Raw genomic sequence first — 142208 nt, forward strand, 5'->3', positions numbered from 1 at the left:
GATGAGTCCCCACATTTCTAGATTCACTGTCATTTAGGGGTAGCCTGAATGCCCACTGAGCACCACCACCCCCTACTTTGTCCAGGGCAGCCTGCCTGCCCTCCTGACCCCCAACTTGAATGCCTGCCCCCATACTCACTGGGGGTGGGGGGAGCACAAAGTTGTCAGGGAAAACTCCTCTTCGGCCTTGAGACTCTCCTTCCCACCAGCCCTTATCCTCCGTGGTCTGGGAGAACAAGATACCATGGGGAGGTGAGCCAGATCCCCAAGTTCCTGCCTTCTCGGGTCCCACGGCTTCTCAACATGCCCTTCCTGGCCGCCTCCCCTGCCCTGTGCTTTCCTACCTTCCTCAGTACTTTCACCTCGTCCCCCCTCCGCAGCGCCAACTCATCTGGGGCCTCAGGCTGGTAATCGAACAGGACCCTGTAGATCTCAGGGCGGGAGACTGTAGGGGGGTGGTCAGTCCACTAAAGCCAACTGCTTTCTCCAGATCATTCAGGCACTCCCTCCCCCATCAGCTCGGTTGGGTTCCCCCTTCCCCAAGTCAGCTAGGCTCGGAGGGGGTTCTGAGGAACCCTTGGGCTGGGTGCTCACCTGTCCGCAGGTAGTCTGGAGGGCTGTCATAGGTCAGACTGCTCAGCTAGTGGGGGCAAGGGGAGGGAGGGACAAGCTGAGCCTCCACCCCTCTAAGAACTCACCACGTCTGCGCCCACCGCACCCAGTTTACCTTGGGAGGCCGCTGGGTACCAGGGCTGACTGAAGGCATGTCTGGGTTCCCGAGGCCTGGTGGGGACAGTGAGGTTAGGGAGTGTGCTAATTCAGTTTAGATCATGGGAGAGGTCAAAGGGGTCACAGGGTCAGGATGCGTGGATCACAGGCTCAGGCCACTGGAAGGGTCAATGGAGACTGCAGAGTCTGGTCACAGGGGTTCACGGGGTCACAGGGTGCAGGTCTCACTTGGGGGCCCACTGTCCAGCAACTCCACAAAGTTGGATGGGAAGGCTCCCAGCTGCCCGTTCTTCTTCCCCAGCCACCAGCCGTCCTCAATCTGGGGAGGAGGAGGACGCAGGGCCATCTGGTTCTGCCCCAAGGGTCTCTCGAGAATTCTTCCACCCTTGTTTCTGCCCCGATTCTGCCCAATGCCCCCTCCTCCCTTGCTCCCTCACTTTCCCATTTCTGTGTCCCTCAGCATCCCCAACGCCCACACCCTCTCTTCACACATCCCTCACACCGGGACGTGCTCCAGCATCTCCGCCCAAAGACTCTCATCACTTCGTCCCCTCACCTCCTTTATCACTTCCACAGTCTCCCCAGCTTGCAGCTTCAGCTCGTCTGCCTGCTCCGGGCTGTAGTTGAAGTTCACCTTGCACCATCTTTGGGGGCCCCGAGATTTAGCGGGGCAACCTGGGGTCAGACGAGAGAGAAAGGCCGCTGGAGCCACGCGCCCCAGCCCCCTGAGCTGCGAGAGGGGCTCCCGAGCAAGAGCCCCAGGCCCCGCCCTAAGGTGGAGCATTGTACCCAAGAGCCAATCACAGACCGCGGTGTGCCCCAGCGGCCCCGCCCAGAGCCGCGCCCAGAGCCGCCTGCTAGGGCTGCTGGAGCTGCGCAGGTTCCGCCCGGCCGCCCACCCACCGGGCCTGGCGCTCACCTCGGCGGCGTGCACAGCGCGGGCTCGGCGCCTCCCCGGCGGCGCGCAGATACTCTGGGATCGCCTGGAAACGAACGCAAGGAAACCGGGGTGGGGCGGCGGCTCTCAGCTCCGGGGGTGGGCACGCATTGAGACCCTCATCCACCCGACCTGCGGCCTGGCCTCACCTGCACCAAGCGCTCGGGAAAGAGACCACAACGACCCCCCAGCTCTCCGCGCAGCCAGCCCCGTGAGGGCCCCTCAGACACCAGCCGGACCACGTCCCCGGGCGCCAGACTCAGCTCGTCCTCTTTCTGCGCGCGGTATCCGGCCAGGACCAGGACCTCTGGGGGCAAAGGACGGGGTAGGGGCGCAGCTCAGAAGGGACGGGTCTGGGCACACGGGCTTAGGCGCGAGTCCCAGACTCCGCATAAAGGACAGCGGGAGAGCGGGGTGGTGGTGTAGGCTTCTCTTGCCTTTTCTGCCCCCCCAAACCCTCTGCACATACCCATAGCTTCCGGGTCTCGCTCCAGAGCCGGGCTGGGAGTACAGTGCTGTCCCGAGGGCTGCCGAATACTGGGCCAGGGTAGGGTGGGACGAGCTGCAAGGATGTGAGGCGAAGGAGGCGGAGACGCTAGCGGATAGGTCGGCCCCAGGTGCTGGGAGTGGGTGTGGGAGAGGGGGTGGCCTGGCTCAGCAGGTTCGGCCCCCAACCCTGGAATGGAGACTCCAGGGTCTCTGGCCAGTGCTGGGGCCGCAGCTCCCCCACCTGCTCTTCCTGGCCCAGTCACTTAAATTCCAGTCTAGCCGCCTCTCCTCCCTCTCGCAGCCGTAGGCCCTGAGGCCCCCACCCACCGTTGGCACAAAGCCTTTTCTGGCCTACCTTCTCCCCGCAGGCAAGCTGTGAGCTGCACGGGAAGAGGTGGGAGAGGCTCATACCAGGGTGGGGCCCCCAGCAGGCGGCAGCGAGCGGCTCCGAGGCAGGCCCTGGGCGGACTGGGCAGCTGCTCTGGTGTGCACAGAGCTACCACAGAGTTCTATTCCAAATCTCTGCTTTCCCTGGAAAGCACGGTCTCCCCGTAACCCCACCCCACAGTGCCACCAGGCTATTCGCTTTCATAAAACACACCGACTCTCCTTGGGAAAAAACAAGAAAAAAGGAAGTTTAGGAGCTTTCAAGGCTCCTGCTCATAACCAAGGCCAGAGCCAGCAAGGCCTGAAGTTGAGGGCCCATCTGGTGCCAGTCCCATCCTGGCTGGGCTTTCTGGTCATCTTTCTGCTCAGAAGGCTGAGGCTGTTAACCACGACCCTTGATCCCTGCCCCACCACTCTGGAAGCCAAAGTCCTTGTCCGTTACACCACAGTGCAAGAATCTGGTTCTCTTAGGGTGTACAAGGTACGGGATGAAAAACCACCAGGGTGGCAATGAATGAGTTATTAGCCAGCAAAGGCTGGCAGTCTCCTCCCTGAACTGAGCATGGCACTGATGGGGAATGAACTGAGCAACAGCCTCAGAGACAGCCCTGAGAGTCACTCCCTGAAGCTGCTACAGCAGATATTCCCCCCCACCACACACGCGCGCACACACACACACACACACACACACTCTCTCTCTCTCTCTCTCTAAGGGTGACAATGACCAGAGTCCATTTACATCTGCCTTCTTCATTTATTTTTTTATTTGCAGGAGGAGTTGAAACAAATTTTAAGGGTGTTTTCATTTTTTTTCCCCTAAACATGAATCATTCAAGTAAAACCAACTTAACTATAGAAATGTAGCAAAGTAAGGGGAAAGAAGCACAACAACCCAAGAGGCAAAGGTTGGGGGCGGGGGGGAGAAGAGGTGGGTGCAGTCCGCATATAACATATGCATAAATGCCGTATGATTCACCTGCTCAGGACCGCCTCCCCAGAAGGCAAGCACAAGGACCCATTTAAAGAGGATGTTTTTCCCCCCAAACATCCAAGAATGTTTCAACTTAAAGCTTAAGGTTAAAAAAAAAAAAAGGAAAAGAAAAAAACAAACCCCCACAAACCACCCAGCCATAACCACCTTCCTTAATCGACCATAGGAGTTTCTTTTCATTTTATAAAAAGATTAATAAAAAATATTGAAAAAATTATTTTCTCATCTTATATTTGTAAAGATAATAGAATTCAGAAGTTTCTTAGAAAACAGACCAGAAACTGCCGACCAGTTTCCACCCCTGTTGCTGAGAGGATCAGTAGGACTACAAAGTTTGGGATACTGGAGCTGCTGGTGGAGAATGGGATGCCCAGCCCAGAAAAAATCAGAAAATATTGGGGTGGGGGGACACATGGGGTGTGGTTAACAGCCATGGAATACATGGCTGTGCAGAAAAGGGGAACACAAGGTGGTCAGAAAGGCCTTGAACTCCTCCTCGACATACAAAACCGATTTTTACAAAGATCCAAGCAGTTTGGTCCCAAACTGAGGTGAACACTTCAATGTTTATTCACATGCTTTGTTTTCTCTTTGAAGAATCAAAGTTGCCCAAATTAAATCTTTCTGCTATTAATTACTACATATGCCTAAAAAAGGAAAGAAAAAGAAAAAAGAGATGAAGAAGGGCTTTTAAAATCAGGATAAGAAAGAAGAGATTGAAAATCATCAAATTAGTCCTCTTAGCTCCAAATGAAAGTAAGAACAAAACTGTCGGTTTCTAATAGGGAACAAACCAAAATCCAAGTATCGCTCTCCCCTCCCTACCCCAGCCCCCACCCCGCACACCAACAACAAATGAGAAACACAGCTAAAGCCCAACGTGTTGTGTTCTGCTCTGCTCAAGAGCCGGGCCTGACCCCAGGCTCCTCGGCCGGCCGCCTCTGTCCAGTGGGACGCAGCGCCAGGGATGCTTTCGGCTGTAGTAGGATTCTGCGCGGCTGGCTGGTGGGGGTAGGGGTGGGATTTTTGCAATCTTCAGGCTCCTCTGTTTTGCTCCTCACCAGCCATCTTCCCAGCGCCCTCTCTCCCCTGGGCAGGGGCTCCCATCAGAGTGGCCCCTACTCAGTTGTGGGCTGCAAATTGTCCTTCTCTTCTCGGTTCTCTGTCCCACTCTCGTCGTCTTCAATCTCCCCTTCCTCCCCACTAAACTTGTCGTGGGCCCACTTGGGGCTGGTGCTGGACTTCCGGAACATGAACCGGCCTCGACCCCGAGGGAAGGCTCCTCGGCCCCGGCCCCGGCTCACCCACTTCTCACTGCCTTCACCTTCACGGTCATCATGCTGAGAGAAAAGAAAACTGCCATCAATCCCGGAGCGAACAAGACTAGCCAGAACCCTCTTCTCCCCCAAATGTGACTTTCTCATACCCATCTTTTACCTCACCCCACCTTTTGTTGCTTTTCTGTCCTCCTCCCCTTCCCCTACTCCAAAAATGCTACTGATTCAGATCCAAGAGAATATTCCACTGGGGCCTGAGGCATTCTGAGGCAGTAACTGGGCATTACAATGATGATGATAAAATCTTCACTGAGCCCCAACAGACCTTCACCTGCATTATCTCCTTTAACCCTCACATCTACCCTACCATCACCATCACCCTCCACTGTGCCAGGAACTTAAGGTGACTTTATGTTATTTAATATTCCAGGTCTCAAAGGACAGGTCTGAGAAAGCCAAGCAAACACAAAAACATGAAACTGTCTGGTCTGGGATGTCAGGGAGCTCGCTGGCACACAAGCTCTTGCCCACCCCAACCAAGAACAGGCAGGGAGACCAAGGGCAAAATTACCCGGTCATGGTCTCAGACCTGTGAGTGGCAAAGGTAGGACCCAGAACCCAGCCTCCCATCTTCTCTCTCGCCTCTGTAATTTCACGCAGAGAGGCAGTGTGGCAGAGCAGGAAAATCCCAACCTGCATCTGGATCCTCCCCTGATAATCACCCGAGAGAGAAGAGCTCCAATGACAGAATGAGGGAAAAAACACTCTGAAAACTACAAGTTGTTCGTTTCATCAGCCCCATGGCTTCAAAACCTCTAAACCATCCCTTAGGCTCCAGGGATCAACTCAGCGAGAGGGCCAGCTGCTTCCTGCCAGGGCTGCTGGTTCAACAGCCTAAACACAGGAGGCCAACAATGCTCCTTCAGGCAGCAAATGGGGACAGGGAGAAGGACTCGGATGGCTTTCACCTTCCCCCTGGAGCAGAGCCACTCCAGCACCTGTGGAGGTGGCCCAGTCACCTTTCCCCTAGATGCAGGCCCAAGGGTCCCTGAGGAGTCTCTAGGCAGCTCCCGGCCTCCCCAGAACAGAGAAGGCGGCTGTAAACCCGTGCCACTGCCGGTACAGCCCTGCACCGGTCCTGCTTGTGGCGAGGCAGCTTCGGCTGCAGGCTTACCTTGGTTACAACACTCCGAGTCCCATCTGCTTGGACCTGAGCCTGCTGTTCATATAGCAGGGCTGACAGAACTTACTCCCTGACCAGGTAATCCAGCCTAGACGAGCCCCAACGTGAGGGAGGGATGGGGGGAGACCCACAAAGTGCCTGCTGCCTAGGAATGACCAAGAGCTCAGACGAGAGACGCCCCAGTGACATCTCATTCTGGAGACAGATCCTCTCCTCGAAGAGATCCTGAGCTGTCTTTTCTATCTTGCACTCAGGAAGGACAGCATGAACTGCGGACTTGGGGGAAGAGTGCGGACTCTGTCCCTGGATAAAGGCTGGAGGGCGGCTGAGGGTGGACTAGCAATCAGACCAGCTCACAACTCAAACGCCCAGAGCCACCCTTCTTGCTTATCCTGAAATCCACATGCCTCCCAGATGAGGCCAGGATCCCGCCTCGCGGGAGAACACACCTCTGGCCAGCAGTGCACTATCCCCCAAGTACACAGAACTCCTGCACATGCCTTTCATCACGGCTCTGGACAGACCGATGAAGCCTCGGGGTCAGCCACGCTGTGCGCCAGAGGCCCCCGGCCCTTTCTGGTCATCCCAGACACATACCAGGTAATACTTCTTGCTTTTGGGCGTGTACTCAGGGTCCCACTCCTCCTCCCGGTTTCTCTTCTGAAAATCGTTGCTGCTGCTGCTGTTGTTGCTACCGGAGTAGGTGCCTCTCCCCCAGCCTCTCCCTCTGGCTCGAAACTGCTGTGGCATAAACGGGGAAAAGGAACAAAGGACTGCGTCAGGAGTGGAGAAAAACCATTCTCTGCCTTCTGCTCAAATACCTCTCTGGCATAGGACAGACAGGGGTCCTCTAGTCAATCAGCCAATCAACTGGCTTCTAGCCACTCCCTTTCTGCTCAGGTCTGTAGTCCAGGCAGAGAACTGGATGGCACAGGGCCCTCCTCCCTACAGATGCTGCAGCAGTCAAGGTAAATGCGGAAATCTGGAGGCAGAAGCCCTGAGAGGCTTTCTAGGTAAGCACGATTATGAACAGAAAAATAACTAGAAGCAAAAAGCCTGGGGAAGGGGGCACCACAGATTCTGGGACGCAGAGCTTGGACTTCTGTAGCAAGGGTAACAAAACTAGTAACCTGATAATCACATAACCAGAACCTGCGGGAGCAGGGAGAGGGGGAAGGATCTTACGAAGGTCCCTCGAGCTCTGCCGCCTCTTTCACTTGGACCCACGAAGTCTTTGGTCCCTAGTCTTGACTTGTCAAAGCCTGTGGTGCTCTCTTCCCTCTCCTCCGTCTCTTCAGTGTACTCTTCTGCTTTGTAGGAATGGGACGACTGGGACGAAGAGGAGGAGGACCTGGACCGGTCTCGTGCTCTCCGGTGCTTCCTATGAGAACAGAAGAGCTGGGGATTTAAATCGGTTGGCGCTGGGGGACAGCCCTCAGCTGGGGCCTCACCGGACAATCACGAGCATGTCTGTGATGAAGACACCGAAGACACATAACCTCAAGACTCACCCCCAGCTACCCACCCAGGGCACCTAGAGTTTCCTCTCAATTCTGAGTCACGTATCTGTGTCTTAGCCAGTGAAGAGCATGGGACATGCACAGCAAGAGGAGGAGAACAGGGCCCGCTGTGATATATACGCATGAATAAGGAAGGCAGGAGGAAGCCAACACTGCACTGGGAGCCCTGATGTACTGCGCACCTTACATTACCTTCATTTCTCACAGGAAGAACATGAGCTGCCTCACGGGCCTGTTCTTAAGACTGAACAAACCACATGCTTCAACACTCTACAGGGACAGAGCAGGCAGGCCGCCAACGGCAACCGTGACCCTTCAGGAGCATTTCCCCATTTTATAGACAGTGGAGATTCAGGGTCACCAAGCTGAGCAGAAGCTGGGCTCAAAGCTAGCTCTAATTATACGACGACTCCACATGCCACCTCTCACTGAGCTCAAACAGGGTGAGTTAGTAAGCACAGGATCTGGCAAAACTCTTCCCAGAGTGACTTCCCGCCCTTCCCTTCATCTGAGAGCAATTACAGACTAGGGCAAATGAGCTTACTACAATGAGTCACTGTCTATGTACCAGAGGTTGGTGCCAGCCCTGCCATGTGCTGATGGAGCCCACTGGCTGCCTATAAGGTAGCAAAAAGGCCAGCCACCCAGGACTACAGGACGACTTAGGGGAGAAGCCGGCCAAATGCCAGGAACCTCTCGTTGTCCTCCATTATGCAAATATCCTTCTGCCTCTCCCACCACACTCCCTGACATTTAAGAAGCTCAAGAACTTAAATATTTAAACCCTAGTGGCTCTTTCTAGCATTTACTCATAAGAATCCCAAGTTACTGTCATAGGATTTTTATAACTAAGATGTGTAAGTCTTGACTCCTATAAGTCAGGGCTATTTTAAGAGGTTTTAAAAAATAAGACTCCAAAAGGCCCCAGATTTGAGTCCCAGCACCGCCTTTCATAACTTGTGTGACCTTGGGTGAGCTGTCCTTCACTCCTATGAGAAACAGTTTTGTCAACTAAGGCATGACTTAGAATGAGAGTAAGCGTCTTTCTTCTTGCCCCATTCACAGAATACTAGGGTTTCAAAGGCTGCAAGGCAAGTCAGAGGAAGAGACACGTGTTCCAGGGAAAGCAATCAGGATCAATAATCCAAACCCAACTCTGAAATGCTGGAGGGGTCCTGCTGCTTCTCCACCTGCAGCAGCGCTGAGGACTGCTATACAGCCACCTCCACTCTCTGCGAGGATGATCGAGTCCCTCATCAACAGGCAGCCCCGAAGGCTGCCAGGGCTCCCCAGGCAGAAGTAACACAGCGGAAAGGGAGACAAAGTGGAACAGAACACCTGGTTTTGATGCCAGCTGACCATCTTAAACAAATCATCTGTCCTCTTAGACCAATCATTATGAGCCTGGCTTATCTTTCAAAATGGGCAAAACGGGTACCACACCAAGTGTCCAACTTATTTCAAAGGATTGTTATCAGCAAGTGGATATGAAAATGCTTGCTGGCCAAAGTTCACAGACAGCAAAAGTGGTGTTGGTTCATATGGGAAAGTGCAGGGCTTCAACTCCTCCATGTTTAATGAGACATGATTGAAAAGGCATGGAACTTTCACAGATGTAAACAGAAACGACAGGACCTTGGCATGGATGCTGCCCTATGACGTTCGACAATGCTACCTTTGTTTAAAGAGTATTTGGAACACCTCACTTGGAGGTGTCTGCGAAACTAGCTCTGAGAAGGCATTTAAGATCAACAATCTTGTCCTATCTAGTTTCACTCTATTTCTTTGACAAAACAACGTTATTAACCAGCCAACTTTGAGCTGTTCCGAAAACATAACGTCTCCATGAAGATTTGTGATGAAAAGGAACGTATCAAAGAAAATGCCTAACACAACCCAGAAGGAATTCCCAAGTCGTTTTCTACTCTGTCCATATAGCCAAATTAAATGCCCATCTCCCAGAAGGACTTCTTTGGACAAGGATCACACCTACTTTAATGCAGAAATTCTGTTTTCAGCCAGGGACCTTACTTGACAGTTCCATGGTATACAAGAACTGCTATCATTCCTAACCGTGAACTTCTCTGGCCTAGAAGGTCTGGCATACAGCCCAAAAGGAGCAGACAAGAGACCCCACACTCAAGAGTCTGAAGGAAGGAACAGGGGCTTACGTACTTCTGCTTCTTTGATCCTTTATGAGTTTTCTCTGTTTTCTCAGCTGATCTTTCCCTCGAGTGGCTTGAGTCTCTGGAATCTACTGATTCTCTTGATTTACCTCGTTTAAGATCTCTCTCCTTATGTTTTTTACGACGTTCAATATCAAGGCGGAGATCAACAGGATCATCTTTGTATTTTCCCTCAGCCTGCCATAAGAGAAATCAAAATTAAGGTTTTTGGGATTCAGGGCTGACAACTCAACCACCCCACAAACTGTGGTTTCTACTCCAATGGAGTGGTACAGAGGAAGCACTGGGAGTGTGAGGCTCCTCACCCAAGCTTGGAGGCATATAGGATGTCCCACAGAAGTCCCTTCCTGAGGGTCCCTCACAGAACCCAAACCGTTCTCTAAAATGATGACGACTGCCTTCTGAAAATGCCAGACATTGATCTTGCCTTGTTTGTTTTCTCTGTGGCCCAGGAATGACTCTGGCTAGCCTACACGCTGAGTAGGCCAAAATCAGCTTCACAAGGTGGCCGGTTAGGCTGGCTCAGCCTAGTCACCACCAAGAGTGTAAATGTTGGTGTCGTGTCATCCTTCCCTACCTACACTGTGGCAGCCACCATGGGTTTACCCTCTCCTTGCAATTAGCTCTCAGTGCAGAGCCCAACAAGAGACTGTGGGACACTTTGGCAGCCTTCCAAAATGCCCAGTTACAGTGAGAAACTGCTTTAGAGAGGGAACAGCAAAACCACAATGGAAAATCCACAAAGTGGCAATACCAGGTCAAATTTTATTTTAAAAAGGGAAAAGGCAGCAGCAAAAAAAGAAGGTACTTTTTTTTTTTTTTTTTTTTTTTGCTGACTTCCTTTTATTAAGTCGAATTCCCCAGGGCATGTGTGCTGTGGATTCAGCAGTGGCGGCAGTGCTGCATGCCTCAAACCAGGGCAAGGGCTTTCGACAGCTTGGGACACTCAGAGCACAGAGGGCCAGGCAGACTCCGGGACATTAAGCACTAGGACTTGGCTCATGGGAAGTAAAACCTCTCTAAAAGAGGAAGGAATGGGCGGTTCACTCCATATTAGTATCTCATACAAAGTACTAAGCTTTTTGTTGAAATGAAGTTCAAGAAGGTTTATTTTTATCCTGTTCGTTTTTTAGAGGGAATGGGGCCTCTGTGCCCTCCAAAGACCCAAAAAAGGGCAGATGCTGCTCCCTGAGGCTGTACACCCACAGCACCTCTATGGAGCAGGGGCCCAAGACGCCCAGAGGGCAAGCACTCTTCTGCTGCCTCAAAGCCTTGCATTTCACAGGGTCAGTGCTAAGCTGGTGAGAACATGAAGAAAAAGAAAGGAGGGGAGCGGGGAGAGAAGAGAGACTGTGCAGAGGGCCTCTCGTCACATTTGACTACCGAGACAAGTTCATTTGGAAAACCGGAAGATGAGCATCTTTAGGAAAAGGTTTCAGCAGCACTGGAAGAGCCATCTTTAATTTTAAATTTCAACTGTATATGTGAATGAAGGTCAATAAATACTAAGAGACTTTAAAAAAACCCAAATCTATTATTTCATAGTAAAAGATCGCATACAAGCCTTAACCTCTTCATTAACTCTGCGTGCACATCATTGCAAATGTAGCTGGGCTATCAAAATAATGTTTAACTTTAAAGTAATAGTAACCGACAGATGATAAATATGGTACAATGTTAGGAAAAAAAAAACTGGACTAGCTGTTTAAAACAGTCTACCATGTTAAGATATGAATATTTCACTCTCCTCTGACATGCATGTCTTTTTGAAATCATGGTTGGAAATAGTGCATGTAATATAGTTGATTTGATAATACTTACAAGCAGAAAAATATCACAAAAAGTTTCTTCTCTCATCATGGGCACTTGTTCCAAAACTCCTCTCTTTTTTTTCTCAAGCTCACCTCAATAGACTTTGGGGTCATTTACCATATTCTAACCACTTCACAAAGGTTGTTGATACATTTAATAAAAATTAACCCTTTGTAGTTCATTTTTAGAATTATGCCCATCCTTAAAAGAAAAACACAAACTTAAGTAGAGAGTAATTTAAACAAACACATTTCTGTCAAGTTCATGCCCAACGCACTCATTTTGTTGGAATTACGATCAAAGCAACAGTTCACCTTATAGCCAGGTTCCCGTGGACTTTTCATTTCATCATGAGCCAAACCATGTTTTCTGAATGTACTGGGAGAAATGTCTATCCTCCTAAAAATTGAAAATAGGAAAATTGTTTAATAATCCCCATAATGTGAATATATTATTGGTAGTATTTTAGTTCCTCAGTTGGGTAAGAGAATCCTAGGCATTCCTTTTAATTATGTCTCGTAACTTACAAATTTGTATTACTAATATTCTTTGCTTATATATTTATCCTGTCCCATAGGTGTGTCCGTGCACAGGCACATGGGCGTGCGCACGCACGCGCGTGCACACACACACACACACAGACCAACTTCTCAGTCAAACTCAAACTGAAGAAACTTCTTATTCCTTCCTAGTACTGTTACAGCCAGGAAGAAAGACTCACCTACACCCACGCCTATAATCTCAAGTTCACATCAAGACTATCCATGCCCTGCTAACCACAAAGAGCAGTTTTCGTCTTGGGAATAAGAATATAATGGACCATTATTTACCTATGAGATAAGGTCTAGGTGAGAAAACTACCTGGCACATACACACATCCCAAAGACCCCGGACTGTTGTAGAAACATGGTTCTCCTCCCTACTACAACCGAGATGATTAGTAAGAAATTAAAGCTACAGCCAAGTTTGTTTCTAGACAAAGCCCCTATGTGCTGAATATGCTCCCACAACCGAATGTGACAGTCTTTAAACCTGCTGGGCTTTTGAACCCTTTGACATAATCCTCCAAGTTCTCCCATGCACTGGAAATTCTTCTAAAAGAAGAACTGCTACATGGAACACCTGTGTTCCATATAATGTGTTCCATATATCAGTCCTGGAAAAAAAGCTTAGCATTTACTCCACCTGCAGGAAGTTCAGCGTGGTCTCAGGTTATCATCTGCCAGCTCCCAAGAATACAAGGATTCATCTATATCAAAAGGCCAGTCCTTCCTCAGGCCCACAGTGAGAAACTGCAGTCATCAAGGCATCCCCTTTCCACTCAAACTACAAACACCCACTGCTATCCTAGCATCTGGAGAATGTTCACACTAAACTCTGCTGCTAAGGCACCCACCTAACATTGACAAGAACAAGATGAGTTTATCATTCGATGAGCAAGCTTTTATGGCCACCTCCAGTGTTAAGGCCTAAGTCCTCACCTGTGTATCTCTGGGCTTTTCTTGTTTTTAGCTGCCTCCTGCTCAGTTCCCCTCTTTAGGTATTTAGTAAAGCGCTCATGCAATGTCATTCCTGAGGACCCAAAGTGATGTTCTGTGGGAATTCAAAGAAAAACACATTACGCTCTCAAAGGCGGACCAAATATTCAACTCTTCTGCATGAACCCGAAGCCACAGAGATGTGACTCAAGTAGTCAAATCCATGTAACAGACACACTGAAAAGGGGAAGGAAAGATGCCCAGGTCACACACCATACAGTGTTGGCAACCAAATGTCCACTGTCGCTCCCTGTCTTAGGATGTGGATATGAGGAAACCCAGAGCTCACTTCTCTGTGAATCATGGCACCAACTCCCCCTGGAGTTAAAGTTTCAGGTAGAACCTGTAACTGGCCCAACCCAGCTGCTGTATCACTTCTCTTTACCACTCCCCAACCTGCCCACCTCAGTTTGCCCAGGACATGGCTGAATAACGCAGAGAAGAAATTCACACCACAAGGTCTCTGAGAGACCTCCAGAGGCTTCCATCTGATAGACAGGAAAAAAGAGAGGTGCTGGAAAAGCCACACTTAATACTTCCTTCTTCAAGCCTTTTAAACCTTATGTGAAGGATTTTACCTATTCTCACGATCACAGGTTACTAGCATTTCGTAATCTTCAACACTGTAATTAAAAAATGGAAACTCCTCCTTGGAAGGAATTTCCTTCCAGCCAGTCCCTAGCTTCAAAGACGCTTTTGATGAGATAAAGAGGCCCAAAAGGCTCCCTTATGCACCTGGTCATCATTCTGCTTGTAGCAGAGGAAATGAAGCCCACAGAAAGGGCGCTCGTAGCAGGCGGGGGGTGTGCACTCACCTTTCACATGGTGAACGATGGTCACTATGTGCTGGGCAAACAGTTCAGAGGGGCTCCGCTGAGACTGAGCTGACTGTATGTGCTGGAAAATGGAACGAAATTCCTGTTCCTTTTTGTTGCTATGGACTAGATCCCGACAAAGCTTGCGTTCCTGAGCCAATAAGCCACTGGGTCTGGAAAAGAAACACAGGGAAACCCAGTGTAACAAGATATACAGAAAGTCCAAACATTTAAACCCTAGAAAAGCAATGCTTTTCTCCCCGTGAGTTTTAAATTTACCCACAAAGTTGCTGTTTGCTTCCCACCCAAGTTCAAAGTAACCTCAGGGGACCATAACAATGGGAAAGGAAGGTTAAGGGCATCCAAAATCTCTCTCCCCTTTTCTCAGTGGGAGTCCTTAACAGGAACAAATGGGCAGGGCGAAGTACTGAACCTCAGTGAGTCTCGATTCGGAGTCACTGAGCTTTTAACACACACAACAAACGGAAGAGTATTTTAAAAGATCAACTAGCTTGGCCAGCCAGGACCACTCAGTGAAGTGGGACGCGGCCAGAATGCTGCTCAGTTGTACTTCCCACTGGCGGTACAGTTTTTGCCCCAGGTACAAAACACAGTCAGCCTGGGCCTCCTCACTCTGCTCAAGCTCGACCAGGCAACCCTCCCCCGCCCCTGCCCCAACTTTAAAACTGCTACATTATGTGATGGAGGTGTGTAATAACGGACTTCAGTAACCTAGCTAGGAATGGAAAAATGGATTCTGGACAGCTCCACAAGGCAAAATCATCTTAAGCACATTTAAGGGAAAAAAATAGGATGATGGCAAGTAGGGTAATGGATAGAGGTCAAGAGGAGGGGGAACCCAACACCCAGAAAGCCAGTCAATGAAGACTAAAAGATGCTTTACCACCCCTGTGATACGGTCCCTAACACACAACTGCTCAGTGACACGTAATTCCAAAAACAGGTGGACGTTATCAGCACTGAAACTTGGACAGCAGGAGAAATACAGGAGGGGCGTGTCCTGGTTCCAGAACATCCTCAGGAAGAGGGGTTAGGAGATGCCCCTTAGACCACTAAAGCCCTGAGGTTCAAGGACTACATCTCACCTTGCAAGGTCCTCATCAAAAGAGTCCATCCGGACATTGACCTGGGCCTCTCGAGTAATGGAAAAGGAAGACTTCCCTGTGGAAAAGTCTCCTTTGGCTCCTAGCTTCTCTCGGCTCTCAGAGGTCTTTCTCGGGGGAGGTGATGAGCTTTTCTCCTGGACTGCTTTGTAAGCAGTCACTCGGAAATTCTTTTCAGGCACAAACCCCCTGTGCCCACTTTCGGTTCTCTTGGGCCCTCCCCGATCCTCCTTCTTGGATCTCTCTGAGAAAGATTCCTCCTCCAGCTCCTCTGTTTTCCTCTGCTTTTCCTTCCCTGGAGGTGCATATACCAGGCCCTCCCATTTGCCTGACTTCTCCTCCTCCTGGTTTTTGTTTGCCCCTGCTAGGGCTTTCGACATAAATTTGGGTTCATCATCAAACTCCGATTCCTTCCTTCCCTTAGCTTTGTCCTTATCTTGATCATCCATGTCTTCCTTATGGAAGTCAGCCATCTTCTTCTCAAAGTCATCTCGAAGCTTATACCTTTTGGGAGACTGGCTACCCCGAAACGACTTGTCGGTATCAGTTTTGGGAGCAAATGGATCAGATTTCATTTTTGCATCACCCAAGCCCGTGTCAGAGAAGCTCCCTTTCTCTTTCATTTTCTCTTTATCGGTATTTGTTTGTTTCTGTTCCTTATCTTTTCCATTCTCTGTCTTCTGCTCATCTAGGTACCTAGTTATAAAAACACAAGGAGAGACACAAAAGAGGCCCTTTAAGCAACCTGATCTAAAACAGCACCATCTGGTCTTGTGTTTTTGATTCTTTGAACAAACATATCTTGTGGATTCCAGTGTTACCAAAGGACTTTCTACTTGATTACTTTCTAGTAATTTCTGAAAAGTAGCCTTTCACAGATCTATGAACTTGGATGCCATTTAAGAGAAAAATACACGGTCCATAAAGCTGTATTACAAGAGCAACCCAAAAGAAAACAGCAAAGGTAATTTTTAGGATACTAAAAAACAAAAACCTACTTACCTGTAAGTGGTCTAGGAAAAAAAAAATTAAGGTCTTATCCAACCTTCACTCAGTCACTTAAAATCTGCTTTCAGCAAAGTTAACATAGAATGTTCAACCTTGGACTGTTTTTGCTTTTATACAACTCACATTTGGAAATACAAGTCTCAAAAAGAGACTTCATGTTTGCTTCAAGTCACCTAGAAGATCTAAATATGAAATATACTGTGAACACAAATAAAAACAAAATACAAGTTAATTGGGGGAAGGGGGCAGAAACCATCCTACTCGTTCTTATGGAAAAGCAGAGCTCATGCCCGAGTCTCCTAATGAGACTCCCAGTCCTGGCAGGGAACCACACCTACACTTTAAAGCAGAGTCACTGAAGGTTGGAAAAGTACACAGGCTGAACATCTCATCTGTACCATTAATGATGAAAGTCTAATCAAGTTATAGCGGCACTACTACGGCAAAGAAGAATTGAAGGACAGCAGGACATCAAAGAATATGCTAATAAAAAGGAAATGGGGAGGGGGTGGAACCACCTGCCCAGTAAGTCCCTCTTGACAACCCAGTCCCCATACAACTTCCCTGTTTCGTCTCTGCCATCCCAATCCATCCAACCACACAAACAAAGATTCAGGTTCCAACTCACCATGTCCCCCAGAGCAGAAAGACAGAAGCACGGTCACGTCCTCTCCTAACACGCAGCCTGGTCGGCTTCTACTGGGACACACACCCACCTTGTGATTTTTAAACAAGGGCTTCCTGGACTAAGCCTTGGGCTTTCCCATTCTGCCCAGTCTCCTCAACTGGAGAGTGTGAGGGTACGAGGTGTAGCTCTTCACCATGATGGGCTGATGCAGATCGATCACAGTAGATGGTGGGTCCTACAGAGTCTAACAGCTCCAATGGGCAATCATTTTGGCAAAGACCATGTTTTTTTTTTGATAGCTGACCCACAAATCTCTACTGTTCTCTGGCTTACAATGGTAGAATCCAAGACAAATTTTATATGTGAAAACATCACTGCTGAGCAGTCTAAAACAACTTTATGCTGCAATACAAATTCAGGAAGGTAGGAAAACTAGAGTTAAGCTACAGGTTTCCTAGGGTGGTGTTTTCAAGTTTGCTAATGCGAAGTTTAGGAAATAGGGATTACCTTATTACCATTCATCAGAGCTCTAACTGAGATCACATTACAATTAAGCTGCCAGCTGGTGAGGCAGGAACACCACCAGGGAGGGGAAACAAGACACTTGCCTCTTTGTGTAGGCTGCTCCTCCTGGAGCAGCTGCCTCCTCCTTCTGAGACGAACCATACGTGGAGCCAGTGGCCGGTGGACTCTTACCCACAGGGCTTTTTTTGGATGGACTCAAGGACCCAGAGCCATGATCGAATGGACCTTGGTGTGTCCCAGCCTGGTACCCAGCACCACTCTGCAGAGTTGAGCCCATCTGGGACGTGTTGGAAAGCGGAGGGCTGGGTTTTGGCACAGGGCTTGGACGGGGTGAGCGCCGCCTCACCACCACCGACTGGAGTGGGCTTTTAAGAGCAGGGCTTCGCTCCCGGGGGCTCAACTCAGAAACAGCAGAAGCCCGTGATGCAGAACCAGCACTGTATGTGGTGGCATCTGGCCATGATTTCGAACTGTCAGATGCTTTTGTATCTTGAGAGGTGCCTCCAGAGAACGTCTGTTCCTTGGCCTCGTCTCCTTGGTTATCCCCGGCAGCCTGAGATGGCCGGCTATCCTTGGAAGAGGACTTTTTCTCCTTTGCTGACTTGCGCTTGGAAGATTCCACTCGGCTGTGGTTGGAGGAAGAACGAGAGGATGAGGAGCGCCTTGACCTGTCAGAGGAAGACTTATCGGAGTTTCTAGAATGGCTCCTGGATCTTGGTGAAGGGGACCTTCTCTTTGGGGACCGGGATCGGGAACGGCCCCGACGAGGACTATATGCTTGCCGGTAATTCTGCCAATTGGAGCGGTAGTTTCCATAGCCACCTCGGTTATACTGGCCCCACGGATAAAAGCCTCTGTTGCGCCCACGGAAATAATAGGGCCTTCTATAGCCTCTGTTGTGACCTCGGAAATCCCGATTCTGATACACTCTTGGGTGATTTCTCTCTCTGTTATGAGCTGGAGAATATGATCTGGAACGAGACCTAGAACTGAAAAGGGGGATGGGGGAAATATTTGAATTTTTGACACAAGCTCTTTTATTTAAGAAATACCTGCCAACAAAGAGGTACAGTTTCAAACCTTGTTCTTAGGTATTTTATTTTCAGTTTTGTTCTTAAAGAAACAAACTTAAATATTTAATTCCACTGCTGACCCACATTAAGTGCAAACATATAGATAAAAATCATTTTCACCAACGATCCACTGAGACCACTTCATTACTACCGCAGCATGTTTTTTTTTATTTTTTACTGTAGCACATTTTAAACAGATATCAAATGTTCTTAATGTAGTAACCTAAACAAAGCCATTTTAATTAAAGTATACAAGTTGCTTTGAGTTTCACAGTGGCTCTAACAGGTCCCCTACATCACCGGAAGTCAGGAAGAACACAAGCTCGGGTCTGCAGACTTGGGGGCAGGCTGTGCAGGTCCTTCAGCCCCTCCACTGGTATAACCTTCTACTCCTCATCCCATTCAGCCCTCTCTGTCTGTGCAGGGTTACTTTCTTAGAGTCCACTAGGACCTGGGATTGTAAATACGTAGTCCCAAAGAACACATAAATAGGAACTTGAAGAATGCAACTTCCAAAGCTTAAAAGAATTCACTGAAATCAGGGGGTGCCTGGGTGGCTCAGTGGGTTAAAGCCTCTGCCTTCAGCTCAGGTCATGATCTCAAGGTCCTGGGATCGAGCCCCGCATCGGGCGCTCTGCTCAGCGGGGAGCCTGCTTCCTCCTCTCTCTGCCTGCCTCTCCGCCTACTTGTGATCTCTCTCTCTCTGTGTCAAATAAATAAATTAAATCTTTAAAAAAAAAAAAAAGAATTCACTGAAATCAGATCAGCAAAAAAAATAAATAAATGATGGTGTTTTTTTTTTACTGAGAACCTGGATATGGTCTCACTAACTCAGGTCTGAGTTTCTGTTGCTGAATATAAGATCCTACCTGGGTGCCACAAGAGGGCACCATCTGATCACAAGACACCCAAGCACACAGGTTAACCTAAGAAAACTATAAAATCAGCCCTCTTCCCGCATCATCACCACCCACATTTCATTCGAGCCAACCTAAAGCCTACTGGTTGTGTTCTTCTTCATTCAACAGTATGGAACCCTAATAGAGCAAAGGCACATTTCCAGAACCATGGGGATTCAACAGTGACCTAACTCTGTAAAAATTTCATGCTTATGAATGCTAGGCTTGTCAATGCTAGGGAGCATGTTAGGGAGCTTCGAATGCTAGGGAACTTCGTTTCCACCAAAAAGCCAAAAACTGTTATCTGTTGGGTGTAAAAATCCACTGGGGTCTTTGTATACCCGATGTGCCTTGTCAACTGAGACACCGATCATTCACACTAACCACTACTCCTGAGCAGTTACATAAAAATATGTAAAATTATTAGAGAAGTCTTTCCAAAAAATATTTTCTTCATATATAGTAGGATAAAAACCCTTTGGTTAATCAACAGAACTTTCCATATTAGACCTAGCTAGGAACAGATACATTCTGTTTGCCTGTTTTACAAATAACTCCATTTAGCAAATGTGACAGGTCTTAACTAAACAATGGTGTTTTTAAAAAGAAACTTACATTTAATTTAATCTAAAGAAGATAAAGTGGAATTGGTCTTCCACTCCTTATTACCCATGGTGTTCAGGTTCTTTACCTACCCCAAGAACAACAGTGACTGGCAAAAATGCATCCTATTACTGGTTGTTAACGATTGCTATTAAAGTACAATTAAAAAACAAAAGCAAGAACTTACCTTCCATACTTTTCATTCGAAAACAGTAACAATATAAGAAAAGAAGGAAGAGGCAGATGCAGGCTATGAAACTGAACATGACCCGATTAAATGGCTATACTCGAGAGAGGTGATGCACCACCAGCACTAAGGAGGGTTTAATTCATGTTCCCATCCTCAGAGGCTACTGCTGCTTCTGTCACCAACTACTAGAGGGCCCTGTGGCATACTGCATCCAAAACCCGCAGTCACTGCACAGATGCAGGAACATGAGTCTCTGCAGATTGCAAATGAAGTTATTTACGAGAAGTCACTTAAAAGGATACGGTCTGTGAAATACAAGGAAACAATCAATTTTCTCCAATTCTGTAGAACTCAGCAGTTAAGTTAATTTAAAGGCATGGTTTCTCAAACTCTCTGGATAGTATACTTTCCTTATAGGAGAGGGAAAATAAAAGAAAAAAAAAATCATGGAACAAATAAGCCAGAAGTAAAAATTGAACATCCAGTGGCAAATTTATCTGTTTCTAAAAAACAGAAATGTCAGACTAGAATCGAGTATAAAAACTTGTTTTTTAGTGGAGAAATTCCTTTAAGATAACCATCTTCTCAGTATAAAAGATAGCACATAAAGTGGCTCTAGACCTACCCCCGCACATACTGCCCAAGACAGTTCCCCCTCATTTGCCAAGTCAATGACCATGCCAAATAAATCTGTAGAGGAAGAAGAGATCTGTCTAGACAGATCTGCCCAGAATCCCAGTTATCACAGATACTTCAGAGCTTGTTAGCATTTTCCACGCTGGTCTGTGTCAGTTCAATTCTGTCACTCAGTTTTGGTTGTATTAGCCTCTTGTTTTTGAGCCAGTTACTTGATTTCCATTCACTCCATTAAGTTTTAAAGTGTTACCTTTCAGAACCAACTGAGATAAACTGAAATTTTAATGGCCCAAATCTAAAGACTCTAGGTGCAAGGCAGGAGTTACGAAAAGCCACTGCTCAATCCCCTATCTTGATAGCAACTTCCTAAGGTAGATATAAATGTATTTAGTGGGATCCCTCTTCTTTTTCCGGAGAGGTAAAAGGTGGGTTAGAATTTTACTTATATGGATTCTCACACAAATGGGCAACAACCTCTATTTAGCCTCCGCCTGAACTAAGGTTGGTATAAAAATGCATGCCCAAAAGCCAAAGAGGAGAGGAAAGGCTAGAACTCATTACCCTCAAGGTGCAATGTTATCTTTAAAAATAAAAAAATCTAATGTTTCTTTTGTTTGAGGGAGAGACTCATTATATTCTCCCCCTTATTATCAGAATCATTAATATTTATGGCCGCCAACTTTTTATTCACCCTCTGGTCTGAAATTAATTTTCAGGGAGGTCTCTTACAGATTCCATTTAAGAATCAACTTGTTCTCATCGTTTCTTGGCCTTTTGGCTAGGATCAAGTGAAGAATTAACTTGTTCTTGTTGGGAAGAAAGGGAAAAAAAAAAAAAAAAGAATCCCACCAACCATCATTTTTAGGAATACTACAGGACTATGGGAATAAAGAATGCAGCTTAGTAACTACTTTTCCTATGGTTTATTTTAAATTTCATAATCAGTTCATTTAACAAAAGAACTCTAGATACTCATGAAATAAAGAATGGCAGGAAGTGGGGGGGTCCTCAAGTGGTGAGACTTGAGAAATTATCTCCCTGCCTGGTGCAATTCTGACAAAAATAACAAAACTGTGCACATTATCCCCCTTTGGTGGTTAAATACAACAACATTCACATGCAGAAACTTGTATATACTAAAAGGTTCTTGTCTACTCATAAAAAAAAATTAAAAGTTTTAAAGACTAAAAAACCCAACTCCCAACACATCAAAAGAGGAAAGGCGTTGGAGGGTTAGCATCCTATTCTAAGACATAACTGCAATAGGGAAATCCACCTAAAGATGTCAATACTGGCTAAATTAAAGAATACTGGCAACAAATTAAAAAGAATTCTTTGTACACTTAGGCACAGTGATGTCTACAAGAGTGACTTTTGGATAGCTTTGCTGTGGTTTACCAGACAGACACCACTTATTAGTAACTGGCACATCGGGTATATGCAAACAATTCCCATTAAGTTTTTAAGGTTTAATTATGTTAGAGTTAATAAGGCTGCTTTCCTCACAATGTCGGTCATACTATTAATCCTCTTAGCTATCTTTTCTTTGCCGATGATGCATATAAACTCTGGTCCAAAGCCTCCAGAAATATTCCAGGAAAAAACAATCAGGTGTAGAGATTTGAAGCAAGCAGCTCAGATAAAAACAAAATGCTCTTTCTTCCAAAGTAGATGAGAAATAGCACATGCTGGCAGAGGAGAAAAGGAATTAGGCAAACAGCATGGCACTCAACGGTGATTTGGATTTGCAGCGTTTCAAGAAACCTGTAATATCTTACAGCCCGTTATCCCTCTGCCTTAAGCCAACCCACTCCAACTGAAACTCACAGAAAGAATCCAGCAAAAGCTCTTCAGACACCCACAATGATCGATGCAATGGTTATCCTGATACACAATCACATCTCCTTACCTCAGCCTGCGCTTCCTTGAACGAGAGACAGATCGACTTCGGGACCGAGACTTCGAAAATGAACGAGAACGAGATCTTGATGCAGATCTTGAGCGAGAAGAGCGAGATCCAGACTTGGATTTGTTTGTTTTTGACATCTCTGAAGAGAAGGTCACTTTTCAGTTACACCTAAAGTAAGAAAACAGATTCAAACAAATGAGGGAATACCTTTGCAAACTTGAACTTCTCTGGACACTTAGAAACAATTACACACACACACACATACACACACACACACACACACACACACACACACACAAAACAACTGATTAAAAACACTTTGCCCTTTTACCAAGAGGGATTTCTATGTTAACTGTACTTCAATTAAAAAGAAAACTTTTTTTAGGGGTACCTGGCTGACTCAGTTGGTAGAGCACGCAACACTTGATCTCAGGGTTTGTGAGTTTGAGTACCGTGTTGGGCCTGGAGCTTACTTTAAAAAAAATTTTTTTCTTTATTTAAAGGAGGGATTTCTAAGCAGTACAGTCCCAAACAGTTCAAGCCACAGCAGCAAATGGAAAATCTGACCTGTAGCCCTGATTTGGGAACAAAATGAAACACTGACAACAGTGAGGGGAGCTACCAATGATTTGATAAATATAGTCTTTTGTCAATAAGCAGACAAATTTTTCAGACTAAGTCAACTGTTAAAAGTATTGAGACCTGGGGCGCCTGGGTGGCTCAGTGGGTTAAAGCCTCTGCCTTCGGCTCAGGTCATGATCCCAGGGTCCTGGGATCGAGCCCCGCATCGGGCTCTCTGCTCGGCAGGGAGCCTGCTTCCTCCTCTCTCTCTCTGCCTGCCTCTCTGCCTACTTGTGATCTCTGTCTGTCAAATAAATAAATAAATAAATCTTTAAAAAAAAAAAAAAAGGTATTGAGACCTGAGGCAGGTTTCCCAATTCTAAGAAAGGAAACCCTATGCAATGGGATCTTGGTTACTAAGTATATGACAACATCTGACCATTTTCTACTCCCTGGGCCTTAAAGTCATGAGGCAAATCCATATTTAATTCCAAGAAAAAGATGAAGAACGTGTCACAGAACAACAAATGGGACTGGGGGAAACTGACAGCTACATGCAAAAGAATGAAACTGGATGACTTTCTTCTTCTACCAAACACAAAAATAAACTCAAAATGGATTAAAAGGACCTAAATGTGAGACCTCAAACCATAAAAATCCTAGAAGAGAGCACAGGTAGTAATTTCTCTGACACTGGCTATAGCAACATTGTTCTAGATGGATGGGCCTCCTGAGATGAGGGGAAACAAAAGCAAAAATAAGCTATTGGGACTCCACCAAAATAAACAGCTTCTCCACAGTGAAGCAAACAATTAATAAAACAAAAAGACAACCTACTGAATAGAAGAGATCTGCAAATAATATATGTGATAAGTATTATCCAAAATATACAAAGAACTCATACAACACACACACACACAAACACACACAACCATTTAAAAATGCACAGAAGAGGGGCTCTTGGATGGCTCAGTGGGTTAAAGCCTCTGCCTTCGGCTCAGGTCATGATCCCAGGGTCCTGGGATCTAGCCCCGCATCGGGCTCTCTGCTGGCGCCTGCTTCCCCTCTCTCTCTGCCTGCCTCTCTGCCTACCTGTGATCTCTGTCTGTTAAATCAATAAATAAAATCTTAGGGGTGCCTGGGTGGCTCAGTGGGTTAAAGCCTCTGCCTTCATCTCAGGTCATGATCCCAGGGTCCTGGGATCGAGCCCGGCATCAGGCTCTCTGCTCAGTGGGGAGCCTGCTTCCCTTCCTCTCTCTCTGCCTGCCTCTCTGACTACTTGTGATCTCTGTCTGCCAAATAAAAAAATAAAATCTTAAAAAAAAAATTTTTTTAATAAATAAATAAATAAATAAATAAAATCTTTATTAAAAAAATGGGCAGAAGACAGAACATATTTCTCCAAAGACATACAGATGGCCAAGAGACAAAGGAAAAGATGCCCAACATCACTCATCATCAGGGAAATGCAAATCAAAAACCACAGTGAGGGGGCGCCTGGATGGCTCAGTGGGTTAAAGACTCTGCCTTCATCTCAGGTCATGATCCCAGGGTCCTGGGATTGAGCCCTGCATCGGGCTCTCTGCTCAGTGGGGAGCCTGCTTCCTCCTTTCTCTCTCTGTCTCTCTGCCAATTGTGATCTGTCTGTCAAATAAATAAACAAAATCTTTAAAAAAAAAAAACAAAAACCACAGTGAGGTATCACCTCACACCTGTTAGAATGGATAAAATCAAAAACACTAGAAACAACAAGGGTTGGTGAGGATATGGAGAAAAAGGAACCCTCGTGTGCTGTGGTGGGAATGCAAGCTGGTGCAGTCACTGTGGAAAGTACGGAGGTTGCTCAAAAAAATTAAAAATAGACTTAACATATGATTGAGTAATTCCACTACTGGGTATTTACCCTAAGAATATGAACACACTAATTCAAAAAGACATGGGCACCTCTATGTTTATTGTAGTATAATTTAAAACAGCTAACATTATGAAGTAACCCAAGTGTCCATCGACAGATGGCTAAAAAAGATGTGGATTAAGCACCCAGGTGGCTCAGTGGGTTAAGCATCCCACTCTTGATTTCTGCTCAGGTCATGATCTCAGAGTCTTGGGCTCAGCACTCAGTGGACAGTCTGCTTGAGACTCCCTCTCCCACTGCCCCTCCCCCACCCACCTTCTCTCCAAATAAATAAATCTCTAAACAAAATGTATCATCAAATACTCTAATACCAAGGTGGCATGGACTACATCCTGTAAAATACACAGTGTCAATCCATAAACACAGTACTAAGGTAATTTATAAAGTGAAGAACTGTCACTTTCCTTTACCTCTTCTTTAGCATCAAGGGTCAACCTTTTTTCAGGTTTCTCATGAAAAAACAAAATTGCCTTTTCCTTTTCTTTCCTCCCCCACAGGAATGAATAGAGAGCCTCAGAGCTGCCCTGACAAGTTTGCTGGGTTTGGTCTTCGAGGTACGCTACATCAAGCCAACTCACATACCCTCCTTTATAACCTACAACTCTGGGCATCTTCCAAGGAGCAAGAAGTTGAAGTGCTATAGCACGTGTCTATCAAAGACCAGGAAGAACAAGGGCTCTGTCAAAAGCCACAAAGCTAGTTAACAGCCAAACCAGGCCAAAATTCCAGAGCTTATTCTACCACACATCCCTGCCTCACTGCTTTGCTTAAGAGTCTCTTATGATGCTGTCCTGGCTTGGGAAGGGGAAAATGATTATCAGCAAACATTTCACCCTCCCTCACCTCTTGGATTTTGTTATTCAGATCTCAGCTCAAATGCCATCTCCTCAGAGGTTTGCCCAGACACACAATCAAAAGTAGCCACCCAGTCCTTCTCTAAGGTGCTCCAGGTTATAGGGGAAATAACCATAACCATGAAAAAGAGACCTGATTTAGAGAATGACGGAGAAACTGCTAGGAAGCCAGAGACAAAGGGTAGTGAGTAAAGACATTGCCAAATGAGGATGCCAAAGACCTAAAGTCTAAACCCTGCCAAAGGGACTGAACTGCTGTGTGCTTTAGCAAGGTCAAAGGGCTTTCCACCTGAAGCTTTTTTGGCAGTGGCGTCATTATGCAAAGCCAGGGTAGAGGATTAAGTTATTCAGGGATAGGAGGTGGAGGTGTAACCGAGCAATTTATAGAAATTAAGTACAGAAAATGCGTTTTGTTTTTCTGGTCAGCCTTCAGGATGTTTTGGGTTTTTCGGGGTTCAGTCCTGCTGAATGGCTTTTTTCTGTCACAAGTTTAGGGCTATCTTTGCCTCATAACATCTCTGCCCAATCTTTAATTTTAGCTTGAGCAAGAAATGAAAATCCTTTTGGATTATTCACACAACAGGTGGACAACATCAGCCTTTAAAAAGAAAAAGTTCAGGGAAAGAAAGTGGCAAGTTAGTGTCAAAAGAAATGTTCATTTCAACCCCCAGAAATCAGAAAATTAAGAAGCTAATTTTCAGGGGCACCTGGGTAGCTCAGATGGTTAAGCATCAGCCTTCACCTCAGGTCATGGTCTCCAGGTCCTGGGATCAAGCCCTGCGTTGGGCTCCCTGCTCAGTGGGAAGTCTGTGCTCTCTCTAATGAATAACTAAAATCTTTTTTTAAAGATTTTATTTATTTATACTTGAGAGAGAGAGATCACAAGCAGGGAGCAGGGGAGGAGCTCGATCCCAGAACCCCTGAATCATGACCTGACCCAAACCCAGGTACCCCTCAAATGAATAAAACCTTAAAAAAAAAAAAAAAGCTAATTTTCATTAAGAAGAAAATATTGTTACCTAAATAAAGGCAGAGCCAAACTTAACATTTCTATGTGTACTGAACTTATTAGAATCGATAAGTATGCTTAAGAGTCACAATACTGTGATACCACCCTCACTCCTACTCCTGGAACTTTTTAAATGTGAACTGAAACTAATTTTAAAAACATCATTATGCCATGAGAAGTGGAATAATTTTGGATGATACAAAAACACAGCTGGAAATAAATCAATGAATCATTTAACTCATTCAAGAGGATGCTAGCTAGTGGATAAACACTTAAATTAAAATTAAAGCGGATCTGTGGTGCCTGGGTGGCTGAGTCAGTTAAGTGTCAGCTGTGATTTCAGCTCAGATCATGATCTCAGAACTGTGAGACTGACATGACTGGGTGTGGAGCCTGCTTGAGAGTCTGTCTCTTCCTCTGCCTCACCTCTCCTTAAAAAAAAATGTAAACCAGATTTGATCCTTGCCTTCACGGAGCTTATAGTCTAGAGGCGCTGAGAGACAACAAATATGCAACCCACCAAAAACATAATTACAAATTCTGGTAGGTACTACAAGACAAAGATGATATAATGTTAAATTTATACAGTATAGCAGTGACTTACTTAGGTAAGATGGTCAAGAGGTGGTATTTAAGCTGTCACCTAAAGACTAACAAAGATCAAGTTACATGAAGAGAAAGGGAAAGGAAGTGTCCAAAAGACAGTAAGTTTTTTCCTCTCTCTTTTTAAAGATTTTATTTATTTATTTGACAGAGACAGACACAGCGAGAAAGGGAACACAAGCAGGGGATGTGGAAGAGGGGGAAGCAGGCTTCCTGGTGAGCAGAGAGCCTGATGTGGGGCTCGATCCCAGGACCCTGGGATCACAACCTGAGCCAAAGGCAGATGCTTAACGACTGAGCCACCCAGGCGCCCCAAGTTTTTTCTCTTGATATACATACATATACTTCTTAGTATAAGATAGGGACAATCGTAAGTAAAGCCATTTGATCAAATAAGTAAAATCCATTCAAAACAACTCTCAATTCTCTTTTGAAGACTTTTAGATGTCACTGTGATTACACATACTTTTTCCTCTATCATTTCTTCCATGTCCACATCCTACAAATATATTGGGAAGTGAGAAAAACAAACACCTCCTTGCAAATCAATTTGGCACCTTTTCACATGTTATGAGTACCGAGCATCTGATTTCTGTTCAAACCAGAATTTCCTCAAAAAGAAGTTTTGCTTCTTCATCAAAGCCCCCCATTCCTGGAGAGGCTGTTTCATTTAGAATATTATAAAACAAGTCAGGTCCCTACAGAAGGACTATGGTGTAACATGGGCTCAGGGGAAAACATGTCCCCTCAAACACAATTTGGGTAAAACCTTCTCACATTTAAGGTAAGGTAGTCATGCTCCTACACCAGATTATAAAAGAATCCACCAACTGAACAAGTAGCAATCAACAGTTACTATTAAGTGCCCAACATGTTAAGGATGCAGAAATATAGGACCTGATTCCTCACCTCCTATAGTTAGGAGCCTGGTATGATTGAGTCTCAAACTCTCCAACACTCTTCAGACAATGTGGTATCATATCCCCATTATTACCTTGTTAATGTCAATTCGTTGTGTCTTCCTTCACTGGGATACTCAGAGCTTAAGAATAAGTCTACAAAGGTGGCCTAATATAGACTATTACTGCATCTGAAAACTTCTTTCTGGAAAGCCATACCAAGCACACACTGGCCTGAGCCTCAAGTCACTAAACCTGGATGTCTTTTCTCATACACCCTTCTGCAAGACAGATCCCTCCTATACCCTGTATGTATTTACACTATTGTTTTCGTTCTTTTCTCCTCCAACCTTTCATTTAAAACCCAAGAGAAGAATTTCAAACACCCTTTTGAAATCACTTCAGATACGATCCTGTCACTTGGAGCTAAGGTTCCCTTTAAACTGTTCCTGCAGAACCACCTGAGAGCACAGGTCCCAGAGCCATCAGCTCTTTCAAAGCCCAAGCCTTCTCCACCAGAACCATTTCTCTAATTACCAAGCAGATCAATGGGCCTTGGAAGAACAGATGCATTTTATTTAAAATGAAGATCTTAAGATACATAATTATATGGCTTTTATATCATTAAAATACATCTTACTTTTCAACCCCAAAACAAGAAATAATATTGGCAGACAAAGCCAAAGCAAACGTCTCTAAATCAAAAACTCTCAACGAGGGGCACCTGGGTGGCTCAGTGGGTTAAAGCCTCTGTCTTCGGCTCAGGTCATGATCTCAGGGTCCTGGGATTGAGCCCCGCATCCGGCTCTCTGCTCAGCAGGGAGCCTGCTTCCCTTCCTCTCTCTGCCTGCCTCTCTGCCTACTTGTGATCTCTGTCAAATAAATAAATAAAATCTTTTTATAAAAAAACCTCTCAACGATAAGGAAGAATTAAATTATTCCTTTTCCGTTCTCACCCCAGGTTAAGTTTGTTTTCATTGTCCCTAGTAATTACTCCAGCATTATCTTAGCAATTGTTAGGTATCTGCTGAATTCACCAGAATAAACATTATGGAAGTATTTATCCCATGGCCAGAACCCTGCAGGTAGCCTGAGAGGTCACACTTGTCAGGACTTTGGGTTCCTAAAACTAAGCAGTGCCAAATATAACCTCAAAACGCTACATACTGGGGTTCCAACCTTAGCAGCACCAAATGACCAAGGTATATATATACCACACAACTATCCTTCAATCCATAAATACTTGGTTCATATTTTAAAGATCTTCTTAGACTTTACCTTTATAGAAAAAGGATTTACTAGTCAAGTAAACAAAAACTAAAGGCAAACATACTATGACCTGAAACAAAATGGTAACATCAAGCAGACCCAAAGCCTTCCTAATAAGTCCTTTGAGGCTTTCGAAACCCACGGACAGATACAGAAATGGAGTTGGCCGAGGGACTAACAGACGCCCATAACGCACGCCCGTGATGAACAGTCTGATCTCTGGCTCTCTGCATCTACACTGCCTGAAGGGCTCCCCCGCTGTAATTTCATGTCTAGAGAGGGCTTTGCTTGAACAGACTACACTTTTTTCCTCTTCTCATTCCCGTATCAAATTTACTATCTCACAGAATATTCAATTTCTCCAAGAGAGCAGATTCACAACATTTTACACCGTGTTGAATTCTCATTTCAATGTACACATTACAACCAATCTGAGACCAAAGTACGAGCCGCTATTCTGATCAACAGCAGCCTCTTTTTCTAGTGCCAGGAGCTTCCCTGCAGCAGTGAAGCATACAGAGGTGCCTGTATGTTATTTTCCTAGGTTATTAGACTGTATTACCATCATGAAGCTTTCATTACTAATTCTTGCTCCAAGCACTCATGACAGAAAACCCAAGTTTTAATTCAAGAAAGCGAGAGTGTTACAAAGAAGAACACTCATTTTAATGTTTAATTTGGGTTACAGGACCCAAGTAAGCTCTAAACCTAGACAATTCCAGGTCAGGATCAGTAAATATCACCCTCTAAGTGGAAAGTAAGAGAAAACTAATGGTCAAAAGAGATAAGAACAATCACCTATAGAAATCTTCCCCAAAACCAGTCCTCCAAAAGGAAGTGCATGAATATTATTAGCATAAGGCTTATTAGAAATCTTCTAGGTAAGTCCCTAGCTTAAAATGTAAATACCAGGGCATCTGGGTGGCTCAGTCAGTTGGGCGTCTGCCTTTGGTTTAGGTCATAATCCCAAGGTTCTGGGATCAAGCCCTGTACAGGTCTCCCTATGGGGAGCCTACTTCTCTTCCCCCAACTCCTCCGTCAAATAAAATAAAATCTTTGAAAAAAAAATAAAAAATAAAATCTTTGATAAAATAAAATGTAAATACCATATTATACCCTGAATACTGAAATGCATAAAACATCTATGACATATACTTATAAATATACAAGTTTTAGTCATGAATAAATATTGAAAACAGGAAACTGAAGCATAAGAATTTCCATCTTCATGAAGTTCAAAGAAAGAGAAAGCTATGATTTTATGACCCATAACAGTCATCTGTAAGAAACCTAAAAGTATGGGACCAGAGTTCAAAGCTGAAAGTTGGCAAATAGCCCAGTGAAAGTTTCTGCCTTGGGCAACCCTCTCGGGGTCCCTCCCTCTTTGGGAGCTTTATACTAAACCCACCGAAAGAAATAAAGTTTCTGCTTTGCTTCTGGCTAAGACAAGCTGGGATGAAAATATGTTTATCTCTAGGAAGGTGAAGTTTACAGGATATTTAGGTTGGCAATGGCGAAAAGGATTTTAAACTGGGACTATCCTCTGAAGGTCTAGGATGTATCATTTCCTCAACTAGGGCCATTCAGCTACACTGATCTGAAGGGCTCACTACTTAAGAACATCCAGCTCCTGGGGCACCTGGCTGGCTCAAAGTCAGTAGACCATGGTGAGTCTCGATTTCCGTCAGGGTTCTAAGTTAAAGCCCTACATTAGGTGTAGACCTACGGGGGGAGGGGGGGCAGCACAGGGCGAGGGGGGGAGGGGGAGAGCAGCTAGCTCCTCCTACTCCATATCTAGAATACATTCATCGAACATCCTTCTAACTCAGTCTAACTTACTCTCTGAATGGACCAGCCCACCAGAAAAGACCACCTTAGGCAAAAAATGGCTTTCTTGCTAGATGTTCTCTATTGAAAACGGATTAAAGCATCTGCCCTCTGCTCAGACCATAATCCCAGGGTACTGGGAAGAAGTCCCCCATCCTGCTCCCTGCTCGGCAGGAAGGATGCTTCTCTTCTCCCTCTCCCTCTGCCCCTCCCCCATACTTGTGCTCTCCCTCTCAATCTGACAAATAAATCTTAAAAAAAGGAAAAGAAAAGTGATTCCCTGGCACTTTGATTACCAGTAACAACTGCTAAGGTTTACCAAGATATGCTAGATAAGGAGCTATAAACCTTCATTACCTCATTTTTATACACTCAAACCTCTTTACTATGTTCTGAACCAGTTTTACAGAAGAGAAAACAAGGACTTGAGTTAGGTAACTAAGTTCCAAAGCTAAATAGGTCCAAAATTCAAACACGTACTCTTCCAACATTGTGACTCACCATCACCTTATAGGTTAGCTATTTCTATTTTTTCTTTTTTTTTTTTTTTAGCTATTTCTATTTTCATGTTTCAGCCATCAGTCTCTTGTGAAGCTGATTAGTTTAAAAAAAAAAAAATCTCTGAAGCATAATGATCTCTGAGAATTTAGTTCTTTCACCAGCAAAGCAGAAATGCTTAACTAAAGCAACCAGCTCTCTTCTCCCACCCCTATGTCTAACTTGTAACATTCCAAAAAATGGAAACATATTCTGCTTGAAATCGGCCTCAGAACTTCTAGTACAAAAAGAAATCTTTTACCAAAGACAATACGAATGTTTCTATTACAGATCATTTGAGAGAGCCTGAACAGGAAAACTACAGCTGTGTGTAGAGAACAAAGGGCTTCATGTAGCAAGAGACTACTAACAAGAAACTCAAATATAACCACCTAGAATTTTTAAAACGGTCCTTGCTTGGAAAGGGGCAGCTCAACACCAGCCCTCTTCTGGGAGGATTCTCTGCTGTAGAGCCTCCGTCCATCTTTAAGTGTGATGATAAGCTGCAAGTTTTCCACAGAGGTCTGTAAGACTGAGGAAGTCTCTTTCTATTCCTAGTGTATTGAACATTTTAATTATGAAAGCGTGTTGGGATTTTTTTTTTTCCAAATGTTTTTATTGTGTCACTGAGATCATGTCCTTTATTCTATTTATACGGTTTATTCCATTAATTGGTTTTCAACTGCTACTGGAGAACACCTGCTTTTAAAACAGATCTTAAAATTATCCTCAGCTGCTTATGGATCTCTACCGTAACTCTGAAAGAACAGGAAAAGTTCCTGAGACCTGATTCCATATAGGCCTGCACTGGCTGTCCCCTGCCCAGGACCCCACAACTAAGTCTCTGCTCTGCCAAGAGGACAGCACACTTTTCCAGATCAGATGGCACTACATCTAATGACCATAAGGTAACGTAAGAGTGCTAACCGAATTAATTGAACAATTCAGGACACCCAAACCAGGAGGCTACAAAATGAAGTGGCCAGAGATCCTGGTATCCACTGCATCTTCAGCACTTTGCACCGTGCGTAGCTACAGAGCGAACACTTCACATTTGCTAAATGAACTGGCTCTTTCAAACTTGCTCTTCATTCTCCAAGCTCCCCACCCACACCAGCAGGAATAATAAAAGACCTGCTGATCAAATATTAACAATACAATCCAGAATAGAATTGTATTGTGGTATGGACTGAATTCCATACCACAGCCCTACACATGCCTGCTAAACTGGAAGTTGAGATCACTCTTGTCCACTCTACGTCTTACACCAACACACAGAAGACCAAAATGACCTCAGTGTTAGGGAGAGGCACTGACACTTCACTCATTAGTGCCATGTTAGAGTAAAACTCTACTGCCACCAAGTCAGTCAAGGCAGCCATCCTTTCAGTAGTCGCTAGGATAAGAAGCAGAAAATTCTTGGTGAACAGGACACAAAATGACCAAGATAGAGAAAAGACAGAAGCAGAAATACCAAGAGAGAAATTCAGCATTCATAAAAAGATAGTGGACAAAGCAATGGCCTGATCTGTGCTTTGTGTGCCTCTGGAAAGTTCAGGGTAGAAGAAAAGAGCTCAGGTGAAATATTAAACATGTTTACTATTTTATGCTTTCCTCTGGAGATTATCCCTCTCCTGAGTGAAAGAGGGAAACAGAATCAAGAGCAGCTGGGGGTATCTCTAGGGTAACACTGTCAAGGCTTCACACCCCACCTGTATCCCTGAAGGAACTGAAATGAGGTGGGGGGGGGGGCAGGGGAAGACAATGAAGTGGTCTCTGATTTCAATTCAGGATTGAAATTAGTATACTTATGGATTTATTTAATAATTCACTCTAATATGTGGCGCTCTTAAATTAAGTAAATCAGTAAGAACAATACTAATTTCAATTCTGAGGCCCTAAAATTTATAGAGAATACTCACAATGTGCATTAAACACCTTCCTAAAGGTGGGAAAGGGCCTGTGGGGAGAATGGCAATTACTGCCTGAATAATTTAAAGATACAATAAAGGCCTGGCCTTGCCTAGGTTATAAAATCAAAATTATTCTGGGGGCACCTGGCTGATTCAGGCAGTAGAGCACGAAACTCTTGATCTTGAGGTCATGAGTTCAAGCTCCACACTGGGCAAAGAGCTTAATTTAAAACAAACAAACAAACAAAAACTATTCCAAAGTTTAGTACTAAAATTCTTTAAAAAGTTTAAATATCGAATTCTATGGACTCTGGCAGAAGTGCTTTACAAATGTGTAATATGTAGGTACAGATGTACACATAAGACACACCTATAAGCACATGCAGCAAATTGTAACAGTGGTGACCTCTGCAGAGCAAGAAGGAAAGTATGAAGAGGCAGAGGGCAGGAGAAAAGAGACACAAAATGAGGTAGATAGGATGACAGCTTCTTACTTTACATATAATTTCTCAGCTGGTCATTTTACAGATGACTTCCCCCCATATTCTAAAAAATCAAAGTTGTTGATCTTCCAGAGTTAATGGGTTGACTCTTATCTTTAATGTTGAATCAAACATCTATCCATCTCTTACTGAGATATCTTTAAAAATCCAGAACAGTCATTTCCATGATCCTAAATAAATAAAGATGCATTGCATTGTAATTACTTAAAGTCCATCTGGGGAAACCTTATCACAGTGGGACTGTTTTATTCTTTTATGTCTTTAAGGAGGGTTAAGAAAGGCCAGCCTTATAGCCAACTGGGCTCTATTACTTTAAAATGTTATTATGGAAGTGTTGATTCATACACAAAACTAGAAAAAAAAAACAGTTGAAAGAACCCAAGTGTATCCATCACCCAATTTCAAAAACTACCCTCTGCAGGTTGGCTCTATTTATAGTCAAAATCTTAACTAGTATGGGTGGATATAGCCAGTCTCTGCAGCTATTTTCCTGTATCTTTTCCCTTAAAATACAAAAAACAGTAACAATAATAAAATACAACAACCAGAGATTCCCTGTATTAAGAAAACCCAAAAACACAAATATCAAATCACTGTACTGTACACCTGAATCTAGTATGTCAATTATATCTCAATTTAAAAAAAAAATACACCCGGAGCACCTGGGTGGCTCAGTGGGTTAAAGCCTCTGCCTTCAGCTCAGGTCATGATCCCAGGGTCCTGGGATCAGCCCCGCATCAGGTTCTCTGCTCAGTGGGGAGCCTGCTTCCTCCTCTCTCTCTGCCTGTTTCTCTGCCTACCTGAGATCTCTGTCAAACAAATAAATAAAATCTTTAAAAAAAAAAAAAAATACACCCAGGGGCACCTGGCTGGCTCGCTCAGTACAGCATGCCACTCTTGATCTTGGGGAAGGGAGGGGCCTGTGAGTTCAAGCCCCATGATGGATAAAGAGATCACTTAAAAAACAAAACAAAACAAAACAAAAAACCGTAATGAAGAGACCCAATTTGCTCACCTCCACATGCTTCTCCATGTGTCCTCTGCAAAGAAGTCCACAAGGAAGATCATTTATCAGCAAACAACAATCACTCTGACTTAAGTTTAGACACATTTAAAGCAAATTCCAAAGTGCAACCCTAAACTACCTCCTAATTACCGGACATGAAAAGTCCAAAATACCATTCCCATGGTGGGCTGTTTCATGGACTTGTTTTTAGAAGTGTGAATACCTTGTAACAGCTGAGAAAATCACTTTTAGAGAATAGAAAATACGTATTAACAAACTACATGTTTGATTAGCAACCCCAAAAAGCTAAAAGGCTTCTAATACAGAGTCCAAAATCCTCTGTAAAAATTTTGAGCTCACTTCAACTGTTTGGCATTTAGGGAAATATAGGACATGGTCATTTGTTCCCCAGTGTGGTTTTTGTTTTGTTTTTTTAAGATTTACTTATCTATGGGGCCGCTGGGTGGCTCAGTCCCATGTCTGGCTTCAGCTCAGGTCTGGGTCCTGGGGTTGAGCCCCGCACTCAGTGAGGAGCCTGCTTCTCCCTCTGCCTCCGCCTCTCTGCCCTGCTTGGGCTGCTCTCTCTCTGTCTCAAATAAATAAATAAATCTTTTAAAATTGATTCACTTATTCATTTGAGCTGGGGTGAGGGGACAGTGGGGACAGAGGAAAAGAGAATCTCAAGCAGACTCCCCGCTGAGTGCAGAGCCAGACCTCACAACCCTGCGATCAGGACCTGAGCCAAAATCAAGAGTCTGACACTCAGCTGACTGAGGCACCCAGACATCCCTCCAATGTGCTTTTTGTTAGCCTTACTATCAACTTCCCTCAAAGTAACACTTTTATTAATGAAAGCATATACTACTTTAGTTCACTTATGTTAACAACGGACCTGTTTACAAAAAAACAAATTCCCAACTGTCCTTCCTAACAGTTGTTGTTGAGCTGGAAAGAGAATTCTGAGGAACCAGCTTGGCAACCTTCACAAAAACAGTGCAGCACAGGGACCCCTCTGTGGCCTGAAACAGTATCTGGCCCCTTGGTCTGTGTGTCTCAGGGTTAAGTGCAGAAACAAAGACCCAAATCCATGTATTGTTTTCACTACATAAGAAAATAACTCATTATTTCTCCACAGACACATGGATAATTTTTCTGAGTAGTAAGAAGTTTCCGTGGGGGTGAGCTCTAAAGCAGTTTAAAAGAAGAGCAACTGAGGAATGGCAAGCCTGGATTATGTGTGGATTATTTGTAATAATACCTTTTTTTCTCCCTAGATCAAGAATATTGCCTATGTGGGAAATAGTAAGCCAGCTTTTAACAAAAGTTCAATTCCAAGTCCTCCAAAAAGTCAATCTCTCTCTCTCTTTTCTAGCGCTAGTACTTCTTTGGATGGCAAACAGGAACTCCAAGTTCTCTCAGAAAATCCGTACCAAACTGTTAGCAAAAATAGAAGAAAAGAGGGGGGTTTTCTACTGTCACTTCAAACTTGAGGGAAATTCCAGGGTAAGGGGTAATCCTTTTCTAATTAATAGCATTGTTACTTACTCTGGACACCTTAGGCTCAGTCCGACAAAGCTCATCTCCCAAAGTCACCTGATAACCTGTTACAGATTCTGCTGGTTTATCCAGCAGGGAGCACAGCGGACCTCAGGAAGTCTTCTTGACATCCCTCCTTTCAAGCCCAAGCACCAGCCATCAGCTAATAACCAATGAACTGTAGCTCTAGTCTCCTGTTTGACCATTTGCAAACTGTTATCTTCCCTCCTTGCGCCCAAAATATCAAGATGCCCAGGAGAGGGAGGGAACTATCTTTTTCCAACTGAGCCACCCAGGGGCCCTGATCTCTTTTTTTATTTTTTTGACACTGGGAGCAATGAAAAGCTGAAAATAAATAAATAACTGGCACCAAGCAAGTATGCGAGCACCTTAAGTGAGAGAAATTTACCAAAACCAAATGCTCTGGATAAACCCAGAAACTCTCATATGAGGCAAGTGTTTTTATCTCTTTGTGGTCATTTTTTAATCAATAAAGTGAGGATCTGAATAGCTCACCACTGCCAAAAAAACTTTAAAAATTTACACAAACTTAGCAGGACATTCCTCATCCTTAAATCAGACATGTCCTAAAACTGGAATTAAATAGAACGGCTTAGTCTTTTGGTTTAAAAAAAAAAAAAAATCATCCTGGGGCACCTGGGTGGCTCAGCTGGTTAAGCAGCTGCCTTCTGCTCAGGTCATGATCTCAGGGTCCTAGGACTGAGCCCTATGTGGGCCTCCCTGCTCAGCAGGGAGTCTGCTTCTCTCTCCCTCTACCCTTCCCATTCCCCCTCGCACCCCACACAATGCTCCCTCGAGCTCTCACTCTCTCTCTCTCAAATAAAATCCTTTTTTTAAAAGATTTTTTATTTAAGGGGCGCCTGGGTGGCTCAGTCATTAAGCACCTGCCTTCCGCTCAGGTCATGATCCCAGTATCCTGTGGGATCGAGCCTGCATTGGGCTCCCTGCTCAACAGGAAGCCTGCTTCTCTCTCTCCCTCTCCCCTTGCTGTCTCTCCGTCAAATAAATAAATAAATATCTTAAAAACAAAAACAGAAACAACCCAAAAACCTCCCTTAAAAAAAATAAATTATTTGAGAGAGATCACAAGCAATGAGAGGGGCAGAGGGAAGCAGACTCCCCACTGGGCAGGGAGCCCGATGCTGGACTTAATCCCAGGACTCTGGGATCATGACCTGAGCTGAAGGCTGATGCTTAACTGACTGAGCCACCCATGCGCCCCTCAAATAAAAAGTCTTTTAAGAAAATAATCATCCTTCCATCTCCAGCCAATCAGTGCTAAAACTTGCTATAGAAGAAATCATTTCACATTCATCACATTCTATTCCTTTATAAAAAACTAGCCAATCTGCCTGAAAATACATTATTAGCTGACCAGGGACTTGGGCCACTTCCCTTCTGACTGTAACTAAAAACTTAGCATTTGGGGCACCAGGGTGGCTCAGTCAGTTCAGCATCTGACTCTTGATTTCAGTGCAGGTCATGACTGTAAGATGGAGCTCTGCACTCAGTGGGGGAGTCTGCTTCTGAATCTCTCTCTCCCTCTGCCTCTATCCGTCCCCCTCACTCTTGTGCTCTCTTCAAACAACAACAAACCTTATCAACTTGCATCTGGGCAAGCACCTTACTTGGTAAAGATGAATTCCCAGAACAAGTCAGGGCTCAGCTACAGACCCCTGTCAGGATGTGGGACACTGCTTCTAGCTTCTTCCATCACAGAGTCAGCAAAGTCACATTTCCTTCTTGCTCTTCAGTGACTTAATTGATTTCTTGTTCCAGTGATAGGGCAAACTCCACCCCTTCCATCTTTCACTTTTTAAAAGAACAGACCAGGGGTGCCTGGGTGGCTCAGTGGGTTAAAGCCTCTGCCTTCAGCTCAGGTCATGATCCCCGGATCCTGGGATTGAGCCCCGCATCGGGCTCTCTGCTCAGCAGGGAGCCTGCTTCCTCCTCTCTCTCTGCCTGCTTGTGATCTGTCTGTCAAATAAATAAAATCTTTAAAAAATTAAAAAAAAAATTTAAAAATTAAAAAATAAAAGAACAGGACCATATTACAATTCTTTTTTTTTTTTTTTTTTAATTAAAAAGAGAGGTGCCTGGGTGGCTCAGGTCATCATCCCAGGGTTCTGGGATCGAGCCCCACATTGGGATCCCTGCTAAGCGGGAAGTCTGCTTCTCCCGCTCCCTCTCCCCCTGCCTGTGTTCCCTCTCTCGCTGGGTCTCTGTCAAATAAATAAAAATAAAACATTTAAAAATTAAAAAAGGAAATGTTTAAAGTAGACTCCACACCCAACGTGGGGTCTGAACTCACCACCCCGAGATCAAAAGTCATGTACTCCACCAACTGAGCCAGCCAGGCACCCCAGGACCATATTACTTCTAAATACTTGGAAAAGTAGGAAAAATTCAGTGATATGTATTTTCAGTAAACACAGAACTACAGCAGGCAGAAAGGCACTAGTTATTTCAAGGCTGATTTCCACACAGCAATCAGAGTTCCATAAAGCTTGCTTAACTTGCCTGTTTTGACATTAGAGAAAATATTAAGATCCCAACGACAAATCTTTGCTGGGGAACACCTTTATTCACTCTTTTAATCAAACTATTTTTCCCTCAATCAGAAATTAAAACATGGAAGTCTTAACTGGTGGGATATTATGTAACATTCACAGAAAGATAATTTCAAAATCAGTCAGTGCCTGGAAAAGTCTGAAAAATCCACACAAATAATGGACTAGGTCTGAGTCACCAGCCTGAAAGAAGCTAGCAAAATAAAATGCAGGCAAAGAATTTTACACACCAATTTCTTTTATTGTAAGTATGCCTCTTAGAGGTATTGTGAAGGAATAACAAGTAAGTGGTAAATAACCTTATTTGCCTGCACCCTGTGTAGTAAGTACAGTCTATGGTTTGTCTACTAATGTCATAGCGAAAGGAAGTTACTTGGAGTAAGACAGTCCTGGGGAACTTTAAGAAAGTAATAATTTCTGTAGGTTTGTTTATTCTTTTGTTAAATGTGGATAATACTGGACATACAACTTCTAAGGTTTTAGCATAGGCAGTAAGTCGGGCTTTACAAACAAACAGGACACTGCGCATTAGACATGCTTAATGGAAAAGTAAATATACAATCATTTTTGTTTTAAAAAGTTTTGCTCTCTCATTATAGCAAGTTTCACAATCTCTGCATACACACGCACACTGGAAATACTGCAGGTTTGGTTCCAAACCACAGCAATAAAGTAAGTCAAATGAATTTTTTGGTTTAAAACTTATGTTTACACTATACTGTAGTCTATCAGGTGTGCAATACCACTATGTCTAAAAAAAATACATTATTTTAATGAAAAAATATTTTATTGCTAAAAAATGCTACCCATCATTTAAGCTTTCAGCAGGTTGTAATCACTAATCCTAGATCACCATAACAAATATAATTTTAAAAGTTTTAAATACTGCAAGAATCACCAAACTGTGACACAGAGACATGAAGTGACAAAAACGGCTAAGAACACGCACCGTACTGACAGACTTGTGGGACGCAGGGATGCCACAGCATTCCATTTGTAAAAACAAAACCAAACCAAAAAACACAGTACCTACAAAGCTCAACAGAGTGAAGTACAATAAAAGGTAGGTACGCCTACAGTTCCTTCAGGAAGAGTGGTAGGAGTCTATTCTCCAAAAATACCATGGTCCAGCAAGAACCAGGAGCGTACTTCTGTTCATTCCATGTGGAGTTACTCAACACTAACTCCCACGCTACACATTATGCTAGATGCAGCAAACAAGAAAGACAAGGTCCCTGTCCTGTTGTAATTACACACAAAAAAGTATCTTTCATTATCTCTTCAGGTTCATAATGTGACTTTGGGAGTTTTCTCGCGCACGCACTACAGTAAAGTCAGAAAGGAGGTCACTACTTTGGGATCTTTTCCTAGTCTCTCTTTGAAGTTTTCTCCTGTGCTGAAACAGAGATAACGCTTTAGGTAACAACAATGTATCAGTACTGGTTCATTAATTCTGTACACAGACTGATGTACGGTGTGGATAACAGGGGAAACTGGGCATGGGGAACAGAGGAATTATTATGGGTTGAACTATTTCCCCCTCACCCCCAAAATTTGTATGTTGAAGTCCTAACCCCAAGTACCAGAGAATGTGACCTCATTTGGAGACAGGATCTCTACAGAGATATAGGTTATCCTTATAAAGAGAGGACATCTGGACATGGGGATATGTGGAGCAAAGACAGTATGAAGAGACCAACCTATATGCCAAGGAACCAACCCTGTCAACACGTGGATTTTCTAACTCCAAGCCTCCAGATGTGTAAGACAAGAAACTGCTCTTGCTGAAGCCACGCAGTCTGTACTCTCAGCAGCCCTAGCAAACTAATACGGGGATGTGGGACCATTCCCGCAGTGGTTTGTCAACCAGGTCTCCAATGAAAAAGTTTATTATAAACAAACAAAAAGCCAGAGGGATTTGGTGTCCACGTCTCACAGTCATGAAGCCCAAAGAAGACAGGCGGCTGAGAAGTCCTGCTCAGTGGCAAGGGGAGCCATAATAATTGCGACACACAGCAACCAAGCTAGGACCAGAATCCAGGTTTCATTCAGTGTTCTCCACAATCAAACGTTACTTCCAGATGGGCATGAAGGTGGTTGTAAGTGAGGGAATATGCTGAATTATCAATCTAAAATGCCCCATCTCCGGGCGCCTGGCTGGCTCAGTCAGTGGAGCATGCAACTCTTCACCTCAGGGTGGTTAGTTTCAGCCCCACATTGGTTGTAGAGCTTAAAAATTTAAAAAAATAAATAATAAAAGGTCTTTAAAAATAAATAAAATACCCTGTCTCAAGTAGACAGCACCCGAGAGTCACTTTTTTAAAAATGATTTTACTTATTCATTCCAGAGAGAGAGAGAGAGAGAGAGAGAGAGAACACGAGTGGGATAAGGGCAGAGGGAAAAGCAGACTCCCCACTGTGCAGGGAGCCCCACGCAGAGCTCAATCCTGGGACTCCAGGATCATGACCCAAGCAGAAGGCGGACCGCCTAACTGACTGAGCCACCAGGGGCCCCTGAGAGTCACTTTCTAATACTGGACCAGGTTCTGCAGTGAGTAGTGGCTTGGGCACTGAAAAAGAACTAGGTTCTTGGCTCTTGCACTCATGAGCTGGGTTAGCTATTTTCCCAATCCTCCAGGAGTGACATACCAGTCACAGAACCACCGTGGGAACAAAGGAAGTGCACAAAAACTGCCTGGCATGTAGCAGGTAAGTTCCTGCCACAAGCTATGTTTAGCTACAAACTCAGAGTGGTGAAAAGGAGATGCTGGGGAACCTCTCTGAGAGCAAACAAGAGTTTACTGAATTCTATTTTCTTTCTTTTTTTTTTTTTTTTAAGATTTTGTTTTATTTATTTGACAGACAGAGATCTCAAGTAGGCAGAGAGGCAGGCAGAGAGACAGGAGGAAGCAAGCTCCCCACAGAGCAGAGAGCCCGATGCGGGGCTTGATCCCAGGACCCTGAGATAATGACCTGAGCCAAAGGCAGAGGCTTTAACCCACTGAGCCACCCAGGCGCCCCAGAATTCTATTTTCTTGCTATTAGTAGTAAGTAATCACAGAATACAGTGTTTTATACCTTATATTAGCTAAAGCATGTGTTGCACTGAGAGGTATACAGAAGCAAAAAAAGGTCGTATTCTTTTTTTTAAGATTTTATTTATTTGAAAGAGAGAGAGAGAGAGCATGAGAGGGGAGAAGGTCAGAGGGAGAAGCAGACTCCCGGTGGAGCTGGGAGCCCTATGCGAGACTCAATCCCAGAACTCCGGGATCATGACCTGAGCTGAAGGCAGTCACTCAGCCAACTGAGCCACCCAGGCATCCGAAAAGATCATATTCTACGGTCACAAACCTTGGAGAACAAATCCCTTTGCTGCTAGGTGTTAGCAGGGAACATCAACAGCAAATTGAGGGGCCATTCATTTGGAACTTGTTCATCACAGTATCCCCAGTGTAGGCAACTTGTGGCATCTTCTCTTGAGAGTTTATTGAGTGGGGGTCTACTAAGCTAACAGACCATCTATGCAATCAATCTCATCATCAGAGAAACAGAATGGACAGCACAGTCAGCAGCTTCAATAATCTTCACTTCACCCCAGAGGCTGTTCTCCTCTATCCCTAGGGTGGGTAATAGCAATTTTAGTGCCAGTTTTAAATGAGTATGTGTTACCGCTGGGGAGTATCTTTTTATTTTTTAGAGGAACTCTCAGCTCTTCTAACTTAAAGACACTATAGCCTATGTTAACTAATGACCTATGGCCTCCTGGGGCACCAGGGTGGCTCAGTGAGTTAGTTAGACCTCTGCGTTCAGCTCAGATCATGGTCTCAGGGTCCAGGGATTGAGCCCCACATCAGCCTCTCTGCTCAGCGGGGAGCCTGCTCCCCCCCCCTTTGCCTGCCTCTCTTATGATCTCTCTGCCTAATAAATAAATTAAATAAATAAATAATCTACCCCCCCCACACACAAAACTAACAATCTTTGGCCTCCTTCCAGCTTTCATTATGGTAATAAACCTCTTTAAAAACTAAACAGCCAACTCTGACACTTAACTGTTCCATTTTAAAATGAAATTACTATTACAAATACCTTGGGCTGAACCAGTGGTGCATACTGCAATCACCTTTAGAGCTTTAAAAGAAGTCCATTTATCAAAGATTCTTACTGAGGAAACCTGGAAGGGATTCTGAGCCAGAGGTACACGGAACACTGTTTGCAGATTCCAAAGAATAGGACGACTGTGGTCTCTCTTCATGAAGTTATCATCCAACCCGTGGTACACAGACATCACTGTTTACACACAATTCTACTTTATAACTCTATTAGGAGAAATGAGTTGTTTGACATCTTTTATAGACATTGATCTTTCTGGGATCAAATCATCTTCTCCAAACAAGTCTATCACACAGAGGTTTAGAAGGAAAAAAGTAGTGTCTGTTTAAGTTTATTTCATTATATGTTATTCTTTCAAGGCTTTATATTTAGAAGATGGAAATGTATCATTCAATAACTGAATCATTACTTTTTCTGTTCCTTCAGATGCATGAGCCCTCAGACTGCACTGTCCAATACACATGTGGCTACCAAGCACCTGAAATGTTACTGTCTGTACCAAGATGAGCCACACATAGAAAATAAAGAATTTCAAAGACTTGGTACAAAAATCAAAATGTAAACTCACTATTTTTTATATTAATTACATGTTGCAATGAGAATATTTTGGATATATTACATAAAAAAATCACTAAAATTTATTTCATTTGATTTATTTTGTAATGTGGCTGCTAGAAAATCCAAAATTATGTACAGCTCAGACTGGACTTCTCTTGCACAGTGCTGTCCTAGAGGACAACAATGATTACATATTTTTGAAAGCTCAAGTTTTAAATCTGATCCAGTATGATTATTTGGTCCCTTTTATTTTTTTTTTAAGATTTTATTTATTTATTTGACAAACAGAGATCACAAGCAGGCTCCCCACTGAGCAGAGAGCCCGATGTGGGGCTCGATCCCAGGACCCTGGGATCATGACCTGAGCCGAAGGCAGAGGCTTTAACCAACCCAGGCACCCCTGGTCCTGTTCTTTTAAAAAGTGAAAGATGGAAGGCGTGGAGTTTGCCCTATCACTGGGACAAGAAATTATTTAAGTCACTGAAGATCAAGAAGGAAATGTGACTGTGTATCTGGGGCACCAGATATACTGAGGGAGAAAAAAAGAGAAATGTCTTAAATAAACACACAACTCTACATAAGAAACCAAAAATGATTTCAAGATCTGCTATCATTTTGGATTTTATCCTGAATCTACAAAAGAAACCAAGAGCCCAACCCGCTGCTTCCATTTAAAAAGAGTTAAGGGGGCGCCTTGGTGCTTAGTCACTTAAGTGACTCCCTTCCACTCAGGTCATGATCCTGGGGTCCTGGAAAAGAGTCCCGCATTGGGCTCCCTGCTCTGCAGGGAGTCTGCTTCACCCTATGCCTCTTCCCCCACTCTCTCTCAAATAAAGTATTTATTAAAAAAATGAATTAAGGCACTATTCAAAGCTACCTACATTTAAAGACAACACAACTACTCCAACTCCAGTTAGATCCAAACACCCAACCAGAACTTATTTCAGATATATGTGAGCAATGCTGCTCCTCTCTCTGGGCTTTCCTTCAGGAACCGCATATAAACCACCTACAGAAATAGATCTACTGGGATACCTGGGTGACTCAATCAGCTAAGCGTCTGCCTTAGGCTTGGGTCATAATTCCAGGATCCTGGGATCGAGTCCCATATCGGGCTCCTTGCTCAGAGCAGAGCCTGCTTCTCCCTCTGCCTGCCACTCCCCCTGCTTGGTGCTTTCTCTCCATCTCTCTGACAAATAAATTTAAAAAATCTTTTAATTTAATAAAATAAAATAAAAAGAAATAGATCTATTTATTTCCTAGAACATCTTATATTATTCATTAATAAAGGAACAAAACTGAACTCATCAGGTTTATACAGGAAAGATCTGGCTTGCCACAGCTTCAAAATACGAAGTGATGTGCCCCTCACCTACTTGTCCAACACCATCTCAAACCACTCTCTCAGAGCCACAATGGTCTTCTTTCTGTTCCTCGAACAAGGCGGGCATTTAGAGTCTCAGCACCTTTCCACTTGGCATTGTCTCCAAATACACTCTTCTGCAGTCTCGAGCATAGCCAGATCCTTTCCCATCCTGCTACTCTCAGCCACTTGAAAAGGCCTTCCTGTAACGTATTATCTAATGAAACCTCACTGCACCCCCAGCCCTCAGTTATCTGGTAGTCCTGTTTCGTTCCTAACACTTAGGAAAATCTGAAATTATCTTATCTGCCTCCCCAAACTAGAAAAGTAAGCTCCCCAAGAACACAAGTCCTGTCTGTCTTGCTCATTGCTGGTAACCCAAGCACACAGAGCAGGCACAGTAACAAGGACTCAAGCATCCACTGACTGAATAAATCAAAAAAATCAAAAACAGCCTTAATAGACAAAGGTAAGAATCTTAAGTGGTTAAAATCCAGTATGCTTATTTAAAAAATCACGCAACTGGTTTCCTATGTACATATGCTTCTAGTCTTTTATTTTCTAATTACCAATATTTAAGTCTCTTGAAGAACTGAAATCTTTCTCTATGGATGAAAATATGGAGCATGGATGTAATTGTATTTAGTTTACTGAGGGTGGAGAGGAAAAAAGGCTTGCATTACTAAGTAAAAGATGAAATAAGGCTACAACTAAAACCACTGAGTATTAGTACAAGATTAGAGAAATAAATGGAACAAAATACGAAGTTTAGAAATACAGCCCCCCCCCCATCCTGGGGATACCTGGATGCCTCAGTCAGTTAAGCATCTGGGATCAAGTCCCAATCACGCTCCTCCCTCTGCTTGTGCTCTCGCACATACTTGCTCTCGTACCCTCTCTTTGACCAATAAATAAAATCTTAAAAAAAAAATGAAATATTACCTCGCCCCCCCCCAAAGAAACATACCCTATAAGACACACTTTACCAAGGTAGCTTTTCTTTTCTTTCTTTTAAAGATTTATTTATTTAGGGACACCTGGGTGGCTCAGTCAATTAAGCGTCTGCCTTCAGCTCAGGTCATGACCCCAGGATCCTGGGATTGAGGTCCACACTGGGCTCCCTGCTCAGTGGAGAGCTTGCTTCCCTCTCCCTCTGCTACTCCCCCTGCTTGTGTGCTCTGTTTCTCTCAGTCTGTCAAATAAATTAAAAAAAAAAAAAAAAAAAAAAAAAAGACTTCTTTATTTAAGGGGTACCTAGTGGCTCAGTCAGTTAAGCAGCTGCCTTCGGCTCGGGTCATATCGGGGTACTGGGATCAAGCCCCGCATCGGGCTCCCTGCTCAGCAGGAACCCTGCTTCTCCCTCTGCCTTTCCCTCTCCCTGGTTGTGTGCTCTCTCTGCCCCTCTCTCTCTCTCTCAAATAAATAAAATCTTTGAGAGAGAGAGAATGTTGGGGGGGGGGGAGGAGCAGAGGGAGAGAAATCTTCAAGCAGGCTCCCTGCTGAGCCTGGAGCCTGACAACCAATGAGATCATGACACCTGAGCCGAAACCAAGAGTCAGACACTTAACCAACTGAGCCACTCAGGCACCCCGAAAGGTGGTTTTTCAAATCACCAGATAAAAGGATGAATCAGTAGTCAGGAGAACCTGGCCCAAAAAGTTAGATTCTTCTTCTTACCATAAGCAAAAGTAAAATTCCTGTTTTATTAAAGAAATATTAAAAAGGCACTGAAAAAGAAAATATTAGTATTTATCTGATAGGCCCAGGTAAGCCTATTTACTAGTTTTCTCAGAGATAAAAGATACTGCATCCACCATAAAAGGAAAGGAAAGTAATAATAATAAAGTAATACCAGGCACTTCTCCCAAATGCTTTGCATACATTCATTAGCTTAAGTTACAACACTGCTATGAGGTACACACTATTTATTATTACTCTCATTTTACACATGAGGATACTATCACAATCTAATACTATACTATTTCATCTCTCTGCTTCAGAGAACAAAAGGGAGCTCCTGAAAATTAAAAACAGAATGCATATCCAGCAATTCCACTTCTGGGTATTTATCCAAAAGAAGTGAAATCTGGATCTCAAAGAGGTACTAGCACTCCCATGCTCACTGCAGCACTGCTAACAAAAGCCAATATGTGGAAAGAACCTAAATGTCCACCAACAGAATGGATAAAGAAAATGTGGTGTACACACACAACAGACTACTATTCAGCCTTAAAAGAAAAAAAAAAATTTTTTTAATGAACCTGGGAGACATGATACTACGTGAAATAAGCCAGTCACAAAACGGCAAATACCTCACGATTCCACTTATATAAGGCATCTCAAATAGACAATCTCATAGAATCAGAGTGAATGGTGGTTGCCATGGGGCTGGGAATAAGGGGAAATGGGCATTTGTTAATCAAGTGCATCAAGTTTCAGTTAACTAAGACTAATAAGCTTTAGAGATCTGCTGTACAATGCTCTATCTATAGTCAACAATATCCACTAAAAAATTTGTTAAGACAGATCTCAACTTAAACGTTCTTACCACAATAACACAAATAAATCTTACCATCCATGTCAATAAACTGAAAAGCCTTCATGAGAGGTGGGAAGGAAGGAGTTTGTAATTTACTGCAACTGGAATCCCTGACTCACATGGGAAAATTTAAGACCAACTGCCAGCCTGTCCTGGCAGCCATAGAAGGCACAAGTTTCCGCATACGTATAAAAAGTGTAACCATATTCTTGTAGGCACTGTGACTGTTTAGAGTTTTATGAAGAAGAAGAATGGAGCAAATAAAGATGTTGATGAAGATGGGGTTGCCTGGCTGGCTCAGTTAGTAGAGCATGGGGCTCCTGATCTTGGGAGTCGAGTTCAACCCTCATACTGAGTGCAGATTACTTAAAAGAAAAAGCTGACGGGGCTCCTGGGTGGCTCAGTTGGTTAAGCATCTGCTTTTGGCTCAGGTCATGATCTCAGGGTCCTGGGACTGAGTCCCACATCAGGCTCTCTGTCCATTAGGGAGTCTGCTTCTCCCTCTCACTTTCCCTCTGTATTCTCCCCTTCTCTCTCAAATAATAAAATCTTTTTTTTTTCTTTTTTAAAGACTTTACTTATTTATTTGAGAGACAGTGTACATGCGCTGGGGCAGAGCAGGCACAGGGAGAAGCGGGCTCCCGCTGAGCAAGGAAACAATGCAGGACTCTATCCCAGGACCCTGGGATCATGACCTGAGCTGAAGGCAGACACTTAACCGACTTAGCCACCCAGGAGCCCAATAAATAAAATAAAATGAATGAATGAATGAATGGAGAAGGAAAAAAAGAGTTGATAAATATGAAATATATACAGATAGGAACGTAAGTGGAAAAAAACAAAGGCTATAAAAATGCAATCAAGGAAATTTCCCACAAAGTAAATAGCTATGGAAAGAGCAGAAAAAGGATAAATTTATAGGATCAGCTCAAAAGATCCAACATCCAATTAACAATTCCATAAAAAGAGTAGAGACAATAAAGGAGAGAAAAACCAAGGACGTAATTCCAGAAAATTTCCCAGAACTGAGGGACATTAAGTTTCAGTTCATTAAGTAAGTGACCAGCGCATTAGATGAAAAGAGCCACAAAGGGGCGCCTGGGTGGCTCAGTGAGTTAAAGCCTCTGCTTTCAGCTCAGGCATGATTCCAGGGTCCTGGGATTGAGCCCTGATCGGGTTCTCCACTCAGCGGGGAGCATGCTTCCCCCCCTCTCTCTGCCCGCCTCTCTGCCTACTTGTGATCTCTGTCTGTCAAATAAATAAATAAAATCTTTAAAAAAAAATTAGACTTCTATACCAAACCAAACTATCAGTATGGAAGTAAAATAAAGGCATTTTTAGACATACATGTCTAAACAATTCATCTCTTGTGTACCCTTTTCTCAGGAAGCCGATGGAGAAAGGTGCTCTTCCAAAATGAGACTGAATTAAGAAGGAAAGGATATGGGAAAAAGTTAACGGGATCCAGCACAAAAGATGCAGGAAAAGTCATGAGGATGATGATGTTGACAGAGCTGGGGAGCTGCCTAGATAACATCCAAAATGAAGCAGATGAGAAGGTATCTCCATGAAGGTAAAACTTGTAATATTGCTAAAATATTTAAAATACTGAGGAATATTTACATTTCTGGGTAGACTTTAAAGATTAATTACTGATGAGAAACAGAAATTAAGCAAAACAGAGCAAAAAAAGATATTACAACAGAGAAAATAAAAAGCTATGCAAAACAGGAAAATTAACCATGGCATGTGAAATGATCCAGCTGTAAGTTATACACAGCCATACATCTCCAACGGTGAATACTGCTCTAAGCAAAACTATATTATAACCAGAGTGACAATAAATGTGAATGTGTGAAGTGGTCAGGGAATTCTACCAGAAACCACCACCATCCAAGGTGGGAAATTAACAGATAATACAAAAAATCAGAAAAATCAGTAAGTAACAAAATAAGCTTATTGTGTAGAAGCAATAGCAAAAATAACAGTAGAAGCAGAATCAACAGCTTTTAGGGACTAGGAAGGATTTTTATACATGTATTAACAAGTAAAATTAAATTCGATAAATATATAAGATGCTTTTTTTTAAGAAAATGTACTGTGAGAGAAAATCAAATGTATACATAAATGTAACCATGTCTATCACATAGTTATCGGACAGAAGAAAATGCAGAAGAGCCTAAATGTCTACCAAAAAGGAACTAGTTAGATAATTTGAAATTACATGGCACATCCATGATTAAATGCCACAAGTCATTTAAAAATGCAAACAGGGAATGTTAACAAGAACCAGGTGAGACAGGAAAGTCCAACCTCGATTTTGCTTAAACACACACATATCCAAATAATACACATATGAAAAGAAACTATTCACCAAAATATTAACAAGGATTATACACATAAAGTTTATGGATGATCTTTTCAATACTTCCTAATGAATAAACATGTATTATTCAGTTAAAATAGAAACTGCTGATTCTACAACTTAGAATAGAATCAGAGAGGAGAGCAGAGCTACTTTATCATCTTGTTTCAGTTTATTAAGCTGAAAAATAAACACTGCTTAACAACACAGAACTTCCCTTAAGGAATCTTCTGAACAACTCTTTAACACATAAGGCTGGTTTTATAAGCCAATGAAGTTATTATTAGTTCCTTTTAGCGCCATACATTTACCTTATTTGAACAATGATTCAACTTGCACCGGATCCTGAACAGACACTACAGCAGAACAACACTGGCAGTGTCACTGGCTTCTCCAGTTTACAAAGTCAGGATACAATTCTGGAACAAGAGGAAACAAGCAGTGATGAGACAACTACCCAAAACTTGCAGACTGTATCGTGAAATACAGATGCTTCAAATCTCTAAGCAAAAATTCTACTTTAACCCTCAACTTCACTCCAAGTGGACCTTCTCTCTCAAAGCATACTGGCCTGAGGGTCTTTGGTCTCACTCAGGTTTTTATCCATCCAACCCCCTACCTACAGTAAGGCTGCAGAACCGAAAGCTAAAACCTTCCCCTTATAACCTGATACTCTCACTGGCAATATTTCAGGTGCTATGGTTTGCATTATGCAAGACTAATTCACAAACTCCGTAATTTAACCTGGACAATTACTTCAGAAGAATTAGATATCTGAAACAAAAAAATGTAACTGAGGTATGCCGAACTGAATTTAACACATTGCAAGTTAAAACAACTTCGCATCCTCATCCCTTAAAACACAAATAACCCTTCTGATCCAGTTACTTAAATACTCTCAGATCTAAACATTACTAATATGGCCATACATCAAAGCTATGTGGTATTATTCAAAACAAAAAGGAAAACAAAGTTCCAAGATGAGCAAGTATGAATGTCCTTACTCCTCCTGGCTTGTTAAAGCTTTATCGTTCATTCATACTGCTACAGAGTAGGAAGGCACCCAAGATTCAAATAATCTGAAGATGCAGTCTTAATCACTTTTTTTCCCACTTATTCAGCATTCACTCAATTAAAGACAACCGCCCTAGCTTTCTCTAAAATCTGTGGTTTGCACATAGCTGAACTCTGCCTACCTAGCCAGGAAAAGAAAGGAATGTATTTGCTTAAGCTATGGTCTCTTGGTACATGGGAATCCTCAGCCTAGAATGCCTCCTCCCCTCCCACCAACCAAACCCCTACTCATTCTTACAGGGGTCTCCTTCCCCAGCAAGCTGTCCCTGGTGCACACAGGCTGAGTTCTGTACTGCTTCTACATGTTACCCTGGACATGTCTCGCCTTACACTCATCTCATTACATCCATTAATGTCAATTTCCCTCAAAGGACTACAACCTATATATACCTAACACTGATACGTGTTTGCTGAGTAAACTGAAAACCCAAGCAATAAAATCTTGACCTATACCAAAGCTAATCAGGTAATTAACATTAGGAAGAGGCAATAAAAATCTACTCTTAAAACTAACAGGCTAAGACTATTTTATTCAGATAACATTAGTATTCAGTCAGCCCCTTCACCAAATTAATGACAGTGTTTACATTTACTTAGTTCATAGTAACACAGCACTTTCAAAAACTTTCTTGCAAAATACTTTTCCATATATTCATGCCGCTTATTCTTAGAATATATCCTAGGTTACATCAGCCAAAGCTTTTCCTTGTTTCTAACTGCAGAGGAACAGGGGCTCACAGCAGTCAGCTGGAGGGAAGTAGAAGTGACTGTTCCAGGACTGAGAACCACTTACTCTACAATGCACTGAATTAAAGAAAATGGGCTATTCTATTAATAAACCCATCCTTAAGATTCTAACCAGATAGCTAGCAAACACACACACACACACACACACACACACCCTTCTGTTTTACTACCCCACCATATTTCTTTTCTATTAATTAACCTCCTCTTGGACACCAGCAAGAATTTTATCACCCCAACAAATCTTCAATCTTCCACTGTTGCAATGGGTGAAGAAGCAAATCTGAGGATCTAGCCCTTATTTACTCTGTGACAGTAAGGAGACACCTAAAGCCTTGAGTCATCCCTGCCACCCGTCTTCATGCACCCTCCCCAGCTTGTCCTGCCTGTGTCATCTGGACATTCACAGGCATACTTTTCCCTTGGTCAAATGCCAGATTATTAACAAGGACACCATGGCACTGCCAACAATAGACCTTTTCCCTTTTACACAATTTCCCTAACTGTCCACTTATTCAACAAAAAATTTATCAAGTATCTACCACATTGCCAGGCACTATTCTAGGCAATGGTGGGTCGACAATTTAAGTATCTCTTCATTCCCAGAGCTTATATTCTAGGGGAAAGATGGCGGTACAGAGATATGGGTGAACATACAGGTCCTGCAAGCCATTTTAGGACTTTGGTTTTCTTCTGGGTAATGTGGGCAGCCAATGGAGAGTTTTCAGTAGAAGAGTAATATGACCAGAATTATGTTTTAAAAGGATCATTTTGGCTGCTGAGTATAGAACAGGTTTCAATGGGACAAGGTCAGAAGAAATTAACAGATATTGCCTCTAATAATCCAGGTGAAGGACAGGCAGGAGTGGCTTAGACCAGAGTACACCTCAGAATACTCCCACGTGCCAAACACTACCAGACCTTAAGTAACAACATAGTTCCTAAATCCAAACAGAGGGTAAATACTAATATTCTAGGACCATAATATTTGTAGTACCCCTAAAGTTAAAGACTTGAATTTTTTTTCCCCTCATCTCACCTCAGGCACCCACAGTAATCTTAGTTACTGAGATAAAGAACATGAAGAAAACACAAGGATGACCCTGCCTGCTCCTATGAACCTAAGTTTAAAGCTAGTCCTCTAAAACCACCAAGCATAACTTGCTTGTGTAAGACTAATTTCCTCTAGCTTTAAGAGCAAGATACCAATAAAAGTGAACAAAAGAGCAGTGTCTTCTAATTAAGTTAAACCAAAATATCCAAAGAACAAAATTTAGGAGTGCCTGGGTGACACAGTCCATTAAGTATCCAACTCTTTGTTTGGGCTCAGGTCATGATCTTAGGGTCCTGAGATCAAGCCCGCCTCAGGTTCCACTCAGCACGGATTCTGATTGCCCCTCTCCCTCTGCTCCTCTTCCAGCACACATACTCTTTCTCTCTTTTCTCTCTTGAATATTATCTTTAAAAAAGAACAAAATTTGAGGGTGTCTGGATGGCTCAGTGAGTTAAGCCTCTGCCTTCAGCTCAGGTCATGATCTCAGAGTCCTGGGATGGAGCCCTGCATTGGGCTCTCTTCTCAGCAGGGAGTCTGCTTCCCCCTCTCTCTCTGCCTGCCTCTCTGCCTACTTGTGATCTGTCTCTAATAAAAAAATAAAATAAAAAAGAACAAAATTTAACCTTAGCTATTTCCTGTCCGGAGGGAAAAATACTAGGGATTGAGGAGATTATGACAGCTGGGCAAAGAAACCTTTAGTGTTTTACCACAGAAAACTGTGCAAAGTTTGCCCCTTCCATGGCATCAGCAGGAACCAAAACAGAATCCAAGTCTGGTGAAATTACACGTGGTTTTGGAGAGAAAGATACTTCCCATATGGGTGGCGAATAGAGGGCTTTCTACATCAAGGGGTGGGGTCATCAAATGATGCACAAAGGCCAAATCAAGCCCAGCCTATTTTTTCCTTTTTTTTTTTCCTAACCACCCATGAGCTAAGAATTGTTTCTACATTTTTAAATGGTTGAAAAAAAGCAAGAGTATTTCAGGATGTGTGAGAGTTCTATGAAATTCAAACTTCAACATCTATGAATACTTTTACTAGAATACAGCCATGTTCCTTGGTTTACAGCTAGCTGCTTTCACACGATAGCAGAGTGGAGTAGCTGCAAACAAGACTACGAGGTCTCACCACCTTGTGCTGCCTCAGACTGCGGGGACGCAGGTACAGTTCGGTCGTTCAGGTACCATGCATTCTGCGATTTTATTACTAGTTTTAAATTACCAGTACACCTCCATATGTTAAAACAAGAAGACAAAAGTGGACTTTGAACATTACCCATTTAAGGGGCAGTGTGGAGTGTAGATTATTTTGTTAATGATTTATATGGCAAAATTCTGTTATGAAAAAACACCAGGAGTGCCTGGGTGGCTCAGTGGGTTAAAGCCTCTGCCTTTGGCTCAGGTCATGGTCTCAGGGTCCTGGGACTGAGCCCCACGTCAGGCTCTCTGCTCGGTGGGGAGCCTGCTTCTCCCTCTCTCTCTGCCTGCCTCTCTGCCTACTTGTGATCTCTATCTCTCCGAGTCAAATAAATAAACAGAATCTTTAAAAAAAAAAAAAAAATGGGAAGAGGGAGCACCTGGCTGGCTCAGTCAGTGGAGTATGTGGCTCTCTTCATCTCTGGGTTGTGCATTCAAGACCCATGTTGAGTGTAGAGATTACTTAAAAATAAAATTAAAAAAAAAAAAAAAGAAGAAAAAACACCATAACTTTGCCAAGAATATGATGTATGTCGACATTACCAAACTAAGCACTCATCACAATATTCATATCTAACAGCATTCCGTTAGAAAATTTGGAAATTTAAAACAGAATATCTCACTGCAACAGATCTTCACAAAAACAAAAAAGTAAAAATGAAGCTACAACCAAAGTAAGTTTCTGAGTGGTTCATTTGTTAGCTTAACAGGGAAAGCCATTTATTTACAGTGAGTTGATTAAATCATGTTTGCAGCAGCCAAAGAAATGTGTCCAGAGAAAATCATTCTGTTCAAGCCTATTCGCCTTTTGACTGGAAAAGCTGATGTCAATGAGAGCAAAAGCAGTAGTCAATTAAAAAATAAAGCAGGGATGCCTGAATGGTATAGTCGGGTAAGCACATGTATCAGACTCTTGGATTCAGCATCAGGAATCTGCACTCTGCAGGGAGTCTGCTTAAGATTCTCCCTCCTCCCTTTGCCCCTCCCACTTATGCACTGGCGCTCTCTCTCTCAAATAAATAAATCTTTAAAAAAAAAAAAAAAAAGCAGGTGGAGGGGAAAGGAGCTGACCTAAGTAACTATGGAAAAGAGTTTAACAAGGAAAACAGCAAAAGGAACTGCACATAATCACTGTATTCTAGACGTTAAAGTTGTTTCCCATGGGGTTATGGGTTAACAATTCTGAAACCATTATATATGTATACTGGAATTAATAAGTATGGAATTAGTAAGTAAATGGATGGCAGATGGTGAGACGCAAACTTCTCACTGTTGGGAGTAGGAGGCCACAAAGACAGACAGAAAGGCTAGAATGGCCCAGGTGGTACTGGATTAGAAGTGGAGATACCAGTATAAGGTCCTGTTTCGCTTATACAAATGGACACACACAGATACGTCAGAAATATTTGTAAGTATTTCTACATATATATGTTATTATACACATTGCTCCTATATGTACACACACATGTATTTCCTTGCTTTGTCAGGTGAGAAGACCTATAAGCAGTAATATTCCAGTACCAATAAGCACATCTAGCACCCACACCTTGATTTCTAATAATATTCTCCAACAAAAGAAACCAAAGCTCCTTGGAGAAATTACTAACTCTAGGGCTGACACCAGCAAGACACTGGATAAGCCTGGAAAATCTTGTAATGCCAGAAAGGAAGAAAGTGCAACAAACAAACATACAAAAACCACCACTATGAAGGGAGTATGTCAAAAGGACACTCCTATCCAACTAAGAGTGTTCAAGAGCCAAACTTAAAAAAAAAAAAAAAAAAAAAAAACCTGAACAAAATGAAGTAATGGGTAATTCAAAGTATAAGATATCCATGAGACTATACGGATATAAATGCATAAATGGATGAGAAGAGACCAAATGTCCTTGCCAAAGAATTCCAAGTAATTTATGTATATATTCCATCCTCCAGAAGGCAGAACATAGCTCTCCGTTCCATAAGTGGAGTGGAATGAGCCTAGTGATTTCCTTCCAAAAAGTAAAGTATGGAAGGGAGGAAATAATTTACAGCAGAGAAACCCAGCCAGGTGATCAAAGTTAACATCAACAATAAATCATGTTGGTAACACATATTCCTTGGCATGATGTGATGAAAATGATACCTTACTTCTGTGGTCTTTCTCACTAAAATCCATAACACCAGTCTAACCATGAGAAAAATCCCAACTGAGGGACGTTCTACAAACTATCTAACCTACACTGCTCAAAACTGTCAAAGTCACCCAAAACCAAAGTCTAAAAAGGTGTCACAGCCAAGAGGAGTCTAAGGAGACATAACTACAAAAGGATATACCAGGATATCCTAGATAGGCTCTTGGAACAGAAAAGGGGTTATCAGGTAAAAAATAAGAAAATGTGCATAAAGTAAGGACTTTGGTTAACAATGCATCAACACTGGCTCATTAGCTACGAACAATGTACCATACTAATTTGTTAACAGAGAAAATGGGCATGAGGTATACATGCGAACATTCTGTACTACTTTCTCAGATGTTCTGTATATCTAAAACTGCTCAACAACCAGATATCTGTTAAAAGGGGAGAGGAATGATTTTCAGTGGTGTCCCTTGCCTCTTGGTTCAAAAGATATTATAGACACTGCATAGTTGTTTAACTGCAGAAATCAATGTTGGATTTGAAATGACTGAAGAGCTAGCCTTTCTGAACAGTCTACACAGAACAACTACAGGTGAGAATCTTCAAAGACGCCTGAGAGAACACTAATACAACCTGAACCTGAATCTGCTAAGATGTGACACCAATGACGGTGGTAAAAAAATATGTAAAGAAGAAAGGGCTTAACTGGACAAACTTACAGGGCTTGTAAAAATGTTAAGGTGTTTCAAGCACATGGTCACTCCCTGTACATTCATCAGCAGGTACTCCACAAAACTTCTAATCACAGGCTGAGCCAGTACTGTCAAAAGTCATCTGGGGCGCCTGGGTGGCTCAGTGGGTTAAAACCTCTGCCTTCGGCTCAGGTCATGGTCTCAGGGTCCTGAGATCGAGCCCCGCATCAGGCTCTCTGCTCAGCAGCAAGCCTGCTTCCCTTCCTCTCTCTCTCTGCCTGCCTGTCTGCCTGCTTGTGATCTGTCTGATAAATAATATCTTTAAAAAAAAAAAAAAAAAGTCACCTGCATTCACTGTCAATTCACTTCTGTAGACTGAATGAACCATCGTCAGTTCTGTGAATTGTTGTCAGAAATAGAAGGTGGATCCTGATTTGCATTACCAAACAGCAGTTCAATGGCTTCGCAGCAAAATTTTATTAATGGGATTTTTTTTAACCTAAAATTTTTCTGAAGAACCACCCTTAAACATTATTACTGAATACTGAAAGGCTTTGGAAATAGCTTTTGTTGCAGACTTGATAATGTTTCTTAATGAATTCAGTAAAAAATTATAAGCAAAAAAATAGCCTTTTTATGGGAAATACATTATAACAGCAAATTAACTTGAACAGTAAACACTGTTTGAACCTCAGGTAATGTAAAGTTACCTTATTCACTCCTCCTGTACAATCAAAGTTAACACAATGATATCTCTGTTCACACAAAACCTTGAAAGACCGGGGCGCCTGGGTGGCTCAGTGGGTTAAGTCTCTGCCTTCGGTTCAGGTCATGATCTCAGGGTTCTGGGATCGAGCCCCAAGCCCCGCATCGGGCTCTCTGCTCAGCAGAGAGCCTGCTCCCCCCCTCTCTCTGCCTGCCTCTCTGCCTACTTGTGATCTCTATCAAATAAATAAATAAAATCTTAAAAAAAAAAAAAAACCTTGAAAGACCCATTTTTTTCATTCAAACTACACTTGCAGCATTATTTCCAATCTTCATGAAAGTGCAAAGTAAATATCCATCTTTCAAAATCATCTAGATGTGCAAGTGAGCAGCTTTCATCTAGGGGTTCCTGGCTGGCTCAGTCAGGTGAGTGCGTGGCTCTTGATCTTGAAGTTGTGAGTTTGAGCCCCATTTTGGGTGTAGAGATTACTTAAAAATAAAATCTTAAAAACAAACAAACAAAAAAACCCCACAAAACTTCCATCTAATCTTCCACTGGAAAGGATTACTCTGCAGTGTAATGGTACCCAAAAAGGCAAATATCAAGAAATGAATCTAACAGAATTCTATAAATGCCTTCCAAGTGATGAATGTGCTCAAATAAACCATATGCTCAAAAAAATCATATGCTCATGGATTATTTGGCAATACCTGTCTGTGTAAATACATTTTCAAAGATGACATATGTGCAATCTCACTAAAGATTTCAGCATTAACAGATAAACATCTGCCATCCATTTTGATAGATAAAGCTAACTTTGAACCCCAGTGATGTGAAATGTTATCTCCCAAAGTGAATTCTACTCCTGTAACACACCTGCCTTACAAAAATTATATTTGACTATTACATTTTGAATTCTGTCAATAAAATATTTGTTTTCTTGGGGAGCCTGGCTGCCTCAGTCAGTAGAGCACGTGACTCTTAATCTCAGGGTAGTGAGTTCAAGGCCCACATTGGGTGTAGAGATTATTTTAAAAGATAAAAATAAAAAAAATTTAAATATTTGTTTTCTTTCTCTCTAGAGAGAAAAGGTCTCCAAACTCTGGTTCTACGCCATTTGCTTAACAAAGGCATTTAGTGCAAATGGCCATTTAAGAATATACCCTCAATGAGCAGTAATTCTCAAAACTGTGGGGGTCTCAAATGGTAGAAACTGTTACTTTTTAATCCTTATACCCAACAAATGATAGTTAGACAAATAAAATTAGTAATCAATCATCCCAAAGCAACTTCCAAAGCACTGGCCTAATATAGAATACAAAACCACATATGCTCTAAAGGCGGACTACCTTTGATTCCCAGCACCACGAACTAGTAGTTCTGAAACATGTAAGTTACTTTATTAAATCCCACTATCTGTCTCCTCATCTGTAGAACTGATTCCCACTACCTAGAGCTGTTATTAAAACTGAGTGAGTTATATGTATGTGAAGTACCTCAAACAATACTTACTGGTACAGGCCAACATAAAAAATCAGAATTAAAAAACAAGACTTCCACCAGCTAGTATGGGTAATCACATGGTCATTAAACAATGACTATCTTTCTCCTGAGAATTCAGAATTTGTCTCTATGGTAGACTCAGAATATGAGGTAGACACTCAAATAGCTTCAGAACCTTTTATTTTTTTTTTAAAGATTTTATTTATTTATTTGACAGACAGAGATCACAAGTAGGCAGAGAGGAAGGCAGAAAGAGAGGAGGAAGCAGGTTCCCTGTGGAGCAGAGAACCTGATGTGGGACTCAATCCCAGGACACTGGGATCATGACCTGAGCCAAAGGCAGAGGCTTTAACCCACTGAGCCACCCAGGAGCCCCGCTTCACAACCTTTTAAAGAAGCCCTATGCTCTGGCAATAAACCCAAGCCTAAACCTGATTCCAGGATGATGAGTCTGCCTCTTAAATGACACCACTAGTCTGTGCCCAGGTTCTCAATTCACGAGAGACAGAGAAGGATCAATATGCCATCCATGCACCTCACAGTTTCCACCCAGATTGGTAGTTTTAAAAAATCATGCTTTCAGGCTATGCTCAAGTACCTTGGGGCAAAAGAACATTCACATCAGAATCCTCTGGATCAACCAGCAGGTAAGACTGCCAGGAAATCCTAACAGTTGCTTTCCCAGAATTCGTCATCTGTTTATCACACTGCAAAACTTTTACAAGCTACAATCTCCTAAAAACTAAAACCTCTATCTCCTTGAAAACCACTAGTAGTGTCGTTACTGTAATGTTACTAGATTAAATGGCTTTTTGAGGACAAGTACCAAATTCCTTTTTGTATCCCCAGTGTCTAGGTATATGTCTGCTGAGTGACGAACCAAACAAATGAGTGACAAACCAAACAAATGAATATCGGCTATATATTTACTATAGAAAAATAAATAAAACAGACTCTTTTAACCATTTTTTAGTGTATAGTTCTGTTCTGTTACACTGTTATACCATCATCACCGCCATCCACATCCAGAACTTTTTCATCTTCCCAAACTAAAACTGTGTACCCATAAAACAGTAACTCCTCACCCACAACCACCATTCTACTCTATGAATTTAACTGCTCTAGGTATCTCATGTAAGGGGAATACAAGATTTGTCTTTTACATAAGAGTCTCTATCACCTAGGATGTCTTCAACGTTCATCCATGTTGTCGCACATGTATAGTTTTATAAAAGGGAAAAACATGCACAGAATCATGGAACCTGAAATATTACTTAAGCTTTTATTTGCCTGAGCAAAGTGTTTAATTCTTCTTACCTAGTTTTCTTTTGAGTACATACATAGAAAAAATGTCAAATGGTACAAGAGTGACAATGAAAAGCGGTCCTCTTCCTAATTTCTACCCTCCTTATATTCAACTTCCAGTCCCCTTCCCTTATTTAACTTTTAAATTTTGGAACACAACCCCCAAGCACATGTTACCTTACCTTGAGGATGTCCTATTATTAAGACATTCAGTTGGCCTATCAGGAGTGGCTAATCCGTCTCTTCTAAAAATACTATCATAAAGATCTAAAACAATGAACTTAAACTTATTTTTTCTTGAACATTTTACAACTTTTTCACCCAGTTAACACTCACTGAGCACACTATGAATGACGTCTTTGTCGTTAGGCAGCATACTGAAGCAAGAAAAATTATAGGCCCTGGAGTCATGTAAAAATTGGTTTAAAACATTCCCTTTTAAGCCTCAGTTTCCTGATCTACAAATTAGAGAAGTAACACTACCTCATAAGCTGCTATAATATTTAAATGAGGAAAAAATCTAAATTTTAGTACAGTTCCTAGTAATATAGCAAGCATTCAAATAATAGTAATAAATAATTCTTGGGCCACCTGGGCTGGCTCAGTTGGTGGAGGGTGCAACTCTTGATCTCAGGGTTATGAGTTCAAGCTTCACAATGTGTAGAGACTACTTAAAAATAACAATTTTAAATAAATAAACAAATAAATAAATCACTCTTAATTTCCTTCCCTGGGCACCATAGAAAGCACAAAGATGAATCAGAAACTTTATCTTTCCAGGTCCCTACAACACAACACAGGGGTTTATCTCATTATTCTCTTATCATTACGCTGAGAACCTGGTTATGAATACAACTTCCAGATGGCCCACACATATTTATGGATCTATTTCTAAATCTCAATAAGTTATTTGAAAAAATAACTGTAACTTAAAATGCTAGAATAAAGAGGAAAATTTGCTACCACGAGACCCCGTACAGGGTGTGTTAGCCTCAAGGCAGTCAACAGCGGACTTTGTCAAAGAGCAGAGAGCCCTGTGACTGAGAACCCACAATCCACTCTAACTTACAGGCAAAAACACTACCCAGAAGAGTATCAGTTTTGGACAAACAGGACTGGAAGTATGAGTCACAGAGCAGCAAGAACTGCTAGAAGCATTCCTAGAGATCATATCTTGCACAACCCTAGGTTTACAGAAAGGAAACTGAGCACAGAAAAAGAAGGGTTTTACCCAAGAGGTGACCTAAAACTAGAGCCTTAAGGCCCTTGGCCATCATTGTCCCAATTCTTTCATATCATCATGCTAATCGTTTACCTGTTAAAGAACCTTAAGGCACTTCATCCAGATGGCTCTGATTCCTCACCTTTCTTCCATTACTTGCTATCTAAGGAAAAAAGTTCTTTAATATGCCTGATGAAATCAGTCTTAAACATTCCTAAATCATCCTAAAATGTGCTCTACTGGAAGCCATAGGGGATGCTGAATAAGAATAAATCTAATTCGCTAAAGGTCTATTTGAAAGAAAATTTCAGTAAACAAAAAACTATTAATTTTAGAGTTGGAAAAGAAGATGGTACAATCAGAGTCTATCTTCCGCAACTGCTTAGCTTTATTTAAAAAATTTCATCTAAAACAGAATTTAATTAACAACCCATTTAAACCAGGGCATTAGACCAAGACAACCAACTTTTAGATAAATCACATCTGCTTTCATTTCCAGAAAAGAGACCAAATTTCATGACAGAATATCAAAAACAAGAAGATCTGATCATATGCTAGAAAATCCATTAAAACAATCACCTTTGGAGATTTTTTGTTTCTCCTTTTTTAAAATTACAAATCAGGAGTAGTTACTAGGTTTGACATGAAAGTCAATAACTACTTCTCAGAATACCACCAAATTAACTTATTTTCAACTAAACTTACTATTAGAAAGAATCCCATCAACAATTTTGAAAATCTATCCCAAGATGTCCATATTCTCTGGTTCTAATTCTAGAAAATAAATTTGCAGCCAATATTAACCCAACAGCAATTTGTAAACACGATTTAGGGAAGCTCAAACCTCCTCTTCCCACAAAATACCAATTCCCAAGATCACTGAGCCATTCCCCTAAGCAGAACGTTCCTCACAAAATGCAACTCATTCCATCGCATTCATAGGTAATATAACAGCTCACCAGAATCAGTCCTATATTCTTAGGTTTAACTAGGGAAACAGATTGCTACAAAAACTGGTATAATCACTAAGAGAACTGTATCATCTGCCAAGCTGATTTTTAAAAAAACTTTACTGGAGAGACAGCGCACAAGGGAGGGGAAGAAGAGGGAGAATCTCAAGGAAATTCTCAACTGAGTGGCGAGCCCAACGTGTGAGGCGGAGCTTGATCTCACAACCCTGACATCATGACCTGAGCCCAAATCAAGCTGGACGCTTAACCAACTGAGTCACCCAGGTGCCCCTATCAAACTGCTTCTTTTACATGGAGTTTTATGACTCATGTCATCCCTGATTTAGCAATCCTACCTTTTATTTCTTGGAAATTAGGTTTTAGATACATTAATATTTTTCCAATTTCTCATGCATGAAGTTTAGAAGATTTAAGCCCTGGCAAAGGAGTATAAAGGCCACGACACACATGCTGAACGGAGAGCCCCATGCAGGAGCTCTGAAACTTTTAAAAGAAAATACAGCGGGGTGCCTGGGTGGCTCAGTCAGTTAAGCATCTGACTCTTGATTCTGCCTCAGCTCATGGTCTCAGGGTCATAAAATCAAGCCGCTTCCGGCTCTGCTCTGCAGGGAGTCTGCTTCTTCCTTCTCCCTCTGCCCCCTGTCACACTCAGGGGGCAAAAAACATTTTTATAAAACAGAAGAAAATATAGGAATCTATATGAACTTATGAAAAAGGACTACAAACAAAATATTCTGATTATAAACCATAAAAGTAGTGATTGATAAATATCTATATGTTTCAGAAAATCAAAATGAGGGGTGCCTGGGTGGTTCAGTCAGTTAAGCATCTGCCTACGGCTCAGGTCATGATCACAGGGTCCTGGGACAGAGCCCCACATCCGTCTTCTTGCTCAGCGGGGAACCTGCTCCTCCGTATTCCTCGCCTGCCACTCCCCTTGCTTGTTTGTGCTGTCAAGTAAATAAAATCTTTAAAAAAAAAATCAAAACAATTATACACAACTGATGGATTCTTGAATGCTGCATCTGAAACTAATGATGTACTTACTGTATGTTGGCTAACTGAATTTAAATTAAAAAAAAAAAAATCAAGGGGCGCCTGGGTGGCTCAGTGGGTTAAAGCCTCTGCCTTTGGCTCAGGTCATGATCCCAAGTCCTGGGATCGAGCCCCAAATCGGGCTCTCTGCTCAGGAGGGAGCCTGATTCCTCCTCTCTCTCTGCCTGCTTCTCTGCCTACTTGTGATCTCCGTCTGTCAAATAAATAAATAAAATCTTTAAAAAAAAAAAAAATCAAAACAGACCCACATACTAGGAGAACGTATTTGCAAAACATGTAATCAAAGGACTAAAGTCCAGACTCTAGACTAAATACTAAAAATTCAACCGTTTAGGTAAAAAAATAAATAAATAAATAAATCACCTCATTAAATAAATATTTACTGAACGCCTACTATATGCCAGGCACTGTCCGAGGCACTACAGACACAGCAATGACAAAGGGATAAAGTCTCTGATCTCCTGGTCAGGCAACACAGAAACAAGTAATTATATTGTAAGTCAAACGAACAAATAAAGTTAGGATAAGGGGATAAATGGGCAATTCAAAAGAGGAAAACTGTACGACTAACATACATATGAAAAGATTAATGCTGGGATGCCTAGGGCCCAGGAGGCTGTCTTCTGGCTGTCTTCTGGCTCCGGTCATGATGCCAGGTCCCTGGGATTGAGACCCACAGAGAGCCTGCTTCTCTCTCTGACTGGCACTCTCCCTGCTTATGTTCCCTCTCCCCCAGACCCCAGCAAATAAATAAATAAACTCTTTAAAATAAATTTAAAAATTAAAATTTAAAAAAGAGAAAAGATTAATCTTCACCATCAGAGAAATGCCATCTAAAACTACAATAACATATTTCATACTCATAAGAATGAAAAAATTGTGAGCGCCTGGGTTGCTCAGTTGGTTAAGCATCTGCCTTTGGCCAGGTTGTGGTCCCAGGGTCCTGGGATCACGTCCCACACCTCACGCAGGGAGCCTACTTCTCCCTCTGCCTCTGCCCCTCCGTCTCTCATGAATAAATAAATAAAATCTTTAAAAATTTAAAAAATTTTTAAAAATTAAAAATGTAAAAATTTTTAAAGAAAATGACAAAAATTGTAAAGTCTAACAGCATCATGTCATTAAGTGACAGAAACGTTTGTAATAGACTATAAACTGGTATAAACTCTCAGGAAAATACTGTGCTAGTGTCCTAATAAAGATATGCATATCCTGGGGCACCTGGCTGGCTGAGTCAATACAGCATGAGACTCTTGATCAAGCCCCACACTGGGAGTAGAGCCTACTTAAGAAACAGAAAAGAAACAGGAAGGAAGGAAGGAAGGAAGGAAGGGAGGGAGAGAGGGAGGGAGGGGAGGGGAGGAGAAGGGAAGGGAAGGGAGGGAGGAGAAAAGAAAAGAGAGAAAGAAAGAAGAGAGAACGAAAGAAGACAGATACACATCCTGTGACCCAGCAATTGCAGTTTCAGGCAAAAACCCTAGAGCAACTCTCACAAGTCAGCAGAAAATATATCCAAGAATATTTCTGAGAGTACCTGGGTGGCTCAGTTGGCTAAGCATCCAATTCTTGGTTTCCGCTCCGGTCATGATCTCATGGGTTGTTGAGATCGAAACTCACCTGGGGCTCCACACTGACCGGGGAGTCTGCTTAAAGATTCGCTCCCTCTGCCCCTACCCCATACGGGGTGTACATGTACTCTCTCAAATAAATCTTTAAAAAAAAGTGGGGCACCTGGGTGGCTCAGTAGCTTAAGCTTCTGCCTTCAGCTAAGGTCGCAATCCCCTCTGGGATTGAGTCCCACAGTGGGCTCCGTGCTCAGAGGCGAATCTGCTTCTCTCTCTAACCCTCCCCACTCTCATGCTCTCTCTCCCATTCTCTTAAATAAATAAAATCTTAAAAAAAAAAAAAAAAGTCGGGGCGCCTGGGTGGCTCAGTGGGTTAAAGCCTCTGCCTTTGGCTCAGGTCATGATCCCAGGGTCCTGGAATCAAGACCGGCATCGGGCTCTCTGCTTGGTGGGGAGCCTGCTTCCCTTCCTCTCTCTCTGCCTGCCTCTCTGCCTACTTGTGATCTCTGTCTGTCAAATAAATAAATAAAATCTTAAAAAAAAAAAAAGTATTTTTGGTGGCACCAAGCAACAGAAAAACAGATAAAGTGGTATGTTCATACAGTGAATACTGTACAGCAATGAAAATGAAAAACACATATACCATAAATGAATCCTACACACACGCCTGTGCAGAAAGTTACCAAAATAAATCAATACTAAACATATAAAGTTTAAAAGCACAAAGAATGATACCACATTTTGTACAGGAAAGCGTGTATTCTTTTTTTAAAGATTTTATTTATTTATTTGACAGAGAGATCACAAGTAGGCAGAGCAGCAGGCACAGAAAGAGAGGGGAAGGAGACTCCCACTGAGCAGAGAGCCCAAGGTGGGGCTTGATCCCAGGACTATGAGATCATGACCTGAGCAGAAGGCAGAGGCCTAACCCACTGAGCCAACCCAGGTGCCTCAGAAAACATGTATATGTATTTTTTAAAATATTTTATTTATTTAACACAGAGAGATCACAAGTAGGCAGAGAGGCAGGCAGGGAGAGAGGGGGGAAGCAGGCTCCCCGCTGAGCAGAGAGCCCGATGTGGGGCTCGATCCCAGGACCCTGAGATCATGACCCGAGCGGAAGGCAGAGGCTTAACCCACTGAGCCACCCAGGTGCCCAAGCATGTATATTTAAGAGAAGTCTAGAAAAACCTGTACCTTGTTATTTTATTTGTGGGTCCCTTTACAAACTGGTTTTCTTTCTTTCTTTTTTTTTTTTAATTTATCCATTTGACAGAGCGAGAGATCTTGCACAGCAGGGGGAGCAGGAGAGGGAGAAGGAGGTCCCCCACTGAGCAAGCAGGGAGCCCCATATAGGGTTCCATCCCAGGACCCCAGGACCTTGACCTGAGCCAAAGGCAGACATCTGAGCCACCCAGGCACCACACCATAAGTATGTTAAACACCAAAAACAGAAACATGGTTAAGAGAAGGGGAGAACAATCCTAGAAGATTCAACTGTAGAAGTGGAGTTTTAGTTCATAACTTTATTAAATTGATCTCTTAAATATAACACTACCACTTGTACTACTCTTTGTATTTTCAGATGTCTTCATATTGCATGTTTTTTAAAGCATGAAAAAAAGGTTTATACAATGCTGAACGCTGTGGTTGTGCTCCCTTTGGATTCCCTTTCTCAGCCTCCAGAGAAAAGAGATCCTCTAGGATAGTGACGACAAAAGAGTACCAGCATTCCCGCCTGCCTCACAAACTTCTTGGTCAAACAAATTTAGATTTTTGCACTTTTAATGAGTGAAATAGGATTCATAAAGCAACGTTCTTAGGGTCAAATCAAAGAAACAACTCCACATCGAAGGATAAGCCCATGTTATCTGCTGAATACCAGCAGAGTGGTAAGGACCAAGAGCCTTGCGAACACAAGACTAACGCGGATGAGCGTCCTGACTCCAGTTTTGTGCAGGCTTGAGCATAACCTTTACCGATTTGCCCATCTCTAAAAAGTAGCTACACTAATCTTATAATCTATTGTGAGAATTAAATGAACTGATACATGTAAACCACATAGCACATGATATTCTAAAAGGTTGCAGTTTGGAGAGAAAAAAAAATCCAAGAAGTTGGAAGGGAGAGGCTCTTTCCCTCAGCAATGTACTTACATAATCATCAAGCAACAAATAAAATCAAATCCTTAAAGGTAATTCTGTTCCCAGAATCATCTTCAAAAAACTAAGCTGATGCACAAATATCTATACAATGGAAAGCAGAGATCAGGCTAAATCCCTAGGATTTTGCCTTACTCTGTATTAAATCCAGTTCAGGTGCTGACTGCTCAATGAGAAAAAAAAAAAAACACTAAATACTGTATAACATAACAAGAAATGTAGTCAAGAAAAGGCTGTGCAGTTTTTTAAAAGATTTTATTTATTTTAAGTAATCTCCACATCTGACATGGGGTTCAAACTCACAACCCCAAGATTAGGAGCTGCATGCTCTACGGACTAACCAGCCAGGCACCCCAAGAAAAAGTATGTTTTTGTTTGTTTCTGAGACAGAGGGCGAAAGAGAGCAAGCACAAGAGAGAGCACACGAGCAGGGGGGAAGGGCAGACGGGGAGAGAGAGAGAGAGAGAACCCCAAGTAGGTTCCACACTCAGTGCATGGGGAGCCCAATGCAGGGCTGGATCCCATGACCATGAGATCATGACCTGAGCCAAATTAAGAGTGGGACACTTGGGGCACCTGGGTGGCTCAAGGGGTTAAGCCTCTGCCTTCAGCTCAGGTCATGATCTCGGGTCCTGGGATCGAGCCCCGCATCGGGCTCTTTGCTCAGCAGGGAGCCTGCTTCCCCCCCCCCCGTCTCTCTCTGCCTGCCTCTCTGCCTACTTGTGATCTCTGTCAAATAAATAAATAAAATCTTTAAAAAAAAAAAAAAGTGGGACACTTAACTGACTGAACCACCCAAGCACCTAAGAAAGTACGTTTTCAACAGGAAAAGGTAGTATTTTCAACAGGATACTAGATTACTCAAGAGTTACTATAGGAAAAGCTAAGTTTTGCACATATAATGCTTTATGATAAGAGACAATATGTATACCGGGGCGCCTGGGTAGCTCAGTTGGTTAAGCGTCTGCCTTCAGCTCAGGTCAGGATCCCAGGGCCCTGTGACTGAGTCCTGCGTTGGGCTCCCTGCTCAGTGGGGAGCCTGCTTTTCCTCCCTCTGCCGCTGCTCCCCTTGCTTATCCTCAGTCAAATTAATAAATAAGATTTTTAGAAAAAAAAAAGGGGGGTATCCAGGATTTATATATTTGAACGATGGGTTCTTATTCACCAAAAGGAATAAAGGAAGGAGGATGAATAATCTAGAAGACAAAGCCTGTATCCCTATAGTTTTGCGGTGAAAATTAATACCCAACACGGAAACCTAAGATCCTCTTCTCAGAAAGTACCCTCTGTTTCTTGTTGGCAGCTCTCAGATTAGTTACGAGAATAAGATGAGCTGAGAAGGGCAAGGTCAAAATTCTAGCTGGAGTTAACATATTGTTACAGTTTATGTATACTTTTGACTATTACATAAAATCTTAATTTCCAAATAACCACAGCAATAATTCAGTTGACAACTTTGAAACTCAGTGTTATCTTTCACTCACATTCATGGTTTATGTATGCAAATACACAACTCACTAATGATGAGAGTGGTTATCAGGTTTTATCAGGAAGCTGGCACTCTGGATGAACCATATCAAAAAATTTTCCATTAAAAAAACTGCAGGGGTGCCTGGGTGGCTCAGATGGTTAAGTCTCTGACTCTTGATTTCAAGTCAGGTCATGATGCTAGCTAGGCTCATGAGATCGAGTCCCACCTCAGGTTCCATGCTCAGCGGGGAGTCTGCTGAAGATTCTCTCTCCCTCTATCCCTGCGTGTGCAGGCACTCTCTTCCTTTCAAATAAATAAATCTTAAAAATTTAAGCTGCCTTCTCTACAAGAAAAGATATTCAGGACGTCTGGATGGCTCAGTCGGCTGGGCATCTGCCTTCAGCTCAGGTCATGATCCCAGAGTCCTGGGATCAAGTCATGTGTCCGGCTCCTTATTCACCTGGGAGCCTGCTTCTCCCTCTGCCTGCTGCTCCCCCCTGCTTGTTCTCTCTCTGACACATAAATAAATAAAGTCTTAAAAAAGAAAAAGAAAAAGAAATGTTAGGGTGCCTGGCTGGCTCAGTCAGTAGAGCATCTAACTCTTGATCTTGCATTCATTAGTTTGAGCCCCACACTGGTGTAGAATTACCTTTTTTTAAAAGATTTTATTTTGGGGGTACCTGGTTGGCTCACTTGGTTAAGCATCTGACCATTGGGTTTCAGCCCAGGTTGTGATCTCAGGGTTATGAGATCGAGCCCCACAATGGGCTCCATGCTCAGGGCAGAGTCTGCTTGAGACTCTTCCTCTCCTGTCCTTTCCCCCCAAATAAATAAATAAATAAAAATCTTGGGCAGTCGGGGATGGTGGTGGGGAAGAAGGCTCCCCACTGAGCAGAGAGCCCAATGCAGAGCTCAATCCCTGGACTCTGAGATCCTGACCAGAGCCAAAGGCAGGGGCTTAGTCCACTGAGCCACCCAGGCGTCCCAAAAGATTTTATTTTTATTTGAAAGAGAGAGAGAACACAAGCAGGGGGAGCAGCAGGCAGAGGCAGAGGGAGAAGCAGACTCCCTGTTGAGCACAGAGCCTGATGCAGGGCTTGATTCCAGAACCCTGGGATCATGACCTGAGCCGAACACAGTTGCTTAACCAATTGAGCTACCAAGAAGCCCCTAGAGATTACTTTAAAAATAAATTTCAGGGTGCCTGGCTAGCTCAGCAGAGCAAGCAACTCTTAATCTTAGGGTCTTGAATTCAAGCCCCACGCTGCATATGTAGCCTACTTAAAATAAAATGATAGGGGACAGGGCACCTGGGTGGCTCAGGTCATGATCTCAAGGGTCCTGGGACAGGCCCCACATCAGGCTCTCTGCTCACTGGGAAGTCTGCTTCTTGCTCTCATTCCCCCTCTGTGCCCTCCATGTCTCTAATTAATAAAATCTTAAAAACAAACAAACAAAACGGGACACCTAGGTGGCTCAGGCAGTTAAGCATCTGCCTTCAATTCAGGTCATGATCCCAGGGTCCTGGGATGAGTCCTGTATCAGGTTCCTTGCTTGGCAAGGAGCCTGCTTCTTCCTCTGCCTCCCACTCCCCCTGCTTGTGCAAGCACATGTGCACTCTGCCTCTGACAAATAAATAAAATCTTAAAAATAAATAAAATATGTGAATTTCTTTAAAGAAAAAAAACCTTTAAATAAATAAAAATGAAATGTTAAGCAGAACCCCTAGGTAAAAAATCATCAATGCAGAACTGCTCTGACTGAAATGGGAGGGCTGCTCAGAGTCCTGCCAGCTCAGTCTCTTCCCTCAATAGCTCCTGAGGCACCCTCTTCACTCCAAATGATATTTTAAAATCTCCCGTCCAATCCCTATTTGGTTAAACTTACTAAAAACTAAGGAAAAACAATCATCATCACACACTACTTAGACAGTCACTTCAGTTTTACAGAACAACCTTTAGAGAATTGCTTTTGAAAACCAATTTTTATAAGTCAATTTAATAATTCACTTACAAAAGATGTACACATTGTAAGAATAGTTTGGTCAGTTTCGACAAAATATACTGTGAAACACTACCCCAACCAAAATATGGAGTATTTCAGGGGCACCTGGGTGGCTCAGTCAGTTAAGCGTCTTGACTCTTGATCTCAGCTCAGGTCTTGATCCCAGGATCGTTGAGTTCAAGCCCCAGGTTGGACTTTAAAATATATACATATGGAATATTTCTATCATTCCAGAAAGTACCTTCCTGCCCCTTTGCAATCTCCTCACCTACCACCATACGAATCATTTTCAACTGGTAGCTTAACAGAATCAGGACGTAAATCAGGACGTAACAGTGGGAGAACTTCCAGAGACAGCCAACCTTATTCAGCATATGTCTTCCCGTATTAATTCACCCTTCTTTCAGTATTTAATAAGCCCCTTCTAGGTGACAGAGAACATCCTAGCTATGAGGACTCAGCAGTGAATCAAACAAATCCCTGCTTTACTCTCTACAAAGGTGAAGACACAGTGGATTAAAGTAACATCCCACGGGGCCCCCTGGGTGGCTCAGTCAGTTGAGACTTTGACTCTTATTTCAGCTCAGGTCATGATCTCAGGGTCACGTGTGAGGTTGAGCCCCACGTCAGACTCTGCACTCAGCAGAGTCTGCTTGTCCCCTTCTTTTCCTCCTCCCCCTGGGAGCACACGTGCACACTCTCTCCCTCTCTAATAAATAAACAAATAAAATCTTTTTTTTTCTTTTTTTTTTTTTAATTTTTTTTTAAATTTATTTATTTGTTAGAGAGAGAGAGCAAGCACAGGCAGACAGAGTGGTAGGCAGAGGCAGAGGGAGAAGCAGGCTCCCCGCCGAGCAAGGAGCCCGATGTGGGACTCGATCCCAGGACGCTGGGATCATGACCTGAGCCGAAGGCAGCCGCTTAACCAACTGAGCCACCCAGGCGTCCCAACAAATAAAATCTTAAAAACAATAAAATAATGTCCCACAGTAATAACGTGCTGGGGGTTGGCGAGGTGATGAAAGGAATACCCTATAGATAGAGTGGTCAAGAAAGGCCTCATTCAACAGGCGCCTGGGTGGCTCAGTCGGTTGGGCATTTGCCTTTGGCTCAGGTCCCTGGGATTGAGCGCCATGCTGGGCTCCCTGCTCAGCAGGGAGACTGCCTCTCACTCTCCCTCCACCCTTCCCCCGACTCATCTCAATTAAATAGAATCTTAAAAAAAAATTTAAGACTACACAAAGTACTTCATTATGTCTGAAACAAAGATTTCTTTTTTTTTTTTTTAAGATTGTATTCATTTACTTGACAGAGAGACATCACAAGTAGGCAGAGCAGAAGGCAGAGAGGGAGGGGGAAGCAGGCTCCCTGCTGAGCAGAAAGCCCAATGCCGGGCTTGATCCCAGGACCCTGCCAATCATGATCTGAGCCGAAGGCAGAGGCTTAACCCAGTGAGCCACCCAGGTGCCTGTGAAACAAGAATTTATCTTTAAAAATTTACCCAATTTTTTCTAGTGGGCAACCCCACTCTGGCATCTGATCAACTTCCTCAATCTCCTCCATTTTTAAAGTGTTTTTCTGATAGCCCACAGTCTACTAGCCAAAGCTATTAGTCAAGACTGTAGGGACACATCCTTTAGACACATTGGGACCATCTTCTGGGAAGCCCGGATGTACTGGAGCCCTGTAGTGAAGAAATCTGGGTAACTTTAGAAAGCAGTCTCTTTTGATGTCCTCTATCAATTCTTTATTTATCCTGCCCTTATTATCAAAATAGAAGGAAAAAATTGAGTTACTGGGGCGCCTGGGTGGTTCAGTCAGTTCAGCGTCTGCCTTCCACTCAGGTCCTGATCCCAGAGTCCTGGGATGGAGCCCCTCATCGGGCTCCCTACTCAGTGGGAGTCTGCTTCTCCCACTCCTCCCCGCTGTGCTCTCTCTTGCTATTTCTTTCTCTCAAATAAATAAGTAAAATCTCAAAAAAAAAAAGTTATTACCCCCCAAAAACAAAAACAAACAAACCACAGCATTACTGAAAGCGAAGCAATGGACTTCACATAAGCATATTAAACACACACACCTTGGTCCTCATGCCCAAAGACAAGTGCCAAAAGACTTCTAATTAGACATTCAGCAACTTCTCTTTGCTTGGCCTTCTATGTTCTGAAACAAGCCCAGCTATGCAGTTACCACATTCCAGATGCTAAAAGCCAAATCAGGCAGAACAAAAATGAAGACACCCATGCCAGCTAAAAGGCATGGGTTGGGGTCAGATCAATGCCTTCAGGCTTTCTAAAAGCCCTTGGGTTTCTTGAGTTTGGAAACAAAGTAATTCAATGTTTTGGACTTATCTCCCTCACTGGCCTGCAAAAAATAAGGCAACAAGACATAAAACAATTTTTAACAGCGATATAACATTAAGACAAAAAAAAGACTTAAGTGGCGGCATTAGAGACCTGTATCATGTATCTAGAACAGGGAGACCAAACTCAAGCGCCTACCGACAGACATGTAATATAAGGTGTAAAATAGTATCAAGTGACACTTCACCCCATGTCAGGGATAAATATCAGGCTATAGGGAGGTCTCTGACAAACTGGAGAGGACATGCTCAACTACAAAGATGGCTGCTATGAAGGTCCAAGGCTGCCAGAACTGATTTTTCAAAGGCAGTCTGAATTCAAATTTTTACTAAAATCTCCTTGTTTTTTAATGTTGACAACGAATTCAAATTTACAAGACTGTGTGAGTGAGCCAATCAAAACACAACTAGAGACTGGATTTAGTCCATAAGCCTTCAGTTTTCAACCTCTGCCATAAAAAGTAAAAGTACAATGGTACAGTTCTAATTCTGGGGTACAATGTACACCCTATGCTTCCAATAACACACTGTCATGTAAAAATATACTCAAAAATATGAATATACATCTGAAACCCCTAACTGCTGAAGGAAAGCAAAAAGCAAATGATCTTGCTCTTCATACACTGAAGTGCTCCATTTGTAGGAACTTTCTTCCAGTGGAAGAAAACATTAGGAAATGTATTTTCATGAAACTGAGCTCACAAATGTTTAGCTTCCTCAGCATATGCATCAGCCCGTAACTTGCAGACAAAAGGAAACTAAAAAATGATCAATGGCACAGCATTTAACCTCGATTAAAAAAAAAGTTCCCATCAAAGACTAAGAAAAGGGTGCCTGACAGGCTCAGTTCTCAGGGCAACTGTTGATTTGGGGGCTGCGAGTTTGAGATCTATGTGGGGTGTAGAGCTTACGAAAGAAAGAAAGAAAGAAAGAAAGGGACAAAGAAAAGCAATCTTTTAGAAGGATACCCAGGACTCAACTCTGCTGAGAAGCTGTGGGCAACTACTTTTTTATGGGTTATAAACCTGCATTACAGGCTCTAGAGAAGTGTTCTTAAATTTTGAGACTAATGAGTAAGACGGAAGGTATCAAACCTTTGAGAAAATGCACTCCCTCACAAAAATTTTTACAACTCATGGGCCCCTACAGTCCATGGACCAAAGATTAAGAATGGCCTGCTCTGAAGAATATTAAATCTATGTTATCTCCAAACCCCCCACTCCTTCCCACCAATAAATCTCCATTCCATCCCTCTACTTTAGGCAACTACCATGTCTGGCCTAAACCAGTACAGCAGCCTCTTAAATGATATCCCCCCCATCTTCCATACCTCTGCAAAAGTGATTTTAAAATATCAATCAGAAGACTTCGACGGCTTCCCCAAACAACCTTACCTGTCCATCTGTTCCTTTTTTTTTTTTAAAGATTTTATTTATTTATTTGACAGACAGATCACAAGTAGGCAGAGAGGCAGGCAGAGAGAGAAGGGAGGAAGCAGGAAGCAGGCTCCCTGCTGTGCAGAGAGCCCAATGCGGGGCTCGATCCCAGGACTCGATCCCAGGACGCAGGGATCATGACCTGAGCTGAAAGCAGCGGCCTTAACCCACTGAGCCACCCAGGTGCCCCTGTCCATCTGTTCTGTAACCACTCTTCTCACTGCGTCAGCTACTTTGGGCCTCTTTTCAGGGCTGAAAGCACACTGAACTCTCCCCATCTTCAAGTTTTGGTGCTTGCTGTTCCCTCCACATGGAATGCTCTCTCCTACAAAACTGTATCCTCACTCGTGCCCAAAAGAATTTCTCTAACCACCCTTAGATCTCCCTTGTTAGTGTCTACTAGAGTCCCTGCTTGCTATCCCCACATCACTTTTCTCAATCTGTCATTTGCTTACCAGTTTTATCTTACCCCACTTTACTGGAAGCTCTCCAACAGCAAGACCCCTTCTGTCTCACACCCCCCTGTACTCCCATGGCCTAGCACAGGAGCCAGTAGATAGTATGTTCTCAAGGACTATTTGTTGAATCAATCAGCCAAATACTGAACGACTCAATCTTACATGTTTACAGAGTAACTATGTGAAGCAATCCATCAAAATCTAATTATTTGAGAGAACAGCATTAACCACATGCCTTCAATTCAGGATGTCATTGTGCCCAAGACAAACAGGATAGCGTCTCAAGAATCTCAGTGGTTGGGGCATCTGGGTGGCTCAGTGGGTTAAAGCCTCTGCTTTCGGCTCAGGTCATGATCCCAGGGTCCTGGAATCGAGCCCCGCATCGGGCTCTCTGCTCAGTGGGGAGCCTGCTTCCTCCTCTCTCTCTGCCTGCCTCTCTGCCTACTTGTGATCTCTGTCAAATAAATAAATAAAACCTTTAAAAAAAAAAAAAAAAAGAATCTCAGTGGTTTAGACTATCCATTCGAAATAAACAACTAACAGTTGTAGGTCTGCTCTCTCCCCATCAGGCTCATCTCTCCCCACCTGGGAGTTAATCTCAGCAGTGTTCCAAGCTTCTTCCTTCCAACTTCTCAGGACAAAACAGGACACTCTTTTTGTAACCTGCAGTTTCACTGGCTAAACCAAATTCAAAAAGTGCCTGTATGTGAACTACTGTCACTACGATTATTACTATCACCACCACCACTAAAATGGGTACATCTGCAGACTAAAAATGTCAGTCTCCAAAACCAGACACCAGTCACTGATGCCAAAAGAGTTAAAAGAACAAAGTGATAAGCCTGTATTAGACAGAAAAGATTTTTAAGTAAACGACTTCTTCTTCTGAAAACTTCAATTCACTTTTTACAAGATACAATCAAACCTAAATGGCTGCAGAATAAGCTTGTTTTTTGATACTGCTGAAGTGTGTGCCCTAGTTCACAAAATGCAATTCCCAGCAAAGAGCAAACTAAGCGGGAGCTGCTCCACAAGTTGCTCATTGCAGGAACCGTTGCCAACAGGCTTCTACTTAATGATACACACATCAAGCTGTTCAGATAACCGAACACACAATATTTCCACAAACAAAAAAAAGGAGGGCCATCAGAAAGGAAAGGAAAACGCTGGTGTTGACACCTGCCTTTCCACCCTGGGCCCACCATCCAGAAATCCCATAATGGTAATGATGGTAATAACGATGTCGTTTAATACTTGTCAGGAAATGAGCTAAACGGTATTCAATTTAATCTCATTTAATCTTCACAATCACTCTATAAAGTAGCCACTGTTACTTACCGCTATTTTGCAGATAAGGAAACTGAGGCACCTGGAAGCGACGCCCCTGGACCTAAAATCAAAAGCTAACTGGGCCAAAATTTGAACCTAGGCAGGCTGGCTCCAGGATGTATCTCCTGTGTTGCCACCTGAAGCTTCACTGGCTCTCGGCCGCCAGGCTCTACTACATTCTGAGGTTTCTCCTTCAATGCAATTAACAGCCTCCCCGTAAACACCCTACGACCACTGATGGCTCCGAACTTCTCGGCACCAGCGCTACTCTCCAGCTTCTGCGGCCATGCTCCACCCTTAAGATTTTGAAAGACAATAAGAGCTGATAAAAGTTGCGGAGGTGCTAAGGGAAGCAAAAAACAAAACAACAACAACAAAAAAAACCAAAAACAAACAAAAAAAAAAACACACAAAACCCTGCCCCCTACGACCAGAACACACGCCGATCACCACTGGAATGCAAGTCGGTCTCACCTCCAACCCAAGAGACTGAAATAAAAGTGGGCGCACAAATGTTCCCGGAGCAGATAAATTTGGACTATGCCTCCTCTGGCCGCAAGGCAGAAAAGAAGGACTAACAGTTACTGAGTGCCAGCCACATGCGCCCTACGAGGACAGAACCAGGCCAATGGAGAACGGGGCGGGGGGAGGGGGGGTTAGCACTCAAAAGAGTTCCGGGAAAGGGAGAAATCCAAATAATGGGGTTCCTACGACTAAAAAAAGAAATGGAAGAGGTGGAGGCCTCTTCCTCGAAACATGCAGGAAGGGGAAAAAACGGTAGGAGCTGCTCGGGAGAAAAGGCGGCCCAGGGCGTCGGGAGCTAGGCCGGAGCGAGGGGAAGCCCTGAAGGGCGGGGAGGGGGAGGAGCCGGAGAGAGCGGGGCCCGCTCAGAGAAGGCCTGGAGGTAGGCGCGGGGGAGCGGCTCCGTGCCGGACCTGCCGGGGACCCTGACCCAGCCGCCGCGGAGGAAAAATAAAAGACAAAACGACTAGAGCCGGTGGAACTGCCCTAATCCCCATCAGAGGCCCTCACTCACCTGGGCCCACCGCGGCGATCGCAGCTGCACCTCGCAACGGCACAACCGGCCCGAACCTCGCCCCCGCCCGACAGCGCGCCCCGCGTCCCCGCTCTCCGACGGCGGCAGCGGCGGCGTCGCCCGCTGACTCCTGGGAAATGTAGTGCTAGGCCTGTCTCTCCTTGCCCACTTGATGGTCGGCTGAACTACGTTTTCCACAAGGCAAGGCGAGCGTTGGGCCCGCCGCTTTGCGTCACGCGCCAGGTTGTCGGCAGTCACGTGGGTTGCTCCGTTCCATCCCCTCCCCCCGCCTGGGTGGCCTGGGGAAGAAGGAGGGAGGTGGACGGAAGGGGCGGGGGCGTTGCTGACGCCACTACCCCCACCATTTTGGAACCAGCCTGGAGGGAGGGCCTGAGCCCCACCCACTGGCGGCCTTCTTCTGTTGTCGCAAGGTCTCTGAGCTGAGAATCCGGGTCCCCTGGCTTTCAGTGTCTGCCCTGCTACCTCTCGTTTTGTGACCTTGAGCAAAACGTCTCCCCTCTGTGAGTCTCGGTTTCCTCCCCTATGGTATGACTCTGGTAATTTCTATCCCAAAGAGTTGTTGAGAGATTCCGACAAAGTAAAGCACATGAAAGCGAATTAGATGAAAGCGCAACTCAAAATGGAGTTGTTTTTATTGTGATAGCGTGACCAGAAGCCGGATGGGTCAAGCTCTGACCCGCCTCATCCCCCGCCACCTCCCCCCTTCCCCCGCCCAGGACCATGGGAGCACAGAAAAAGATTTTCTAAAAGTGTAGTCCTGTGGAGCTTGTTAAAATGGATGCCACTCACCTAAGCCAGAAGTTTCCTGGGAAGTACAGGCTTGGAATCTGCATTATGAACACTTCTCCAGTGATTCTTACGCATCCGCAAGTACGAGAACCACTGCATTTATCAGGGTTTTGCACAAGCTACTTTCCGCAGGAATTAGTGCACTAATGAACCTCCAACCTCCAACAGAGCTCGAATGTCTCCTATGAAGCCTTCCAAGTTTACTAGCTCCCCCCATATCCACTCCCACAGTATCTTTGCACCTTATTCTATAATTATGTTTGTCTTCCCCACCAGACTCAAGTCTCAGACCATGTCACATCAGCCCTCACCCTTACTGACCTCAGCAGCATATGCTTCTTGAAAGGTTCTGATTGAACTCAACTTTTTTTTAAGTAGGCTCCACAACATGGGCCTTGAATTCATGACCCTGAGATTAAGAGCTGAGCTGAGATCCAGAGTGGGACACTTAACCAACTGATTCCCCCAGTTGACTCTCAACTTGATTTTCATTTCACAGATTTTCTGAGTGCTGTATGCCATGTCCAGTGCAAAATACTAGGAACACAGGAGTAAACTAGAGGGATACAAAAATATATAGTCATTCCTCCTGGTTTCTGAAATACTCTATGATGGATCTCTTCTTACCTCTTTCCCACCTCCACCCTTGGTGTGCCCCAAAACCTTCCTCCCAGTTGCACCCTCCTCCCTCTCTCTCATTCAGTCTGTCTCCCTGAGTGACCTCTCTCCTTGAATGACCTCGCTCCTTGAGTGATCTGGTATACTCAGGTAGTTTCTCCATCTCTTCTGTGTATTTCACTCCCTTAATAACATTCTGACATCAACTCAGATCGTTCCAGATGGTTAGAATTTGCCATCCCCTGATTTTCCACTGGTATCTTAAACTCATCCTGCTGAAATCTGAACCCTTTTTACCTCCAATACAACGTTGACTACTTCTGTAGTTAATTGTTTATATGTCTGCATTCTCTACTAAGCTTTGAGCTCCTCTCAAGAAAATCTTATCACTACATTGATTTATTGAGCACTTACTAAGGGCCAGGCCTTATGCTAGAACCTCAGGAGGAAAATGATAAGCAAAACAAATGTGGTCTATGCCTTCACAGAGCTTACTTCTCACTGGAGAGACAACATTAAGAAATCTATTGCTGAGGGGGCACCTGGGTGTCTCAGTCGTTAAGCAGCGTCTGCCTTCCACTTAGGTCATGATCCCAGGGTCCTGGGATTAAGCCCTGCATGGAGCTCCCTCCTCAGCAGGAAGCCTGCTTCTTCCTCTCCCACTCCCCCTGCTTGTGTTCCTTCTCTCGCTGTGTCTCTCTGTCAAATAAATAAATAAAATCTTTTTTAAAAAATTTTTAAGTCTATTACAAAAAATAATAACCCTATTACATATATAATTAGTTACCAGTGTGGTAACTGCAACACAGGAAAGTATGTGTTACATGCTATGATAACAGAACAGGAATTGGCAAACTATAACCTACAAGCCAGGCCTACCCCTCCTTGGTTTTGTATGGCCAGAAGCTAGGAACTGTTTTTACATTTTTAAATGGTTGGGAAAAAATCAAAAGAAGTCTACTATTTCGTGACATGTGAAAAGTATATATGAAATTCAAGGTTTAGTATTCATAAATTCATCCAGGGCTGCTATGACACAGAATTGAGTAGCTGTGGGATGGGTGCCTGGGTGGCTCAGTCAGTCAGGAGTACCACTCATGGCTTCTTTCTTTCTTTTTTTTTTTTTAAGATTTTATTTTTATTTACTTATTTGGGAGAGAGAGACAGATAGTGACAGAGATAGCAAGAGAGAGCACAAGCAGAGAGGAGAGGGAGAAGCAGGCCCCTGCTGAGCAGGGAGCCCGACACAGGGCTTGATCCCAGGACCCTGGGATGGTGACCTGAGCAGAAGGCAGATGCTCAATGGACTGAGCCACCCAGGCACCCCCCCACCCGTGGTTTTTGCTCAGGTCACGATCTGAAGGTTGTGAGATAGGGCTCACCAGGGAGTGTGCTTCTCTGCCTTTGCCTCTGCCCTTCCCCTGGCTCACGCACGCATGTATGTGGCTGTGCCTCTGCATGTTCTCGCTCTCTCTCTCTCTCTAAAATAAATAAGTGGGGCGCATAGGTAGCTCAGTCGCTGAGCATCTGACTTCTGCTCAGGCTTTGATATTGGGGTCCTGGGATGGAGCCCCTCATTGGACTCCCTGCTCAGCAGGGGGTCTACTCGTCCCTGGGTCTCTTCCCCCCCACACACACTCATGCACTAGCTCAGGCTCTGTCTCACAAATAAATTAAGTAAATAAATAAACTAATTGTTAAAAAAAGAATTGAGTAGCCGTGACATTTTGTGATCTGCAAAACCTAAAATATTTACTATCTGTCCTTTATAGAAAAATTTTGTTCACTCTTGACATGGAATCTGAAGATTCTGACCTAGGAGGCTTCACTGAGGAATTGACGCATAAATTCATTGTCAACCAGGCCAAGAACCAGGGAAATGTACTCCAGGCAGAAGGAACAACACATGGGAAAGCCTTGTGGCCTGAAGGAACTTGGCACATCCTAAATAATGTTAGGCCTGCCATTGACTCTTTAGTTCCTAAAACACAGGGAGCCTGGTGAGGTCCTAACCAGCCAGATCTGCTGGGCCTGATAGTCCAGGTGGAGGTTATTGGATTTTACTCTGAGAGCCATGGGAAGCCATTGAAAGATTTATAAGCAGGGGAGGAATTCAGATTTCCTTTTGTAAAGGATTATTCTGGCACAGTGTGAGAATGGATTAGGGCAAACCAGAATGGACTAGAGCGACCAATTAGGAAGTTATACTGTAGTTCCAATGAGAAGACACGATATCTTGATCTAATGTGTTTTCAGTGGGGATGAAGAAAAAGCAAGCAGATGCAGAAGATGCTCAAAAGAGATTTAGGAGAGCAAATCTACTGATCTTGATGACTGACTGGATGAGGGGGGTGGGGAGGAGTCCAGCCTTAGGTTCCAGCTTGAGCAGCTGTGTGGATGGAAGCGCTATTATTGACTCCCTCCCACTCTGCTTGTACAAGGCTGCCCACACTCATGACAATATATTGGAATCCATTACATGCCTGGTCTCCTGCAGAGAGCCATCTCCTGGAAGGCAACCATGAGTTTGTTTTTTGTCTTCCTAGAGCTCAGCAGCAGTCTAGGCAAAGAACTGGCAGCAGTATATATGTATGGACTTTTTCTATTTCTTTTTTTAAGATTTTATCTAGGGACCCCTGGTGGTTCAGTCGGTTAAGTGTCTGCCTTCAGCTCAGGTCAGGATCCCAGGGTCCTGGGCTTGAGACCCTCATTGGACTCCCTGCTCAGCGGGAAATCTGCTTCTCCCTCTGCCTGCTGCTTGCCCTGCTTGTGCTCTCTCTCTCTGACAAATAAATAGATAAAATCTTTATTTGGAAAAAGATTTATTTGGGGCGCCTGGGTGGCTCAGTGGGTTAAAGCTTCTGCCTTCCACTCGGGTCATGATCTCAGGGCCCTGGGATCGAGCCCCACGTTGGGCTTTCTGCTCGGCGGGGAGCCTGCTTCCCCCTCTCTCTCTTTCTGCCTGCCTCTCTGCCTACTTGTGATCTCTGTCAAATAAGTAAATAAAATCTTTAAAAACAAATAAATAAATAAAAATAAAAAAAGATTTATTTGAGAGGGAGAGGGAAGAGAGCATGAGCAGGGGGAGGGAGAAGCAGGCTCCCCGCTGAGCAGGGAGCTGGACACGGGATTCAACCACAGGGCCCCCGGGATTGTGACTGGAGCTAAAGGCAGACTCTTAACCAACTGAGCCACCAGGCACCCTGTCTGTGGACTTTTATTAGTACTTATTTCTCTGTTTCTTATGTAGGGGTTCCTCTATCCTTCCAATCACTCAGGTTAAAAATCTTAGAGGAATCCTGGCTTTCTCTTTCTACCTCATTCAGCAGTCAAAGTCCAGTGTATTCTGCCCCCAAAACATCATTCGAATCTCCTATCACCCTATTTTAGGCCTTGACATGTCCTAACATTTGTGAAGTGATTAGAACAGTGCCTGGGCCTCGCCTGGGTAGCTCAGTGAGTTGAGCATCCGACTCCTGATTTTGGCTCAGATCATGATCTCAGGCTCATGGGATCAAGCCCCACGTTGGGCTTTGCCGTGACCAGGGAATCTGCTTGAGATTCTCTCTTTCTGTCCCTCCCCCACCCCCTCTGAAATAAATAAATAAATCTTAAAAACAGAAGCAGTGCCTGGGCCAGAGTAAGTATTGGCTGTCATTAAGAGCTCTTCCTCAGCCTCCCTGCCTCCTGCCTCTTTCCATCCAGGCCCTAGTCTAAAAGGCAGTCAGAGTGCTGTCTCTCAAGCCCAGCTCTGGTCATACTGTTCCCTGGCTTCAGTGCTCTCAAGATCAAACCCTAAATGTTTGAGGTGGTCTACAAGGCCCCACGTGTTCTAACCTCCTACTGTCTTTCCAGCTTTACCTTTACCTTCGAAGGCTCTCCACTGCCATTGGGGTGAAGGGCAAGCTCAAGGTCTTCCACCAGCTGGCCTCCAAGTCCTCACTGGCCTCAGCTTTCATGCACAATGTCCTAGTCATGTGTGCTTGTCTTGACCATTCTCTGGGCTTCCTGCCTCCTTGTACCAGTTCATGCCCTTCTTCCCCAATGGCCCCAGCTATCAAAAGCCTGTCTCATCAGTTCCGAGTCCCCCGCCATCAGGAATATACCAACACCTACTCTACATTTGTCAGATTCTGTCTTGCATTGTTGTGATTTCCGTACACCTCATTCCTCCACTAACCGGGGAGCAAATAGAGTGACCATCTGTTGCTACACCTGTCCAGCATCCTTCCATTCCTCCTCCTCTGGGAATAGCACTGTGATAATCCTTTGAGAAGCCTTCCCACCCCCACTCTGGCTCCAGGATGAGCAGGCGACTCTGACTGATCAGCACATTTCATTCCCTTGGCCACAATGATTGGCAGGTGGCTCAGACCAGGCTCACAGAGGAAATTAATATCAGCCTGAGACCTACACCGGAACACTGAGAAAAGAACTCTCTTTTTTCTGGGATTGCCTGACCGGGAAGGGAGCAGCCAGACTGGTGAATGGTCATCTTCTCCACTCTTTGGAGAAAAGGAAGCCAACACAGTTGGAAAGCAGAGCCATGAGCTGAGAAAGACATATTCCAGTTGGAACTGACTGGACCAGCTGAGTCCTTGAATTCAGCCATGCCTGAAGTTAGCACCTCTGGACTTTTCCATGCATGAGCCAATAAGTGAATTTGTTTGAGTTGGGTTCTAAGCTGGAGTTGTGACTAGCCGAGAGGAGCTACTGGAGCTATCTTTTGTACACAAGAGGCTTTCAGAGCAGGAAGGAAGGTGGGAGGGTAAAGCAGAAGAGGCCAGCACCAGTGTGTGTCCCTCTAAGCTTGAACTGTCACCTGTGGAACAGAGGAGCAGTTACTTTTGTTATTGTTTAGACCAACCAAAGTGCCTTCCCTCCATCTCTGCTTTGCAGAATTGAACCAAACATGGTGGTGAGGATAACAGTTGCTTGTTAACAGAGCAAAAGGAAGTTCTTCGTGGCTGAGCTTAAGCAGATGGTTAGTCTTAAGCCAATTGGCTAGCATCTACCATCAGGGAATAATCTAGTCCGGTGGTTCCCAAACTTATCTGCACATTGGAATCATCTCGGGATATTTTAAAAATCCCAACAACCAGACCGCATCCCAGAACAAGTAAACATAATCTTTAGACATGGGACACAGGGATCATGAGTCTGAAGTTTCCACAGCTGATTCCAACATGCAGACAAGTTTGAGAGCCACTAACAGAGAATTCCTCCTGTTTCCAAAGCTTACACTTCTATAAAGCAGAGATTCAACACCTACTTGACATTAAACCACCTAGGGTTTTTTGTTTTGTTTTGTTGTTGTTTTTTTTTAATTTCCAAATCTAGGCCCCACCTCCCAGAGGTTCTGATTCCGTTATTTGGGTGTGGGGGCGTTCAGACCCGCTGCTACAGAGAGAATGTGCCTGCCCATTCATATGCTGAAACTTAATCCCCAGTGTGCTAGTATCTGGAAGTGAGGTCTTTGGGAGGTGATTAGGTCAGGATGGTAGAGTCTTCCCAAATCTCCCTTATAAGAGAGACCACAGGGGACTTCTAGCTCTACCTCCTCACCATTCCCCTTCTCAATTGCTTGCTCTTCCTCCGAGGAAAAGCAGTATTTCGTGGGATGGTTGAAACTGAGAGAAGCTTCAACAGGCAATAAAACCTGAGCTCCCCTCCCTTTTCAGACCCTGCTACTTCTCTCCTTTATGTGGTGAACACAGGCCAGGGCTCAAGTCAGATTTCTGGAGCCAAGTCTGGAGATCCACCTCTCTGATCCCACTCTCATGGCTGGCCCAAGGACTGGGTAGGTATGTCTGTTCTGCTGACCCAGAGTCTCCCTTTGGAGGTTCTTCCCACAGTCCAGAGATGGGAGGGGAAGGTTTTTGAGCTATGTTCAAATACGAGCAACTAGCAATAAAGCAGATTTGGCCCTCCATCCCACTGCCTCAACTGGCCTATGTAAACACGTCTCCATTAGTCTGAACATGGTGGAGGGGTTGTAAGTATCACTCTCAAACCCAACACTAGCCTTGGTACCAGCTTCCATTCACTCATTCTTTTCATTGATCTGAACTGTGTATTGTGTCCTGTCTCCTCTGTACTCCCCTAGCACAGAGACTGCCACAGAATTTCTCCATATAAATAAAATAGACTCAGGTCTTGATTGAATTCTTGTCCCATTTATGAGATAGGAAGGGATACAAAATATACAGATGAGACACAGTATAATACTTGCCCCCAGGGGTCTTCAGTTTCACCAACAGCCTCAGAGGGGCAGGAAAAGCTTTGCAAAGAGGAGACACTTGAGCTGGTTCTTGAAGGATAGCTGGGGCATTGCAAGAGAAGTATGAAGATGCAGGGACATGAAAGTTCATTCAAGGGAAGAGCTTTCATGAATCTCCCTCATAAGAGAGACCACAGAGAACTCCTATCTCTACCTCCTCACCATTCCCCTTCTCAATCGCTTGCTCTTCCTCTGAGGAGGAGGAGTATTTTGGGGGATGGCTAAAACTGAGAGAAGTTCCAACAGGCTAATAAAAACTTGAGCTCCCCACTGTCCCCCTCAAGGGGGCTTGGAAGAACTGTTCTGGGGGATACCCCTTCACATCTACACACACCCCTCTGGGAAAACCAGAGGGCAGGGCTTCACTTCAGTTCTCCTCAGTCCTCTCATGTGGGCAGATCAATTGAGCCTGAGCATCAAAACCAGATGCTGACAGAAGGAAAGGGGGCTCATAGAATAGGTCCCACGGAAAAGTAGGATGTGGCACCGACCATTAGTCATCCCTCTTTTCCCACCCTTGGCTCCAAGCAAGTTCCTCTCGCAGTTGGGGCGTCCCCCTTTGGGATGGCAGTAAAGGCAACAGCACTGACCCCTCTTGGACTCTGATTTGATGGCGCTGGGTCCTTGGCAAAGCCAGTTATCCCCAGGAAAGTCAGAGTCAGTCCTCAGAGAATCATGGCAGGCCCCGCTCCAGACAGGAATTCAGGCCTCAGAAGCCACTTCCCCCGCCCACTCTTACATCCCAAGCCCAGGCCTCAAGGCCTCGACCTCACAGATCTATTAACACTGAGCTACTTCAGAACAGGGGGAACGGAGCGGGGAAGGGGAATTTATTCTCACTCGCACATTTTATTTACTACTAAGACCTGCTTCTTTGAGACAACTGCTTTTTAATCTTTGTCTAGCCCCGTGGTTCTCACCTAGGAGCTATTTTTCTCCCCCAGAGAACATCTGGCAATGTCTGGAGACATTTTTCGTTGTCACAACCCAGGGTTGGGGTGGGGGTTTTGTGCTGCAGACCTCTGGTGGGAAGATGTCAGGGATGCTGCTGAACATTATTGCCTACAGAACAGCCCCTCACCACAAAGAATAATCCTGGCCAAAATATCAATAGTGCCGAAGCTGAGAAAATCTTTTTCTTGCTTAGAAAAAAGTTCAGCGACACTAACCCTTAAAATATTCTATGGTTTTCGGGCACCTGGCGGGCTCAATTGGACGAACACATGGCTCTTGATCTCAGGGTCATGAGCTTGAGCCCCACGTTGGGTGTAGAGATTATTTAAATAAATAAATATTTTTAGGGATGCCTGGGTGGCTCAGTCCGTTAAGCGTCTGCCTTTGGGTCCAGTCATGAGCCCAGGGTCCTGGGATTGAGCCCCATGTCAGGGAGCCTGCTTCTCCCTCTGCCTGCTGCTCCTGCTGCTTGTGCTCTCTTTCTCTGACAAATAAATAAATAAAATCTTTAAAAATAAATAAATAAATATGTTAAGAATAAATAAATAAATAGGAGCGCTTGGGAGGCTCAGTCAGTTGAGCATCTGACTCTTGGTTTCAGCTCAGCTCATGGTCTCAGGGTTGTAAGAACAGCCCAGCATCGGGCTCTGCACTCCCTGAGGAGTCTGCTTGAGATTCTGTCTCTCCCTCTGCCCCTGTCCCCCTTCTCTCTCTCTCTTTTTCTCAAATAATAAATAAATAACATTTTTAAATTAATTAATTAAATATTCTACAGTCTGGCCCCCAGTAACTAACAAGAGGTTTTTGTTTGGCACTTTATCAATAAATTCATGCTTGTTCTCTTCCCTAGCCCCTGTATGGGGAGATGGTGGAAGTTGTGGTCGGGGGATACTGTGGAGGTATATTATGGTCAGATGGGGTGAGAGATGGGGGTCACACAGTGCAAAGGAACACAGGTTTTGGAGTCGGACTTGAGTTCATATTCCAGCCTCAACTACTCATTTAGCTGTGTGCCTTCAGGTAAGTGACTCAACCTCTCTGAGCCTCAGTGTTCTCATCTGCAAAGAGGACAACTCCTACTTTACAGGGTCCAGGCACTCAGCTATTAATGTGACTTCATCCTGAGTTGATAGGGGGCTATCTGAGGATGTTATATGAGCATGGAAGATGATGTCAGCTTTGAGTGGTTGCTGGGGCAGCCTGGAGAGGACACTGCTTACCCACACAGTGTCTGTGTTTAATCCCCTAGGCAGGCTCAGAGGTCTTTCTTGAAATCTAGCTGGATTCTCTCCCTTTGATTAGCTGGGGGCCTCAGCTGGTTGTTGCAAGCTGAGGTTGTCATTTGCATTTTGGTCTCCTTGCTGTGGGGAGGTTTCCTCCTGTTGGCCTGGGGGTGGGGACCCAGGCTGTTAAGGGCTTTGGGGTTGCCAGGCCTAAAGCAGAGGTTGCCAGGCACCACAAGACATCCCTCAGCCAGGGCTTTTGTTTACCAAAGCCAGGGCTCTAGGAGCCAAGATCTGGGTTATTCCCGAGCACTGGGCTCCCAGGCTCGGGAGGGGCAGAAGTGGCCCATTAGAGGAGGTGGGAGGAGGTTTCCCAAGCCTGAGAGAGGGAACCAGGGTCTGGGCGTCTTTGCTGACGCGGCTGTCTTTCCTTGAGTAATAGCAACTTTGCTGCACTCCCACTCAGGTCTTCCAGGACCTCCAATGGGCCTGCAGAGTCCCTGTCTCTGGGGAAGGGATGGGTGTGCTTGTTGCTGAGTGTGGTGGCTTGGGAGTCACAGCAAAAGACCACTGTGGCAAAGCCAGACAGATTCATGAGGGTAGCGCGAAGTTAATTGCTAATTAGAGACCTCCCCCGAATGTTCTGGACCGGACACACACTCAGGAATCATACATAGTGCTTAGGAGGGGTGGGGACATCATCAAAAATTAAATTATATAAACTTGCAGTTAAATAAACTGTATTAAAAGGTAATAACAATCGAAGCGCATCACTTCCTAATCATTTCAGCGCATTCTGCTATCATCTGTGCCCTGGGGTTATTCCCATCTGTATGATGGAAACGTGGCCTCGTGCTGCACAGCTGCACGTCTTCACAGCAACATCTCCAGTGACATCACACTGGCTGCTTGCAGTGGGCTGTGGCGGGGGTGGGGGGGGCAAGATTTATACCACTGCAATTGGCAAATGTTACAAATTAGGTCTCTTCCTAGCACCACCCACCCTCAACCCTTTGTAAACATTTCCCAGCACACCACTGGGTAGAGGATTCCCCAAATATGACCATAATCGAATTTCTTTTTTTTTTTAAAGATTTTATTTATTTATTTATTTGACAGACAGAGATCACAAGTAGGCAGAGAGGCTGGCAGAGAGAGAGAGAGAGAGGAGGAAGCAGGCTCCCCACTGAACAGAGAGCCCGATGCGGGGCTTGATCCCAGGACTCTGGGATCATGACCTGAGCTGAAGGCAGAGGCTTTAACCCACTGAGCCACCCAGGCACCCCCATGATCGAATTTCCAGCCAGCCAGCCTGCCACGAGGGTGGGGATGGGATTTGGAGCAGACAGTGTGATACAGAGAAATAAATAAATGTAACATGTTTTACATGTGAGCATTGTGGATGACATGCGTACTTGCTACAAATACCTAGTCCGATGTACTTGGGGGCTCATCTCTTACTCCTCCTGTAGAGACAAGAGCACACACCCACTCAGCACCCTAAGGCACACCCGCAGTGCCTTCCAGATGGGACAGGACCAGGAATGCCATGAGGGCAGGGATTTTTTCAAGGCTGCTTTAGTCTCAGCAACCCTCCCAGTTTCCCAGGCTCCTGAGGCAGGCAGTTGAAGCCATGCTGGGGGCCAGAGGGGGCACAAGGGCTGTTGGGAGAATTAGCCAGAAACCAGTAGTTGCGAGCATACAGAGATCTACTTGGGAGCAGGGAAGACTGTCAGTTAGGGCAATTCCTCCCCAGGGAACATTATTTTTTAAATTCTAAGTAGGCTCCACACCCAGCATGAAGCCCAACACGGGGCTTGAACTCACTGAGATAAGGAACTGAGTTGAAATCAAGAGTCCATTGCTTAACCAACTGAGCCAACCAGCAGCCCCATTTTGTTGTTTTTTTAAACAAGATTTTATTTATTTATTTGACAGAAAGAGACACAGTGAGAGAGGGAACACAGTAGAGGGTGTGGGAGAGAGAGAAGCAGGCTCCCTGCAGAGCAGAGAGCCCGATGCGGGGCTCGATCCCAGGACCCTGGGATCATGACCTGAGCCGAAGGCAGAACTTAAACGACTGAGCCACCCAGGCACCCCTTTTTTCTAAGTTTTTACTCAAATTCTAGTTAGATAACATACAGTGTAATATTAGTTTCAGGTATACAATATAATGATTCAACCCTTCCCCAGGGAACATTTGGCAATCTCTAGAGATATTTTTTGTTGTCATGACTTGAGGGGAAAGAGTGTAGTGGCCTCTGGCAGGCAGAGGGGTTTAGCAGCAGGTAAATATCCTACAAGACACAGGACAGCACCCCCCTGCCAAGACCCATCAAAGAATTAGCCCACCCCAAACATCAATAGGGCTGAGGTTGAGAAACCTTGGGCTAGGGGCCCCAGTGGGGAGACACTCAGACCTGGCTGAGTCTAGGAAGAGATAAGGAGAAGGTCTGCTTGCCGGGAGACCGCCAATACCTCCCTCCACCACCATCCATTTCGCTATGTGGAGTTCAGTCTCTTGCTCTCCGTCTTGCCCTGCTTCTCTGGTCTGTCTCTGCTGTCCACCCTGTTTATCTCTACCTATCTCGTGGCCCCTCTTCCTCATCTCAGTTATGCCATCTGCTCCAGCCAGATCCTCATGTTCCGAGACATGAGACAAGCCTCTGGCATTCCTACTCCCTCGGCCCACACTAATCACTCCAGCTGCCTTGGCCTGGGAGCTGGGCCAGGAGGCTGGCAAAGAGGGAGTGTAGAAAGATGGGGAGCCTAAAGGTTCTCGCTCTCCCCACCACCCATCCTGTCCTTGTCCCTAGGGTCTCACTATCTGTCTCTGAGATACCTTGAGCACCAGCTTGCTCTCACCCTCAGAGCCTGGGACCTAAGTCAGCCTGCCCAAGTGGCCTTACCCTGTCCACTGACCCCTTTTCTTCCCACCCCACCCCCAGCTCCTTAAATTTCCCCTCTAGCCTAGTCCCACAGCTGTTACAAAACAGCTGGGTGCTGGGCAGCTCCTTATCCCTGGCTCCACCCTGAGCAGTGAGAGATACCAGACTCATGCCTGCTGCTGAGCCTGATAGCCTTTGTTCAGTGACCAAGAACTCCTGCCTAGCCTCCTCCTTGGTCCTGGTTTCCAGGACGCAGAACCCAGCACTCAGAACCGAGACATGATACCCTGTACTTTTTTTTTTTTTAAGATTTTGTTTATTTATTTGACAGAGATCACAAGTAGGAAGAGAGGCAGGCAGAGAGAGAGGAGGAAGCAGGCTCCCCGCGGAGCAGAAAGCCCGATGCGGGGCTCGATCCCAGGACCCTGGGATCATGACCCGAGCGGAAGACAGAGGCTTTAACCCATTGAGCCACCCAGGCGCCCTGATACCCTGTACTTATAACCCAGTGCTCAGCATCCAGGCTCAGTTACCAGTGCCCATCACCAGGACCCAGGACCCAGGACCCAACCCTTGATGCCTGGCCAGAGCTGCCTGGCATCTGGTTCCATGCCTTTGCCCTGGTTCCTTCATTCACTTTACCTGAATGAATGTAAAGTATTTTACATTCATACTGGTGTATGCTGGTCCAGTGGACCTGGAGGGTCGGTGCTGTGTGAGGCCAGGGACCCTGCAGAAAAGTCTGGAGGCAATTTTAAAAACAAATTTGAATGCCTTTTAAGTAAAAATCATCCAAATGAGGATTTAAAATAAAAACTGGGGAAAGGGGGTGCCTGGGTGGCTCAGTTGGTTGAACGTCTGCCTTTAGCTCAGGTCATGATCCTGGAGTCCTGGGATCGAGTCCCACGTCGGGCTCTCTGCTCAGCAGGGGGTCTGCTTCTCCCTCTGACCTTCCCCCCTCCTGCTCGCTCTCATTCTCTTTCTCTCTTTCAAATAAATAAATAAAACCTTTTTTAAAAAAATTTAAAAAAAAAACTGGGGAAAGGACCAGCAGTATGGGCCGAGGGAGAAAAAAGACCAGGGTCTAGGGTTGCCACACAAAATCCAGGATGCCTAGTGAAATTTAAATTTCAAGAAACCACAAAGACTTTTTAAATGTATGTTCTTGCCATATTTAGAATATACCTTTTTTTGAGATTTTTTTTATTTATTTGACAGGCAGAGATCACAAGTAGGCAGGGAGGCAGGCAGAGAGAGAGGGGGAAGCAGGCTCCCTGCTGAGCAGAGAACCTGATTTGAGGCTCGATCCCAGGACCCTGTGATCATGACCTGAGCTGAAGGCAGAAGCTTTAAGCCACTGAGCCACCCAGGCGCCCCTAGAACATACTTTTATACTGAAAAATTATTCATTGTTTATCTGAAATTCTACTTTAACAGGGGTCCTGTATTTTGATTTATTCAATTCAGCAAGCCCACCGGGGGATGGCCCCCCAGCCCTCATCCAGATTATCTTCCAGCAACTTTAGGTGGGGAAAAAGGGAGTGTTTCTATCACTGCTCACTTTTCGGTAGAAGAAACTACAGGGGATTCTATTTTTTATCATTTTCACTTTTATATGTCATCTCATTTTCTTTAAGGAGTCAGCATGGTTTACAATACAAAAGAAATCAAATCTTATAGATATCATGTTTGCCTAGATTCTTTCTTTCTTCTTCTTCTTCTTTTTTTTTTTTTAAGTAGGCACCAGGCCCAGCACACAGACCAATGCAGGGCTTAAACTCATGACCTGGACTGAAATCAAGAGTCAGATGCTTAACCAACTGAGCCACCCAGGTGCCATTTGCCTAGATTATTACAACATACTCATTTTGTTCACTCTTTAAAATGATATTTTTGGGGCGCCTGGGTGGCTCAGCTCAGGTCATGATGCCAGGGTCCTGGGATCAAGACCCACATTTGGGATCCCTGCTCGGCCGAGAGTCTGCTTCTCCCCTTGCTCACTGCTCACATATGCGCTTTCTCTGTCTCTCTCTCTCCCTCTCATATAAATACGTAAAATCTTTCAAAAAATAAAATAAGAAACATCTGGGTGACCCAGTCAGTTAAGCATCTGCCTTCAGCCCAGGTCATGATCCCAGAGTCCTGGGATTGAGTCCTGCATGGGGCTCCCTGCTCAATGGGGAGCTGCTTCTCCCTCTCCCTCTGCCTTTCCTCCTGCTCATGCTGTCTCTCTCTCTGTCTTAAATGAATAAATAAAATATTTTAATTAAAAAAATAAAAAATAAAATAAATAAAATGGTATTTTGACCAAGTGGTGCAGTCCCATGCTTCAAATTTTCCATAGGTACAAAGAACATGCAATGAATTATCTTTTCTACCCCTGTCCCTTGACCATCTGGTTCCCTTCTTCAGTTTCCTTCTGGAGACATCTTGCTGCCACAGCCTCGTAACTGTCTTCCTGCCTCCAGTCTTGTCCACCTGCCTCCATCCTATGGGCGGCTGGTGTGTTGCCTCCAGTCATGCTATCCTCAGACTTAGAACCCTTCCGTGCTTTTCGATTGGAGAAAGAACAAACTTCCCAGCCAGTCAGGATACACGGCGCTCCGTGCTTGATTCCTGTCCAACTTCCGGGCCTCTTGGCAACCTTCCTGCCTGTCTCACACTGCACCAGAGAAACACGACCTGCCTCTTAGTCTCTGTTTCTCGCTCCCCCGACTGTTCTGGCTTCCATGCTCTTGCTCATGTTTCTCTCTGTCGGACATTTACTGCACACAGACAGCATCAACTGTGTGCCAGGCACTGGGGACTAGGAAGGACAGAACTGAAATATTCCTGTGACTCAAGTTCTGGCAGAAGAGCCTCTAATAGACAAATAGTTAAAATAAAGCATCAGTTGTGCTAGGGTAGGTACAGACCTCTGGGGTCAAAGGAGGCCATCTGGAAAAGGCGGTGTTTAAGAGTTGAATAGCTGCCCGCCAACCTTGATAGGGGGGCCCCTAGGGCCCGGCAGGGGAGAGTGACCCAGGCCAAAGAAATGGTTTGGAAAAAGGCTCTGAAACACTCAGAAGAATCACAAATGCAAGGTAATGGGAACACAGAGAGGGAAGAACAGGAGGGCCACGTGGCCACCCCAGGAAGTCACTCTGCCGCAGCGTGCATTTTATTCTGAGGGCAATAAGGCCCGGGAGGCATTTAAGGAGGGAAGTGTGTGGGTGGATTTGTGGCTGCTGGGCAGAGACTAGATTGGAGGAACAGCCTTGCTATCCTTTCCAGGATGGCCTGGGCTCCTGTGAGGGCACTGGGGACAGCGTCAGAGATATTGCAGAGGTGAGGCAGTGTGAGGAGTGACTTCTGAGGTAACTTCTGGCTTCACAGACTATCAGATCCTGGCGATGTTCTCTAGGATGGTGTTTCTTTTTTTTTTTTTTTTTAAGATTTTATTTATTTACTTGACAGAGAGAGACATACAGTGAGAAAGGGAACAGAAGCAGGGGGACTGGGAGAGGGAGAAGCAGGCTTCCCACAGAGCAGGGAGCCCGATGTGGGGCTCGATCCCCCAAGCCTGGGATCATGACCTGAGCGGAAGGCAGACACTTAATGACTGAGCCACCCAGGTGCCCCACTAGAATGGTGTTTCCAACTTCGTTATTTTTTTTTTTAATTAGGTACCACGCCCAGCATGGAGCCCCACACAGGGCTTGAACTCATGACCCTGAAATCAAGACCTGAGCTGAGATCCACAGTCAGATGTTTAATCCGCTGAGCCACCCAGGCACCAGGCTGAGTTCACTTTGGGACTTGCTGAATTGGTGGTACTTGCAAAGCACCCAAGCCAGGATGTCCAGCAGACAGATATATCGGCTGTCAAGCTAGGGAAAGAGGTCTGGACTGGAGGACCACATCTGGGAGCCATCGGCATAAAGATGGCAATAAAAACTCCATCTTTATTGAAACTTTACTGAGCACTGACCAAGCATCAGACATTTTTCTAAGCTCTCTGCATACACTAACTTATTGATTCCTCCCAGCACCCCTGTGAGCTACACGTCTTCACTCTTGCCATTTTACAGACGGGGAGAGGAGTTAGTTACCATAACCAAGGTTACACAACTACTAAGTGACTGAGCGTGGGGCCAACCCCCAGCAGTCTAGCCAGGATCCATGCTCTTCACCACACTATACAGCCTCTCACCAAAACAGGAGCTTGAGCCCTGGAAGTGGGTGAGATCAAATTTCCATTTGGGAAGATGAACAATTCTAGAGATGAATAGTGGTGGTTGCACAGCGATGGGAACATATTGAATGCCACAAAACTCCGCACTTACAAAAATGGTTCATTCTGTTATGTAAACTTTACCACAATGAAAAAACTGAGGGGGGCCTGGGTGGCTCAGTCGGTTAAGCATCTGCCTTCTGCTCAGTTCATGATCTCCAGATCCTGGGATCCAGTCCCACGTGGGGCTCCCTGCTCAAGGGGAGTCTGCTTCTCTCCCTCTCCCTCTGCCCCCTCAACAAGCTCCTACTCTCTCTCTCAAATAAATAAAATCATTTTAAAGATTGAAAAAAAATTAATAAAGAAAGTAACTCTTTTACAATATTATTTGAATTTGACAAAACATTTTATGTTTGAATAAATTTGTACTTTTTAAAAAAGATTTTATTTATTTGAAAGAGAGTGAGCGAGAACATGAATGGGGGGAGGGGCAAAGGGAGAGGAAGAAGCAGACTCCCCCTGAGCAAGGAGCCCCATGTGGGGTTGGATCCCAGGACCTAGAGATCATGACCTGAGCTGAAGGTAGACACTTAACTGACTGAGCCACCCAGATGTCCCTAAATTTGCACTTCCCAAACAAAAATATTATACCTTACAGTTTCTACTGTTAAACACAAAAGTCTATTTATTGTTGAGTTTTAATAATATATGTACAAGTTTAGAGGCACCTGGCTGGTTCAGTCAGTGGAGCGTGCAACTCTTAATCTCAGGGTGGTAAGTTTAAGCCCCACATTGGGTGTAGAGATTACTTAACAATAAAATTTGGGGGGCACGTGGGTGGCTCAGACGGTTAAGCATCTGTCTTAGGCTGAGGTCATGATCTCCAGGTCCTGGGATAAAGTCCCATGTCCAGCTCCCAGCTCAGAGGGGAGTCTGCTTCTCCCTTTCCCTCTGCCTCTGCCTCTCCCCCTGCTTGTACTCTCTCTGTCTCTTTTGCTCTCAAATAAATAAATAAAATATTTTTTTAAAAAATATTTTATTTATTTATTTGACAGAGATCACATGTAGGCGGGGGGAGGGGAAGCAGGCTCCCTGCTTAACCCACTGAACCACCCAGGCACCCCAAGAAAGAATCATTTTTTAAAAATAAATAAACAAACAAGAAATTAAATAAATAAATATATATATGTAGATATCTATCTATCTATCTATAGATATCGATCTATCTATATAGATATATAGATATATTATATATATATATATAGATATACAAATAAAGTTGTGTGCCCTACTGATTGAGCCAGCGAGGCACTATCTATCTATCATAGATGGGTTGATATCTATAGATAGATAGATAGATAGATAGTGCCTGGCTGGCTCAATCAGTAGGGCACACAACTTTTTTTTTTTTAAAGACTTTATTTATTTGACAGAGATCACAAGTAGGCAGAGAGGCAGGCAGAGAGAGGTAGGGGGAAGCAGGCTCCTTGCCAAGCAGAGAGCCCGATGTGGGGCTCGATCCCAGGACCCTGAGATCATGACCTGAGCCGAAGGTAGAGGCTTAACCCACTGAGCCACCCAGGCACCCCGGCACACAACTTTAAATCTCAAGGTTTTGAGTTCAGGCCCCATGTTGGGTGTGGGACCTACTTAAAATTTTTTTTTAATTTTTAGTATATAAATTATTAGCACAAGTGATCACATAGAATGGCAGAATTGAAGTAACAGGTTCTATTTCTTTGCCCTTCCAATGACTATCATCATTCATTCTGAAACTACTGTTTAAACTCAGAAATAGAGGCACCCTGGTGGCTCAGCCATTAAACACCTGCCTTCGCTCAGGTCATGATCCCAAAGTTTTGGGATCGAGCCCCACATCAGGCTCCCTACTCAGTGGGGAGCCTACTTCTCCCTTTCCCTCTGCTGCTGCCCCTGCTTGTGCTCTCTCTCTCACTGTCTTTCTCTTTCTGGCAAATAAATAAATAAATAAATAAATAATATCTTTAAAAAAATAAATAAACTCAGAACACGTAGTGTCACAGAGTTGGAAACACCAGTCAAGCCCAAAGCAAGCTTGAGCGATTTCAAAGTGAATGTACATATGTGCGTCTGTGTGTGTCAAGAGGCGACTATTTAAGTGAGATTTCTCCTAAGTAACTTCCATGTAGAACACAAGGTTTATTCAAAGGTAAGTAATAAATTGTGCTAATTGGAAGCTAATATAAATATTACTAAAACTCAACGGTATCTATAGCAACTATATAAAGACTTTTTTTGAGTAATCTCCACACCCCACATGGGACTCAAACTCACAACCCTAAGATCAAGAGTTGCACGCTCTACCTACTGAGGCAGCCAGGTGCCCTGTAGCAACTATTTAGAACCTAGGCCAATAAAATGTTTTTAGGGGGAAGAAGCATTCTGGGGGGAGAAGAAGCATTTTTAAATTGATGTTGTTTAAAATTGCCAATGTATGGGGTGCCTGGGTGGCTCAGTCATTAAGTGACTGCCTTCAGCTCAGGTCATGAGCCCAGGGTCCTGGGATCGAGCCCCACATCAGGCTCCCTGCTCGGCAGGAAGCCTGCTTCTCCCTCTCCCCCTTTCCCTGCTTGTATTCTCTCTTTTGCTCTCTCTCTCTCTCTCTCTCTGTCAAATAAAGAAATAAAATCTTTAAAAACAAAAACATAAAATTGCTGATGGATGGTAATAATAAAAAGCTGCCCAAGTTTTAGGCTTTTTTTTTTTTTTTTGAGAGAGAGAGAGAGAGAGAGAGAGACTCTTCAGCAGGTCCCATGCCCAGCCCAGAGCCCCACACGGGGCTTGATCTCACAACTCTGAGATCATAACCTGAGATGAATCCAAGAGTCAGATACTTAACCAACTGAGCCACCCAAGCACCCCTGTTTTTATTATGATTCTCAAATTCTCTACAGGCAATGCATGTTTGTTACCCACCTCTGAGTAGGGCAGACACCCCTACCATCATCCCACACTTGGTAGGCCGCTCCCAGCAATACCGGGGTCCATTTCCCTCCCGGTAACTGTGGACTACAAGCAGAATGCCAGGAGCTGCCCTTCGGAGTCATTTAATTTCTCAACCCTTGATTTAAAGGACCTTCCCAAGAAGCTTCTCCTGACATTCTCTCCCCCTTTGAGTCTGGATCGAGTATTTCCCCCTTTATATTCCCATAGGACCCTGTGCCTGGTTCTGTCCCTGACCTCTTACCTTGTATTACATGTCGCCAATCCTAGGCTGAGCCCATTGGAGGTAAGGACTGGAGTCCACAGATGCGTGAGTGCCCAGTGTTCTGGCTGCATCAGATATCTCTAACATGGCTGTCTGGAAGTTAAGTGCTTTCAGGAGGGGGCTGGGAGCACCCAGGAAGTGATGTAGAGCTGCTCCAGGGTGTCAAGGGCCCTCAAAGTGGAGAGGAGGCCATGCAGCTAGCAAAACTCTTTTATTCCACGTGTCACCGCAAGGAACGTCTCACCCATGTCACTAGCCCTAATGAGCAGGAGAGGAATTGGAGCTCCGAGAGCTTGGGGGTATTGCTCAGGGCTACAGAGGGACTCACTGGCCAGGCCTGGACACACACTTCCCGACCTCTCCTCCAGGACGCTCACCCCCACCCCCACAGCCCTGCGTCCAGTCCAGTCCAGACGGCTCTGACCTCACCGAGCTTGCCTGTGTGCTCGTTTCACCGGGAGGGGGCGCCCGATGTCCGTTCCTGGGGAGGCCAGGGCCGGCCCTGGGGGTGAAAGGATTGCTCCTTTGAAGGAGGCCCTCCCGGACCGAAGCCGTGGAGCTGGGAAGTCCTGGGAAAGAAATGGTGTGTATTGGGGGCAGTTTTGTGCGAGAGCCGGGGTTCAGGAGCGTTGGCGGCTCCTGGAGGGACGCGGAGGAAAGGGCACTGGTTGCCTCCTTCAGGCCCTGCCTTCTATGGCCCTGTTGGAGAAAGGGAGGACTCTCCAGGGCAGAGGGCCGGGGCCTCCCCCCTCCATTCTCAGGCTCCCGCAGGGCCCAGAGCTGACCGGACATTCCTAAGTCTCCGACGGGAAACCAGGAAAGAGACCAGGAGGCCAGCCTCCCTGCAGCCTGGGTCGGTTCCCGCCCTGGCCCAGGACTTCCCGGAAAAGCCCTGAGGTGTCAGAGGACGAGCCCCCAGGCTGGTGAACACTGCTCCCCGTGGAAACTTCCCCAACACTCTTCCCTCCCGCCCTCCTGGCTCCTCCCACCGAGCCGGTGGGATCAGAGCCATCTCCTTGAGAGGTGAACCTGTACAAGAAATTGTTATCCAGGGGTGCCTGGGTGACTCAGTGGGTGAAGCCTCTGCCTTCCGGTCAGGTCATGATCTCAGGGTCCTGGGATCAAGCCCCGCATAGGGGGTCTCTGCTCAGCAGAGAGCCTGCTTCCCCGGCCCCCCATGCCTCTCTGCCTACTTGTGATCTCTCTCTGTCAAATAAATAAATAAAATTTTAAAAAAAAGAAAGAAAGAAAGAAAGAAATTGTTATCCACCCACTGGCAGGTCAAATTCGTGATCTGTCCCCCTAAACCTGGCTTTCTTCCTGAGTTCCCTCTGTCAACGAAAGACCAGTATCCATCTGCTTATTAGCCTGGAAAGCTTAGAATCATCCTTGACACCTTTCTTTTTCATTCCCCACGGCCAATCCATTTTTTCACCTCTCGTGTCCCGGTTTCCACCTCTCACTGGCCAGTTGCCCATCCTCTCTCATCAGAGTCGGTGTTCTTGTCTCGACTCCCTACTATCTCTTCCCCTCTCCTCTCAATCCCTTCTCCAGGTGGTAGCCCTGCTAATCTCAAATAATTAATCTGATCGTGTTGCCCACCTGCTGAAATCTTTCTCATGCTTCCTAGTGCTCTTGCACTAAGACTAAACTCTTAGCATGGCCCACAGGGGCCTGCATGGCCTGGTCCTTCCTACAACTCTGACACTACCTGCTTTATCACTCTCTTTGTTCCAACTACATGGGCCGTGTTTGTCACAGGGCCTTTGCACATGCTGTTTCTTCCTCTGCCTGGAATGCTGCCCTTCTGCCTTGTTAACTGCTACTCCTTCAGACTGAGGCTCCAGCATTGCTTTCTCAGGGACACCCTCCAGGACCTCCCTGACCAGGTCAGATCTCTTATGACTGACTCCTAGCACTACATACTTCTCCTTCACATATTTGTCATAGCTGCAATTGTTGATCTATTTGCAGTATTATTTAAATAATGCCTGTTTTTTTCTACCAGACTGTAAGTTCCACGGAGATAAGGACCATGTCAGTTTTTATTCAGTGGAAGTCTCCAGCACCCGTGTACCTGGCACATACTAGGGGCTCAACGTTGCTTGAAAAAATAAGCAAATGAACGTTGTACATTTCTCCCCATCTCTATTTCCAGAGGCTAAGCCTGTATCATCTCCTATCTGGACCCCAGCAATCATTCCTTCGCTGGTCTCCCAGTTTACAATCAAGCCTCTACCGGTTTCCCAGCCAAGAGCAAGAGTGGTCTAATAAAAATGCCAGTCTGACCGTGTCACTGTTTCCACCCTATTTCACAGCCTTCAGCAGCTTCCCATGGCCCTTGGAATTAAATCCGAACTCCTGACACAACCTTACAAGGACTTGTATGGTCTGGCGCACCTCAAGCCAAGCCCCACCTCCTCAACGGACCTTCCTTAGTTCAATAAATATTGAGTGCCTATTGTCCCAGGCCTGAGTATTTAGTGGTGAGTAAGAACCGATTCCTTCAGATCTGCTGACAATCCTCCAGAGCCTCCTTTCTCTGCAGGGCCTTTGCACATGCTTTTCCCCTTGTCTGGAAAGTGCTTCTCTCTCCTTTCTCCACATCCCTGACTTCACCCAGTCAATACCTGCTCACCAGCCAGATCTCCATTTATTGAGATCTCCATTTATTGAGATTTATTGAGATTGAAACACCATTTATTGAGGGATACCCCCAACTTAGGTTCCTCTGTTAGATGTTTTTAATGCTCTATATTCGGTCTTCATAGCAGTTACTGCATTTCCTGCATTTGTATTTGTTTGCGTGGTGATTTAGTTAATACCCACCTTCCCCACCAGCAGCTGCCATGTCTGCTTGTTTGCTTACCATCGTATCACTCTGGTGCTTTGCTGGTGCTCCACACTATACTGAATGAATAAAGGAATGAGTGAAGGATTCGCTTGCAAGAAAATTCAGAGGGTGCTGCTGCCAGGGAAATGTTGGGTGTCTCTGCCTCAGTGGGAATAGGAGCTGGGGCCTGAGCAGAGGGCTGGGGGTGGTATGAAAAGGAGATGTCACCAAGGAGAGGGCCAAGAAGCTACTAGTCCCTCTTTGGGGCTCCTGGTCACAACACCTGAAACTTGGCCCCGCTCATCTCTCCCACGCCACCCAGCCCTCCCCAGCAACCCTGCTCCTGCCCCTACTCCACAAGGGCTTTCCACATACCAACCCCTCCACCTGCACCTTGTCTCCCTGTACTTTCTCACGTGGCTGGCTCCTCCTCAGCCCTCGGGTCTAATTTACATGCTGCCTCTTTAGAACACGCCTTCTCTGAGGAGGTTTCCCTGGTATCGCTCATCCTTTCATCCAGTTCATTTCCTTCTTTGAAACAGACATGCACGTACATATCTGTTTATTGTCTGTGTCCCTGCATGAGTTAGAAGCTTTTGGTTACATCAAACGGAAAATCCAGCTCCATTGGCTTAAACAGTAAGTTGTCTGGTGGCAGGACTGGGTTCAGGCTTGTTTAACTCAGTGGTCTTCTCAAGGACCTAGGTTCTCCCCATCTGCCTGCTCTGTCACCCTTGACGTTGGCCTTGTCCTCAGGTTCGTTGGCAGAATGGATGCAGGAGGTCCAGCCATCACAGTCGACATCCTATCACACACGCAGAGTTTTCCCCCTTGTTATGGGTCTTAGTTAACTATTGCTGTCTTAACGAACTGTCACGAAACTTAGCTGTCTACAACAATATTTATTATCTCACAGTTTCGGAGGGCTGGTAACCCAGGAGTGGCTTAGCTAGTTGGTTCCGGCAGAGGAGCTCTCGTGAGGTTATGGTCAAGCGGTTGGCCAGGGCTGAAATCATCTGAAAGCCCTACCGAGGCTGCAGAAGCTGTTCCTAAGCATATTCACGGGGTTGCAGGCCCCTCAGGCTATTTGCTGTGTAGCCGCTGCCTCCCCCACATAAGGTCCAAGAATGAGAGAGCGACAGAAACAGAAGCTGCAGTGTCTTTTGTGACCTAACCTCTTGTGTGACACGCCATCACTTCTTCTGTGTTCTGGTGGTCACTCAGCCCCATCCTGGTACAATATGGAAAGGGACTACCCAGGGTACGAACACAAGGAGGTGGGGGACACGGGGGGGCCTCATTTTGTTGTTGTTGTTGTTTTGTTTTTTGTTTTTCAAAAGTGAGGATGCCTCTCCTAGAAGCCCAGGAGACTTTTCTTTATATCTGCTGGCCCCAGTTGGGTCACATGCCTGGACCTAAACCAGTCACTCAGGAGGGGTTGGGGACCATCATTTTTGCCTCATTACAATCATGATTCACCCCTGGGCCTAGGCTCTACCTCTACTGAAGCACTGAGGTGGGGGGTAGGAGGGGATCCAGGAGGAAGATGGGCACCTGAACAAAATCATTTGTTTGGGTAAATGGGAATGGATGTTGAGTAAGCAACTGAGTGTCTAGGACACTCACCTGCTAGACTGTAGACCCTGTGAGAATAGAGGCTACATCTTTTCCTACTACACATCCCTAGCACGCAGCCCCCTGCCTGCTACCACATTTGTTCAATGAGTGCATTCATGACAAGATGGAGACCACAGGCAGGAGGTCTAGGACTAGTCCTGGGTAGGGGTAGACAGAGCGAGGTCCTGGTTCCTTCAGTTCTTAGACTGCAGGAGGCTACCTGCTCCCACCCTCCACCAGCCCCAAGGATAGACAGGACTGGCAGAATTATTCTCACTTTATTTCTGGAGAAGTTTGATCAGATGCAATAACACTGATTCCAGGCGAGGGCAGGGGGCATGGGTACCCCTAAAGCAACCAGTATCCTGTGGCCCAACGTGCCCCCCCATCCCCTCACCTGGGTTCCCCCTCAGTTACAGTTAAATAGAGAGAGGAAGACCACCCCGGGGAGTCCTGGGAGGGTCTGCCTCCTGCACCCACCCCTCCACGCAGAGGAGTCTGAGCACAAGTATTTACAGTATTCACATCCACTGTACCCCACCAAACCAAGGCAAATACTACAGGCGGCCCTTCCCTGAGGGAGGAGGCCAGAGAGGCTGTGAGTGTATGTGTGTGTACAGGAGGGGGGCGGCCGCGCGTGTGAGCACACGAATGCACTGAGGGGCAGGATCTGGCTCCGGCCAAAGAGACATCAGTCTATAAGGTGCAGATTAAAAATAACAGGAGACCCACCCCAGGGGCCCAGGCCACTTCCGGCTTTGTTCTGTCTCTCTTTCTCTTCCAGACCTCCTGGAGGATGTGTGGAGGAGCCCTCATAGCTGCGCCTGGATCCAAGGCAACCTCCTAAAGGACTTCTGGGAAAAAAAGCAGGAGGGGAAACAGTCAAGGCAAACCATGCCTCCAAGCCCAGTTGTCTAGGGGTCTTCAGGGTGGAGTGTGCCAGGGGCCTGTGGCAGAGCTGGAAGGGCAGGGCTGGGGAGTCTAGGGAAGGCTGCTGGGAGGGAAGGCTGGCGGTCCAGGAATCAGGGATCCCTACCTGTGACCTGTGGGGGCTGTACCACAGCTTTCTTGAGGAAGGCTTCTGCCTCTGCGAAGGGCAGGAGTGCCTCTGGCGTTCGGCCCAGACTCTTGTCCCCAGAGGGTCCCTTAGGGGAGAAGCCATTCTCCTGGTGTGCAGGGAGAGGCTGTAGGCCATTCACCAGGGACCCGGGCGACTCCTTGTTTGGCAGGCTGTGGGTGCAGGGCCAACAGTCAGCACTCCCACCCCAGGACCTCCCAGGCACCCCCCAGCGCCCCACTCAGGGCTCCTGGGACTGGTAGCCAGTACCTCCACTGAGGCTCCTGGGGGGCCAGCTCTTCTTTCTGCACTGCCTCCTTCTGCAGCCCTGAGGGCCTGGCCTCCCCGGCTTTCACAGGCTCTGTCACAGGACAGGAAGGCCCATCAGTTAGGGGCTGGGGAGAGGAGGAGATTTGAGGAGGGGTGGCTAAGGGGACAGAGATGGGGGGAACAGGGCCTTTACCTGGGCTGAAATTGTTGGCTTGTGCCTCCTTCCTGTCCGGCTTCTGCTTTGAATTGGAAGAACGGTCAGACTCAAGGGATAGCTGGCCCCACCCGGTTCTAGTGCTGACTTCCTCTCTCCCAAACCAGACCCTGAGCGCCCCCTCCCACCCTCCCGGCACCCCTACTGCCAACAGGGCCTTTGGGGAATCCTGACCTTGGTTTCAGCAGCTTCTGACTTCCGAGTCCTCTTCATGATCTCCTCCAGGCGCTGTTTGGAGACCCCACAGAAGTTGGGCCCAAGTCCTGCCCTACTGCTAAACTTCCCACCAGCCAGCCCCCGTACTGAATGTCACAGCCCTTCCAGCTCCTACCAGTCCTCTCCAGGCCAGGAACCAGAACTCACCCCAACTCCTTCTTGACCTGACCTTTACAAGCCCAACGCAGGGCCTGCTCCTGCAGCCTCCACCGGCCGCCGCGTAACTGTTGCAGACATCCAGCACGCAGCACGCCCGCACGGCCCCGCCCACATAGGCCCCGCCCTGCTCTGCACACCTTTTTGCGCTCTTGCCGCTCTTGCTCCTCCCGCTGGAAGTGCTTTTCCCGCTCCAGACGCTGCCTCTCCGCTTCTTCCCGGGACCGAGCTTCGGCCTCTTCTTTCTGCCAAAGACCCCCGTGAGCTCTAAGCAGCTGGATTCCCCCCTTCCCTCCGGGCCAGTCCCCAGCTCGCCACCAGGAGGCGCCTGCACCCAGCCCCGCACTGCCCGCCCGGTGGGGGAGGGGAGGAGGTGCACCTGCTTCTGCAACCGCTCCTGCTCCTCCTGCTCCGCCTGCGCCTTCTCTCGGGCCTCCTGCTCCTCCCGCCGCCGAGCCTCCGCCTCCCTCTCGGCCCGAGCCTCGGCCTCCCGCGCCAGCTGCTCCTCTCGCAGGCGCCTGGGGCACAGAGGAAACTCAGGCTCCAACCTGCGCTTCTCCCGCAGCTTCCATAAAGCCCCCCTCAGTCCCCAAGGGCGCACTCACTTGTCCCTTTCTGCTTGCAGCCTCCGCTCCTGTTCCTCACGCTCCCGTTGCTCGCGTGCTTGGCGCCGCTTCTCAGCCAGGAGCCGGGTGGCCTCTTCTCGGTCTGTGGTGCCTGCCATGGGTTTGCTAGGGGTCGTTGGTGGAGCAGGAGCTGGGGGTGGGGTCAGGACAGCAGCATCTGGGGTGGGATCCAGACCAGGAGTCAGCACACACATCCATCACCGCTGCATACCACGAGCTTCCTGGACCTCAGGGTCACACCCCCACCCCACTTCTGCCATGGACTTGGACTGCTGTGTGGTCCTCCTCTCCCGCAGGGCTTCCAGGCCTGGACCTACTGAGGGCAGGAGCCTCCTCTTCCTGTCTCCCAACACCCAGTCCCCAGGCATCCCTAGGCTCATATCTCTGACCACCTCTCCCACGCAGGCAAAGTCGTTTCTCTTGCTCTGCCCACCTGCAGGCGGCTCGGCTGTGGGCTGCTCCTTCTGGGGCTGAGCTGGGGTAGGGGAGGGCACAGGCGAGGGTGCTGGTGAGGCTGGGGCTGTTGGCTCCTTCTCCTCACGGGTCTTGCTCTTGCTCTGGTTCTTGTCCACAGGTCCTGTCGCACTGAGGCTCTCCTTTGCCTCATCCTTCCTCCGAACCCGCCCCTTGGGGGATGCAGTGGTGCCCCGAGGGGATGGTGGTTTTGGGGGTAGAGCGTGGCCTGGCCCTGGGCTGGGGCAGGGAGATGCAGGCCTGGGCCAGGTCGTGGAGGGAGAGGACGGCCGGGCCTTGGCTTTGGGACTGAAAGAAAAGGAAAAGTTAGGCTTCGAGTGCGGCGTCCGTACAAACCGTCTGAGCATGTCATTCCCTCAGGGAAGCACCCTCCCCACCCAGGCCTGGAGAACTCAGCACTCCCCCCTTACAGGCTCCCACACAACCAGATGATTTCCTTTCAGAGCATATAGCCCAGTTTGTAATCACATATTCACATGTGAGTCTTTGATTAATGTCCAGCTCACCAATAGAACAAATAAAAGCAAGAACCTTGGCCTGGCTTGGCTGCCCAGAGCGTTCTCAGGGCCCAGAACAGTACCTGGCAGGTTCGTTCATTCATTCAGCAGGTGCCTGCTGAGTACTTACCAGACCCCAGGCACTGTTCTAGGTGCTAGGGTACCTCAGCCATCAAAGCAAAACAAACAAAAATCTGCCCTCAAGGAGCTTTCATTTTCATGCTAGGGATGGGTGCCCAGCAACTATCTATTTGTGAACGGATGGATGAATGAGCGAGCTAATGGCCTGCTGACCGGGCGCGCAGGCCCCACGGCGCACACCCACCTGAGCTCGGCGTGGCCCGCAGCCAGGCGCGCGCGAGGAGAGGCAGGCAGTGACTGGCGCTTCTTGAGGCTGCGCTCCCGGGCCAGGGCACTCTTCTCCTTCTCATTTTCCCGCTCCTTGTCCTTCTTCTCCTTTTTCTGCACCTGGCAGGGAGGGGGAAGGAGAGGGGTTGCGGGCGGCGCGCTCCTGCGCCCCGGCTCCCTGCCCCAAATGCGCACCCACTCACCGGCGAGGCCTCGGGCCGGCGGCGGACCTGGGCCGGGCTGCCCCCAGCGCTGGGCTTGCGGCGCTCCCCGCGCTCCCCAGCTGGGGCGCAGCGGTGCGCGCTTCGGGGGACGCTGCTCGGCGGCGTCAGGGGGCTGGCAGAGGCCGACCGCGGGCACACGGGCACGGCTGCGGAGGGATGAGTGCGGTCGGGGTGTGGCCCTCGAGCGGGGCTGGCCCCTGTCCCGCCCCTCGTGGGGGCTCTCCCAGGGCCGCTGCCCCTACCCTGGTCCCGGCCGTTGCGGGGCAGCGTGACCGCACTGCGACTCCGTGCCAGGAAGGAGAGGGTGGGTGTCATCAGGCGGTCCACGATACTGCTCTCCCATGGGCTCAGCTGCAGGCTGCGATCTAGGAGGAGAATGCCGGGAGCGCGTTACCGCTGGGGGCCGCAGCAGGCAGGCAGAAGCACAGGGGGACTGCTGGGTACCATCCACGCCGAGCCCAGGGAGGCTTCCCCGGACCCTTACCCCAGTCAGGTGGGGCCACATTTGTCTGCCCTGGGGCCTGACCTCCACTGCAGACCCGGGCAAGGAGACGCATCCCAGGGCAAAGTCCTGCACCACTGGAGGGCCCCCTCTGCCACTTTCCCTAAGTGAAAGACCGTACCTACTCCCATCCCACCTTGGAGCCCTGCTCCTCCTGCTACCAGAGTGCTGGCCTGGGGAGGCATGACCCCATGGACTGGGGACAGTGAGGGTCCCTGTGCGCCTAACTGAGGGGTGTCCCATGCCAGACGGAGACTGCTAGGGGGCCTGGCTGGCCTGGGCCACCCTGCTCTGTCCCCTCAGCTGCTGAGTTATTTTTAAGCCTCAGTCAGGTGGAGTTGGTACAGCAGCTGATTTGGTTGCTAGGCAACAGAACAACCAAATAAAAGCTGGAGAAACTTATAAATAACTCCTACCATGGCCCCTTCACTGTGAGCACCAGGGCATGGTGGGAACACAGAGGCCCTGCCACGTTGGTTGGCCACAACTCTGGAGCCAGCTAAGGCCACACGGCTAGGGCTCTGAAGGCAGAGAGGTGTGGGGTTGCTTTGGCCCCCCAGGGTAGAGCCGGAATAAGGGGCCCCCTCTGCACACACAGCACCCAGGCTAGTCTGGTACTCAGGGGGGCAAGGCCACCTGCCTAAGGCTAGCCAAGACCAGCTGGCTGTGGTTGGCGATGAGGCTGCCTGCCTATTCCCACTCTCCACCCCTACCCCCCACCCCACCCCTGCCCCCACCTCCACCTGCTGTTGAGGACCCAGCCAGGCTTTCTGTCTGCTGGGACACTGCCCTTTGTCTCTGTTCTTCTCCCCTGCAGGGCACACCTCTGTCCTCAGGGTCCAGACCCATACGCCACCACCAGCTCCCCTGAGGGGGTGCAGCACACTGAGTGGGGTAGAGTGGGGATGGAGACCTGGCGTATGTGAGGGGTCCTGGGACCTGGGCTTCTTGCCGAGCTCTGGAGGAGGCTTGGTGGGGGCTACAAGGGACTCTGGAGGTAGGGGGGCTGGGCCTTCTCTTACTTCTACTGGGGGAGTTCCAGAGTGTGGCAGAGGACTTTGAGAGCCGCTTGTTGATTATAGAGTCCACGTGTTTAGGCAGGTTTACTGCCGACACGGAGCACCTGCTCCCACCTGGAGGGGAAAAGATACGGCATTAGGGCCGGGCCGGACAGGAGCCAGGGGGGGCACTGAGGCCTTCCATGCAAGATGCTCCTCGGGCAGGGTGGGAGAGGGGGGAGTGGGCAGGCTAGGAAGGGGAGGAGGAGGCAGACTTGGCTCTGGGAGGAGGGGGAGGATAGGGGACCAGAGACAACCTGGATTGGGGGAGCTGATGGAGAAGGAACAGAGGAAGGGGATGGAACAGAACTAGAGAAACTACAGCCTTCCTGGCCAGGAAGCCATTCCCTGGGGCTGGGCGCTGCAACCCCTCCCCCACAGCCACCCAGCGTTGGCACTTGCTGGCACGGCCCTGCCAAGGCGCTATGGCTACAACACCCACGTACTAGGACAAATGCAGAGACATTCCTAAACAGAAGAACCCATAGTCACGGTCACACAAATCCACACATCCCTAGGGGTACACAAAGACAAAGACATGCAGGCACGGGCATAGAGAGTAAAAGGCACACTTCCACATGCATGTGTGTGTGCAGACATGCACAGACACAGAAACACAAACACTGACGGATAATGCGCCAGACCCAGATGCACACAGGCACAAACACATCGCAGCAACTTAATTGTGATATTTGTAACAGCTGACGTTTTTTGGATGCTTACCATGTACCAGGCACTGTGCTGGGCACCACACACATGTTACCTCACTTGATCCTCCCAAACATCTACCTACAACCTCGGAGGCAAGTAGTATGGTTATCCCCATTTTACAGATGAAGAGACTGACATCGAAATGTTAGAGGTCACATTGCAAGTGCCAGAGCTGGGGTCCTAACCCAATTCTGTCTGACTTGGGAGCCCTCAATGAGGTACACAAAGCCCCATAGACACACCAAGGCAAATGAATGCATATTAAGACACACAACCCACAGATCCATGAGCACATACACCGAAAGGAACACAGCTGGAAATACTAAACTTGGCCATTACATAAAGACATCCAAACACGATGGTACATACATGCCAGCCAAGAATCAGACCCAAATCCTGATGGCCCTACATGAAGAAAACTCAGAGACGCATATCTACCTCCCAAGACAGGTTCACAAGGGGGCGATAGTTCTCTTAAATACCCAGCGTCTGTGGGGCATTAAAGTGTTCTTTTCTGTATCATCAACTAATAGTAAAAACAGAAACAGAGAAGGCTCATCTAAAACGATAGAGGTTTGAAGAGCAAACCAAATGAAGAGAATTCACCTCTGACTTGATACCAGAAGTCCTTGGAAAGGGACAGTTTGGCTTAGAAGACATTCCGGAAGACACAAGTTACACAAAGCGAGGCATACCTGTTGCTGCAGAGAGGGGCCTGCTGCTGGCAACGAAGCTGCTCCCTGGCCCCACTCATCAGGCCCCCCGCCTCGCCCCCCTCCCAAGGCCCTCCAGCCCACTCACTGGTCTTCCGTCCTGGGGAGCTGTGGTGCAGGGCTCCTGCCCAGGACCAGCGCTGCTGCCGGATTTCAGCCCACGTCTTCTTCACTGACCGCTGGATGGCTGCTTCATAGCGCTCCTGGTGGGGTGAGGGGAGAGGGGAGCAGTCTGGGCTCAGCATCATTCAGCATACCTGGCAGAAAGGCGCTGCTCTCTGCTGTGACAATGCCTTCCCCACCCAAGAAGTTGTCCCTGACTCATTGTAGGTAACCAAGGTTACTGAATCCCTGCTAGGATTGAAGCCCATTTGTAACAAATCCCTTCCAACTTGTTCTTGGGGAGCTTTTCACTGTTCTTGAGTCATTTCCTGGATGTATGAGCTGTTTCTCTGAGGACAGGGTGGGACTTTCCCTGCCTGGGACTCCCAGGTGGGGCCATGTCCCCCTGGCCCTGAGGGTCCTGACCTTGGGGCTATGTTTTCCTTTTAGCCTAAGCCCCCACCCCGCACCCCTGCAGGGGCCAGGCCACTTTTTCCTTCCTTTCCTCCTCATGTCCTGGAGCTCAGCACACACAGAGACACACCTCCGCATACATACAAACGCACACCCCTGGGACAGACACACAAACACTTGCACTGACAGCACACAGTGCCCCCACCCCGCACCAGGTATGCGCAGAACCAATCGTCTCTGCAGCCGCAGGATCCCCAGCCCGTGCACGTTCAGGGACACAACCGCAGATAGGGATACAAATACTGCCGCGCGGGCACAGATGGCACTGAGGCGCCGACACAGATGTGTGTCCACACTGAGCCAGCGTCCACACGTGTGTGTGCGTGCACGTGTCCGCAGACCCACGCAGCCCTCGCCAGCGATGAGCTCGCACACACCTTGTTCTTCTCCAGCTTCTGCCGCTGCCGCTCCTCCAGGGCCGCCCGGCGCTGCTCGGCTTTAAGCCTCTGCTCCTCCAGCCGCCGCCGGCGCTCCTGGAGCTGCTTCTCCCGCAAGGCCTTGGCCTTCTCCTCCTTCTCCAGCCACACTGCTTTCTTGGCCGCTGTGGGGAAGGAGCCCCAGGGCGGATGTGATGGGTCTCAGCCAAGGAAGTGGACTTCCCTGTTGCCCTCGCCCCAGGCGGATCTTTCTTCTGCCTGTTTAAGGGCAGTGGGGGGGGGGGGGCAGGAGGGATGTGCCTCTGCTCCCAGACCCCGCCTCATGCTGAAGGGCTTCCAGAACAGGGGCTCAGGCCTCAGAAGGAGGATTTCCCTGATGGAAGGTCTCTCTCTCTCCCGCATTGGGCTTGTGGTTTCTCGATGCTAAAGGAGACATGAGTTCTTTAGGGCCAGAGCCCTGTCTGACTTTGGAGCCTGCTGGACAGACTTTCACGTATTGCGTGACTAAGAGCATGGGACAGAGGGTGAGATGAGGCTGTGGGTCTGAATGGCAGGGATTCCACTGGCTGTGTATGGCTTAGGAAATTGATTTTATCGCTCTGAGCCTCTGCTTCCCCCATCCACAGAATGGGTGAAGAGAATTAAATGGGATAATGTACATACTGCTCTTAGCACAGTGCACGTAATTAAGTGTTCAGAAGTGTTAATGCTGCTGATCAGAGACTGATGGTGAGGGTGGGGGGAATGAGGACACTTCCCCAACACTCACCCAGGTACTTGGCCCGTTCTTCTCGCCGCTCCTTTGCCAGCTTGTGTCTCTCTCCTGCTTTCTTTATATCTTAGTCAAGGGAATGGGAACAGAGTTAGGTCAGAGGCTCCTCCCAAAAAGGGGAGTCAGCCTCAGGGCCCTCCCCCAGGCCTCATCCCTGTCCCTTTTCCCATCTCCTCCTGGGCCCAGGAGGTTCCCTCCAGTGGCATCATCCAGGGCTGGGAGCCTGAGCCAAGGAGTCTGGCCCAGGACAAGGGACATCATATCTACCTTGCTTGGTGGGAGGGCTGTCAGAGGCTGGCACCGTTGTCGGGGATGGCTGGCTGCTCCTTCGAGAAGGCCTGGCATCCCGTGGGCCTGTGGCTGGTGGGGTGGGTCCCCTGATCTTCACATCTGAGAAAGGGAACTCTTCCTGCTGGGGGGCTGATCGAGGCCCAGCTGGCCCTGGGGGGCTCTCTGGTTCCAGTGGGAGCTGCTTAGAACTAGCAGCATTCTTCATGGCAGGAGGGGTGTCTGGGGGCGTGTCAGGGACCAGGGCTGACATCGGTGGTGGTGGCGGCGGCGGGGAGGGGTCACCTTCTGGAGAAGGTCTTGGCTCTGGGGGGGTCCTGGCTGCCACCGCTGGAAGACAACACAAGAGAGGGGAGAGAGTCAGTTAGCACACCCATGCCGTCAGCTCCTCACGGGGCTCTGTCCCTTGTCCAACTCACATCCATTCATTCACACAACATGCTTATCAAGTTCCTTCTGTGTGCCAGGCCCTGTTCCAGATACTAATCATACCATGGTAGGAAAACAGCCATGGCTGCTGCCTCCGTGGAGCCCACCTTCTAGCGGGTAGACAAACAGCGAGGCAGTTATGGCACCGAATAAGGACTATGTCTGAGGGTAACACAGCAGAGATGGTTAACCGACATTTGGGGGGCTTCCTGAAGAAGGAACAACCAAGCTGAGAGCCAGAGTATGAGCTGGAGTTGACAAAGCAAGGAGGAGAGGGTGCTGGCTAAAAGAAGAGCATCTGCAGAGGGGCAGAAGGGAGCAGGGTGTATTGGAAAAACCGAGAAAAAGTTGGTAGCCCTGACTAGTGGCCGGAGTGGTAATGACTGGTTTCCATGTCTGCCTCCCCCACCCTTCTGCTTTACTTCGGGGTCACAGGACCCACCCCAAGGCCTGGGGCACGGAGGGGGCCAGTACTGGGCACAAGTGGGATGCTGTCTTGCTCACTCCCGCGTGGGGCGGGCAGCCAGCTACTTTCACTTTGTCATCTTTTTTCCTTTCCCAAACACCCACAATATTTCAAGATGCCTGTAAAAGATAGCCAAGCGCCAAGTAAGGAAGCCACGTGACTTGGTCTGGATGTGTATCGGCACACAGGTGAGCACGTGTATATTCTGGAGAGTTGAAAGACAGGCCCAGCTCTGATTTTAGCACCCCAGGAAGGGACTGGAGGGCATGCTTCCCCAGCAGGTCACCTTCATGAAGCCACTCCCCCTTTTTAAAGTCTCAACTTTCATATCTGTAAAATGGGATAATGAGCCCGAGCTAGGGAAGCGCCTCGCAGAACTCATGTGCCAGACAATATCACCTCCTGCCCTTTCCCTGTGGGTCTTTTTTTTTTTTTTTAAGATTTTATTTATTTATTTGACAGAGAGAGAGATCACAAGTAGGTGGAGAGGCAGGCAGAGAGAGAGAGGAGGAAGCAGGCTCCCCGCTGAGCAGAGAGCCCGATGTGGGGCTCAATCCCAGGACCCTGGGATCATGACCTGAGCCGAAGGCAGAGGCTTTAACCCACTGAGCCACCCAGGCACCCCTCCCTGTGGGTCTTATAAAGCTCTGTGTGTTGAGCACACTGCCATCTGCTGCTACTGAGCACTGAGGGGAACAAGGGGGACCCAGCCCCCGAACCCGGGCTCAGGGGACAGGGCCAGGGTCCGAGAGAAGCTGGATCGATGGAAGCATTTTTCACTTTTACTGGATGCCTCCACCAGAGTCCTCTCCTCTGGGAAATCTGGCCCTCTTGGGAGGGGGCAGACCCCGATCCCTGTGGGTGACAACGGGTATGTAGGGAGAGGACACTCCCAAGCAGTCACGTTTGGGACTCTGGGTATCTTTTTCAGGGAGACAGGGGTCCTGTGGCTGAATATGGGCTCTGAAAGGAAACTATTTGCAAGTGAATTCTGGCTTCCCCATTAACTATGTGACCTTGAGCTGGTTACAGACCCTCCCTGTGACACAGCTCCAGCTGCAGGATAGGGGTAGTACCTATCCCACCAGACTGCTATTTTAGTGAAAGCGATAACCTTTAACACTCCTAGATTTCTCCATTTCCCAGCTTCCTATATTCAAAACAGTTTACACATATTTGTTTTAGTCCTCACTGACAGTCACTTATGAAGGAGGCACTATAAATACCTTTTTTACAGGGGAGAAAAGTTAAACTTGTAAAATTTGGGGTCACTCAGCTGGTAAGTGAAGGAGCCTGGACTTGAACTCAGCGTCTGTCACCCAGCCCATGCTCTTACTAGTTACAGCCTCCTGCCTCTGTTTAAGGCAGTATGAAGTAATATGTGTTATGCAGTGAAACCTGAGGCTCACAGTTTTTCCCTCATTCCTTCCCTTGCAGCGTCCTGGGCTCCAGGCAAGAGTCCCAGCTGAGGCCCTGTCTCCCTAAGGGCCCGTCCAAGACGGCCAGCCCCAAGGCTCCATGACAGCCCACCCTGCTTTCCCCACACCAGCTGCAGAAGGCTGCCTGGCCCTTATTAGCCTGCCTCCCAGATGCCTATAAACTCCATTCCGACTCCAGTGGGCAATCTGACTAGTGGCAATCATTTAGTGAGCATTTACTATATGCCAGGAGTTGAGCTAGGCCTTTGTAGCCCTATCCTGCATCCTCCTATGAGCTCTGAGAGGTAGAGATTCTTATCCCCATTATACAGATGAAATGCTCAAAGCTTACCCCACAAAGTGATCTGCCCAGGGTCATAGAACTAGCAAGTGGCAGAGGCAGGATTTGAACCCCAGGACTAGTCTGGGGCCAAAAAGCTTAGGTGTGTGCGTACTAAGCTTGAAGGCTGAGGGTGAGGCCTGTTTACTGTCATTCTCCTAGCACCTGTACGAGCTGCGGAGCTGCGGGTGTTGCAAGGAAAACTGGTAGGTGGATGTTTGTCTACACCTAGGTAAATCCCACCCACCAGGCAAGACAGGGAATCTCCCGGTAGGTCCCAGTTAGCTGTGTGTGGCTTGGGAGAAGGGGGAGGGAGAGGCCTGGAGGGACCTGTATTCCCATGTCAGATGCAGTGGAGTAGAAAGAAAGGTCCTGGGCTCACGAGTCCAACAAGCCTGGGTGGGAAACCCCAGCCCTTCTGTGGGACCTTGGGCAAGCCCTGAGCCTGTGTGAGCTTCAGTTTCCTCACTGAGTTGCTGGCATCAGTGGCGAGTTGGTTAGCATCTGTGGCACCTGGCAGGGGCTTAGCAAGCAGCACCTGCCCAGAGGAATCTGTCCACTTCTCCTGACCTCTGCTACAAGAGCCCATTTGGGTCAAGCCTTCACCAGCACAGCTCCATGACACCACTCTTCTCAAGGGCATCAGTGAACATTGCTAAATCAGCAGCCGTTTCTCGGTCCTCATCTTGCTAACCTAGGGGCTGCGTTTGACACGGTTGATCCCTCGATGCTCCTTGAACACTTCTGCACTGGGCTGTGACAACAACACACTTTCCCGGCGTGCCTTCTACCTTGCTGGCTGTGACTTCTCAGTCTTCTTTGCTGATCCTTCTTGAATTGCCTAACCTCTTAGTGTCAGGTGCCCCAGGCTCGGTGGAGGACCTCATCCCTTTTCCGTCTGCATGAACTCCCTTGGTGATCTCATCCAGACTCATGGCTTTAAATACCATTGCTCTGCTGATGACAACCAGGCTTGTATCTCCAGCCCAGACCTCTCCCTTGCATTCCAGTTTCGCTCATGCAACTCCCTGTTCGACACCCCTGCGTGTCTTACAGACACCCCAGATTTAACACATGCCAAACTGAGCTCCTGATCTTCCTCCCAGAACCCTGCTTCTCCCCCAGTTTTTCCCCATCTCAGTCTGTGGCAACCCCATCCTCCCAGTGTCTTAGGCCAAAAAATCTTAGAGTCATTTTGGAATCTTTTCTTATCTCATACCCCACATCTAATCTCTCAGTAAATCTTTTTGGCTCAATGTGCAAAGTATATTCTGAATCCAATCACTTCTCGCCATCTCCACTTCTGTCATCTTGGTTCAGCCACTCTTGTCCCTTATGAAGACTCCCTGCTGGGGTGTCCTGGCTGGCTTAGTTGGTGGAGGTGGAGTGTGCTCTTGATTTCAGGGTTGTAAGTTCAAGCCCCATGTTGGGTGGAGAGGTTACTTAAAAAATGAAATCTTAGGGCGCCTGGGTGGCTCAGTGGATTGAGCATCTGCCTTTGGCTCAGGTCATGATCTCAGGTTCCTGGGATCGAGCCCCACATCGGGCTCTCTGCTCCGCGGGGAGTCTGCTTTCCCCCTTTCTCTCTCTCTGCCTGTCTCTCTGCCTACTTTTGATCTCTCTCTCTGTGTCAAATAAATAAATAAAATCTTTTTTAAAAAAAATGAAATCTTAAAAAAAAAAAAAGACTCCCTGCTGCCATTTTCTGTTCCCCTTTCATCTTTTCTAAACACAGCGGTGGAGTGATTCTGCTTAAAAATAAGTTAGATCAGGTGGCTCAGTGGGTTAAAGCCTCTGCCCTCGGCTCAGGTCATGATCCCGGGGTCCTGGGATCCAGCCCCAAGTCGGGCTCTCTGCTCCTCGGGGAGCCTGCTTCCTCCTCTCTCTGCCTGCCTCTCTGCCTACTTGTGATCTTTGTCTGTCAAATGAATAAATAGAATCTTTAAAAAAAAAAAGTTAGATCAAATCACTCCCCTGAAGAAGCCCCATCTCTTGGGGAGGAAAAACCAAAGGCCTTACAATGGTCTCTGACCACCTTCAGGATGTACTTGCCGTTCCCTCTGCCAGAGAACTCTCTGCCTCCAGACTGGGGCACCAATCACCTCCTTCAGGGGATTACTCCAATGTCATTTACACCCTCCTTAACCCTATTTAAAATTACGAACTGCAATGGAAGTCTCCCTCCTGCTTTCCAACTGCATATTTTCTTTCCAATTCTCTTTTACTCTGTAAGTATTGACAGTATTTTAACATTGTCTCCTGCCTCTAGAAGATACTACCAGGACACATATGTGTCTGTTTTGTCAGCTGCTCTGTCTCTAAGGCGGGCACATAGGTACTCCACAACTATCTGCTGAATGAATAAATCAGTGAACTCCACCTTGGCTGATGCCATCAGCATCTCTCCTACCTGGCTGACTACAAAGTCTCCCCACTGCTCTCCCCACACCCATTCTCACTCTGCTCTCCATGGAGCAGTCTGAGTTAAGTGTTTGCAAATGCAAATCTGATCATGGTACTCTTTGACACTTGAAACCTCTCAGTGGCTTCTCATTGCTTTAAAGATAAAAACAAAACTCTTGAACCCAAACTACAAGTCTGGCTTAGTCTGATGTCCCTGTCCCCATCTCCTGCACCTCTTGAATCTCTTCTCCATGCTCCCCACTTGCTTTCTGCACTCCGGCCACGCTGACCTTTGAATTCTGATAACCGTTCATACTCACTCCTACCACAGAGCCTTTGCACATGCTCTCTCTACACTTCTCTTAGTTAACCCCCATTTAGGCTTCAGATGTACACTTGAACATCATATACTCGGGGAAGGCTTCCCTGGCCTCTCGGATCAGGATAAATTCCTTCATTCCATACAGTCATGGCTTCACATGCCTCTTGTTTGAAGTGCTGTGACTGTTACAATTTTCAACTTTCTTGTGTGCTTCTCTTGTTATAGTCAGCCTCCCCTTAGACCAAGTGGAAGCCCTCCAAGAGCTGGGCTGTGTCTGCTTTGCTCACCACCACATCACCAGCAGCTACCGCAGTGCCAAGGACATGGAGACAGTCACGAGATGCTGTTAAATAAGAATAAAGTGCTGTATTCGAGAGCCACCCCAGCCTACAGCCTTGTACAGAGAAAAAGAGTTTTGCGCTAATAAAGAGCAAATCCATGTGGTAACTTATTGCAAAGGAACAGACACTTGAAGGGAAGCAAATCGACCCCTCCATCTCAATGGAATATGGGCAGCTTACTGGACTACGGCACTCAGGTGGAAGCTAAAAATCATAATAAATGTTTGACTCCAGCAGCTCAACAAGAAAGATTTCTCGAGAAGCAAACGGGACATTTGGAACTCCCCTTTTGACCTGGTGGACGATTGACCTGAAATACAAATATTTCCATCAGAGGTATGCCAACACTGATGAAATGCCATTGGGACAGTGTTACCCAGAACAAATCATAGTAAACCGAATTAAGTACTTGGTGAGTTATCGACAGGGCATGGTTAAACGAACTTCTGATTATTCCTATTTTCATTCATCCAATGTAATCATTCGGCGACTGCCTTGTCTTTTTGGTGTGTGTCAAATTGTGAGGTTTTAGCCACAGTTAGTTTTATTTTGTGAAGCTGATATCTACCAGAAGTATTTGTTAAGAAGTGGATAAGAGACAGATAGTTTGTATTTATTTCTTGGCACAGAAAGCATTCACCAGGCAGAGGTGGCAGAAGCTGATCATAGGGTCAGTGAGTCTTATCTTCTCAAGAGCCCCATGAGGGTCTATACCTGGGGTCCGCAGAAAGATCTGGACGCAGTCTCTCAGCGGGCCGGTCACACGTCTCAGGGTGCTTGCTCCCCAACTCCTCCCTTCCTCTGGCCCCTCCCTCCTCCCATACCAACAAGTGCTGTTGGGCCAAATACTCCTCTCATAACACTGATAACTGAGTCTGGCTTTTCTGTTTGCCTGCTGCCCCATATCTCTGCCAGCATGACTGCTCATGGAGAGAAGAAACTGGGTCTTGCTCATTTTTAGAGCCCAGGGTTTATCTAGGACCTGCCGGCACGGAGCAGGAGTTCAGGGTCTGTTTAATGAAGGCACAGATGGATAAATGCGTGGACGGATGGGGGGACTGCGGGGAGTCACCTAGCCAGCACATCGTTAAACCTCGAGCTGCTCCAAAGCCGAGCCTCCCTGATCCTAAAGGTCCTGCTCATATCAGAGCCCTGAGTGTGCCCTGCCAGCTCCTAAACCCTGGAAGGGTTTATCGAAGGCCTACTGTATGCCAGGCACTTTTCCTCATCTCATTTCATTCTTATGACAGCCCTAAAAGGAAAGTTCTGTGGATGGCCCCTGTTTCACAGGTGAGAAAACTTACTCAGACACATTAAGTGATTTTCTCATGTCAGCATCAGAGGTAGGATTTGAACCCAAGGCTATCTGATGACAAAACCCTTATGTCACACTGTTTCTGGCAGGCATCACATCACCCCTCCTTGAGGCTCCTGCCTGCTCCCTAAAGAAGGAAGTGATTTGGTGGTTCCCTCAGGGAGGTTTCCCCCAAGATGGTGAAGGGTGCAGGTGGGGCAGGCAGGCACTGAGCTCAGAGGGCAGGAATGCAGGAAAGGCAGGCTCCTGCCCAGGCTGGCCACCAGGAGGCAGGAAGTGAGACACCTGGGCAGGGGGTGGGGGTGTGTGGCCATCCTCCCGGGGACAGAGCAAAGGAGCACCCGGGGAGAGCCAGCCGAGGGGGGTGCACAGACAGCACCCTGGGCAGGGAGTATGGGGAGCAGAGGCACAAGGCAGAGGGAAGAAACAGGACAGAGAGGGGCACCGGTAGTCAGAGCCCTCTGGCTCTCACAACAGCTCCTCGGATGGCAGCGCTGGGCCAGACAAATGAAGATGGTGAGTCCAACGGAGGGTCAAAGACACGCAGAGAGACAGAGTACACACCGCAGAGGGAGAAAGACACCCAGACAATGTGGACAGAGCCTGAACAACAGCAAGAGAGAAGACACGTTCTTTTCTCCCTCGTGCCGCCCCCCCCCCCCCCGCCTCCTACATACACAGGAATCAGACTTAGCGGGATTTGGAACTCTACACACACACACAGACACACACACACACACCACACCCAGAGCCAGGTACCCCCTCTAAGGCACAGATGAAGCCTCAGAGATGCACACGGCACGCAGACATCATGTCCCCAGGGTACTTGCACAGCCTTGTCAAGGTCATGTCCTCCCTGTCCCTTCTGGACGCCCCCTTACCTGGGCCCAGGGGAAGTTCAGTTAACAGCAGCAATACCTAATGCTGTGTCAGACCCAGCTCAACACTTTAAATACAGCAGTCCCTATCATCCTCACCACAACCCTACAAGGTAGACATTATTACCCCATTTGACAAATGAGGAAACAGATTCAGAGAGCTTAAGACACGTGCTTAAGTCACACAGCTGGTGAGTAGCAAAGCTGGGGTTTGGGGCCTGAAGCAGTGTTGACAATGTGTACCTTCACTCTGTTACTCAAAGAGGGCAGCCTCTTTGAGGGTTTCCCCGTCTGGAGAGCTCTGAGTTGGGAGGATGAGGATGAGGGTAGGGGCGGGCCCCGGAAGGATGAACTCTTTGAGATGCCTGATCATGGGGTTGGGACTGAGGGAACCCTTAGGGGGCAGCATTACTCCCAGCCTGAGTAGAGTGGAGCCAGAACTGGGAGGGAGTGAGCGAGGAGGGGGCAGCCTGCTTCAACAGTCCTTAGAACCTGGGCCACAGGCTCTTAGGAGCAGGGCATTAGGGCCAGGCCATGGGCCTCTGGTGGGGAGATAAAGCCAGGATCACCACTGAGACTGCAGATCTGAAGGAGCTCTCTGGCCTGGTTGGCGGCCATTGTTCCCAGCCTCCAATCAGGAGCACCCACTTCCTGTTATTTTAGGCGGCAGGAAATGACCCCATCCCGTAGCCCAGGCCCCACCGCGGGCCCTCCCTCAGCCCCAGCAGGGCTGGCTGCGCTAGGGCCTAGCAGCTCAGGGCAAAGGCCTGAGAATGGCCTGCTGGCTGGACTGTGACCACCGGCTGGGTCCAGGGCCTCCTTCTGGTCTAAATTCCTCAGACTCCAACCCAACAAGATGCACAGGGGACTCAGCTCTGCTGGCTCTACCTCTGCCTGCCAGAGAATGGATCACAGGTCCCTAAGACCAAGATGCCTATAAATCAGTCACGCCAGGGAAGCAGGTCAGACTCTTTCGCCGGCTGGGTCAGCCATGGTAAGTCATCCTAGAGGTTTGCTGCAGAGGCTTTAACATCAGATGAACCTGGGTTCAAATCCTGCCCCTGCCAGTTCCTAGCTGTGTGACTTTAGGTCAATGATTTCCCTCTCTGATCCTCACCTGTAAAATGAGGATAATATTGGGCCCTACTCAGGGACTGTTTTGAGAATCAAATGAGACCAGGCACATGATATGCTAAACATTATGCCTGGTACAGAAGGCCCTTAAGAAATAGGAGTGGGAGACAAGATGGACTTATCCCTGGTGAGGGGCCATATCTCCTCTTACAAGTGGGGCTGGAGCTCCGATGGCGGTAGCAACTCCATGATCCCTACCCCCTGCCTTATGCTCTCCGTTCCCCTCAGGGCAGAGCTGCAGCTGAGAGGTGGCGGATCGCCGAGGGCTGTGCCCCAGGGTGCCAGGCAGTGGCTACCACAGCCAACAAAGCTGCATTATCTGGGCCTAGCTCTTTGGCTCCCTGACTTGTCCCGAGGCCCAGTGAGGACCCAGGCACATGGCTCCCTGCTGCTTGTGGCCTAACTTCCAGCCTCAGTGAGACCTGAGACCCGGCCTGGCCACCCTCTAGTGCCATCACTCTGGTCAGGGCCCTGCTTTCAGCTCGCTCTCCTCAGCCCCCCCAGCTGATGCCCATCCTGAGGGAAAGGGGGAGAGCGTGGCCCCGTGCCCCTTCCTCCTTATTTGCATATGCATGACTGCACATTAGGGGCTCATTAGAGGCTCATTACTGGGCCCACAGGCCCAAGGGGGCACCAAGCTGTCAGTGGGAGGCACCAGCTAGGCTGGCTGCCATACTTAGAGACACAGCCCATTGTGCCAGTCTTGCCAACTTCTACTCGCCCTTTTAGGTTCACCCGAAACGCCTCCTCCTCTGTGAAGCCTTCCACAAGCCCACTGACCACCGTATCACCAGTATTCCTGTCAGGTTTCCCTCCACTGGGCGCATCTGCTCCCCTCATAGGGCCAGGAGCTCTCAGCGGGTAGTGACACTGTCTGAGTCACTTCTCTGCCACCCGCACAGCCAGCATGGGGCCAGCACCTGGCAGTCATCGGTGTGTGCTATGGGTGGCTGGCTGCACTCACCTCCAGGGGCTCTCTGCTACTGCCCCAGCCCCCACTCCCTCGCCCAAGCACTGGGGGGCCCCTCAGTTCCCCAGATCCACCCTGGTTCACATGTGTCTAGAACTCCCCTCCCCCTGGCTCTCTGTCCCATATTTACCTCCTGAAATTCTAATGAATCACACCTCCTCCTCTGGCCCCTAAAGGAATTAAAAAACAATAATGACAAAAAAACAAATAGAGTTTATTGACCACTAACTATGCGCCCAGGCCTAGGCTAAGTGTTTCATGTGTTCCTCTAATTTAATGATCCCCATCTCTCCACAAGATAATTTCTATATTAGTCTCATTTAATAGATGGGAACATTTAAGACTCAGGTTAAGCAACATACCTAAGGTCACACAGTAGTAGGTCATGTTTGATTCCAGAGTCTACATTCTTAAGCAAACTGGCTCCCAATCCCTGTCCTCGCCTCCCCCGTGTTTCGTACCTCCCTATTGGCACAGGTTCTGATGAGCATAACCACAATAATGGTAATAGCACTGTACTGCGGGCGTCTGCTGCTAGGCTCCTTGGGTACATCATCTCCAACCCTCACATTAGCACCAAAAGGTTTGGTAACACCACCTCCTCTTCCAGGGGCATAAACTGTGACTGGAGGAGGCAAGTCACTTGCCCCAGTCCACACCTGTCCCCCACTTCGTGCTGCCTCCTGGAAATGCTGGGGGGGGGGGGCGGGTGGTAGACGGAACTCAAGGACGTCAGGGACCGTGCCATGGGCATTCGTGTCTCAGCCCCATGCCTCAGACTCGACAGGACACATGCAGTGGGCACCACCTTTATTCCCTGGAAGCCCTTGGCTTGGAGGGGGCCCCTGTCACCTTCACCTTCTGTGTGGGGATTTGCCACCAGCCTGATCTAGGTTCTCACGTAACTCCATCCAGGCCCACATGTACAGAAAAGTCTTCCCAACCCAGGACCCTGTATGCAGACCCCCTCAGGCCCCTTAGTACAGCCAAGCATGTCCCCAGACCCTCAACCACTCACTCAGGCCCCATCTGTGGCCCCGTCATCATGCCCATTCAGGCCCCCACATATGCACCAGTGCCTGCACCCCTCCGATGCAGAGGGCCAATAAGCAGGTGAAATGGACCCAGTCGAGGACTCCCTGGGTGTCCCCTCTCAGGCTCAGCAGAGCCAAGACTGACCCAAGTGCCACTGTTCCAGCACAGTCTACAAACCACCCCAACCACAACAGGCTGATAGCTAACCCCACCACGGCCACCACCTGCGGCCCTCAGCTCCCACACCCACGCGGGCCCCTGGAAGCGCCCACGGGGGCCCCTGGAAGCACCCACCCACAGCCAAGCAGCTCCGCCTTGTCTTGGGCTCTCCGCACCCACAGACACTGTTTCATGCTGGGCCCACGCCCCAGGGGTCAGGGAGGTGGCAGGGATTAGGCTCTAGAACTCTATGGAGGTGTGAAGTTGGGGCCGCCTCCCCCCTGAGTCAGTGGGAACAGAACCTGGGTCCTCAGTAATCATGCTCTTCCCTCCCCTTCCAGGAAGAAAGAGAAAGAGAAATCCCTCCCTCCAACACCAGGCCCAACCAGAAACCTGTCCCCACCCCCTCATCAGCTGCTCCCAGATCCGAATGGGATTTGCAGAAGTCCTGGGCACTGGTGGTTGGTGGGGTGAGGGGAGGGGAGGGTAGCTTTGATGGTCTTCTGGGGCCTGGAGTGTGTGTAGGGGGGCGGGGGTAGGCATCTCAAGCTTCAGGCTGAGGAATGATGTGGCAGGTCCCGGGAGTGCCGCCTGGAGCCTTCACCTCATTCTCAAGAGAGACTCGGGCCTAGAGAGGCTAGGAAGGAGGATGGCAGGATACGACGCAGCTTTACTTCTGTCCCTTTCCTCCCCAAATCCGGCTGGGTGGGCTCCGGAGTAGGCCAGGCTGCAGAAGAGGCGGCCCACTCCCCAGCTCCCGCCCTCGCCCCAAACAATGCCGCCTCCCCCTCCCCCTCGTCTTTATCCGGCGGGTTACTTGGCAGCCGCCGCTAGAGACCTCCCCCTGCCCTCCCCTCCACTCCCGGCCGGCCCGCAGCAGCAACAGGCCCTTTGCGCGGCAGCTGGAGAGATGGGGTGGGGGCGAGGTCTGGGCCAGGGCCTGGGCGTGGGGGGCGCCCAGGGCCTAGGCTTCGCTATGCAGGACTCCAGGCCTGAGAATCTGGACCCCCCAACACACACACTCAGACTGGGGTCACCCTTGCCCACACGAGATGAAGAGGGGGACAGACGCCCCAGTTCGATTTAAGAGGAGCATCGGGGCCGGGGTGGATCAGAAAGGGGATGCAGGCTGGGAAGCCGAAGTAGCAACGGGCCGGGGCGGAAGGGTCAGCCCAACAACTCCGCAGCGGGGTCCTCGAGAATCCCGCCGCCCAGGGTGTCCTAGCGCCCGGAGTGGGGGAGGGGGCAGCTGTCAGAGGATGCGTCGGTGTCCCCGAGCCGCCGCCGCGGCAGCCTTTATTTTTAAACTTCCAAGTGGTCAGAGGGTGCGGCGGGGGAGGGGTCCCCGCCCAGCGGGTTGGCCTCCTCCTCGGCCTTCCCGAGGCCCCGCGACCTCCCCCCATCTCGCCTCTGCGTGGCTCCCGGCATACCTGGGGGTGCGCCGGCACCTGGCTCTGCATGTGGGCCACTCTCCATGGCTGCGGCGTCACCGGGGGTCTTGGGGTCTCAGCGGCGGCGGCGGCGGCGGCCAGCGGCCAGGACAGGGGTCCCGCGGCGCATCACGCCCGGCCCTGCCCGGCGGGCGAGACTCGGAGGCGGGGGCGCTCCGGAGAAAGTCTGGGCTGCCTCGGCTGGTGGCCTGCGAGGCTCGGAGTCGCCGGCCGCCCAGTGTCTGTCGGTTGCGGCCGAGATCCCGCTCCCTGCCCGGCGCCGGCCCAGTCCCGGCCGCGGCCCAACCCTATTGTACCGCCCGGGCTGGGCCTGGCCTCCCCGCTGGCGCGTACCAAGTGCGACACGGGGAGGACCTTCCCCCCCAGCGTCCGGGATCCGAGCCGCTGCGCGCCCGCCTCGCTCGCCCCGCCCCGCCTCCGCCCCGGAGCGCGGGCCCTCGAGCTCGGGACGCCTCTTCTGCAGCCGCGGCCGAGGGGACTCCACGGTTCCCCGAGGACGCCCGTGCCGCCGCCTCCCCCTGCGGGCGCGCGTTGGTACGCGCCATAGCGCCGGCAGACTATGTAGGGAGCGCTCTGGTGACTCACCCGCCGCTTGGACCTGGGGGGAGTAGAAGGGAGCGGGCCTGGGATCCTCGAGTCCCACCCTGGAACTTGGGGGCTCCGGCTCTGGAACCTTGGCGGTAGCTTCAAATCCAGATTCTCTCCCAATCCCACCTCAAACCAAATCCGCCCGGGGAGATGTCGAGAGACCTGAAAGAGGGTCCCAAGGAGAGCCCTAAAAGGGCTCTCTGCCTTCTCTCCCCTTGCTGCTGCCCTTCCTCCAGCATCCTACAGCGGGTGTCTTCCATGCTCCCCCCGGGTAATTACAGGCCTGCACCAGTGCTTTACCCAGGTCTCTAATCTGCTGGGTTCCTCCCAGCTCCAAACTGGGTGGTCCTGGCCCTGAACCTCCCCCTCCCCCATCGGGCGACCCCTCCAATCTCCCCGGAAGGACTTTCTCCCCTGTAGCTTGTCAAGGAGGGAGGGGGTCCCTTCTGACTCCCCTCCCCGTAGTCCTGCTTCCCAGCTCTCTGAGGTGGAACCCCCCATTTCCCTTGTTAGCGCCAGCAGAGGTGGGGCCTCAAGCCAAGTCTGGGCAGCTTGGGCAGTGGGGGGGAGGGAGGGGGGTAGCTTGCTGGGAAGGTGGATCGATGATGGTGCTGCAGGGATTGACAGAGGGGAGGAAAGAGGAGGCACAGCTGGGCCCTGCCACCCCCTCCCTGCCCTTTGTCCTGACCTCTAGAAGGTCAGTTCTCTGGTTCTCCATTGTCCAGAGATTAGGCGCAGTGAGATGCTAGCCTCCTGCCCCTCTTTCCCGCTAGCGTCTTCTTTGAACAGTTCCAGAAAGCAGCCATTTCAAGGGGGAGGGTGGGGAACAAAAGGGTCTGGGTCTCAGGCAACCTGGGAACAGCCAGTCCTAGGAGGAGTGAGTAGATGGGGGGCCTGAACTCTCTTGGAAGGGCCCCCCACCCCACCCCGGGAGGGAATAGTGCCACCACCTCTGACCCCAGATCATTAGAAAATGATGATGGTGGAAAGGCTGCAAATGGACCTTAAGCTAGTATCTTAACTTTTCTGAAACCCAGTTTGCTCACTTATAAAACCAGGAAAATGATAGCACCATGAGGTGTCATGGGGGCATTAAAGGTTAAATAAGGCAACGCTGATGAAGTGCTTAGCACAGAGCCTGGCATCTAAGTAAGAAGCACGAAATGAATATGATGATAGTGGTATGATGATGGAGCTTTAAGGATAAAAGCAGATTAAGAGGAGGAGCAGACCCCCCCCCCAATCTTTGTTGTGAGCCATCCCACCTGCAGGGTGAGGGGACCACGTGGAGGATGGCGTCCAGGGTTGTGCTTTGTGAGGTTAGAGGCCTCAGGGCCTGTATCTTCCAGATATACACAGGCCTACCCTGAGCCAGACAGTGAGTAGACTCAGTGTTCATGAACAGAACCCAACAGGGGGGAGAGCCCTCTGCGATAGTTCTTCTCCCCCCCCCCCCACTGGCCCTGGTGAACTTGAGATGACTTCAGGGATGAAGACCCTGGGTGGGAACAGTGAGATAGATACCTGCATTGGCTAGACCTCAACAATAGTGGAGTGGGCAATAAACGGTAGCTAAAGATGAGAAGATAGGAGAGGGATGGTCTCCATAGGAGGATCTGAATGCCAATTGGCATCATGATCTATACGACATTGATCATGGGGAGTTGTGGAAGGTTTTTTTTGCAAGGGGAGGGGTGAGCAGTGCTTTAGAACTGGAAATTATTGTGTCTAATGATCTGGGATTGACTTTGAGGAATCATTGCAAAGGGGCAGTGTGTGGTATTAGCATATGTCAGTGGTTCTCAACCAGAGGCAATGTTGCCCCACAGACGACTTCTGGCAATGTTTCGGGGCACTTTTGGTTGTCAGAACCAAGTGGGGGTATCACCGGCATCCAGTGCTTAGACATCAGAGATGCCATTTAACACCATACGATTCTCAGAGCAACCATTAGGCCCAAAACATCAACAGTGCCAAAACAGAGGAACTCTTCCCTAGACTGTGGGAGGAGGCAGCTATACCTTTTACAAGATGCTAGTGGTGGGGACAAGACATCTGGGAGTTAGCCAACTTGACGGACAGTTCTCCCTGCCAGCCCCAGGCCTCCTGTACAGCTGAGGGGTCCAAAGTGAGTCTTGGGAGGATGGCTAAGCGGGAGCTAAGAGAGCACCAGTGTCCCATGATTAAGTCGAAGCAAACAGATGGAAAGATGGAGTCTGTTCCTCTCCGTTTACCCCCCCGACTGGCCAGGATCCCTGGCAGATCCCAGGCCCTAGCAACTGAGAAAGCTTGGAGTGTGTGTCTCTCTGAGTTTGGAGCTGGATGATGGTGTCTGGGAGCCTCATATGCTATTAGACATCCCAGAGAAGGAGCAAATGAGGCACTTACAACATCAGGGACTGAAAGCCCCTACAGGATGCCCCGCCCTTCTGGTGAGGGGCAGGGAACTCTGTGCCTCCCCCACCACCCAGGGCAGTCCCCTCCTCCTCGGAAACAGGCACGAATGAGCTGTTCCTCTCACCACCATGAGGATGGGCTGGTACTATGGGTCAGGTGGCTGAATGGGGATCAGAAATATGTCCCCTTTCTGATCCTTCTAGGGGGAGGGCAGGAACAAGAGCATTCACACCCTCCTTGAGTTGGTGGGGCAGGGTCCAGGATGAACCTGATGGAGGGGTGAAGGAAATCGCTGGGAGATTGACACAGAGATAGGAGATATGAATCAGGAGCAAGGCCCAGGAGGCTGCCTCCACACTCACAAAGTAGGAAGTGGGAGGGGCCTCATAGTGGGGGCCCCACAGAGAGAACAGACACCGGACTCTCACTCCTACCCCACCCCCAAGGTACTACATGGTAAATGGGTCTCTAACCCATATGGCTCTCCTGGGGAGTCCTCCAGGCCCACTCCCTGGGGCTGAGGGTGGAGAATGTCCTCAAGGGTGGTGGTGACACCAGCTGCAAATAAGGCCTCCCTCTAGCTTGGGGAGGGGAAGGAACAGGGACAGATTGGAGGGGGAGAACTCAGATGCAGGATCAAATAGGCTCAATGCTTTGGATTTCTGGGAGGGTCTTTGTCTAGAGCCCCTGCTAAGAATGGGAAGCTTCCCTGCTGTATTTTTTTCTAGGGAGAAGGAAGTGGGGATGGGAAGGAGGCGCCCAGCATTCCTAAATGTGCTGACTCTGAGCAGTGGTGGAGAGGGACTGGGATTTGGGAATGACGGCAGAGGAACTGAGAACCCTTGGAGCAGCTGTCTAAGAAGCTTTAGGTTCCCATCTGAGCAAGGAGGAGACCCTATAAATCAGCTTGAAATGGAGCCCACCCCCATCCTTAATTCACAGCTTGTGACGCAAGGAGGAGTCCCAACAAAAAAGACTCCAAAAGGAACAATCACAGGCAGGCAGGGAAAGAATCTCAGAGGTCCTAAGTTAGGCAGGGAGAGACTCCGCCTCAGCTTCTCCAGAACCACCCTGCCTGACAGCAGGCTGGGTGGGGTTGGGCGGCCGTGACTGTGACTCAGGTTTCTGTGGGCAGCCAAGGGCAGCCGGCAGGGAGGAGTCCAGACCGACAGACAGGCCAGCCAACTGCAGCTTTCACCTCAGCTGTCCTCTCTCCTGGGAATGCAGGAGGTCCTTGCCTGGCCATGCTGGCCTGGGTGGGAGTGGGAGGGTCGGGGGGGTGCTAGCCCACCCTGACTTCCTCCCCCCACAGCCGACCCTCCTGTTCCTTCCCAGAACTCTCAGCCAAGGCACTGACTGAGGACGGGAGAGTCAAAGGTCACTGCATCTAGGGAGGTCCAGAATGTATAGGGAGAAGGGTATAGTGCAGGAGTATAGTGTATATATACACTATAGTGTATATATACATGTATATATACATGTATATATACATGTATATATATATATATATAGTGTATATATACATGTATATAGAAAGGTATAGTGCAGAAGTGCAGGAGAAGGTCCTGCACTCTGAGGAAGAAACTGGGGGAGTCTTGGGAACTGGCTTTTAGCCGGAGCAGCCCAGGTCCCCCAGTTTTCCCCAGGCTGGCCGGCTCACGGCTGGGCAGGCTGGTTGTCATGGTGAAGGCTAGGGGCTAGAATGCAGCTGCCTATAGAGTCCGGCTGCTAGGCTTAAGGGAGGAGAGGGTGCTCAGGGACTCCCAGGCCAGCCTTCCCACAACTGACCAGCCAGAGGGGACGGCTGGAGCTGAAACCAAAGAGCTGTGGTCAGGGACTGTAAGACTTCCCCCTTGGTGATGGGCTGAGGGTGTGGCCAGCACAGTCCCCTGGCGTTTCTGGGACCTGTTTGTTGGTCTGTTTTGAGAGAGTGGCTGGAAGAAAGGGAATATGCATTTACTTTGTGCCCAAGTGCTCTGCCCTTGTGTCTTACCAATCTTCACAACAACTGGGAGAGGTCCAGCAAGTTGCCTAAAATGGCAAAGCTGAGCTTAAAATCCAGGACTGGCTGTTACCAGCTCTGGCGATCTTTCTTTTCCAGCGACCAGGCAGTGTTGTTGTTCTTGGGAAGGGAGGGGGACAAAGTGACCCGAATTTTAGCAACAGACTCGATATTCCATCATGAGGCCACAGTGGTAGGATCCAGGTACTGGCTGCTTTTGGAGTCTGGGGGACAGATGACAATTTGAAGAGAAAACTACTGGTGAGTGAAATGCTTGGCACATAGGTTGTCATTAAATATATATATATTTTTAATTTATTTATTTGACAGAGAGAGATCACAAGTAGGCAGAGAGGCAGGCAGAGAGAGAGGAGGAAGCAGGCTCCCTGCTGAGCAGAGAGCCCGATGCGGGGGCTCGATCCCAGGACTCTGGGATCATGACCTGAGCCGAAGGTAGAGGCTTTAACCCACTGAGCCACCCAGACGCCCCTATCATTAAATATTTTTGCAGTAAGAAGCTAGATTTTTGTATGAGCCACAGCTAGTTTTCTGGGACATCCTGGGAGCTTCTGGCTCTGAATTGCAGCAACAGCGGAAGAAGTCAGTTCGAAAGTGGGACTTTCCAAGACCAGCCCGTTGAGAGAGGAATTTGCGGAGCATCTGTGAGGGTGAGGGGGTGGGAAGAGAGGGAAGTGCGTGGACGATACAGGATTATCTCAAGCTCCGGACGCCACCCAGTGGCCAGAATGCAGCACTGTAGGGGGAGCCAGACTCTAAGCGACAACTGCGCGCGAAGCACTCTGGGAGTTGTAGTCCAGCGGTGCTCCCAGTGGGGCTGTTGGGTGTTGTAGTCTGACGTTTATTGGGCGGGAATTATCCTCGTCGGCCGGACCACGAGTCCCGTGGTGCCCCGCGGCAGGACGCGCAGGCGCGGTGAGTCGGTGCCGGTCAGTCCCGAAGGCTGAGGGGCCGCGGCTGGGTCGAGCCGTGTCAGGAGGGGTGGCCGAGCGAGTCTGTGGCGAGGCGGGGTAGGGCGGCTGGCACCATGTCTAGGCAGGCGAACCGTGGCACCGAGAGCAAGAAAATGGTAACTCGGAGCGCGTGACCTCTGCGGGCGGGCGAAATGGAGGGGTTCTGGGGAAGGGGCCTGGCGCGGGGCGCAGTTGGAAAAGGGGCTCCTCCCGTGAGCGCGGGGTGCTTCTGCGGGAAGGAAGGAGGAGGGGGCTGCCCGTGGGTTGGCAGGGGAGAAGCTCGCCGCGGGCATCGCAGGCCTGGGGCAGGTTGGAGGGCCGCTGGAGCCGCTCAGAGACCCCACCCCTGGGTCCTGAGAGCGCCGAGAGCAAGACCCGCGACGGCAGCGGTAGTAACTACCAACGTCGTTCGCTCTCTTAGTGCGTGTTAGGCACTAGGCCAAGCACTCTACGTACCTTAGCTCATTGAATCCGCCAAGTAACTCTCTTAGGTGGATAATGTTATCGGAGTTTTACAGCTCAGTTAAGTTTACATAACTTGCCCAAATTTACAGCTTGGAAGAGTTAGGATTTGAACACACGTCTCTCTAACTGCGAAACTTCAGACTGCTGGGCCCCGCTGTCTCTCGCGCTGGGAGAGCAATGCTGGGCATTGCAAGAGACGCTCAGACACTGGTCTTAGCAGAAAGAACTTTCTATTTGGAGGAGTGTGAGGTGGGCCAGAGTAGGCAGTAAATGGTGCCCCTCTGGTGAGTGGGGGCGGCTCCTTTCTTGTCCTGGGAAGAGTGGGACACCATGTAGTTTCATAAAGGTTGGCTGCAGGTGGCAGCTGGGACTGGAAAGTAAGGTAGATGACGTTTTTCTTCAAGTTAAGACTTCTTGATAAGTGTTCTTTTCTTTGCCATGTTCTTCCCTCCTCCAGAATTGCCCATGCTATTTGTTTTCAGATTTAGAAATTAAATATCCAAGGTTGCAGGTTGGGCCAGCCGATCAGGGGCCCTTTGCTGACACTCAGCTCTAGAGGGGTGTGATTAAACATCCCTCACACCTTGGCCTCTTACAGCAGGAACAGCACCAAAAATGGGCTGCAGGAGGCCCTTGTATTTCAGAGTAGTACTTACCCTTTTTGTCTCTCAGACCACTTTTGAGAAGCTGCTGATGCCTATGGATCTTCTTCCTAGAAATAATTAATTGACAACCATATACACAGACATTTACTTATATTTTGGGTGGATTTGTGGACTCCTTGAAGCTCCTCAATGGATAACAGGTTAAGAATTTCTGTTTTGGGGGCACCTGACTGGCTCAGTATGAGGAACTTGCAGCTCTTGATCTCAGAGTTGTGAGTATAAACCCCTCATTGGGTGTAGAGATTACTTAAAAATAAAATCTTTTTTTTTTTTAAGATTTTATTTGTTTACTTGAGAGAGAGCATGAGAGGGGAGAGGGTCAGAGGGAGAAGCAGACTCCCTGCTGAGCAGGGAGCCCCATACGGGACTCGATTGCAGGGCTCCAGGATCATGACCTGAGCCGAAGGCAGTCACTTAACCAGCTGAGCCACCCAGGCACCCTAAAAATAAAATTTTTAAAAAAGAATTCCTGTTTTGGAGGAAATAGCAAGAATTTCAAAGAAAAAAAGTATATTTTGCTAGGAAACAGTCTTGTGTAGGGGAAAAAGCGTGAACATTGTTGGAATTCTGTCTTGATTGATCCTCAGTTTCCTTATGTGTAAACTGGGGACAATAATGCCTACTTAGGATTAAGTGAGATAGCAGTGTACAATGTATGGGGCATGGTAAATGCTTCCTCTTCCTTTTTCTAAGATATGAGCAGATACAAGAGGTCTTCCTGTTTAGTTTTCATCTTACTCTTGTCCTTTTTTTTTTTTTTTAAGATTTTATTTATTTATTTGACAGAGAGAGAGAGAGATCACAAGTAGGCAGAGAGGCTGGCAGAGGGAGAGGGGGAAGCAGGTTCCCCGCCTATCAGAGAGCCCGATGCGGGGCTCGTTCCCAGGACCCTGAGATCATGACCTGAGCCTAAGGCAGAGGCTTAACCGACTGAGCCACCCAGGTGCCCCCCTACCTTTTTTTAAACCTGAAATCCCTATTGAAATCTTTATAATATTTTAACCAGGAACCCCCAGGTTCCACCCTTAACCTACAGTGTTCACTCAGCTTTGGTGAGTGGAGTAGTTTAGAAAGGGCCAGTAGCCTACTCCCATCTCAAGGATTTTGCAACTCCTAGTGTCTCTGTTTAGAACTTCCTTCCCCCAGGGGCACCTGGCTGGCTCAGTCAGTAGAGCATCCACAGAGCATGCGACTCTTAATCTCAGGGTCCATGGGATTCTTGGGGGTTTTGAGTTCAGGCCCACGTTGGGCATGGAGCCTACTTAAAAACAAAACAAAAAAAGGAAAGAAAGAAAAAAAACCTTCCTTCCCCCAATGAGTAACCCTAATCCTCATCTAACTATTCCCCACTTCATTCACAGTTACTGAAATGTCACCTCCTCTGAGAGGCCTTCCCTGACTACCTGACTAGTTTTCTGTCCTCTTACTCTACTCCATTTTTCTTCATAGCGCTATTTCATTATGAATTACATAGTTGTTTGTTTTCAGCTCCCCCCATGAGAATTTAACCACCAGAACAGGGATTTGTTTTGTTCACTGCTCTATTCCTAGCATCTAGAATGATGCTTGGCACTAGGCAGTCAATATTTAGTGAATGAATGACATGAAGGTTTGGTGCAGCCTCTCATTCACTTACTGCTGGCGCCTACTTAGGGCTTGTCACATGATCCTCTTTGTGGCCATTTGGTTCTGACTTGCTCTTCTCCTCCCAGGCAGTCTCCCCCTCTAGCAGCCCTCTTTCCCAGTTGACTATACCTTCTGCTAATTGCTATGTTCCCACTAAACCTTCCAAGACTTAAGTGATTAATATGCCAAGGAACTAGATCTCTGCTTTCAGTCTGTGTGAACAGAAATAACCGATGTATCTGGCAAACTCTTCCTGAGCCCTAAACTCTTCCACAGCCCAAACTCTGTGCTGGGTGTTGTGAGAGATGCAGTCCTATTCTGTAACCTTGAGGAGCACATTCCATGAGGCAGGAAAGTACACAACACAGCGGCATAATACTGTCTGGTGTGGAGTCCCAGCTTAACCACTTACTTGACGTGTGACCTTGGGCAAGTTTCCTCATTGTCGTAAGCATCAGTTTCATCATCTTTAAAAAATAAGTTAGAGGGGCACCTGGGTGCCTCGGTGGGTTAAAGCCGTTGCCTTTGGCTAAGGTCATGATCCCAGGATCCTGGGATCTAGCCCCGCATCAGGCTCTTTCTCTGCCTGCCTCTCTGCCTACTTGTGATCTCTGTCTGTCAAGTAAATAAATAAAATCTTAAAAATAAATAAAAATAAAAAATAAGTTAGTGTAGTAATAGTATCTGTCATGGGGTTCTTCTGAGAATTCACTGAGGTGATGCATGGAAAGGCAGCAGTGTGATGGTGCTTGAGACGGGAGTGTGCTACTGGCCCTTTCTAAACTACTCCACTCAGCAAAGCTGAGTGAACACTTGGCGCTCAGTGAAAGTCAGCCGGCAAGCATCTTAGTTAGTGCAGATGTAGCCTTTATGTGTCTGTATCATGTTTAGTTCCTGAATTCCTTGGACAATCAAACCTTCCCTTATTTTGTGTCACGTTACTAGTAACCCAACCCCAGCGGCTCTGTTCTCCAGTGCTCCGGTGAATTACTCCTTGGACAGCAGCACTCCAGAGTCTCTAAGGGAAGGCCAGAGGGTGAAAGATAAGGGTGAACTCTGTCCTGTCACTGACCTTCACTCCCAGCTGTTGGGGGCAGTCACACTGAATTACTTATGTAGATAAAAATAGTAAATGCGACTCTTGGAGCATTAGCTCCAAAGATCAGCCCCCTTAGGGAGATTTGTTATTTGTCTGGGACACTAACTGAAAAGCCTTTTGAAAACTCTCAAGTGCCGTAGCTCACCTGAACTAGGCCTTGGCTTAATTTGCTATGCTCAGGTTGTGCCCGGAGTACTTGGAGATCAGATCAGCTGTTCAGTATGAAACCACTCCTGTGGTTTGTTGATCCGCAAAGCATATTTCAGTCCATTATCTCATGAGATCCTCCCAACAATCCTGTAATCAGCATGACAGATTTTACTGTTAACCATTTTTGTGTGAGGAGATTGAGATTTGCAAAGTGAAGTGATTGACCTAAAATCTCACCATGAGTAAGTGGCAGTCCAGGCTCAGAATCAGGTCTTCTGACTACAAACCCAGTATTCTTTCTGTATGCCTTATTAGTTGTTACCGAGTTCTTTATATTGATTCAAAATCTCCTTCCTTGAACTTAGTTCAGGGTACTCTCAAATACCACACCACAGAAAACTAGTTTTTCTTTTTATTGAAGATTTTATTTATTTGACAGAGGGAGGGAACACAAGCAGGGGGAGTGGGAGAGGGAGAAGCAGCTCCCCACAGAGCAGGAAGCCCGATGTGGGACTCAATCCCAGGATCCCGGGATCATGACCTGAGACGAAGGCAGATGCTTAACGACTGAGCCACCCAGGTGCCCCAGACTACTAGTTTAAAAATAAAAACGGGCCCCTGGGTGGCTCCGTCAGTTAAACATGTGACTCTTGATTTCGGCTCAGGTCATGATCTCAGGGTGGTGAGATCCAGCCCAGCTTCGGGCTCCAGGCTAGGCGTGAAGCCTGCTTAAGATCCTCTCCCTCTGCCCCTCCCTCTTTCTCTCTCTCTCTTTTTCAAATAAATAAATTAAATAAATAAAACAATATCTACTTTTTAAAAAAAGGTTTTATTTATTTGACAGAGAGAAAGATCACAAGTAGGCAGACAGGCAGAGAGAGGGAGGAAGCAGGCTCCCCACAGAGCAGAGAGCCCAGTGTGGGGCTCAATCCCAGGACCCTGAAATGATGACCTGAGCCGAAGGCAGAGGCTTAACCCACTGAGCCACCCAGGCACCTCCAATATCTACTTTTTAAAAAAGATTTTTTAGGGGCACCTGGGTGGCTCAGTGGGTTAAGCCTCTGCCTTCGGCTCAGGTCATGATCCCGGGGTTCTGGGATCGAGCCCCGCATCAGGCTCTCTGCTCAGCAGGGATCCTGCTTCCTCCTCTCTCTCTGCCTACTCTCTGCCTACTTGTGATCTCTATCTGTCAAATAAATAAATAAAATCTTTAAAAAAAAAAAAAGATTTTTTATTTATTTGAGAGAGTGTAATAAAGACAAGCCATGAGTGGGGCGGAGAGGAGCAGACTCCCTGCCAAGCGGGGAGTCTGATGCTGTGTGATGCTGGGCTTGATCCCTGGATTCCAGGATCATGACCTGCGCTGAAGGCAGACACTTAACCAACTGAGCTACCTGGGTGTCCCCAGCAATATCTACTTGTGTAGGTGCTGTGCAGCAGGTGCTCTACAAACATTATCTCACTGGGATCTCACAGTAACTTTCAAGGGCAGATAATATTGTCACCATCGTGCAGATGGGGAAAAACTGACTCAAGACACTAAGTGGTGGGGCGCCTGGGTGGCTCAGTGGGTTAAAGCCTCTGCCTTCGGCTCAGGTCATGATCCCAGGGTCCTGGGATCAAGCCCCACATCGGGCTCTCTATGGAGCAGAGAGCTGCTTCCCTTCCTCTCTCTCTGCCTGCCTCTCTGCCTAATTGTGATCTCTGTCAAATAAATAAATAAAATCTTTAAAAAAAAAAAGATACTAAGTGGTGGCTTAGATGGCATAACTTTTTACAGAATGGTGCTCAACTATAAGAGGACTGAGTCTCAGTTACTTAACCTATCACCTGTAAAGTGAGAATGAATAATGTTTGTTTTGCTAACCTCTCATGGTTATGATTAGGATCCATGAGAAACTCTGAAGGCATTCTGAAGGTTTTATAAATGTTTATGGCCATTATTATTAATCATAATTAAAGCACCTAAACGTAGAAATGTTGCAGAAGAGATTCATGTTTTCTTCTGGGAAGGATAATGTAGTTACTATGTTTAGTGAAGAAATTGGATTGGTTGAATTAGCTGACCTTTAAGGTCCCATAGAACGTTTTGTTACAAGGGTCACAGAACTGAAAACCCAGGTCAAGAGTAACCTGTTGGGGCGACTGGGTGGCTCAGTTGTTAAGCGTCTGCCTTCGGCTCTCTCTCTCTGCCTGCCTCTCTGCCTGCCTCTCTGCCTACTTGTGATCTGTCTCTCTCTGTCAAATAACTAAATAAAATATTAAAAAAAAAAAACACCTGATCTCTCACTCTCCCTCCCTCCTCTCTTTCTGTGTGTGTTTGTATGTGTGTATATTATCTGTTTATTCTCTCTCTACCTCCTATTAGATAGTCCCTGGACATAGTAAACATTGAATGAATGACTTTTTCTATACCACAGCCCCATTCGTATTTTTAAAGTATGAAGACCTTTAAGTTGTATATTTGAATTGTGCACTGTTCCAAGTAGGCTTGGTTCATAATCAGAGATGTAGACAGACTTACAAATTAAGAGAGAGTGTGGAGAGTTGGGGCAGGAATCCCATTCCCAGATCCCAGGCATACTGATTCTGTGACTGTGGACAGATCTGTCTAGAACCTTGAATTTTCTTATTGGTAAACTGGGGGCTGCTGCATGTATAAGCAGTTGACAGCATCACAGTATTGATGTTACTTGGCATCATGGTGGGCTGAGGCTGTTAGGAGTCTCCATCCAAGGGCTCATTAATAATGGAAAGAGAGCTCTACTGATTTAATGCAGCGGTGCCAACTCTATGGACTGGTAACTGCTGGATTGTCTCCATCCATTCATGTCCAAGCCATTCTAGTGCCAAACCCTTAACTTTACTAAAAAACATTGTCCTCCTTAATAGCTTCCCTTAATTGCCATATTTGGTAAATGGTCTCTTGGAGACACCCTGATCTGGCTGTTTTAGTTGGGTTCAAAAAGCTTCCTGATTCTGAAACTGATTGTCTTTGACTTCCTAGTGCAGCTAAGTTTTTTGTTACTGTTTTGGGGTGTGGGGAGTTATTAATATTGCACTTGTGGGGATCAGTGGATAGAATGAACATTGGCTTAGAAACTCTTGTTTTTTTTGTTTCCCAGAATTACTTTTGTCAATAGCTGTTTGTCCTTGGGCAGATTACTTAATCATTCTGAGTCTCCATTTCTTCATCTCTAAAATGAGATTAATTCCTTCCCGTTCTGCTTTATGGAATTCTTGTGGGATGGAAAATGACGTGATAAAAAAATAGAACGCAGTGTATAAGCAAAAGGCATTCACGTCACTGTTCTTACGGTGACCTTGCCACCAGGCCATGGGGATGAGATGAGGGGCCCTAACGTGCTGAGAGCCTGGGCCTTAACATTACGTGGACTTTGTTCCCCCAGAGGAATTGAGGACAGAAAGGTGCTGTGCTCCGAGTTTGACACGCTTCCATTCAGAAGGGAGTAGCTGGGTGATTGCTTCTCTGTGAATTCATTGGTCCAGACGTTCTGTTAGCACGTTTCTCACTTTGTTTAGCTCTGTTGGTGCCTTTCCCCCACCTCCTGCTTTCATTCTGTAGTCTTGGCATTACTCACCTTGTCACCTTCCACACTTCTGTTTCTTGGTGGGTAGGTGCCAGGAGTCTTTATCCGAGAAAGGGTTTCTGTGATTTTAACTGTGGTTGTAATAGAAACCAGTCCAGATCAGTATTATGTTCCAGGTATACAAAAGATTGGATTCCTCTCAGAGTTACCCCTTTCCTGGAAACATTTTCGCTTTGTCAAGAGGAACATTATTTTTCCTGGTGCTGGTGACTTAGGAGGGGGCTTATCAATGCAGTGGACTCTGGGACTTCTTTCCTCCCCACAGACCAGGTCCATGGGTCCTTTGCTGCTCCTGGGTGGGGCACTGGGAGTGCAGCTGGACTCTAGGCCCCGACACTGCAGACATTCTTAGATGTGGAGAAGCCATGGGTCTCACCGTCTAAGGCACAGAAGCTAATATGTAAATGTCTTCTTCCGGTCTATGTTTCATAGTATCCAGTGGACAGCTGCTGCTTCGCCTGCCTCCCTCCAGTTCTTGCGACCTGAGCTTAGGCCTGGCAGCTGTGGTGGGGTCCAGGGTTAGCAGAAACCCACCTTGATGTGTTGAAAGAGTGACTGCCCCATGTGTGAAGTGCCTTTTACAGCCCGTTCTGTAGTGGGCATGGCTAAAGCCCTGCCACCTTGACCCTGGGGGCGGGGCACACTCTTTGGCCAGCCCACAGGGGACGTTGCTCTTTCCCACCAGACACAGATGACCTTACTCTGAATCCTGACAGCTGCACTGAGGCTGACCTAGACTCACTAAACTTGTTCTTTTGTGCTTCTTGGGCCTGATTGCCTTTTGAACCTCTTTTAGAGCTCTGAGCTCTTCACCCTCACCTATGGGGCTCTGGTCACACAGCTGTGCAAGGACTATGAAAATGATGAAGATGTGAATAAACAGCTGGACAAAATGTGAGTAAGCTCCTCCGCAGGAGAGACAAGAATGGGGCTCCCTAGTGCGCAATCTACATGGGCCTTTAGAGTCCAGCACCGGGTTCTCTCTCATAGCCAACATTTTGGGCATAGTTTCCACTGAGCTCGTTTATTGGGATGTTTTGGGATTATCCCCCATTTTTCCTTTACCAGCCGCAGCCTTACGTTCAGATATAAGACTTTCATACCCCATGATAGAGTCTGTTCTCTCATTTTCTTTCCAGGGGCTATAACATTGGAGTCCGACTGATTGAAGATTTCTTGGCACGGTCAAATGTTGGGAGGTGCCACGACTTTCGGGAAACCGCAGATGTCATTGCCAAGGTCATTATCCTGGGCCACCTGGCTTTGCTGAAGGATGTCACTGGGAGGCACTGTTTACCACTCTCTCCATCTCCCTTAGAGAGATGGAGACTATTTTAGACTATTCCAAAAGTCTGGCAGCTTAGGCAGCTGTCTGGGCCAAAGAAGCCTTCCTGGTGGTATGGGAATAGTGCACGTTTTGAAAAGGGAAGAGTGGTTGGGATCATCCGTGTGGATGAAAGCCCCACTGAGGCGAAGGCCATATCTCCTCGCCTGTGAAGATGTGGCAGAGTAGCATGGGTGTGAGGTAGACAGGCTTTGGACTCAGACAAACCTGGCTTCAGATTCTGGCTCCAGTACTTACTAGTTAAGGGTAAGTTAATTTGAACCTTTTTAATTACCACTTACCTCATCTTTAAAAGAAAATAAGAGCTACCTCATAGGATGGTTGTAAGAAGTAAATGAAGTAATGAGCGTGAGCATTCAGGTAAATGCACTTAACGTAGTGTGCTTGTGGTAAATGGTCGCTATTGATAGTATCAGCTTTACATCTTGTAAAATTAATAATAAATGGTAATACGCCTCTAGCTTTGTGGCATCTGTTACCTAAAGGTTGGTTCTTTCTGTTGCACAGCACGCTGGCCCAAATCCTAGAGAGGGCTGGCAGTGAAGAGCTCTTTGTGAAGGTTTGGAAGTAGGAGAGTGGATAGAGGGAAGGACGTCTCCAGAATAATTCGGTCGCAGTGACCATATTTGCTTTCATGAAGAAGGGTTCAAGGTAGCACAGACAGAAGACAGGACAATGGGCTGCGGCCTCTCACATGCTGGTTCTGGGAAGCCACCCGTGTCAGAAGTGTAGGCGGACAGGAGGTTGCCTGATTGTATGAGGCCTTGAAGGAGAGGGGTGTGGAATTGTGCACAGATGCTTTTCCTTTATTGCCCTGAATACCTAAAGCCCCAGTGTTTTGCAGAGGCCACAGTTTTTTTCCCGAGCCACTTAACTCTCCTTTACCAGTCCCATCCCTTCCCTGGTGTGCAGCCCCCATTGCTCTTCCCCACCGTGCTGTTGTGTTCCTCTGACAGGTGGCGTTCAAGATGTACTTGGGTATCACTCCAAGCATCACCAATTGGAGCCCAGCTGGTGATGAATTCTCCCTCATTTTGGAAAATAACCCCTTGGTGGACTTTGTGGAACTTCCTGATAACCACTCATCCCTTATTTATTCTAATCTCTTGTGTGGGGTGTTGCGGGGAGCCTTGGAGATGGTGAGTGCAGCTCCTTACCTTTCGGGACACTGGAGATGTAATAGGGGCTCGAAAAATGTTTGCATGAATGAGAGAAAAGAAAGGGCTTTGGCTCATCTCAGCACTCTGCTGCCTGAGATGTGATGGTACCGAGCATAGGATCCAAGTTGGGTTTCTCTACACGGTGCTGATTCTCCCTGAGAGTGGCGTTGTCAGCCCCCAAAGCCCAGTAACACCCATTCCCAGATTGGCTCATTTGGTGACAATCTCATTTGTGGGTGTTCTTTACTAAGTTTGTCCTTACCGGTCGGGGCCACTGCTTTCTACAAGGGAACAATGGAACCGGCGATCTCATCCTTGTGGGAAACCAGCCCCCTCAGCTGGACTGCTGTGGATGAGTCAGTTACAGCCCCCTCCCCTGGGGCTCCCCAGAGGCTGTGGCTAGCAGCTGCCCCTTCATTTTCCCACTGTCCCCCAGGTCCAGATGGCTGTGGAGGCCAAGTTTGTCCAAGACACCCTGAAAGGAGACGGTGTGACAGAAATCCGGATGAGGTTCATCAGGCGGATTGAGGACAATCTCCCAGCTGGAGAGGAGTGACCGTCCCCAGGACTTGAGGGTCACTAGCAGGAGCACTTGTTGGAATCAGAAGCCGCAGAGCTCCCTCTGCCCCTTAGAACTCAGTGACTCTTTAACACGGTTGTTACATATTCTCCTAACTCTGTTTCCATTCGCCAGCTAATAAAGAGCAGACTGTGATAACAGTCCGTTCACCCCACAAGTGCGCACATTCGGAAGGGAAGCTCTTTGCTCCCTTTCCCTTCAGAGGGGTTGGATGCAATCATCTTTGGTCGGACTAGAAAGAGCTCAGCCATTTTACATTCCCGTTTGGATTTTCCAAAGCAAAACCCATTTTGACCCCTTTAAGAGGCAAGCCTTGCGCATCTATTCCTGGGCCTTTGGAATGCCATTGGTGAATGCTGAGAGAATCCAGGGTTGTGGGGCGGGGGAGGGAGGCTGATGGGGTGGATAGGAATTGCTAGTTGTAGTGTGACACACTCTAGTGCTTGCCCGGAAAGGGGAGTCATGCCGGGAACACCGACTTCTGGGAAGCCACCCAGGTCTCGTTCCTCCCTGCTGTTTGGAGGCGACATCTCCTCTTTTTACAGAGGGTCCATCCTTTTTTCTTACAGATTCTTCAATAAAGACACATTCTTGAGTGAAATCCTAATCATGTCCTGTTTTCTTTCTGGAATTTTACTACAGTGGATTAAGGAGGCCAACTAAGTTCCTGGGCCCTGCCTCACACTTACCCGGTCTAGGAATGGCTCCTACCCGCAGACCAGAGAGTCTGGGAGACCTGGATGCAAATGCCCCTACAAAGTCATTTTTGGGTCTATTGTCTAGCAAAACCTGGAAGTGGACCATTATCCCAGATATACCTAAAATGGACTATCTTGAGTTCTTGGCCACTGAATAGGAAGACGTGGCTAGAAAGACCTTGTCTTTCTTGGAGCGAGGGAGGGGTGCCTGGCTGGCTCAGTTAGTGGAGTGTGTGATTCTTGATCTCAGGGGCATGAGTTCGAGCCCCATGTGTGGTGTAGAGTTTACTTAGAAAACAATGATGGGAATGAAAGCCAGATTGGTAAAGGTTTGAGAGAATAAAAGAGTACTAAGGGTACCGAGTTTTTCTTTCAAAGAGCTTTGGGGGCGCCTGGTGGGTGGTGCAGTCGGTTAAAGCTCTGGCTCTGGACTTTGGCTCAGGTCCAAATCTTAGGGTTGTGAGATGTAGCCCCCTGGGTGTCGGGCTCCGAGTTTGGCAGGGAGTCTGCTTGGGATTCTCTCTCTTCCTCTGCCCCTCCTCCTGCT

At 46.9% G+C, this 142208-nt stretch overlaps 4 protein-coding genes across 13 annotated transcripts in view; 1 reads left to right on the top strand and 3 right to left on the bottom strand.

The window, feature by feature from the left end:
- The window catches only part of SH3D21 (SH3 domain containing 21), a 13725-nt gene extending 11515 nt beyond the window's left edge, over positions 1–2210 (bottom strand). The window contains exons 1-9 of one of the 3 annotated variants that reach the window (XM_080799886.1): positions 2136–2204; positions 1816–1973; positions 1649–1712; positions 1286–1404; positions 958–1048; positions 728–783; positions 595–640; positions 345–445; positions 140–226 (exon numbers count right to left, since the gene is read on the bottom strand). In XM_080799886.1, the coding sequence (XP_080656012.1) occupies positions 140–226; positions 345–445; positions 595–640; positions 728–783; positions 958–1048; positions 1286–1404; positions 1649–1712; positions 1816–1973; positions 2136–2139 (726 nt within the window). In that variant the 5' untranslated portion in view covers positions 2140–2204. Of the gene's footprint in view, positions 1–139; positions 227–344; positions 446–594; positions 641–727; positions 784–957; positions 1049–1285; positions 1497–1648; positions 1713–1815; positions 1974–2135 lie in introns of those variants that run through there. The other 2 variants (XM_080799887.1, XM_080799888.1) reach the window with 2 other exon arrangements.
- A 1870-nt stretch (positions 2211–4080) lies between these two features.
- On the bottom strand, positions 4081–78022 carry THRAP3 (thyroid hormone receptor associated protein 3). Of its 2 annotated transcripts, none has more exons than XM_080801208.1 (12): positions 77882–78022; positions 50729–50836; positions 22460–22627; positions 17233–18138; positions 14971–15684; positions 13865–14037; positions 12993–13104; positions 11826–11910; positions 9689–9876; positions 7179–7374; positions 6591–6731; positions 4081–4873 (listed from the first exon to the last, which is right to left on the bottom strand). In XM_080801208.1, exons 3-12 carry the CDS (start codon positions 22594–22596, stop codon positions 4652–4654), a joined length of 2874 nt encoding a protein of 957 aa, XP_080657334.1. In that variant the 5' UTR covers positions 22597–22627; positions 50729–50836; positions 77882–78022; the 3' UTR covers positions 4081–4651. The 2 variants fall into 2 exon arrangements, with proteins under 2 accessions (XP_080657334.1, XP_080657333.1); XM_080801207.1 differs by having other exon boundaries at positions 6591–6734.
- Positions 78023–102281: 24259 nt separating this feature from the next.
- Positions 102282–124625, bottom strand: MAP7D1 (MAP7 domain containing 1). Of its 7 annotated transcripts, none has more exons than XM_080801228.1 (18): positions 124284–124625; positions 111623–111973; positions 111353–111421; positions 110584–110747; positions 109719–109833; positions 108171–108281; positions 106889–107011; positions 106626–106792; positions 106400–106542; positions 105537–105865; positions 105083–105260; positions 104857–104995; positions 104618–104722; positions 104280–104333; positions 104085–104127; positions 103892–103982; positions 103601–103794; positions 102282–103418 (listed from the first exon to the last, which is right to left on the bottom strand). In XM_080801228.1, exons 1-18 carry the CDS (start codon positions 124327–124329, stop codon positions 103408–103410), a joined length of 2433 nt encoding a protein of 810 aa, XP_080657354.1. In that variant the 5' UTR covers positions 124330–124625; the 3' UTR covers positions 102282–103407. The 7 variants fall into 7 exon arrangements, with proteins under 7 accessions (XP_080657354.1, XP_080657357.1, XP_080657352.1 ...); XM_080801227.1 differs by having other exon boundaries at positions 102825–103418; positions 104085–104130; positions 124284–124587; XM_080801231.1 differs by lacking the exon at positions 108171–108281 and having other exon boundaries at positions 124284–124611.
- A 5583-nt stretch (positions 124626–130208) lies between these two features.
- Positions 130209–141568, top strand: TRAPPC3 (trafficking protein particle complex subunit 3). The gene is made up of 5 exons (XM_080800037.1): positions 130209–130378; positions 138675–138772; positions 139018–139117; positions 140180–140362; positions 140820–141568. The coding sequence occupies exons 1-5, from the start codon at positions 130337–130339 to the stop codon at positions 140937–140939; spliced, it is 543 nt and encodes a 180-aa protein (XP_080656163.1). The 5' UTR covers positions 130209–130336; the 3' UTR covers positions 140940–141568.
- The last annotated feature ends 640 nt before the right edge of the window (positions 141569–142208 follow it).

The sequence above is a fragment of the Martes martes genome (assembly GCF_963455335.1).
Source record: "Martes martes genome assembly, chromosome: 4".
Classification (NCBI taxonomy): Eukaryota; Metazoa; Chordata; class Mammalia; order Carnivora; family Mustelidae; genus Martes; species Martes martes.

What these genes read in the sequence shown, in the direction of transcription:
- THRAP3 (XM_080801207.1), bottom strand. Translation starts at nt 22,596, where the DNA reads ATGTCAAAAACAAACAAATCCAAGTCTGGATCTCGCTCTTCTCGCTCA. An exon ending in AAAAGCCCAGAGATACACAG is followed by an intron (nt 11,911 to 12,992) that starts GTGAGGACTTAG and finishes TTCAATTTTTAG; the next exon opens with GAGGATAGACATTTCTCCCA. An exon ending in AAAGCAAGAAGTATTACCTG is followed by an intron (nt 4,874 to 6,590) that starts GTATGTGTCTGG and finishes CTTTTCTCTCAG; the next exon opens with CATGATGACCGTGAAGGTGA.
- MAP7D1 (XM_080801225.1), bottom strand. Translation starts at nt 124,329, where the DNA reads ATGGAGAGTGGCCCACATGCAGAGCCAGGTGCCGGCGCACCCCCAG. An exon ending in GCGGGCCACGCCGAGCTCAG is followed by an intron (nt 105,866 to 106,399) that starts GTGGGTGTGCGC and finishes CTTTTCTTTCAG; the next exon opens with TCCCAAAGCCAAGGCCCGGC. An exon ending in CACAGCCGAGCCGCCTGCAG is followed by an intron (nt 105,261 to 105,536) that starts GTGGGCAGAGCA and finishes ATCCCACCCCAG; the next exon opens with ATGCTGCTGTCCTGACCCCA.
- TRAPPC3 (XM_080800037.1), top strand. Translation starts at nt 130,337, where the DNA reads ATGTCTAGGCAGGCGAACCGTGGCACCGAGAGCAAGAAAATG. An exon ending in GCACCGAGAGCAAGAAAATG is followed by an intron (nt 130,379 to 138,674) that starts GTAACTCGGAGC and finishes AACCTCTTTTAG; the next exon opens with AGCTCTGAGCTCTTCACCCT. An exon ending in CCGCAGATGTCATTGCCAAG is followed by an intron (nt 139,118 to 140,179) that starts GTCATTATCCTG and finishes TTCCTCTGACAG; the next exon opens with GTGGCGTTCAAGATGTACTT.